This window comes from Calypte anna, chromosome 5A, assembly GCF_003957555.1.
Source record: "Calypte anna isolate BGI_N300 chromosome 5A, bCalAnn1_v1.p, whole genome shotgun sequence".
In the NCBI taxonomy this organism is placed as follows: domain Eukaryota; kingdom Metazoa; phylum Chordata; class Aves; order Apodiformes; family Trochilidae; genus Calypte; species Calypte anna.
The window spans coordinates 581,302-703,197 of record NC_044251.1 but is presented as its reverse complement, the minus strand read 5'-3'; the positions used below and the strand labels follow the sequence as shown (position 1 = coordinate 703,197).

Sequence of the window (121,896 nt, the reverse complement as noted above, 5' to 3'; positions counted from 1 at the left end):
TGATCTCTGAGGTCCCTTCCAGCCCAGCCCATTCTATGATTCTATGATTCTATGATTCAAATTAAGCGTCGGAAGGTTCCTGTCGGTGTCGTGTTGTGGCTTGTGCCACGGGAGAAGAGAGGGGCTGACACTGCAGCTCCTCGGCGTGGTGACACTCCCACACCCATCATGAGACCTGCCTCGACAGCGATCCTCCTCCCCAGACAGCTCTGGAGTTCGTTACCCTCTCCTTTTCTTATCCGTGTAAAGAAATTCTGCCACAATATGGACAATTTAAGGACGAATGCCATCTACTAGGGTCAAGGAGGCAAAGCTGTTCATAGGCTCACGTTCGATAGGAAGGAAGCACGTTTCTTTGCTGATAGTGGAGTTATGCCATACCAGGAAGCATAACCGTGTGAAAATGGGGAAATGAACATTTTGTAGCCATTTCAATGGTCTCACTGCAACGCACTTCATGTTGGCATTTAAAAATACCACAGGCAAATAGCATGATAGGCTTTCCTGAAATGGTGGGTTCTGTTCAGTGCCTCACAACCCCAGCAGGTACCTGCTTGCAGTCCCAGGGAGATGGCTGCTTTTGTCCCAGGCTTCAGTCCTCTCAGACTCCCTTAGGAGCACCGTGGGGTCAAGTGAGAGGAGATACTGCTATGGAGTAGTGGGAAGGCTCTGCTGGCATGAATTTGAGGTGAACAGCAAATGAGCATTAAAGCTGTGAGTGAATTATATATATAGCTCATTCTGTAGCATTCTGGCTCATTCCCTGCTAGCTTGACACAAGTTACAGAAAAATACATATTAAAAAATCTGAGAGCTGGAAAACTTTTTGTTGTGACTGTTCTAAAAATCCCCTCTTCCAGTAAAGCCAAGTGACTTCTTGTCTTGAAGACAAGGGTCAAAGCCAACCTCAAGAAAGGTCTGGTTATTACTTGTCTGTCCATAAACATTGTATGTAAAGTCATGCCTGTGACCTTTTGGGATGGCAGCTGAGGGCCCCCACTGCCCAGTGATGCAGAAATTTCAGATTCTAACAGCAGTGAAGCAGGAAGATTTATGCTGGATATATGTGCAGGAAGCCCATCATTCATACATTAACAAATCTTACTCACATGTGCCCTTTTGTGGGCACAATTTGGAGAGAAAACACCACCCCACGAAAAAGAAGGAGCCATGTATCCTTTACAAGTTAATTACTCTTAATGTTATCTTCTGAAAGCTACTCAGGAACCAATTAGAGTCAAAGACACTCAGCAGTTTGCAGTCTGGGACTGATCTGCTCAGGCCAACTCCGTGGATTGTGCTTCCCTCCTTCTACAGAAGCTTCAGCTGCACAGTGCATGGTGCTCTGACAGTGTGCAGGGCCAGAGCCCACCAGATAAGACTGCCAGTTAGGGAAAAGAACAACAAAAAAAAGGTCAATAGATAATGCAGGTGAGCTCTGGAATGGAAAGGCAGACTCCTTGAGATGGGTGCAATCCCTGCCCTGGCTCTGATGCTGCCAGTGCTGAGAGGCAGCCTCACAATAAAAACACAAAGTGTCTCTCTGCCCAGACTTAAACTAAAAGATCAAAACAGAGTTAGGACCATTTCCCTGTAAGCACAATGAAATCCCTTCATAAGTTGCCTTATGAAGTATCTAATGAGCACAATATAATATCTGATCTTAGTCACCAGGTACTGAGTAGATGCTACACGGGGAAACCAAGACAGAAAACTTTCCAGTAGAAAGTAATACATTTTTTAAACAGGCTCCTCTAACTAATTCTGCTAAGGATTTAAACTGTGATTTCTAATAAGAGGAGACAGCAGGCAAATGTTGCCTATTCCCTCAAGACAGCATGGAAAAAAACAATTACTACTGCAATGACCTAGTTGGTCTTATTTTAGATTGAGGTTTATCATTCTGAATAGTAAGTTAACTTACTAAATACAACATAGAGAAAAAATACATCAGCCTCAATCAATAATAGGATTATTTTACTCCAAATGAAAAGGCTACCCATTTGGGCACAAAGCTATAATTTGGACATGAATGCTGACAGCCAGTGGATGTGGCAGGAATACATTTTCCATCTGTCTCCTATGGTTTGAGTTCAGATGCAGGATTCTTCATTTCTGTGGTGTATTTCTGAAGTTATTCAAGGGTGGATTCAGTGACCTGAAAACTGGCCCAAAGGCTTTGTTGGACAAACTTAAAACCTAAACAAAATCCCAGGCCAGCTAATACCTTGTTTTCCATTTTGTTTTTTGTTATTTCCAAAGAAAACCTCAGTGCCCTCACAAACAAGGGAGGCTTGGTCATTCCTTGGACAGAAGGCCTTGGGGGTAAGAGGAGATGCCAGGGGCAATGCAGATCATTCTGCAACACATGCTGGCTGCAGCACTCAAGGTGCTGTGCTGCTGCTTCATTTTGCATATAAAAAGGAAGATCAAGGCCACCAGCAGCTATAAAGTTTTCAGAAAGTTTTTGAGAGATTTGCTGAAGTGTTTTTACTGTCTGGTGGGAGCATTTGCATGGCACTAATCTCAGGTGCTTTATTCAGAGTTTAAATTTTGTTCCACCCACATTCAAAGGTGTTGCACAGCGTTGCCAGAGTGGCAGTGAGATTCTGATGTTCCTCTGCTTCAGGAGCAGCAGCCCAGCCAATGATAAATTAAACATGAGCTATGAATGTGGCTTGGGCAGAGATATGCAAATACTTGAACAGAGTGTGCAAATGGTAGTGATTACTAAGCCAAAGTAAAACATAATTTCTCTTAGCTGTATATCTTTTAAGCTTGGCAGAAATCTCATTTGAAAGTCTTCCTCTGTTTTACTTTTTCCTGTAGGGATGCTCATAAATGTGTTAATGCTTCATGTTACATGTCAGATTGTACCATGACCTGTAATAATATTAATGCAATCATTGCAATGTTTCATTATCAAAACAAAGCTAAATTTTAAAGCTGGGCTTGCCTGCAAAATAAACTGGAAGCTCTCAGATTTTGGCCCAGAATTTCCACTCTCCTATGTTTTTAGTCTTCTTTTATTTTCCAGGTCATCTGTTCTATGGAGAAAGAAGACATAGCCATCTGGGAGATTAGCATATATATTTTATGAAGCAGAGCAGAGCTCTCTCTTTTACTGACTCAGATGCTAAAGACCCAGATTTGCAGCCTGGCTCCTAGCTAGCACAGCAGAGTTCATGCAGCTTCTGTTGCCAGTGGCTTACCTTCCTTCCCTGCATGAAGAACAAATCCACACTAAAGCTATGTTGACAAAGCAGTGCTGGTCTAAAGTGGGAAAAAGCACCACAGTTCAACTTCACAGCCATGCAAAGAGTCAGTTTTTAATGACAGTAGAATCCATTCATCAGTGAAGCTTGAATTGTTTGAGATTATCAGAATTTGATCAAAGAGATCTGTCTAGTGGCATGAGAAACATCACCAGAGTGGTGGATATAGTTCTCTCTGCAGATATAACCATGGAACATAGCTGAGATATATCCTCTGAAATGTGGAAGAGCCAAATTACAGCATTAGTGCTGGGTTAATTTCAGATGCAATATAAATTACCACTGTAATTTTTCTTCTTTCTGGACATTCCACTATTTTATTTTAGTTCAGTTTTATTAGCATTCTGGTTTTTTTCTCTTCACAGAGTACAGAAATGAGGAGCCTGGAGTGCCACCATTTTGATAGCCAGTGTAGATCTATAGCTCTGGACTGTCACAGTGGTAACATGATTATAGAGCTGCTGAGTTCAGTCAAGAGAGAGCAAAAGCATCCATTGAGAGAGCAATAGCTTGGTATGGTCTGCACAAGTGTCCAGCAAAGACAGGGCAAAAGCTGAGATGATCATCATAAATGTATATGAATGATGGAACTGAGTAAGCAGAGTGCTTTCTATAGCTTCTTAAAACAAGGGGTGGGGATAGACTGGGTAGATTGGCCTTTTTGTCCTCCAGTAATTTGGGGTTTGTTGTTGTTTTTCTTGGTGTTACTTTTTGGGTTTGTTTTGTTTTGTTGGCTGTGGTTGGTTTGGTTGTTTTTTGTTTTGGTTTGTTTTTTATGTAGATGCAAAACCCCAAGCATTTATTAGAATTCTGGGTCTAGAATTCCCAGCTTGAACTCCATTCAGAGTATTGTCTGCATTTTGCAGGACAGACACACCTTTATAAACAGACAACAAAACCTGCATTCAAACTTTGGGAAGTGCAGAGTGTCTCTGTAGGTACAGACCTTGAGAACTGGGTCTGTTACATCCAGAATCTAATTCCCATTATTCAGATCTGCTGAATAGCAATGGGAATACATACAGCCTTATTAGAAAAGCCATAAGAAAGTGTAATATTTGGGCTATATGTTTACCAGAAAGGCATACAGGTTAAAAATATTTCTGTGCCTTGCAAACCCTAAAATGCCATCTCACACAGACTCATGCAGAGTCTGTAATGTTCTCCTCTCTTATGCCACCTATGGAAATGTATATTTATGTTCACTGACTCTTCTATTTACCTTGATCCTAAGAACAGCCTCAGCAGTCTGGCCAAATCTCCTCATTCAGAAAGCAGTTTCTTTTGGTGAAAGATGCCAAGAGAAGTAAATGAGAATGGGAAATTGCTGTCATGGCTTCTCAGAACTTCTCACTGGACACTCTCCCAGCTCCAGGTTGTGGCTGCTCTGGGCTTCCTGAGCTGGGCACACCATCTCTGTAGAAACAAACACAGCATCAGTGGGGAAAAAAACCACACCACAATAATAATAATAATAACAATAATAATAACAACAGCAATAATAACAATAATAACAACAGCAATAATAACAACAATATAATAACAATAATAATAAAAGAAAAGAAAAAAAGAAAAAAAAGAAAAAAAAAGAAAAAAGAAAAAGAAAAAAAAGAAAAAAAGGAAAAAAGAAAAAAGAAAAAGAAAAAGAAAAAAAAAGAAAAAAATAAGAAAAAAATAAAAAAGAAAAAAGAAAGAAGAAAAGAAGAAGAAAAGAAGAAGAAAAAAAGAAGAAAAGAGAAAGAAAAAAAGAAAAGAGGAAAAAAGAAAAGGAAAAAGAAGAAAAGGAAAAAAAAGAAAAAAGGAAAAAGAAAAGGAAAAGAAAAAAGGAAGAAAAGAGAAAGAAAAAAAAAGAGAAAAAGAAGAAAAGGAAAAAAGAAGAAAGGAAAAAAGAAAAAAGGAAAAAGAAAAAAGAAAAAAAGGGGAAAAACAAGAAAAAAAGAAAAAGGAAAAAAAAGGAAAAAAAAGAAAGGGTAAGATGCCTCTGAGGACGTTTGTGGACTTCAGTCTCAAGGCATCCACTAGATGGCGAGGTTCTTTCTGGGCAGGGAAGCCCAACCTCACACAAACCCTTTCCTCCTGTTACAGATCTCACCGTAGGTAACAGAACTCATACTTTACATCTGTCAGTGCTTTACAGCGGTGTTAAGCAGCTGAACGAGAGGAGCCCTCTGCCTCCTTGTGTCTTACTCAGTTTTTCATGTTACAATTCCTAAAGCACGATGATCACAATAAGCATAATAATTCCCTACGGTGTGAATTTAAAGAAATGTTTCTTGTTTTTTTCTCTAAACAAAATTGGACACAAAAGTCTTGCATGGAGCTGAGGTTGTTTCCATTAGGGACATTAAACACCAGCCCTTCAGATTCCATCTCTATCATCTATTATTTGAACTCCAAAAACTACAATTATTTTCCTCCTTGGCTCCATGAAGCCAAAGTGACCTTAACTTCGGGCTGTGGCTGAAAGGGCTTGAGTCTGCTGTCCCTTCCACCTCTCCTGTCCTGCTTTCCTACCTTGTGCTGGCTTTAACAGCTGTGTGTACAGCCCTAACCTAAGTCAAACCCACCTAAACAGTCAGTGGGTAATGAACTTTTAGTTGGTGGCTGGGCTTTCAGTGAGAAAAACAGGCTGGAGTGACTCTAAAGCCACACAGCCACTGGTGCTGCAAGGAGAGAAGCGGGTCAGGCTGTGACAAGGGGCAGGAAAGTCCCTTCCAGCAACAGGGTAATTGGGTAAGCTTGCTGGGATTGTAAAAACACACCCTCGAGTAACAAAGGAATAACTGAGAGGATGCATCCTCAGCTCTGCCCTCTGCTGTGAACTTTGTGGAGGGAAAAAAAACCCCAAAAAGGAACCCGAAAAAAAAAGTCAGTTTCCTGCAGGATCCTCTGCAATACTTGTTACTGAACTGCATTTGGGGGAAGGTTTTTTTCTCTGAAAACAGGCAAAGAAATTAAAATATTAGATCTTCAGAATTCTTTTTAAAGCTAAAACACTGGTGCTTCCTAAGTGTAGTTAAGTGCTTCCTAAGATAGTAGAGGGATAGACAGACAAAGCCCCATTGCATACAATTCAGGAAGTATTAGCAGTTATTCTGTACAAAAGCCTCATTAGGAAATTGACTTGTTTTTTAAATCTTGCAGAATAAGAATTGTGTAACTCCATTTACAAAACACTAAGGAAAAAACTAAGCTAAATATTTGATGCAAGTGGGAAGACATCCAATGTGACCAGGCTGCCTGGGAATCTCTCTCAGCCTCAGTGGGCTTCGTTACAATGATCACAAACAGAGACTTTTCATTTCCAGTTTTACCCCTGGAAACGGCGAGAGGATTTTAAAGGGAACTGAAGTGAAAAGGAAACTGGCTCTCCCTTTTATATCACTATATATGAACAGGTTCTGCTCACAAGATCTTCCCAAGCTGTAAAAATGTTGGCAGCAGCAGAAGGCGTTTGTATTTTCAGGATGATGTTTGTATATGTATATATATGTATATATATATATATGCACACACACCAATTTTGAGTGAGAAATAAATTCTGTGGTTTAGTTTTCAGTACAGGCACTCAGCAGGGATGTACCCGGGTTAACTTGTCACCATGTCACACCTGTGCAAGGTGTACAGAGACAGAGGGAGCAGCCTGCAGATAGTGGCAGGGCCTTTCCTGGCCCCTGCCTGGCTCTCTGGCCCAAGCCCTCAGCTCCATCCAGGCGGGCACTGCCACAGCTCTGTGGAGCTCTGGGGTGCAGGAGGCCACCAGGAGGGGCAGGGAGACTGTCATGGAATCAGAGAGTCTTCCAGGTTGGAAAAGACACCTGGGGATCATTGAGTCCAACCATCACCCCTCCTGTAAAACGTGCTCCCCTCAGCCTATCCCCCAGCAGGGATCCCTCAGATCCAGGGACAGTGACTCCACCACCTCCCTGGGCAGCGTATGTACCAGTGTATGACCACACTTGCTGTGAAAAGTATTTTCCAGATCTCCAGTCTAAACCTGCCCCCTTGCAGCTTGAATCCATTGGTTCTGTAGCTCATTACCTGTGAGACCAGACCAGCACCAACCTCTCCACATCCTTCCAGGTTGTTACAAAGAGCCATGAGGTCTCCCCTCCTCTTCTTCAACCCGAACAACCCCAGCTCCTTCCTCACTGGATTTATCCCCCAGGCCCTTCCCCAGCACTCCTCTGCACTCCCTCCATCACCTCAGTCTCTCTGTTACAATCCCAGTGCCCCAAACCGGACACAGCACTCCCGGTGTGGCCTCACCAGCGCTGAGTACCGGGGCACAGCCACCCCCTGCTTCTGCTGGCCACACCGTTCCTCACACAAGCCAGGACGCCAGTGGCTTTCTTAGCCCCCCAGGCACACTGGTGGCCACACGCCACCCGCAGGTCACCTCCAGCCACACTTCCCCAGAACAACCCGACCCAACCTGCGGCACCACTTGGCCTCGCTGAGCCTCATGCTGCTGCCCCGCAGAACAACACTGTCAATCGGGACGAACCGCCCCGCCGACACACGGACACCACCCACCCGAGAAGCCCGGGCCTGGGGCGATGAGGAGGTGCCGTGTACGGGGAGCTCATCCCCCCGGGACTGCCGGTTCCCGCCCGCTGCTCCTGACGGTGCTGCCGCCGCTCCCCGCCCTGCCCGCCCGCTCCGTGTCGTCATCCTGGGGCAGCCAATGAGGAGCGGAGTTTGGGGCGCGTGGTGACGAGCGCCGCAAGGCTGAGGCGGGGAGGGGGGGAGGGGGGGAACGAGACACCGGGCAGCGCGAGAGGCCGAGGCCCGGGGCGGGGCGGGAAAGGGGCGGGAGCGCGGTCACCCAATCAGGTGAGGGCGATGTTGACGGACGGCGCCGGCGGCCAATGAGGATGAAGAGGCGGAGCTTCCCCTCCCCTCCCGCCGCCGAAGCTGCCAGAGAGTCAGGTGGCTCCGGGATGCGCGGCCGCGGCGGCAGGCGGAGGCGGGCGAGGAGGAGGGGGGGGATGCGGCGGCGGCTCGGCGGCACTCGCTGCCTGCCCTCGCCCCTTCCCGCGCTGGGCTGAGGCGGCAGCGCGCCGGGCCCTCCCCCTCCTCCCTCCCCCTCCTCCCGTTCCCCGGCGGCGGCAGCGGCGGCAGCAGCAGCAGCAGCAGCAGCGGCGGCAGCGGCGGCACCTGCTGCCGGCAGGCGCCGGGCCGCATGAACAATAGGCGGCGGTACCGGCCCCGCCGCCCCCCGCAGCGCCCGGCTGCCGCGGGTGCCTCCCCCTATGGAGCAACCTCGCCATGGAGCCCCTCACAGAGCTCAGCCAGGAAGGCGCGGGTGGCGGGGAGCCGCCGGGCGGCGGGCCGCTCTGGACCGCAGTCTTCGAGTACGAGGCGTGCGGCGAGGACGAGCTGAGCCTGCGGCCGGGGGACGTGGTGCAGGTGCTGTCCCGGGACTCGCACGTGTCCGGCGACGAGGGTTGGTGGACGGGCAAGATCGACCAGCGGGTCGGCATCTTCCCAGCAACTACGTGAGCAGCGGCGTGCAGGGGGCGGCACGGAGCTGCGGGCCCGTTACCCGCCACCCCCCGCTATACAATGTAAGGGGGACCGGGGCCGGGGGGGTGGGGGCTCGGCGCGGCATCTCTCCGCCACCTGGGGTGGGGAGGGAGCCGAGGGCTCGGTCCGGTACCGGCCCTTCTGTGGGACCGGGGACGGGGGCACTGAAGGTGTCGTGAGGCGCCTGAGGGACGCCCGGCAGGAGCTGAGAGTGCCGGAATGAGGCGGGGGAGGGGGGGGGCCGTTCCGGCCCGGTCCTCCTGAGGTTCCGGAGGGGCGGTGGGACCGCCGCAGGCGCGGAGGGAGGCCCGGTCCGGCCCTTCCGTTGATCCAGGGGAGGCCCCGGCCGGTGGGGGAGGGCCGTGGGAAGCCGCGGGGCCTGGCCGGCGACAGGGAGAGGGGACAGGGGCGAGCGGGGTCTGCGACCGCCCGGCCCCTCACCCCTGGGGCTGCGCCAGGCCGCTCGGCTGGGCCCGAGCCGCCCCGGTTCCGTCCGGTTCCGTTTCCCATCCCGCAGCTGCGTTCCTGCTGCTCCAGTGCCCTCCTGTCTTCCAGGCAAGCGCTGCTCTCCGGGGAGGCCGAGCCCAGCGCGATGTGTTGGCGTTTCATTGGCGGCAGGAGCAGTTTCCCGGTGGGAAGTCCTGAGTTTCCAGTGGCTGGGAAATTCTCACCGGGCTGCTGGAGCCTGGTAACTCGGCAGTGTCACCGAGGGCTCTGGTGGCTCTACCTTTAAGGGTACCTTTCAGGGAAGGTTGCTTGATAAGGAGCCTTGCTTCCTACGGTGTCCATTCAGAGCTCCCAATTGTTCAGGATTCTTGTTTTCTCCTAACCGGAAAAAAAAGAAAAAAACCGCCTATTATTTCTGATTTAAAAATGTATAACTTGCCTTGTGTTACCGTATTCCTCCTTAGTCCTTTTTCTTCTTAAAAATTCTCTTCTAAAATAGCTGTGAATGAGTCTTATCTGTGTTTGGGATATCTGGGTCTAACCGAGGGCTGCTTAACTAAGTTGTGATGCTGGAGGCGTGAAGAGATGGGTTTGTTTATGTCGGCTTCAGTGTAGTTTGGAAGCCTTTTGTTGGCATCAGAGAATAGGGCCATTTTCATCTGTACGTTTTTGTTGTTTTTTTTTTAGCCACTATGTGCAATTGTGGATAGAGAAACAGTGTGGAGTGACTGTTTCTAGAGCCTGTTTATCTATCACTATTGTCAATTCATGCAAGAATGAGGCTTTTTTATTTTGGAGGGGCAGAGAAAAATCTTCAGACTAAGTAGGCTTTTCTAGAAAGTAAAAGGATGCTTTGTCCTATTTAGGGACACATCTCCAAGGAATACAACTAATAGCTTTTTTCTTATTCTACATTCTACTTGAGAGCGTTTAGGTAGGAACTCAGCAATTTTCAGTATTGCCTTTGAGACTGTGAAGGGACCAGGTTGTGCAGTGCTGTTGCTTTCTTTCATGCTTAAGCAGCATTAAAAATTACATTTTTCCCCCACGTGCAGAAGACACTGGGAATGTTTATTAGATTTTGCCTTGGGCATAGTCAGGAGAACCATTTCTGCAGAACTTCTTTTGAAGCCTTAGGTCCTCTCCTGTTCTGGCTGTTAAAGTGCAGGCTTTGTAGGTGTGGATTTCCCTTCCTGTCACACTTCCTGGGGTTTGGTAGTTGAGGAATAGTTGTGGAGTTGCCACTTTCCTCCTTTATCCTTCTCTTCTCCTCCTAGTCCTCTCACCACTGCAGTTCTCTCAAGTCATCAACCATGTCTTCATGACAGAGTATAATTTATTGCTCTCCAGTAAGTTTTTAATATGCTAAGGAAACGTGTTCCTTTTTTTATATATAAAAAATACTGACCAATTCAAACGGGGTAAAGTTGGTGGCTGTTTTGGGCTTTTCAAGCTTTATATATATAATCTCTTTGCTGAGATATCAACTATCAGGCCTGATACCTTCTTATAGTTGGACAGCTGCCTGGAAGAACAGTCTACCATTAGCTTGTTGGACTATGAAGTATTAATGTTTTGCAGGAGTAATGCAGGGTGTAGACTTGAACCTGGGCACAGAACCTATTTTTAGTTGCTTTCCTAAAATTTACCTTCATGTTTGATGGAGGTTTTGGAGCCTGAGTTCCAGGGGGTTTGCAGCTACTGTGAGCTGTGGAGGTACAGTTAGTACTGGCATTCTGTCTCTTGGCCATCCACATAGTGCCCTCGATTTTAACCTCAGTGGGGGTGACATGAATGATAGAAGTCACCTCCGGAGGCTGTCAGCAGGGGAACAACTCAGGGGACCTCATCTGTGCTTTAGGGTCTTGCACACTCTGGCCTGAATTAAATAGCTCAACCATATCATAGTCATAGAATGGGCTGGGTTGGAAGGGACCTCAGAGCTCATCAAGTCCAACCCTTGATCCACTCCCCCCGTGGTTCCCAGCCCATGGCACTCAGTGCCACATCCAGGCTCTTTGGAAATCTCCAGACACGGAGAATCCACTACTTCCCTGGGCAGCCCATTCCAATGTCTGATCACCCTCTCCAGAAAGAAATTCTTTCTCATCTCCAACCTAAACCTCCCCTGGCACAACTTGAGACCCCCTCTTGTCTTGCTGAGAGTTGCCTGGGAAAAGAGCCCAACCCCCCCCTGGCTCCAACCTCCTTTCAGGGAGTTGTAGAGAGTGATGAGGTCTCCCCTGAGCCTCCTCTTCTCCAGCCTCAACACCCCCAGCTCCCTCAGCCTCTCCTCATAGGGTCTGTGCTCGAGTCCCTTCACCAGCCTGGTTGCCTCCTTTGGACCTGCTCCAGCACCTCAATCTCCTTCCTGAGCTGAGGGGCCCAGAACTGGACACAGGACTCAAGCTGTGGCCTCACCAGAGCTGAGCACAGGGGCAGTGGTGTCATAAATAGTGATTAAACAGTGCTTTGCTGTTGTCAACGTGGCCATTGTGTTGGTCAGCACTGTGGCTCATGCTGTACTGTCTCTGTCATTCCTTGTTGGTCCCCAGAGGAATTGTAGCATTTGTATTCCTAAATTTCAAGGCAAAAAATACATGTTAGGTATTCCTACTGCCCTATGTCCTGTACGGCCTGTCTGCTAAAGGGACTGGAGTTTAGAAAAGGGGTTAATGTGGAAATACAGAAAAGTGCAGAAAATATGTAAAGAAAAGTGAAGAAATAGGGAAAGGTGAAGAAACCCAACTATTTTTGCACTAATGTAGCTGTATTATACTAAGTCTATGAAAATGGAGAAACTATTGCAGTGCAAAATACCTTAAAAAAAAACTAAAAACCAAGCAACCCCCCCAAAAAACAACAGAATTTTTCTAAAGGTGAAGTTTTTCTCTCATTAAGCTGCCTACGAGATGAGCTGCTCTGTCAGCTTTAGAAGATTCTCAAAATGAAGCCAAGGTTGTGCTTGTGAGTTAAAAAAAAAATTAATTGCAAAATAATTAGGCTTAAATTGACCTGGAAGTGTAACTCATCATTTCCTGTCCAGGCTTGTTCATGGGTGCATCCAGCAGGGGATAGTTTGTTTTGGTTTGGGTTGTTGTTGTGTTTGATGGGTTTTTGTTGTGCTTTTTTCCTTTCCTGCTCTTTCTTTGGTTTTGTGTTCATTTTTTGTTCTTTCGTTCTTTTTTTTGTTTTTGCTTGGTTTTTCTTTCGTTTTTTTTTTTTGTGGGTTTTGTTTTTTGTTTTTTTTTTAGTTTTTTTTGGTTTTGTTTTTTTGTTGTTTTGTTTTTTGTTTTTGTGAGTTTTGTCATTTTTTTGTTTGCGTTTTGTTTTTAGTTTTTGTTTTGCTTTTTTGTTTTTAGGTTTTTTGTTTGCTTTTTTGTTTTTAGGTTTTTTGTTTTTGAGTTTTCAGTTTTTTTCTTTGCGTTTTTGTTTTTTAGTTTTTTGTTTGCTTTTTGTGTTTTTAGTTTTTTTGTTTGCTTTTTGTGTTTTTAGTTTTTTGTTTGCTTTTTGTGCTTTTAATTTTTTTTTGCTTTTTGTTTTTGTTTTGTTTTTTGGGGGGTTGGAGTTTTTTGTTTGTTTTTCCGGGGGGGGCTGGGGTTTTTTGTTTGTTTGCTTCTGTTCCCCCGGCCTCTCCCTGCCCCCGGTGTGCCCCCGGTGTGCCCCCGGTGTGCCCCCGGGTCCGGGCGGTGTCTCGGTGGGTCCGGTCCGGAGCTGTCCCTTCAGCACCGCGGGGCGGGTGGACGCGGTGTCTGGAGGTGTCCCCGAAATGCCCGAGGGCAGACGCGGTGGTGACTCCCACCGGCATCTGGTGTGCCGGGACCTCTCGGGACTGCCGGTGTTCTTTGTGTGTTTGCTCTGGTTTGGTTTCAGTCTTCTGGCTGTGCCCAGGAGGAGGAGATTGCAGTGAGTGCTCTGCCAGTGCTGAAATTCTTACAGCTGCAGGTGATGGCACTCAGCATCTGGTTTCTGTTGGTGTTTACCAGTGAGATTTACTTGTGACACAGTGTCAGGGTAGTCTCAAATCTCTAGCTCATCGTTCTGGTCTGAATTTACTGTCTTTTGTAGTAATCAAATGCTCCTGAGCATGTGAGCACCAAAGCTGCAGTTGTTGGAGTGTAATCCTTCAGTGTGTTACCCAAAAGATGTACTCACAGTGACAGACAGATGAATTCTTATTGTGTCCTGGCCTTTCCTTCTCTTGGGATATTTTTTCTGCTGAGTTTCTGTCTTGTTTTCCATTATATACTGTTCATGGAACACCAGGAAAAGGAACACAGTCATCCTTACTGCACTAGTTAGGCATTCAGATGTATTATTCTGTACTGCATAAGAAGCTGAAGGATATAATGTAGGCAGCTCCTAGGTTTGGCTGCTGTACAAAAGTCAGCCAGGCTTTTAAGAGTAGATGGAAGACAGCTCAATCAAAAAATAAAAGACAAAAATCCCACAAAAAACCCTACCCAAACCAAACAAAAAAACACCATCACAAAACAACCCCCCCCCAAAACCCCCACGCAGTTGTGGGCAGCAGAATTCATATTAACTACATCCAGTTTGTGACTACATCTTGCACTGCAGACTTGTACTTAGGAAAGATGCTTGATTGGAATCACTAAGGTGTTTACTTCAGTGGAATCTGACATCCTCTGACTTCTATGACAATGTAATTTCTTCTGAAAGCAATGGAGAGGTTTGTGTGTACAATCAGTAACTACAAAATCCAGTAATTTATCCAATCCAATCCATTCCAACTACAGTCAATTAACTGTACTCTCAGTTAATTCCTACATCAAGTAAGTCCACTAGAGACTGAGCTTCCTTTCTGCTGTACAAAGCAGGGGAACCATGTCAGATTTGCTATTTGAAATGCAGGAAAGTATTAATAGACTTAGTGACTTTCTACTTAAATCCTGGCATTATTGTATTTTTCCTTTAAAACTTTAAAAGATTTCTTGGTTGTAACAAGTAACCACCAGAATAACCAGACAGAGCAGCATCAGTGGTATCTCTGCCACTATGGTGAATTCTGCAGATTCAGCATGTTTTGGTCAGTATGTGGGATTTCCATTCTACATCAGTCAGTATTGGATGGGTTCTTTTGGCCATCTGTGAGCATAATCTATATTTAGTATGCAGTTGTACAGGACACGTTTTCTCAGATCTTTTGCTCCAGCAGCAATTTATGTGCTGAATCAAGACTTGCATCTGTGGAGTTTTATTCCTTAACACCAAATAGGCACCAGTTACTGTGGCAGGCTGTAGAGTAGAGTTGTGAGTGCAGGAGAATTGAAAACAATCAATCTGTTAATACAGTTTCTGTAATAAAAATGCATATGAGTTATTAAAAAATACTTTTTTTTTTAATTGCTAGCTCTGCATGCTCACTATGTGGTCTGACCCATCTGTTTGTCACACTGTTGTTGGTAGTGTTAGAATTGATTGGCACATATCCTGTGGGGAACAGATCTGCAAAGCTTGTAGAGACATGGAGGAATAAGCATGATTTGGGAAGGACTAAAAGACTGTTAGTGGCAGTTGAACATCTCTTATTGCAGGAACAAATATAATTTGTGCTGCATTAAGTATGTCACATTAAGCACTGCAGTGAAGGCAGTGAAGATTAGCCCATGGGTGTGGGTTTTTTTTTTTTTCTTTTGGAATCTTGTGCTGTCATTGAGGACAGAAAATGAGGTTTTAGCCTTATGGGGTGTCAGTGTTTCAAGAGTTAAAGTGTATTGAGAGGAGGCTATCTTACTAAACATATCATTCACCACTGTTACCTTAAATCCATCACCCTTCGCAGTGAGTCCCTTATACAGGTTTTGGGATACTGCAAGATCTGTTTGACCACCATATTTTGCCATCAGCAGTTGTCAGAAGAGACTGCTGCTTTCATTTGTTTTGTGGAGTGAAAACGGGTCCTTGCTGCAAGGTTGGGCAGCTCGGGCCTTCAGCTAATGTACAGGTTGTGTGGTTGCTGCATATTCACAGCTTTTTCTCTCCTCTTTCCCTAGTGTTGGAGATCGACTTCTCAGAGCTTGTTCTGGAAGAAATCATTGGCATAGGGGGTTTTGGAAAAGTGTACCGAGCTGTCTGGGTAGGAGATGAGGTTGCTGTCAAGGCAGCTCGCTACGACCCCGACGAGGACATCAGCCAGACCATTGAGAATGTCCGCCAAGAGGCCAAGCTCTTTGCCATGTTAAAGCATCCCAACATCATTGCCCTCAGGGGTGTGTGTTTGAAGGAACCTAATCTTTGCCTGATCATGGAATTTGCCCGTGGAGGATCTCTAAATAGGGTGCTGTCTGGTAAAAGGATACCTCCTGACATCCTGGTGAACTGGGCAGTCCAGATTGCCAGGGGAATGAACTACCTGCACGAGGAAGCAATTGTTCCCATAATTCACCGTGACCTGAAGTCCAGCAACAGTAAGTGCTGCACAGTGAACAGCCAGGGTACTGGGGTTAGGCTTTTGCAAAGAAATGATGCAAAGAGAAGTGGGGAATGGTGTTAACTATCCTGTCTTGTGAACCACTGTATCCTCTAATCCAATCCTAGAGGGGTTTATTTATCTACAACGTGGTGTTACAGGCCACAGGAGACATGTACATGTTTTTACTTTGTAGAAACAAATAAAATGAAATGCAAAATGCAACTGTAAATACAGCATGCTTCTCCAGTAATTCATATATATATATATATATATATATATATGAATATATACAGTGTCTTAGTTACTGGCATTTTGGCAGACTTCTGTATGTTGGGAAGTCTTGTTGAACTTGGAAATGGAATGGAATGGAATACACATGGAAATGTGTGTTCTCCTTCTGCTTTTTGGAAGGACCAGTGTTCATTTGAAAACATCAATGCCCTCACATTTTCATTTTATTTGCTATATTTTGCTATTTGGATGATATGCAAGGCTGTTTTCCTTGAGGGGAAGTTTAACCCCTGGAGGAGATTTAACCCATCCTTGTTGGAGGGGATCTTCTCTCATCACAGAGATGGTACTGAGAGAAACCTTCACTCAGGTAAAAGGAAGTATCCTGCTGGGTTCTGTTGTACACCCAGAATGTTTATGGTGCTTTACACAGGATGCAGGTGACCCATTAGAGCATGGCAGCTGTACTTTGGTACACTGTAATACTGACAGCACTATTGTATGCCACCTGGATATTCTGGAGTGTTACTAATTTTCCCAGACTTAAAATTGACTTGAAGTCAAATGCCTTCATAGAACATTGTGAGTGTGGAGGCAAACTTCTGCAGATTTAAAGATCATCTTGTCCTTTCCTGATGCCTGCATGCAGCTGTTCAGCCTTTCTCTCTGCTTGTCTGTGTCTGCATGGCAGGAGCAAATGCTTTACCTGCATGTTGGCTGCAGTGGTTTGCATAAGTGTGGCATTATGAACACTTATGGTTTGAGTGAATACAAAGCACTAGGAACTGGGTGGCTGGGATCAAGCACATGTTCTCTTCTGCTTTAAGGGCAGTAATGTCTAGAAAAGAGGTCTGACAGATGGGAATTTTAATATCTTAAATAGATTCACCAGAGCTAGCATTAACTATTATAATCCTGTACATTTCTAGGCCTTACAGAACCTTCCTGTGGTTTTTTGGTCTCAAATATTGCAGCAGTGAATTGATGTTGTTTGTCCTGAAGGAAAGAATTAACTGTTAGTGAGTTTGAAATAGAAACTAGGAGAGATTTCCAGTTGGGTTCTATGATATTATTCTCACACTGTTAAAGTTTTCCTGTTGATAATATAAGGCAATATTTAGTGTCTATAAAAATACCCTGATATCTAGATTTTCCCTTTCCTTTACATATGACAATATATATATATATGGGCATATTGATAAATGCTGTAAAATGAAGGATTGATTGGCTTGGGTAGTGGATGAGTGGCTTCATCTGTGAATAAATAATAGTTGCCTTCAAATGTTGGGCCTTTCCTCCTTACCTACGAAAATACTTTCGTGTTTTGCTAATAGGCTGTTAGGACTAATTGCTTAATGCTATCTGAAAACTTTTGAGGTTTAGAATGAAAGTTGTTTCTAAGATAAAAAGGTGTTAACTCTGGTATTTGCCTGTTTCATTCAGAGTAGAGACCATTACTTGTAGAAGAGAAACAGTTCAACCAGGGAGCCAGCACATCTTAGAGGTACCAGTGCACAAAGTCACCAGAAAAACACAGATATGGATGCTAGCACCAAGAGTATTCTCTTGCCATGGGGAATCAGCAGTATAGAATTGTACCACCCTGCAGATTGCCAGGGAGAAGTTGAGGGGTCTGGTATATTCCTATAATTTTCCTGATTTGGGAGGAAGCAATAATAAAGGAAGAATGAATGGGAATGACTGTGGAAAGATTCAAATGCATCATATGTTTGGGTGAGAGAGGCAGAGAAATTTACAGGGCAGTCCTGACCAAAGATACCATCAGACCTGGAATGGAAATGTCAGGGTTGGACTTGATGATCTCTTGAGGTCCCTTCCAACCCCTAACGTTCTGTGATCCTCTGTAGGAAAATTCTAGCCCAGTTAAATATGCAGAAAGCAGTGCATTTAGGAAACTGAATAAATGTAGGAGCTGGTACTGGAAGGAAGGACTTCAGATATTTAAAGCAATCAAAAACATTGTTTTGTAACTGTTGAAATAAGACCTATTAGAAACCCCAGGTATGGGCATATTAAAACAACTGTTTACTCTAATTTGGCTATACAGAGTTCTTAATTCTGTGCTGTGTGGTTTAAGAGAAATTTGTAATAAGTTGGTACTATTTTAAACATTTGAAAATATGTTCTCTTCTGGGTGTATCTATAAAGCAAGTATCCTAAATAATAGATTATGACAATGGTGGATGGTGGGTTTTTTTTTGGGGGGGGAGGAGGACACTTGTTCTTTTCTGCTTGTCATTTTTAATTCAGTTTGGTTTGGGTTTTTTTTCTTCAGTGTATATTACCTATACCTGCATGCAGACTTCACTCATGTTTTTTTGTAGGTTAAACAGCTTTGCTCAATTCATGTCTTTCCTGAGTAATCTGTCAGTGCATTGCTGAAATTCCTTTTCCATTACATGCAACAAGCATTGTGGAAAGCTCTGTTTTATATGGATAGCTTATTACAAATTTATAGAGATTAGTAGACCAGGTGTGTTATTGCAGCCTGGTTTATATATGGCTTGCATTTTCTGTGTTTTTCTGATGTTTTCTCAGTTCCTGTGGATAATCTAGAACAGGGTGAGTTGTTAGCTTTGTGCAGGTAGAATTACAAGCTTGTAGCCAATAAGCAGTAATGTGTCTCTGGAGAAGGAACAGCTTTTCCTTGCAAGAACTTGAAAGTTCTTGCAGACACATTTCTTTCCCAGCACTGTAGAGCTCCCATGGGACCATCAGCTGCATTGATCTACTGCTTGGTGCTGCCTATGTTCAGTAATAGTGATTCTCATACACCTTATCTTGCCTTCAAGCATCAGCTGGAAGCTGCACCATCCATCTGAAGCTGCAGGATGAAGTTAGTTTGGGTGTTGGGGAAAAAGATGGGAGAGTGGGAGAGAGTAGAGTTCCCTTATTTAAAACAATTTTCTACTACAATAGAAGAAAATCAGAATATGCCTTCCTCTCAGATGTCTGCAGCACTTCATGGTGTAGGTTTTGTGAAAGTCATGTTACGTTTTGAACAGTAAAATTAAGTCAAGTGGAATCCTTAATACAAGTATTAAAAATGACTCAATTATATAGGTACAGGGATTTGGGAAAAAAAATCCTTCTAAATCAGTTGTTGCAGCTTTGTGGAAGCTGCCAGAGGTACCAGAACAATTTACAGAAGAGTTCTCAACATTTTTTGTGGCTTAGTAAAGATCATAAGATTTTGATTGCTTTGTGAAGTAACCTTGTCTTGTACAGAAACTGAATTTCAGGGGATTATTTGAAGAGTGCAGTAGGTGTCTGTTTCTTGAGAATCTCCTTGCCAAAAAGCACTCTCCAAACCAATTGTCTGTTTTCCTTCTTTTGACCAAAAAGGTGGTTTTCAGTTCCATTAGTTTTTCCAGTTTTTCTCTCCTTTTCATGGTCATAGCTTTATGCTTAATGTTGATAGGTTTAGAGTGTAGGAAAAGTGCCCTGTATATTTTAAATACTGTGTTTGTTTGAGGCAGATTTTTACTGTAAATCTTGGTGATTCTGAGGGCTGCCTGGTTTATTGCTTTGGAATGCTATCAGGAAACAAGCACACAGAACAACTGGCACACATGGGTTTTTTTGTTTGTTTTTTTAAAATTTATTTACTTTTTAATTGATTTTATTTCTTTTTTAGAGAACATGGAACTCTTGCTGAGTGCCAGATCAGTTGGCAGTAAGTTGTAGCAAGGATTCTGGTGGCACTACCAACTTGCAGGTCATTTGTACAACTACACAAGAATATAAAACAGGGAAACTCTTTTGTTCCACTGTCTGAGGAGATAGGTATTTATTTCTTTTTGGCATTTGATAATGAGACAGACTTCTTTCTGGCTTGTTTTTCTTTTCCTCACTTGTCTAACCTTTCCCTCTTCATCTACATGTTGGTATTCCACTGAGTGGATGTTCCAGAATTTGTAGTAGGCCTCTCCCAATATGAAGGCTTCTAAATAATCTAAATAAATGATGATATAATCTAAATGATGATATAATCTAAATGATGATATAATCTAAATAAATGCTGATCTAGAGAAGAACAAGAACTAGGAATGACTACTGAGGTCAACATCACTGTGTTTAGCACAGCTCTTTGAGTTCTCCTTTCTTTTACCACCTCTTTGTGATTTGACTCTCATTTCTGGCCAAAGGAAGGTGCTTGACATCTAGTGCTTAGGATCAGAAAAAGCAGTTCTATTGGTTTTAGTGAAGTAGTAATGTAAGTAAGTGATGAAGCTGGTCCTGTTTGTTTCTCTTGGTCTGCAATGTCAGATATGCCAGCGTTGCTGTAGGAATAATGCCAGTTAAGTAATGCCACAGAGAACTAGCAAAAGCACATTTACTCCTCTTTTAACTGGCTCAGCAAAGCAAGCTTCTTATTTGTGCTGTGTTGAAAGATTTTTCTGAGGGTGTTCATGCCAGTTAGAAAAGTGCTTTCTAGAAGTCACCATGTTTGTGTTCTACAAAGTGGCACAGAAGATTAACAGCAAAGTGACATGGCCCAGGTCAAAGAGAGAGTAAAGGGCAGAACTAAAACTAACCCCCAACAATTCTGGTTCAGTCCAGTCAGTAGTTCTTCCCTTCTAGTTTGTTGAAGGTGTTCACCTCTCCTACTTTTTGGGCCACCAAGGTAAGCTTGTGGCATCCTGTGATCCAAATCTCTAGCTTTCTAAAGAATTGCAAACACATATTTATTTTATGCAGTTACTAAGCCTTTTTCTTTTCATGAAGCTGCTACCAGAGCTAACTTTCACGTGGTGTCTGGACACTTGTTCCTAGGACTTAACATACTCCTTGTTCTTTGGCTTTTTTAGAAGTGTGGGCAGAATTGAGAAGCAGGGCTTCATTGCAGGTACTCCAAATTCAACCCAAGGACAGCTGAACCTGAATGTCCCACATCAGCCTTGGTACCATGTGAATGAGCAGGTCTCATGTCTTGCTGCAGTATTCACATCCTAGTCTGTTTATAAGAGTCTTTCTGGAAAAGGACTTTATTCCTCTCTCTGGCAGTGTTGTAGAGGAGGGTTCCTCCAGGGTCTCCCTAAGGTATGTTGGCAGAGCAGTTAGGAAGCCTGCACTGTTGTTGCTTCTGGTACTTCAGTGTGATTTGCTGACTAACTCCAGTGCTGTACCTTCTATCCAAATGTATTCCCTTTGTCAGTGCAATTAAATGACTGTGAGTAATGCTTCACAGAAGAAGTATAGTGAAGCTATTTCAGTGGCATCTGAGTGCTTTACATTAGGTGAATAATTGATCAGGACTTAGTTGAGTGGTCCCTTGTCCTGTAAGAGGAAAGTGATTAAAATGTGAGATTTATTTTTTGAGGGGCAGGGGTCACACACAACGACAGCAGCTGGGAGATTAATTCTAATGCAGATGTTCTCTGGTTCAGGGAGCAAAAACCAGTAAACCTATTTTTGAATATATAGAGCAAAGTGTGTGCAGTAGAAATCAAGCCTTTCAAACAGCCTTATTGTCCACCTAAGTGTGACTAAAGATGACTTTTCAGGTTTTGCCCTTAAGCCTTTATCTGATTCTGTGGATATGTTATATGATGTTGCTAATGGTACGTAACTTCTGGCTCTGGTTATTCTGCTTAATTTTCTGTCTCCCCAGGGTATCAGCCTTTGTGCTGATATCCTGGTCACTTGTAATGTGACTAAAGAAATTCCAAATAACAATAATTCTAATATGACAATGAAATCCATGCCAGTAATGTTACAACATTTTGTTGATCAGAATGATAAAAATAATTTTAATTTCATATGTTTTTAGTTTAGAAGTTGTAAATTATACCTGAAAGTGATACTGGCTTTTAAGCTCTTGAGACACTAGGAATTTACATAAGTAGGGTGACAGTTTACTTGGGGTTTTTATTTTTTTCTTACCTTGTCTAAATTAAGGCAACTATTTTCCTTTCTGAGATCTTTGACTGATGCCCTCACGATGCAGTCTTATTTTCAGAATGTTTTAGTAGATTTCTGAGGGTTCCAAAATGAAAACACATCTCCTGCTACTGATTTGTTTTAATTGAATGTGAATTAATGTCTTTACTGTTAATTGCAAGTGAAAAGTAGAAAGATTTTATGGAAATTTGGTGTCTTTGGTATTTTCCCATCTGCACTAAGTAGCAAAAATGCATTTTCAGAAATGGAATCCCTTATTGTTCTAGGCAAGAATGCCAAGAGTTTCTCTCATTTTTTAAGAAGTGAGATGGTGTCTATGACTTTTAAAAAACTGGGTATTACCATTTTTGTGTCTTTGTGCCATTGCATGTTTTTCTGCAGGGTTCTTTCTGCTCCTAAAAAACCAACCAAACAAAAAGATGACACTGAGCACTTTATCCAAATTGTGCAAATGAAACCATAGAAGAGGTATGAGCAGAGCTGAGATGTACCTGGGCTTCTGTGTGGCTGTCCCATGAGTTCACTCTGATGATCTGTGGCAGAGCTGGGATAAATGTGAAATCTCTTCTCTGAAATTTCTAAGTAGGAAGTCAAGAGTGAAAGCAGCCTTGTGCCTTTTCTGGAAACCTGGAATGGCTTCTTTCAGGTGCAGTTTTGTGTGTGTGTGTGTCCCACACCAATAAACTTAAGTTGAATTTGAGGTATTTCTGTCAGCAGCTTCATTTCTGCTTTTCTCACCAAGCAGTTTCTTCTGAATTTCAATATACCCAAAACAAATTCACTCTGAAGGCATCTGAATTTAAGTACATTTTGAGGTGTTGATTCGTCACCCAAGGTTATTCCTTAATTATAAGTAAATATCCCATTTTGAAAGTGGTTTGTATTCCCTTGAGAGAAGTAAAATCTTTAAGCTATTGAAAAAATACAGCATATAGGATGTAGTGTTTAAGTAGCTGCTTTTTAGTCCATTTTTACTTTCTGATTCTAGGATTGTTTCAGTTAGATTGGTGAGACTTTGGTTTCTGAAAGGTTGCCAGAATTGACTGGCATGTAACTGCTTTTTAATTGTCTGACTTCTAGTGGGAAGATAAATTCAGCCTTCCTCAGACCTGAACTTTTTTCCAGATGTGAAAAAGAGATGGTAAAAGAACTTCATACTCTTAAGAACAGAAATTATTGCAATGTATAAGGATTTATAATTACGTTGTTTGGTTTCCTCAGTGTTTCCTCCAGATCAGGCAGAAGAGGACTTGCTCAGCTAACTGAGTATTGGGGTCCCTGCCTGCAGAAGGGTTGTTTGGTGGTGATGGCAGGCTGGTGCAGCAGTGTTTTGGGCTCTCTTCAGGAGGCAGAAGCTGGAGGATAGCCAGCCCTGCTCTGAGCTGTTTGTGTTGACACTGCACACAGCCCTTCCACTTAGTGCATTATCCAAGCAGTCAGAATGCCATTTCTCACTGAAAAAAAAAAAATGCCCTCCCAGAACACCAAACTATCTAATGCACATACAGATTCCATCAAAGAGGTTTCTGGAATTTGCTTTGGCTGTTGAAATGTGAAGATTTGCTCTTTGTGTTGCAACTGGAAGTCTTCATTTAAACTGTGAGCATGGCTTCAATCTTGCTTATTTATAGGCTTGCTGTTGAGATGTGTTGCACAGGATAGGGTGCCAGTGGCTCCATTTACTAGGAACAGGTTAAGACTTGTGCCACTAAGATTTTGGTTTTTGCCACCACTGTTGTGCTTAAATTGGGGTTTTCTGGGAGCAAAGAAGTGCTATTACAGGTAATTGCTGTAAAGATGGTATGTGTAAAGGCACTATACGATGGTGCCCACCTCCCATAAAAGTATTACAGATTTCCTGTTGTTTCTCCTCCTAGGGAAAGATGTTAGAACTTAGGTTGCTTTTGACTTTACATTCTTCAAGGATCCTGAAAATAAGAGAAATCCTGTAATTTTGCCTAACAGAACTTGATATGCCTAATTCTGCTTGTTGTAGTGTTGTCAGTCTTGCTTTTGGATTTATTGATTTGCTCGTTTGATGCAATTAGTTGTGTGGCTTTGACGTGGTTATGGTCATCTGGTTACTAGGTAGTGTAGTAGTCACTAAGCTCACTGATCACAGAGTAAGTTGGGTCAGAAAACTAACAGAAATCAAACACATCAAGAAATAAACAGCTTTCTGATTTCAAAAAACACACCACAAACCATAACACACACCACACCCTCCCTGCTTCTATTGTGGTTGGTGCTGCTGCTGCCTGTGAAGTCTTTTTTAAGTCTTCCTTACCTTATAGGTTGTGGAATAACCAGCCCCAATTCCAGGAGTGAATGGTATTTGATATTATTGACTCTCTCTAAATTGAAGCCAAAGCAAAACAGTTCTGTACTCCTTTTTTCCTCATGAATATTAGTTTGTTTGCCTGCAAATGGCTCCCACTGAACGAGCATTATTATTAAATCTCTTTTCAGACAAGCCCTTGAGAGACAATGAATGTCACTCATGTGATTCTCCTTTTCTTCTTTTTCTTGTTGTTGCCTAACACAGTTCTTGATTTGTTGCAAGCTTTCAAATCAAGATGATTTATTTGTGAAAGCACTGTGGAGGGTACAGATATAATTATAGTTTTTTCCTTGGAGCATTTATTGGATTTAATGGATTATGAGGAATAAAATAATCCATGCCTGAGATAGAAAGTTGCTTGAGTGTAAGTAGTATGGTAGGATTTAGTCTGAAACCAGAGCTCTACCAGCTCAGTTTTTCCAGGAAATTCACCTGCGTGTTCTCCAGAAGCATTCAAAGTGTTTTGTACCAGATCACTAAAGAGATAAGACTCTTTTTTTTCAGCTTGGCTGGGTGAAAGGATCGATTCTAAATATATCTTGGCTCTGGAAGCCTTTCCTATCCCCCTCCCCCATCATGCATTAGCTCTTTAGAGATACTGCACTGCATGGCTTAAAATCCAAGAACTGCTGTGCTGTCACATCCATCACCTCCTCTGGGTTGATAGAAGAGGACAGTCGGCCAGCTTTATGGATTTGCTGAACCCTCACATGTACCGAGTAATTAAAAAGCTTTTGCTTCCTAGGTATATATATATATTTGTTGCTGGATGGCTAGTAATAAGAGAGAAAATATTTGCTCGTTGCTAGAGACAGTGTTTATATTCTTTGTTTTCCCTTTAAGATGTGAAATTCTGAGGGAGTCTTAAATGCATCTAAAGATGCAGTCCCCCTGAAGTGAATGGCAGTGTGTACCCAACAGAAGGTAGGTAAAGGCTGCATGCAGAAAGCCCAGACTCTGCCCATGTGCAGATCTGTTAATCACTTTAAGGACTTTGAATGCAGGATCAAGAGCAGATTGCTCATTATCTGGATACTTGTGAAGCAAAGCTGTGCAGGCTGACTGTGGACAGTACAGCTAACATTTCCAATTAGATTTTGGCAGTGAGGTCTCATTTTGGAGTGAGTTGTTCAAATCCTTTCCCAAAAGCTTAGTTCTGTCCCCAAGGCAATATGCCAGTGTGCTGCCAATAGGACTTAATAATTAAAAAAAGGAACACCTGGCAAGCTCCATCCCTTGTCCCCTTTGCAATGACACTGCTGTTATGACTTGTTAGGCAAAGGGCTGACTTACTATCTGGCTCCTGACTCTTTGAGACCTTGGCTCTCAGACAATGCAGCAGCATGAGGCAATATATTAAGGCTATATTTAAATTTAACATCCAGTATTTCCTGCCATCACCAGCTGAAATGGATCTTGGGAAGTTTTGATTATTTGTTAGAGGGGAAAAATGGCATTGGAACAATCATAGGAAGTCCAGTGAAGCCATCATCTTTTATGCAAGAGGATTTTTGTTTTATCTATGGATATTTTTCTCCTTAAATAGTGACTGGTAAAAAATGTAGGACTACATTAAATTTGCAATTACTATGATACCTCCTACATAAGAACCCAAAGATTTCAGAATGCATTGTTTCTTCAGAGTAGAGTGGAAACTTTTATTCATTTTTCAGGTAGTAGTAAATCTAAAACAGTAACTGGCCAACACGAGGCAAAAGATGCTTATTTCATATTTCTCATTTAGTTTCCATTTAAAAAAAAAATAATCCACATTTGCATAGATTTCACAGCCTCCCAGTGGTTGAAAATGTTTGTACTGGAAATAGATCTATCTAGAAGGCAGCAAAGGGATTTGGAGAAAGTGAAGTTTACAGCTAGATAGTGGGGAGATGAGTAGAAGAAATGTAAACTGAAATTGGCTGTCACAGTAGGGAAATTCCAGGGGGGGTATGTCAGGGGAGAAAATAAAATTTAAGTGTAGTGATAATATTTTACTGTTTATGGACCCTCTGGCTAGGAGTAGAAATTCTCAGAAAGGGCCTTTGGAGTTGTCCTAGCTTGGGTAACTTTATTCTGTGCCTGAAAAACAAACCCCTAGAAAATATACAGGGTTGAGTGAGGAGATTCTTTGTTTAAGACATGGTTTCCTGTAACAGATTGGCTGGGTTTTGGACATGTTCTGCCATGAGTGGGAGGGAGAATCTGCATCCTGAGATATTAATCAGACATTTTTTCCTCTCTGGAACACCTTCAGCTTTAGTAAGTCTTGAGCTGACTTTTAAAACTTGTGCAAAGTAGTTTTTCAATAAATTTGGAAATGGAAATATTCTCTGTTTCCTGCAGCTCTTGCAGTTGAGCAAACTTTTACACTTCTGTCTTGACCTTGTCATGGTGTATTTGTGTATCTGATCTCTTGTCTTTCTGGTAGGGGCATGAGTAATGAAAATACAGCTGTTTGATACCTGGAAAGAAGGTCTTCCTTGCAGTAAGGCTTTGTGTGATGTCCACCATTGACTTTTCAATTGATTGAGTGATTAGGGCAAGTGGTACAAGGTGCAGTGAATTCTGACCTCCAGCCACCTTTGTGGGCCAAAGAACAGTTTTATTTAAGACTGAGTTTATGTTAGTACCAGTTTGACTTAGATCAGCTGTCCTACTAATAGAACATTATTTGGAGAACTTCAGTTAAGAAAAAGTTCAGAGCTCAGAGGCAATCTTGCAAGTGTAAGTAGTTGTTTTTTCACCAGATGGCTCTCTAACATCTGGTGTGTTGAGGAATTTCTCTAATTGAAATTGCTTTCTTATACCAGACCCCAGAGATGTGTGTGGTTGGAGTTTGGGCACTTAGCACAGATAAGCCTCTAGTCAAGAGAGGCTCCTGTAGAGAGTAATTCAGAGCACGAATCTTAGGTTTGTGTTTGGAATCCCCTTCTGGAGAGTTTTTGGCTGTTGTGACTGTGCTGGGAGCCTAGGAAGCCTGACTTTGGAGATGCTGTGAGTTTCTTTCATCCAAGCCAGCTTTCACTGTAATGACCCATGAGGGTGGTGGGAAGGAAGAAAAAATTTGCCTTTTTAACATGTGAGCTTATGGTAGGTGTGCCTCTATTTCATGCAGGAAAGACAGAATTTCATCTCTGTAGAAATGTTTATCACTTGCCTCCAGGGCAGCTCTTCTGTAGTCTTACCTTAGAGGTTTATGACAGAGGTGAAACTTGGCCAGCATTTAATCTGTTAATTGTTTTTTTAATCTCAGGTCTTCTATTCCTTGGGAATTAATCCAATCCTCTGTGTCTCCTACTTGGAACTACTCAGTGGTTTGGGGTACTCATACAGTATGAATGCAGTAACAGAATTTTAAAGCTGCAGGTGTCAGTGTTTTTTCACCACAGTGATTTCTCCTTCTGAAAGGACTAAGTAGTCCTGGATAGTTGCTAGTTCCAATCCTAAATATGTTGGTGAAAATTCATGTCAGTGAAAGTTCAGTGAAGCTGCTCCACCTTTGAAACTGTCCTTAAAGATCTCTTTAGAGCAACAGCAACCTTACCTCTGTCCTGTTCAGTAATCCTCTGCTGTCTAGTGCCCCACAGAGCAGACATCTCCATAATGACTTGTAATGACAAGACAGATCTCAGGATACAGTAGCAGCAACTACATGAAGGCTGAGGGATATAATGGTATTTTAGAAATCTTAATCACCTTACTTTTTGTATTGCTTTGAATGCTAAGGCAGGATGTTTTTGTCTTTCTAGTAAAGCCTAATAATGTGGAATGTGGTGAAGCAGGAGGAAGAGCTGACTCAGTGTCAGATACCATTGTGTCAGTCATACTTCAGTGGGTCTGCTTCTGTGGAGTCTATTTTCAGTACAAATCTTTGTTTAAAGGACAAAAGTTGGAGTTGGCCTCTGGGTCTTGAAAAAAGCCCTCGTTCTTCTTGATGTCACAGGTACACTGCTGTGTCTGAGAATCATTCCCTTTGGGATCTGTTATCACTGGGATCCGTGTACTTGTGAAGACCTGATTACTTTCTGTAAGACTGATGCTGGATTCTGTCAAAAGCCTGCTAGCTATTAGTACACATACAGGCTGAGACTGAAATTTCAGAAGGTAAATTGGCTTCACCTGACTGCAAGAAGTTGATTTCCATCGCCTCCAGCTCTGCTAGAAAGCTGCTGGCTTTTCTAAAACAAGGAGAAGAGGATCTTGGATACATCACAATTGTTTTCTCTTCAGCTCTTAACTGTTGCTTCAATAGTCAAAACAACTAAATCAAACTATATCTTAAGCAACTGGCCTGGTACTTGTGGAAATTATAGTCCTCACATCATTGTGATTCTGAGGTGGGAATTGCCAGGAGTTGCTGAAGGATGAGTCTCTGGTTGTATGGACCTTGATTGCAACGTTGACTCATGGGAACAAAAATAAATTAAAGGACACAGTTAAGAAAGGCTCGCTGGTATCTGTGATAGTCTTACAGGCCAGGGTGCTGCAGTCCTGGGAGCATGATGGTAATCATCCATGAAGTATCCAAGTCCCAAGCATGGGGTGTCAAATGGTCAGAGAGTAGGCTTCCCACTGCCACCTGTAGCTCTGAGTGACTCTACAGTGATGGGACTGAGAATGAAAAGGTAGTGATAAAGGCAAGCCATGCACTGCTGCTTTTCCTTTTTTTTTTTTTTTTTTTTTTTACTGCAAATTGTTTTGTCCTGAGCAGAAGTTAAAGCATCACATAGGTGGCAACTGGTGTTAAAAAGTACTGAAAATATAATCATGACAGTTTCTCTCATCTCTGGCAATCCAGTTATTCTTTTACTTGTGATAATGTCAGACAGTTTGACTAAGGACTGCACCAGACTGAGTCGTGTCAAATCATCTTTGAATTCTGCCTTATAATATCCTACTTGTCTGTCTCATCATCAAACCAGAAGGTGTTGGCTGATTGCCTTTGGTTAACTAACTCCCCACCTCTTTATTTATGTGGTGCCTACTTTTTCTGTACTTCAGGAAACCTTCTTACAGGAGTCTGATATGAAAATACCCTTGATGCTTCTTGCATGGCACCAAAGATGTTCTCAAATATTATGGAGGAGCCTTGATACACATTTTAATTTTGAAGAAAAAGATCAGTCTTCATCATAACCTAGATAAGAGGAGGTCCAGTGTGACTTCTACCTTTGTATCTAAGCTCAAGCCTAATCTGTCTCAGTTAACTGTTTTTCAGCACTTGCTGTCTGCCTGGCTCTCAGAAATTCACCACTGGGTTCAAGTCATTACCAGTAATGATTCTTGAGAGGTAATAAAGTTCTTAATAAATTCTTAGTAGTTGAAATCACACATCCAAATCCTGTGTACTGGGTGACTGCCTGGTCCACGGGAGGTCTTGCTCTGAGATACCAAGGCCTATTTGTATCATATTCCTTTCTTATCTCATCTTGGGACATACTGAGATGTGGAAGAGCTGTCTTGCTTGACAGAGTTCATCTGAGCCGAATTAATTTTTCATTGTCAACTATTTATTTTCTGGAAGACAAGTTCCCAGTCTTTCTGGAATCTATGAAAATGTATGTGAGGGATTATTACTTCTGTAGCCACACACCCATGTAACACCCTTCATCTGAAGTGGCTAGGAATTTTTAATTCTAGTTGAAGCCATCATGCTTTGCTTCACACTTGCATTATGAAAAGAACCTGGTATTGGTGATGTGTTATATTTTTGCAGTATTTGCTATGTTATTTGGCTGTACCAGTGGGCTCCTCACAGCTGTCTGAATTTGCTTCACCAGTCCCTTTTGCACACTGCCACTTGGCTCCTACCTGTGATGCTGAAGATCAGCTTTTAGCCAGTGCTGCAGAGTGGAGGAGATGGTTTTGTTAGGAGCTGCTGTACATAAATACCTTCATCTGCAACCTGGCTGCCCTGTGCCGGGGAGAGGTTTCTTGCCTGGACCCATCTGGAAGAGGCAAACAGTGATCCACCAGCAGTGAGCTCACATTCTGCATGTTCCTGCTGATCCAGCTCTCTTTCTTCCCCAGTTGCCTGAAAACTGAGCCCAGTGTCCTGGCTGCTGAACAGTTTTTAAGTCTGGGAATGTAGAAGATTTTAAAACTCCACTTGCTATGGTATTAAAAAAAAATAAATAAATCTTTATTTCATGCAGGTCTTTGAAATCAACAGACCAGACTGAGAAGAGATGCAGTGTTGGCAGTGTGGATGCTCTATATTTGTGTCTGGATTTTTTTGTTAGGCTGGTTTATTAAAAGGAACTGTTTACAATCTGGCCACTATTAGGTCTATTCTGAGTGGTCAAGTCTGTTCAAAGATGGGACAGGTGTGTTAAACCTGTAGGGAATACAGGTTCCTTATTGATGGGAATAAGGGAATACAGGGAATACATTCCTTATTAATGTTTCGTATTGTGGGAGACTGATACGAGTGTCCAAGAAATAGCAGTTGCAGAAGAGAACTGGAACTCAGATTAGTAAACAGGAGACAATACCTGGTTGTAGATAAAGCTCCCAAGCAAAGGGGACTGTGTTGATGAACACGATTAAAATGCGTTTGCAGTGTCCTAGCAACCTGCCTTGTGTTCTCCATAAATGAGATTTTTAAGGAGGAAACTGAAACGAGTTAATATTTTGCCTCTTTACAAGGTTCTTCATTGAAATCCAAGCAAATGCAGGAGGGAGAGTCAAGGTTTTCAGTCTGAAAACCTGATAGGTGAGACTCTTAGCAGTTCCAAGTGAGTCTGTTGATACTGACCCAGGAGAAATGAAACTGAAGCTCTAGAGAGAGATGTCTCTTAAAATTAATTTTGACAATTTTGAGTTGCAGGGTTACTACAAGGAAGGGGAGGCAAGAATGTAACTAAGGAATCCAGGACTTGCAATAAACCCAGATTTTTCATTGCCCTTCTTTGTGGTCTTTTGTCATGGTAATTCAGCACACTTAGCCTACATCTGACAAAAGAACAAGTTCAAGGATACAGAAGGTCTGTAAGTGTGTAAGTACTAATTATTTTCTTAGAACTTAATACAAACCAAGGTAATTAAATTTAAATAATCTCTTGCTGGGAAGATATGTGCAACCCAACTGTGATACCTGACTTTGTCCTGTTGCTGAGCTCATTCAGGCAGAATCTGGTTACCTTGTGACCTGCAAATTTGCTTGTTGCTTCTTGTGCTTATGGCAGAAAGAAAAAAAAAAATAAAATAGACAACCCAAATGTGTGTTTTCTTGTTTCTGAGTTTTACTTTACCATTACAGTTCCACTGCATATCTCTCTATTACTGCATTTAAATTGAAAATGAGATTATATCATTTTGCCAGCTCTTTAGGCAAAGTGGGTACATGCTAGGAGGGGAAACGTAGAATGTGTATGTTCTAGGAAGTTTTTCACTCTTGCAGTCAGTGAGTAACTTGTTCAGCCTTTTCTCTTAGCTGTTAGCTGCTATAAAGAAGGGAAAAAGTTGAGTTTGGTGGAAGCAGCAGCACAAAAGAAAGCCTTCTTCTGTACCTTTGTTTCGTGTGGTGGTTGTGTTCCACCATCAAGTGTGGCTCTACGTGTGGTTTTGCCCAGTTTAAGAGAACAGTAACATGAGGCTTCCCACTCCTTCCTCTGCAGATAGGAAAATGGCCTGTTGAATGTGCTAGGAATTTTGTGAAAGAAGCAAGAAGTTCATACACAGCTTTACTTAGTGCACAAAAATCTTTATTAAAGCAGTATTTTGTGAATTCTGAGGCCTTGTGGAAAAGGGTAGCTGACTTTTTTATTACGTTTTCAGAGAATAGGTTTTCAATAAAGCAAATCCATCATTTGAACATTTAGATGTGTATTACCTATGCAGAGGGCTCAAATAACACTTCTGATTTTTATTTAACGGAAAATACAATTTTGATTATTGGAGGGAAGTATAGGAATGACCATAAACGACTTTTTTTCCAAAAAAATGTTAGCTTCAGAGTGATACTTCACCCAATGAACGACTGAATTTAATGATTGACACTGACAGATACTAATTCACACACACCTACATAGAAAGGGGCAAAAAAAATCCTCTTGTTTTCTCAGAACTTGTATCTGTAATGGCATTAGAAATAAAGTAGATACATAGTGATGGTGTACTAGTGTATTATGGTGTATTTACTGCCTTTTACAGTAAAGCTGTTGGACTAAGTAATACAAGCATTTTTTTTCTTTGCAGCTCTTTACAAAGTGGCTGAAAATAATTTCATGGGCTTCTGGCTACATTAGTTATGGGAGCTTAATGCCTGTTATATTCTGTTGCTTGGTATTGCATTGCTGGTGCAGCTTGTGTGGTCACTTTAGATAAAGAGGGTGAGGAGGTGGTGCTGCTAAAGCAGGGGGGTGCTCACAGCCTCTGCTTTACACACTCACATCACACTGGTGTGACAATACAGCTTTTGGGGTAAAGAGGAATATCTGTCTTAGGACAAAACGTTCTTGAATTCTGACTCAAGGGTTTTTTTCCAGTTCTTGGGTATAAACTCCATTGCCACTGAAACATGGTAGAAACTTCAGCAGCTTCGTTAAAAATATTAGTTTCATAATGATGCATGAGGGAATCTGTTACATGGTGGTGTGTATGAAGTCTGGAACTGAGCATATTATGACCCTGATCTGGCAGATGATCTCTTGAGGTCCTTTCCAACCCCTATCCTTCTGTGATTCCATGATCATCAATCTTATTTTTTTTTTTCAATTGTGACATAAGAATGTCTTGAGTGCACAGATCTTCCACTCCTAGAAGTTTACATGAAAGGTGTATCCAGCTTGTGTGTGTATCTGGATTTAAAAAAAATTAAATCCTCTCAGCAGTTCAAGAAGATGCTATTATTGGCTTGCTGAGAGAGGATTAATTTGGAAAAGTCTTCCCTTATCTGGATTTCTAGAAGCTACAGTGGTTCACTTCTTAGCAGAGAATTGTTATACAGAAAACCTAGAGGTGCTACATGAAATAACTGTTATCTGTTTCTTCTCTGGGGCTTGGTGTGGTCTGTTTGAATGACTAAAAGTAGGGACAAGCATGAAGTTTGGGGGGTCTTGTGCACAAATACTGCCTTCACTCTGCGTACCCTTTTATTTCTCCTCCCTTTCCCTTTTCTCCAGTACTGATACTCGAAAAGGTGGAAAATGGAGATCTGAGCAACAAGATATTGAAGATCACGGATTTCGGCTTGGCCAGGGAATGGCATAAAACCACCAAAATGAGTGCAGCTGGGACATATGCCTGGATGGCTCCCGAGGTCATCCGCTCCTCCATGTTCTCCAAAGGCAGCGATGTCTGGAGGTACTGGTTTGGCATTAAATGACTGGATGCTAAAGAATAAGTACACCTGCTAGGAAAACGCTTTTATGCTTTAAGAGTGAGTTATGGTGAGCCAAATGATCAAATTCAGGTCTTAGAAAAGCTTTATCCACCAGTTTGGCATCTGTCAGACTGCTTTGTGTTAACTGCAAACACGGGTTCTGACTGTAGAAGGTGGTGGGCCAGCTCCTGCATGCCTCTAGATTTCTGGTGTTCTCTGAATTTACATTCAGGTTATCCTGGCATTCCTAATTCCATTTACTTCTGCTTTATCTAAATCATACTTTTTTTGCTTATTTGGCTATTTGCTGATGTAATCAAAGGCCATGAAACAGTGGCTCAAGTACTTGAAATTGCTATTTTTTTTACTACTTTGCTAACAGTAAGATAATGTCATGTTTTGGTCATTCTTTGTCACGGATGTATGTGTTCATAACACAACCATCAACTCCGTGCAGTTTCAGTCTGAATACTGTTTTTTCACTTTCATAATAATCTTATTATTACCATTCCTTTAGTCTTTCACATAAAATAATAAATCTCTAGGTCTGAGTACTTCGTGCATAAGTACTGACTTGCATGTTTTTTCTTCTCTATTCATGCACTGGGAATTTTGTTTATAAGAGCTACTTTGGTGGGGAGAGTAAAAGAGTTGGCTCATTGACCTCCAGCAGCTGAGTTTGAGCATGATCATTAAGTGAACTGGTGAATCTAGGATTCAGTAAATAGCTCTAGGACACAAAGTGACACAGGAGAAGTACTGAACTCTTGAAACAGATGAATTAGATGGAATTAGTTGAGGAAGAACTGAGCTTCTGTTCTGAGTGAAGCCTGAGATGAAAACCTCAAGGCTGTTCACCTTTTAAGAGCTCATGGTGACAATCCTGATTTGTGCATGGCTTGTAAAGCTCAAATCTCAATTTGCTTTTCTTTGAAGCAGTGCTAGGAGTGGCCTTGAAAGGTAACCTGGGGAAGAAGGAGTAGGGGAGGTAGAAACTAGGGGAGGAAGAAACAATTTCTCTATAATTGTAATTTTAGTAATTCAGGCATGCTGAGAACACATCAGTAGATGTTCTGTGCTAGTTTGACCTCATTTTAAAAAAGGTAAGAGTTTATAGGTCATCTTTTGATTTTTGTGAGGGTAGCTCAAGTGTCTCTAAACCTGTGCAAAAATATCAGTTTGGTTGTTGGCTTAAGAACTGGAAATCAATTCAGCACTTAAGGACTGTAAATCACTTACATTATCTGCCAGTTCTTCACAAGATTGTGTTTTAATTTTAAAATTCCTTCATCACTTTCCATGAAAACAATTTGAGTTCCCCTCAGTGCACTTCCTGAAACAGAGGGTTATCACAATTCAGAGAGTTGTTGTACTGTCTCTGAATATGCTTTCCCTCTCTGATGACCAAAACCTTGAGTCATAGTAAATAAGCTGAAAAGAAAGTGTTTGAAGCATGCATACAGAGGGCAAATACTTGCCAGTGCAGTCACTACTCCTGTGTCAATGATTCTCAGCACTCCATCTTACAAGTGCAGTCATGGACTTGTGTAATAAAACCTGTCCCCACCCAAGGATGCAACTTGAAATTCTCACCCAAATGAACTTTTTCATCCTGTCAGACTTGCCCCTCTTCTTGTCCACTTCAGCCTCTTGTGTAATCACTGGAGTTGAGGGAGTTTCTTGCCTGGTAACCTTCCTGTTATCCTGTGCAGCAGCAACAAAATTGGCTTTGTTCCTAACATTCAGAAACCCTTTTATTTCAACACCTTTTCTGCAGAGCCTGCTACTGAATTGTTGCCCAGCCTTTCAGCAGAATCTTGTTCTGCTTCTGTTCTCACTGCACAAACAGGTAAAGATGATGTTTGCCAGGACTGAAATTTACTGAATCAATATTATCTCACCATAAAATACTTTATGCAGTTCCTTCCAAAACAAATACCAAGAGTCATTTAACAAACTCAATCTGTATTTTTTGTCCCACTTTAAAGAAGGGTTGACGAAGAAATAAGAAGGCTGAGGGCTGCTCCCACACACTGCTGTCTTACCACCAGCATCTGAGCCACTGTATAGCTTCTTGGTAGTAACAATACTGGACAAATCTTGCTAGTGAAAATCTGCTGCTAAGAACTTTGCTCTGCTGTACACACAAGCTTTAGATAGGCAGCAGGAAGCTTGTGCTTAAATTTCACAGAGGACAAAGAAGCTGCATTTTTATTTAAATAAAAATTCCTGTAAAAGTTCCTGTAATTCCATTTTTGTGTTTGAGAAGTGCAGATTTGCTTTGCATTTGCAAGGGTTAGATCAAAGCGCAGTTCTTTTGCAGTACTGTACAACAAGCTGATTTAGTAAACATATAATTCAAGCTTTCCTGTAATTTTAATTCCTTAAATGTATTCCTTGTTTGCTGGACACTTCATTTTTGGCTGGGGCTGCTTAAAGGACAATTGTGCTGCCAGTATAATTGGTATGCAGAAGATAAAGACACCATACAACCTTCATCTGAGTCCCATGTGTTAATTTAATGCTGTTAAGATGTATCTACTCTGAGACCAGTGAAATCATTAGGATTTTAATTTTAGTTTAGGAATGGAATACCAGAACTACCTAAGACAATCTGATGAGCAGATCAAGACGTTTGTTATTCAGTGGTGGGCAAAGGAACTTCAGTCATTAGAATATTTCATTTGAATCAGGTATTGGCAAGCACTTCCATCCACAGTCTGACTGCTTGCAGGCTTCTGTATGAAATGAAGTCCTGGCAAACCTTCAGTACCTGGCAGATACATCTTGACTGGTAATACTGGGAGAAGCTCATGTGGGAAAAGTGTACACAACTGTTGGGAAATAAGCAGCAAATGTTATCTCTGAATCTGCCAGTCCAGTAGCATGCAGGATATTAGTAGCTATTAAAATGAAGTTTGTTTGCTTTTCTTAACAAAAGTAGCATTTTCATTTTTGATATTGCTGGGACCTCCTTTCTCAAGGAAAGTGCAGAGATGAGCAATTTAGGGAGGTGGAGAAGAGGAACCTGTGGTACAAATGACACTGAACAGTGAGAAGTGTTTACTGTTTCTTTTCTAAGTTCACAGGCTTGCAACACATGCAGTAAAATGACGGGTGAAATCCTGCAGACCTCCAGCTTCCCTCCCTTTGAAAATCCAGTGTTAAAGGGCTTAAGTGATTACTGGCTCTCTGGAAGATGGTTAATTATTCATACAAGTGTCAGTTGACTTGTATGCATGGTCTGCATCACATGAGTCATTTTGTAATTCAAGTCCACAAATTACTGCTGGAAGAGGAAAAAAAAAAATAAATGTTTGACCACTTTTTCTTCTTCCCTGTTGAGAACAAGCAGAGGCCCTGTGCCTTTTTTATATAAATCTCTTGTCTCTGGCTTTTTCTCTTTTTAATTCTCAATACCCTGCTTGAGAGTTAATGGCTAACAGAGCCTCCTCAGTACCCCTTTTGCTGTTAATCACTTGGCTTGATTGCTGTTCAGATGTCACACAGCAGTGTATCCACAGCCCTGTGAAACAGTATTCTCAGCAGTGAACTGTAAGTACATGAGGAGGTGACATTGCTTTGTTAGAAACACAGGGACATTTCCTGCTATATATACTTTTAGTGCCTGTTAGAACTGTTCCTTTTTCTTTTAAAAAATACCCTGTGGAAGATATGCTTTGAGCATATTAGTGGTGCTTTCCTTACCCTTTCCTTACCATCAAGACAATTGTTTTACCTAGCAGCTGTGGTAAGTAATAACACAACTCTTTGGTAGTTTTTCCTACTTTTGATATCAACACTTGCATCCAAACTAAACATGAGTGATCAATCAGATTTAGTCAGACCAAATAGACACTCAATCTATTATTTATTCTCCTTTAGTGTCTTATGAATCCTATGAAGCCCAAAGGAAAAAGGCAAATCCTTAAACTCCTGTTTATTTTTTGTCAAAAGAGGCTCTTGATACAGTAAGAGAGAGAGACAACCTTGATGGAAAGAAATAATCAGCTATAATTTTTATATGCTGAACAGAGAGCATTAAAGTCAAATAACCTATTCTCTTCCCTGTTTTTTTTCCTGGTAGTTATGGTGTGCTGCTCTGGGAGCTGCTGACAGGAGAAGTACCATTCCGAGGAATTGATGGTCTTGCAGTAGCATACGGTGTTGCCATGAATAAACTTGCCCTTCCAATCCCTTCCACTTGTCCAGAGCCTTTTGCCAAACTCATGGAAGGTAAGCCAGCTGGGATGTCAGTATTGTTTGTCCTCTTTATAAAATGCTCCTGATCATTGTCTCTCCTTGTGTTGGTTTTGATACTTGAGCACAGATTTCTCACGTGGCTTTATTCAGTGGTGCAAATTATTATGTGTGTTAGGCTTGGCTCTTGGTGTGCTGCAACTCTTATTCTATTGCAGGAGTACTGAGTGAAAGAAATTTCTCTGCCAGTTTTTGTCAGCTGGGGTTATAGGAATTATTATTATATTGGGGTTATTGCTGTCATCATCTAGCTTGTTTTCTAGTAGTAAAAACTCACCACACCAAAATTTCACATGTTTTGGTCTGCTTTAAACTTCTGAAATCTTCAACTTGTTTTGAAATTCATAGTTGAACATCTTGCAGTTGATCAGGGATGCAAGTTGATCCTTCTGATGTTTCAGGAAGAGAGCATACATGTGGCTTTGAAACTGAAAAACAAAGAATTTTCAGTCAGAACGATGCAATTTTCTGCTTTGTGTGTGGAGATAGTTCATGCCCAAGGTGGGCTACATATGGACGAAATAAATATAAAACTTTTGTTACCAGATTGTGATATTATTGTCATGATTAGAAAGGATTCAGTCAGGTAGCACCTATGTGACCTACTCTGCTGTATATTGCAACTACTGGCACACCTGAGCTTCACTTATTCCTCCTTCCTTCTCTTCTGATTTCACAGTAATACCTTGAATGTTTTTTTCTAAATTCCCTGTTCCCAAAGATTTCCAGGTGCTTATATGTAATAAGTTTTTTTGCAGCTATCTGGCACAATGAAAAACTGAGGTAAAGAGAAATAAAACTTGTGTTAAAGTCTTAGTGATGGAAAACCAAATCTGAACATAGAACTGATAGACTGTAGCCTCTGGTGGTGTTTTTAGCCTTAAGAAAGGAATTAGGTTCATGCAAGAAAATGTTAGGGGTTTTTCTGCTTTTAGAATACTTCTTTTTTTTTTCTGTAGATAACAGACTAAGTCACACGTAAGACTTAAGTCAAGGATAGTAGCTGGGAAACAACATAAACCAAGAAACTGCATTTGAAACAGTTTAGAGACTTGTCAGAGCAGTTTATTTTGTCATGGCTCCCTAAAACAAGGACCTTGGATTTCTGAAATACAAGTGACCCCTGTTTGCTGCTGGGGTTTTAAAAATAATGCCCTCTGTTGGGAAAGTCTGGTGGAGACACATGGCCTGAGGTTGAACCCATCAGCCCAGGGTGGGCATCCCACGTGGCGTTGGAACGCTTGGCTTCTCCTTGTGCAGGGGGAGAAGAGAACAAGAAAACAAATTACTTTCTGCCCCTTCACCAAAACTGTTTTGCAAGCAGGCTGCTTCCCCTCTTGTTCCCCTAATGCTGCCTTTGCTTTTGAATTACTGCCTTGGTGGTCTTCAGTGAGACAACAAAGCTGAACTTTCCCTCTTTACAGAAGAGTCTTGTGTGCTACAACTGTCCTCATTAGTGCCAACAATGGCAGATCCAGGCCTGGGAAAATTAAAGCCACGGGCCACCTGCATGCTTATCCTGGTCACCCATTCATGGATTTGGCTGGCCACAGCATTTTGTTTTACTTTGGGTCATGTTTGCTTTTGCTGTGCTTCAAACCTGGGGTAAAGAGGCAGGGATTATGGCACTGGCAGCCCAGCTGCATTGCCCATTGCTGCTAATTGGTCATCAGCAGGGGACTGTCAGAGCACTTGAACATTCTCAGGTCTCTGCTTTGATTAGAGAAGCAATTTGAAATCTATAAACACAAATGTGTTCCAGCTTATGCCTCCTGGAACTTGGTTGTCTGCTTATATACCAGCATCTTGATACCAACAGTTTTGAGACCAAAGCTCCCAAATGTAATGCTAAAGTCAAGGACCTGCACGTCCAACCCTCAACAGTCAAGTGGGATTTATTTTTAATTACGTCTGCTCCCTTGTGTATTTCAATCCACAGAACTGATGAATGAGTGTCTTTTAGGATACCACCAATTTTTTTTTAAGAATGTTCCTTTTTTTTCCAGCTGGAAGGACTAGGAAACTTTAGATTATTTTTATAACTCCTGTCTCTTGCTGCAGCAATGTGTGTCTCTAATGCAGTGACCATTTGGAACAGTGATAGTGTGAGCATCCTGAGAGAGGCTCACGTGTAAGTTTCTTCCATTCATGCACAAGTGCTGTGTACCTTAGAAATGCACTTGAATGCTGAGTTTTGCTGTTTGGTTCTTCTCAAATGTTGTCGTGCAGTATTAGAGCAGGACTAAAGAGTACAAGGATACTTGTTTGAACAAGAACCTGTGTAAGTGCCAGTATGGGATAACACAGAATGAGAAAATTGTTTTCTGAAGGAGTAAGGGGGGACAAAAAAAAAAAAAGTTGAATTAAGAGGCAGACTGAATAAGAATTTCCTATTCAGAAATGTTAAGTCAAACATTTTGACTTAGTGGCTTTTTTAAAAACATGTTCTTAATGATTTCATAGCTTGAGATATTACTTTATACCATTTTCTGTTTCCATTCCTGTTTTCAATGGTTGATTCCTGTCACAGTAAATGGACATTGTACTTTTGCTAGTTGAGTTGCCTTCAGTGGTGAGATACCTTAAATTCTGCAGTTTGAGAGTTCAGTAATTGGGTAGGTCATTGCATTAAATAGTAAATCTGCTGTTTTCTCTGCAGTTTCTCTTAAAAAGAAAAATGCCATATAAAAAACCCCACAACACTTAAGTATTAAAAAAGAACACTTAAAAATAAGAAAAGTCTGTATTTCCTATTTGGTGTCATTTACTTGAATATTGAATCCCAAACAAGTTATGCCCAGTCTGATTTGAAGGGGAGATTTTCAGCTCTGTGGAAGAGATTCATAATGACTCAGCTTAGTTTGACATTAGAAGGAACTCTGATAGATAACCACCTGGAGTATGGCTGTTAACTCTGTAGTGTGTGATAAAAGAGCTGTTCACAAGAGTCTCACACAGTATCTCCACTCTGTAAGCACACACAGCTTAAAATATTTTTAAAAAAAATTCAATTTATGCCTTAAATATTTGCTTGAAAATGCAACTTTCTATAAAATCAGTGAACCTCTGTTTTACTTGGCACAATATTGCAATAAACCTAGAGACCAGGTAGTCCAAGATGTTAGGTGATGTTGGATGTTCTGTAAACACGAAAGCCTGAATTCCATACTTGACCCATTATCTGACAATGGTCAATGCAAGTGGGAAAAGAGAAAATGGGATAGCACAGATAGTGTACATGCCACTCTTAGCCACTGGGGATCAGTAAAGTACTGCTCATCCTCTCAAACCTCCATCCTAAGAGATGCTTAATTAACAGTTTCTTGTCTTTGTCCTGTTGTAGATTGTTGGAATCCTGACCCACACTCACGACCTTCCTTTGCCAGTATCCTAGACCATCTTACTGCCATAGAAGAGTCTGGTTTCTTTGAAATGCCCAAAGATTCCTTCCACTCCCTGCAGGAAGACTGGAAACAAGAGATCCAAGAGATGTTTGATCAGCTCAGAGCCAAAGAAAAGGTAAATAGAGGAAAACACTCCATGCTTGCGCTCACTGGATTATAGTTTTCCCATTTAATAATTCAAAGAGGGCATCATTTAGTGCATCCCAGAGTTAATTTGGTATGTGATTGACTGTTGGGTTCATTGTTGGTTTGAAATACTACAGTGCAATCACTAAAGTAATACTTTTCTAAGTTGACAGTCTCTTCCCACTCACAAGTCTATGGGGCTGGATGGGATCCACTCAAGAGTACTGAGGGAGGTTGCAGAGGAGCTTGTCAAACCACTCTCTTATCATTTATCAACAGTCTTGGTTAACAGGGAAGGTCTCATATGGCAGGAGGTTCCTGAGTGTGACTCCTGTCTACAAGAAGGACCAGAAGGGTGATACAGGGAACTGCAGCCTGTCAGTCTGACTACAGGGCCTGCAAAAATTACTGAGAGGTTCTTTTTGAGTGTGCTCACATAGCAAGTGCAGGGCAGGCAGGGGATCAGCCAGTGTGGGTTCAGGAAAGGCAGGTCCTGCTTGACCAGCTCGATCTTGTTCTACAGCCAGGTGGATTTCCCTCCACCTGGATGAGGGAAAGGTTCTGGACATTGTCTACCTGGACTTCAGTAAAGCCTTTGACACAGTCTCCCACAGCTCTTTCCTACAAAAGCTGGTGGCTCATGGCATAGACATGTAAACTCATCACTGGGTTACAAACTGGATGTCTGAGCCCAGAGAGTTATAGTCAACAGAGATAAATCCAGTTGGCAGCTGGTCACCAGTGGTGTTCCCCAGGGCTCAGGTTTGGGTCCATCCATGTTCAGTATGTTTATCAACAATCTAGATGTAGAGTTTAAGTGCTTTCTTAGGAATTTTGCAGACAACATCAAGTTGGGTGGTAGTGTTGATCTGCTTGAGAGCAGGAAGGCTCTGCAGAGTGATCTGGACAGGTTCAATGGATGGGCTGAGGCCAATTGTGTGAGGTTTAATGAGACAAAGTGCTGAGTCCTGCCTTTTGGTCACAACAACCCCAACACTACAAGACTGGAGAGAAGTGGCTGGAAAGCTGCCTGATGGAAAAGGGCCTGGGGGTGCTGGTCCACACTTGGCTGAATACGAGCCAGCAGTGTGCCCAGGTGGCTAAGAAGGCCAGTAGCATCCTGGCCTGGATCAGGAACAGTGTGGCCAGCAGGAGAAGTGATGGTGCCCCTGTACTCAGCACTGGTGAGGCCACATGTCAAATGCTGTGTTCAGTTTTGGACCCTCAGTACAATAAAGGCACTGAGGTGCTGGAGCAGGTTCAGAGAAGGGTAACCAAGCTGGTGAAGGGTCTAGAGAACAAGTCCTGTGAGGAGAGCCTGGGGGAATTGGCAGATGGGTGTTGGCCTCTTCTCTCAAGTGAACCATGGTAGGACTAGAGGAAATGAAATTGCACCAGGGGAGGTTTAGAGTAAGAGATAAGGAGGAATTTCTTTACTGAGTGGTTAGGTGTTGGAAGGGGCTGCCCAGGGAGGTGGTGGAATCACCATCCCTGGAGGTATATAAAAACTGTGTAGATGAGGCACTTCAGAATACGTTCTAGTGGGATGGTGGTTTGTTTTGGGTTTTTTTAATTATTTTTCTTGGAGGTGTTGATGGTTGGACACAGTGATCTTAGAGGTCTTCTCCAACCATGACAATTCTGTGAAATGAGACCTTTGACCAGGGTAGAGAAGTCCTACAAAAGTACGGAAAACATTTTTATTCATATATTATAGTAGTTTTGGAGAAAAACCACTAATAGGCATTTCTCCACTGCTGTTGTCCCATCACATAACTATTGGAACAGTTTTTGAAAACCTGGAGCTTCAACAAGCAGAAGACCAAAGAGTAGTAGCTAGACTGCCCTCAGCTTTTGAGAACTGTATTCCTCTTTAGCTTGGGGAAAGAGAATATTGTATCCTATTCACCTTTTGGGTAAAATGTACCAAAGGGGTCTTGAATGACTAGCACAGAAGTTCTTGAGGACTTGTGCTGTGAGCACAATCCATTGCTGCTCTACTTTTAGAATGAGTCTTAACCCAAAGATCACCAAGCAGCTTTTAGTTTCTCCTTTCTAATCTGCCTTCAGGAGCTGCGCACATGGGAAGAGGAGCTGACTCGTGCTGCTGTGGAGCAGAAGAACCATGAGGAGTTGCTCCGAAGGAGGGAACAGGAGCTGGCAGAACGTGAGATAGACATCCTGGAAAGGGAGCTCAACATCATCATCCACCAGCTGTGTCAGGAGAAGCCTCGGGTGAAGAAACGCATGGGGAAGTTCAAGAGAAACCGGCTCAAGTTAAAAGATGGCAACCATATCAGCCTCCCTTCAGGTTGGTGATGTGTTAGGCTGTGTCAGTGTAATGGGAGAAGCTGGTCAAGCTGTAGCTTTGGTAGCTCCTTTCTACTGATAACTTTAGGCATTAGAATGTTATATGTATTTTGTGAAAAACAGGCCTCTTCGGAACCAAGAAAGTAAATCTGGTGCTCCTGGGGTTAGCAGTCCCCAAGGTCCAAGTATGAAGGCCAGAAGTAAACTGGAGATGTTACATGTTTGTTAGTCAATGGCTATATGTGATTTGTGGTAAAAATGTTAGTGTTGCATTTTAATAGTCAAAATTACCAGTTTAATAAAATGATGGAGGTTCTTGCTCTGGGAATATTTAACATAATGCTGCAGGAGAAGCCATCATCTACTGGATTTCTTCATACAGGAATCTGAAGGTCATCAAAAATATGTTTATAGCTGTGATATTACAGTTTTACCTTGCTAGTTCAAATGTGAACCATATTAACCTCTAATACCACCCTTCTGGAAGAAATGACAAATATTGGTGTTCTCTAAAGAATGAAGATGGTGATTTTCAGAAATACTGAATCCTCTGCATTTCTGCTGTGACTTCTGTATGGAGATTCAAATCTATCAAGGAACAGAAGTGTGGGTTTTGTAGGTCACCTAAGTCTCATCACTGCCTCAAGGATGATATCTTACACTAGATTTTCTCTTCTGGAAGAGACTGTTCAGAAGAGCAGTGATGCTGAAATGTGCACATTAAATATGCTTTTCTTTAGGTCTACAAACAGCTGTTTCTTGGGGTTTGCTAGATGTTTGCTTAGCTTAAGAAAATGTGAGATAAGGTGAAAGGAATTTATACAGGGATATGGTTTGGCATGACTGTCAGTTGACACGTGGGCATCTGTATGTGGATGTATGGCACACATGAACAAGATACTTCATGAGCATGAGTGCACATCTTTGTTCTGAAGTAGCTGCTTGTATGACAGCTGATAGCAATTAGATGTAAAACTTCATTACTATGTAGATTCTGTAAATTGAATTGTGACTTGTAAATTGTAACTGTAAATTGTAACTTTCTCTGAAAGTTACCATATTGTTATTTGAAAGTTACCATTATTTCATTTTTCTTATTAAAAAATAAGCTGTGTCTCTCTGCTTTGGTTTTGATTTTTCTTCTTTTTTTTTTGATAAACAGATTTCCAGCATAAATTCACTGTGCAGGCTTCTCCAACGATGGATAAAAGGAAAAGCTTAATCAGTAGCTGCTCCAGCCCTCCTGCAAGTCCTACCATTATTCCCAGACTCAGGGCCATACAGTGTAAGGAGCTCACTATAGTATTGAATTTGGGAATATTGCAGTCTGTCAGCGTGGTAAGATGCCAAGATTCCATATCTGGGACAGGACTGTAAATAAATGTTCCTAAAGGTGTTTGATTTGCACTTGGAGAGAAAAGAGGAGTGCACTAGTCATAGGGGGGTAGTGTCATCTTCTTTGGAGTCTGAACCTTACTTGCCAGTGTTCTTGAAATAATGCTGTTTGCTTGTATAGAAAAGGCATTTGTGAGATGAATAAGTTAAATTTTTTTACTAATTGCAGAACAGATCTGTGAAACATCATTGGAGTGGATTAAGTTTCTGTTGGAAGGAGAGAAAAATAAGAGCACTTGTCATGAAAATAGTGTTCCCATAATAAAACAGGAGACAAGCATGTCAAGAAGTATGAAAGGGATGTTAATGTGTTGTGTGTGTATTGGATAATAGGATATTTGTGCATCTGTTATCAAACTGGTTGTTCTAAAAGAGAAACCAATGTTGAAATAAAGCTGTGAAGTCAGTCTAGAGTAAATTTGAAGGGCTCTGATTGTTTAGTCTGTATTGATAAGTGGCCAGAATTATGGGAAAGAAGCTGGAATGGGTGTTTTATTGCTATTCATGTTCCAGCTTATGTTTGAGATGTTTCTCTGGAACCAGTTCTTTAATTTGTGTATCTGTTTTTCTTTCCTATTTTCTACTGTGAAGTGACTCCTGCTGAAAGCAGTAAAACATGGGGACGAAGCTCAGTCCTTCCAAAGGAGGAAGGAGAGGAAGAAGAGAAGAGAGGCCAGAAGAAAAAGGGGCGCACCTGGGGACCAAGCTCACTTTGTCACAAGGAACTAGGAGCAGGAGAAGATGGGTAAGAGAGAGCCAGGAACCAGGCTGGTTTCCAGGTTCTAAAGCTGGTTATGAGCTGGCCCACAGAAGATTTGCCTGTTCTCTTGCAAACACTTTTCTGCTTCCAAATTATCTGAGGTACCAGAGAGTTTCAGAGCAGAGTACAAAACTGCATTGCATTCTGTGCCTTGTTAGACACCTGGTGCTGCCCTGATGCTTTTATAGTCTGCTGTTTGGTGTGTATTTGTAAGCAGCAGAACTTCTTAGCTGTGCAGGACTGTTTTTGACTTTTTCTTGTACTATAGGTGCTATAAAGATGTTGCAAAATGTCTTTCTATTTGAGGACTTTAAATCTGTATAACTAGGGGTGGATGTATGCATACCCTAAGGAGAGCAAGAGAGAACTAAGGAGGGGAGAGTGAAACCTGATTGTGAGCATGGTACATTTTCTCCCATTTTTCATCTATTTCAGTTTGAAAGCTCTGGTAGAAGGATACAAACAATGGTCATCCAGTGCACCAAACCTTGGGAAGATCCAGAGAACTGCACCTGCTTTTCCAGGATTCACCAGCTTAGCAGAGATGGGTAAAGGAATTCCCTCGACTCTGTATCCCTACTGCAGTTCACATTTGAATGAACCTCACCTTTCCTAACCTAGTACCTTATAGCACTGTTATAATTTCAGTGGTACTTTTTTTCTTTGCAAAGTTACTACTTCTGGATTTTCTTTTTTGTTTACACATCTGCTTGTGCTTCTGATCTGCCACGCTGACAAGCTTCTCTTCATTCCCCTCTAGCTCTGTGCTACCTCTGAACTCCTTTCCTGTTAATGATATTTGTATGTGCATGTTTACTTGTGGGGGGAGACCCTTGTTTTCCTACCTATTGCTCCTCACTCCCAAACATATAAATTTACTCTAGAACAGAGGTAGACATTGCTACTGAAAAGCTGTTCTTCAGTTGGTTTCAAACAGTTGAACGTGGTATCTTCCATTTTGACAGTGTTTCCAGCCTATCTGCTTAGAGGCAATAGCCTCTAAGTATTTGTTAATTGATGGATCATGCTTGCCATGAGAAGGACAGTTTCATCTTCTAAGGGGACATTTAATTTTCTTGTATATTTGTAAGACAGTGAGATTTGCCAGGTGTTACATCCACGCAAAGTTTTTAATTTGCTTTCCAGATGATGAAGACAGCGAATGTCTGAATGGAGAGGGAAAAGTGCACCCTTCACCCGGGCACAACCAGTCATACCTCTGCATCCCATTTCAGAAGAATGAAGACTGGGAGGGTCCTTCTAGTGATGCCAACGAGGAGGCCACCCCTGTCAACTCTGCTACCAGCACCCCGCAGCTGACACCCACCAACAGCCTCAAGCGTAGTGGCTCCCACCACAAGCGCTGCGAGGTGGCGTTGCTTGGCTGTGGAGCTGTGCTGGCTGCTGCAGGCCTGGGGTTTGACCTCTTAGAAGCAGGGAAGTGTCAGCTGCTGATTGAGGAGGAGCCAGAGGCACCCAAGGAAGAGAAGAAGAAGCGTGACAGCATTTTCCAGAGAACGGGACGCCCACGCAGGAGCACCAGTCCACCTTCCCGGAAAATCTTCAAGAAAGAGGATCCCATGTTGTTGCTAGGAGAGCCATCCACATCCCTCACCCTTCTGTCCCTGTCTTCCATTTCCGAATGTAATTCCACCCGCTCCCTGCTGCGCTCAGACAGTGATGAGATTGTGGTGTATGAAATGCCTGTCAGCCCAGTGACAGTCAAGGCTCCCTTGCCAGCCATTACCAACCCACTTGTCAACGTCCAGATCGAGAGGTTCAAACAAGACCCCAACCAGTCCCTGACTCCCACACACGTGACAGTCTCATCCCACACCCAGCAGAGCGGGCACAGGCGCACGCCTTCCGATGGGGCCATCAAAGGCAGTGGACTGGTTGTCAATGGGTGCCCAACCAGTGGATGCCCTTCCAGTAGTTGTTTAACTGGAGCACTGGGAGCAGGTAGGTTTTCAGCCATCTTTCTTTTCCTCTTTATTCTACAGACCCAAAAAAGCATCATTATTTTTTAGGAAGCAAACATGTTGCTTGTATAGGATCCATTGTGGTGGCCAACCTGCAAGGAGAGCCTGTGGATGCTGTCTTTACACAAGTAAGGAAGAGAATAATGCCTTAATGGTTTCTCTTTCAACATCCTTGTGCTAAGGAACTTTCTCTACTCCTCTGTGCTGTGAAGCAGAGTTATAGTATTTTTCCTTAGACAAAGGTGGTACCAAAGTACCAATATTGCACATTTTCAGCAGCTTCTTGGATTCCATCTCTGTTGCCTTTATACACTTGTGTTTGTTGCTGTTACAATTTCAAAGTAAATTCTGCTCTTGAAGGCAATGAAAGCTGGATCTCTAAAGCAGTTTGGGGTTGTGCCACTCTTGCTCTTACCTCTTTGCAAGCAAGAAAGGTATTCCTGGGTACGTAGTATTCCCACTATTGCAGGCTTTAGGGAGTGGCTGTCACTTGATAACCTAAAAGATGTTTTCCTGTTTTCTTGTTCCAGTAATTCAGGGGAAAAAAGAACTAAAATAATAAATTCAAATCTGATTTAATTAGACTTTTCCCAATGGTAAAACAAAATGTGAGGCTGTCTGTTTAATGGCAGTCTGCAGTAAAAATGTAGGTTAATACAGCTGAGAGCATGAAAATTTAAAAAGTATGTTGTGATGTGGGATTTTTTTTTTGTTTATTTTTTAAAAAAAAGTAACATCCAGATCGAAACAAAATCCAAACATCATCTCTCCACCCCCAAAGGAAAACAAACCCAGGAAGATTCCACAGTAGGGAGTGTTAAATACCTCTTCCAGGAAGCTGGTTCTGTTTACTGCAAGCAGGTGTCACATCCTGCTGTGCAAGTGTCTCCCTGTTCCACTCAGGCTGTTAATGTGTAGTGTGCCCTCTGAAGCATTCAGAGAGTCCTCACCTCTGGTAGGAGGTCAAATCTATGCTTCCCAGTCTGAAAATTAAAGAAAGCAAATGAGAGATTGAAGAAAGCTTGCTGCTTGTGCTTGGTCAGTGCAACAGGTGTTTTGGAGGTGTTGAGAACATTGTAGGGGTTCAGGAGCTAGTTATTCATTTCAGATTGATGCAGTCTTGAAGATAAATGTGGAGTTTGTTCCTTCTGAACGGAAGCTTTCTGCTCTGGAAATGCTTTCACAGTGCACATAGCTAAGACCTGCTGGAACCATTTAACAGTGCCATCTAACATCTTTCCCTCCTCCCCTGCCTTCTCTCTTTTGGATTAGGTGTATTAAAAACACCGAGTCCAAGTAGAGATCCCAGCGAGGTCCCTCGCCTGCCAGACCCCAACCTTGTTTTTCCTCCGACCCCAAGACGATGGAATGCCCAGCAGGACCCCACCCTGGAAAGACCCAAGACATTGGAATTCCTTCCCCGGCCACGTCCTGCAGCCAGCAGGCAGCGACTTGATCCCTGGTGGTTTGTGTCACCCAGCAACACCAAGGGTGAATCTTCTGCAAACAGTTCGAGTACTGATACTCCAAGCAATCTGGACTCCTGTTTTGCCAGTAGCAGCAGCACTGTAGAAGAGAGACCTGCACTGCCTGCACTGCTTCCTTTCCAGGTGGGTCTTCCTGTAGAGGAGAGGACACTGTTGGACATAGATGCTGAGGGGCAGAGCCAGGACAGCACCATTCCGCTATGCAGAAGTGAACTTGACACACAAAAAGCTGCAGCATATGAACTCAAGCAAGAATTCTGGTCTTAGTATGAAACCCACTGGGGACGCTGAGCCCCTCTAAATTCAATTCTCCTTTTTGCACTGAGAATGCACTTTGAAGACAGATGAGATGGAGGGATGCTACAGAGATCATATGGTGCTGCCTCTGCTGAAGATACGTTGTTCAACTGCCTGATTTTTGTCAGCAGTTGGATGTAGTTTGGTAACTCAGAGCTGCTGACTTTTGCTGTGGGGTTTTTCTGTAGTCTCCCCTGCCCTGTTATTGCAGTTTGAATCTGCAATCAGATAAAATTATCATATCAAAGTCTTTGTTACTGACCTTGTAGGATTTGGCACTTGCAGTAAGTATATTGGTATCTATCCTGGTATTAATCAGTATTTTCAAAATTCAAATATTACACTGCAGGAAACACCAGTGTTTGGTGCTTTCCCAAGACATCTAGGACAGAAACAAGTAAATAACTAGAGGCTATGTCCTCTGAAATGTGTTCAGATCATTAAGTAGGCCTGGGAATCATGGTACTCCCACTGAAGAAGCAGAAGTAGCTGTCTTAGACTTGCTCATCCTCCTTTGCTCAAGTGAATAGTTCAAGGTGGAACAGATTGCAGAGGAAGGGCTTGGTATCTCCACTGATAAAGGTCTTTGAGAACAGGCTGTTGGGAACAAGTAGATGTAGTTGATCCTGGCTTCAGGGCAGGTTGGATGGGCTTCAGTGATCTTTTGAGGTCCCTCTCAATCCTGTCTTTCTTGGACCCTCTGCTTTCAAAAACCTGAAGGCTTATGGTATGGCTGTTTACTCTAGTTTGCTTTTTTTGTTCCAAATTTTGAGTCCATCTCCTTCCTTTTCCCACCCCCTGTGTACCAGGCTCATGGTCAAGCTGCCACAGCTTTGGGAAGGGGCTCTGCAGGAACTCTTTACTTAAAGTTGTGTTGGCTTGCAGAAGTTACGTATACCCTCACTCTCTTTTTTCTTCCTGTTTTTCTTCCTTTCTTAAGCTTTTTAGGAGTGGCTGTTGAAACCCAGGACTGTTCTTACACACACTGTTTAAGGCTCTTTTGAAATGGAGGCTTACGTTGTTAGTAGTTGGATTGTGTAAACAGGAATCAGAACATCTGGATTCTTTTTTTATGTTGTCACTGACTCACTGTGTGACCTTGGGCAAATAATGTAACCTCTGTGCCTGAATTTCCCCATCTGTAAATAATAGGGATAATACCTACCTCACAGGGGGAGGGGGTTGGGACAGGTGTAATAGGTAGAAAGTCCTTTTGAGTGTAAGGCACTCTAGACATGTAAAACATGATTCTTGTTCAAGTGTGTAAAAAATCCTAACTCTGGAGCAAGAACAGACCCCTGGTTTGAAGGAGAAGTCACACACAAATGAAGTGTGCCTATGCTTACAGTTTTCTGTATGGTCTGCAAGTGTGCCTGTGCCTCTGCAGATGTCTCTTACTGGCTTTAAGGAGAGCTTCACCCTTCCCCAGTTTTGGCATTATAAATAAGGGATGTGGCCTTGGTATGAGTGTAATAGCATAGTCTGCTTTAAAGCAGGGTATGCAGTATATTTAACTCTTTTTGTAGAGAACTGTGCTCATTTTGGTAATCTACTGACCATTTGGGTGCAAATAACTGGTTTGGGAGTGCTGCCAATGCAGTGTACAACCTGTTAGGGCAGCCCAATCCTGTTGTGAAGGCCCTGTAGCTGAATACTTTGCAGCTGTCAGCACAGAGAACCTGTGTGTCCAGGTGTTTGTAACCTAATGATAAAACCCAGCATGTGTCAGGAAGTACTGTGCTTAGGGTTTTTTACTTCTGTTTGAGGGCTAATGGTTTTGTGCTGACAGTAGTCAAGGTCACTGTTTTTTTTTTCCAAGCAATTACAGTGTGGTTTCATGTAGAAGGGTCACACATTTCTTGTTTATCACATTCCATGGAACACGTTTAATGGCAGGATTACTTTTTGCTGCCCTCCCCACTGAATGCTGCAGAGCTAGCCTTAATGATGCTACACTGGCTGCTGAAGCTGAACAGACTGTTGACTGTGTAGGGAAGGTATTCTAGTGTCAGGCTTTTTTTTAATTTTTATTTTAAAAAGAAAAATTGCATTTCTGACCTTTTGTTAAATGTAGACCTTTAATGATTTCTTAAGCATTCATTCTTTTGCTTTACATGTCTGAAAACTCAGTTTGTGATCCCAAGACTGAAAACCAGACAAAACCCACCCAAATGGATGGTTAATTTTGATTGTGCTGTAGAAAAAAAACCTCAAGGAAAGACCAATCAGAGGCTCTATTGAGGGACTTAAAAGCAGGAAATTAAAAGCATCTCTTTTTCATAGTCTCCCTTACCAGTTCAAAAACTCCGAAACAAAACTGGATCAGCTGTTCCAAAATGCAATGGTTTCTATCCCAAAAGTGTCATTACAAATGTCATAGGAAGCATCTGCTCTGCAAAGACATCCTGTGGAATTTGAAAAGAAAAATATTAATTTACTTACATGGAATGGAAGGTTACCTCTCTAGGTCAAATTGTTTAAACTTAGCCCACTAAACTTTCTGATGATTGGCTTATTGCTTTCAGCAGGTGAACCGCAAGGTTTCTGTCAAGTTGTCAGCTGTAAAACCAGGTTGCTCTGTCATCTTTTTTCCTTATTAAAGTTGAGGATGAACTATCAAACCCCCCTGCCCCTTCTCTTCCTTTTAGATAACCACTTGGCAGAGGTGCTGTGAAATATTAGGAATATTTTTCTCCAAAAACCATGTTCCCTAACACCAAATGGACATTGGTACATCAAAGGAGCTGGGTAGGACAGGTGACAAGGAGTCAGGATGCAAACCAGGGTTTCCAACTTAGATATTGTCTATTGCAAAGAGACAGAAACACTAGGTAGAAGTATAATGTTTGGCTTTTTTTTTTTTTTAATACTTAGATGCAATCATTTTCATTGAATTCAGCATGTGAAATAAAAGCAGGCACTCATTAAGCATCAACCCATAGCTGTCCTCCACTTGGGAGCCCTGTGGCTAACCTGAGGTGTCAGGCAAGAGGAATCTGTTGTAGAACCCAGGCTATTGGCTTTAGCAGGTGCTGGGGTATTCCCTGGCAGGCAGAGGGGGCTCTCAAGGCAAACAGTTGTCAGGTGTTTTACCTTATGCTTATGTTCCAGAACTTCTGGAACTGGTGTCCTGAGGCCCAGAGGCAATACACATTTAACCTCTTAACCTCTCCCTATATCTCTCTCTCCCACCCTGGCTTGGTTTTCTGCCTTTCTTAATCTGTTGGTTTCTTTTCTTCCCAGTTGAGGGAGGTGCTCCAGATTTCGATAGCAGTGCTTCAGAGTATTCCCCTGGATACTGAGAATATGAGCCCATCAGCAGATCTTCTACTTGTTACCAGTATTCCCATTTATCAGGGAGTCAAAACTTCCAGATATTACTGGTTGACATACCTTTCTAACAGTCTTCTTGAGGAAGATGGTGAAAAACTTGCTATAAAAATGTAAAATTCTTGTTTCCTAAAGATCTGAAAAAGTTACTTTTTTTTTTTTTCCCTGAGAAAATGAGAAAAAGATAACATGAGAGCACAAAATAACTGAGCAGTCTGAAACACAAAGACAAAAGAATGGGGTAAAATGTGTTACAGTAATTACAGGGCCCCCAGAAGAGGAAATGACAATTTGTTTAACTGATAGCAATAGCAGTAAGATTGTTGCTGAGAGAACTATTTCTGGTCTGGACATATTTTTTTTTTCTTTTAAATAGTTGTTATATCACTAATTTATGTAACTGATGTGCTGATTTAGGAAATAGAAAAAAAAAAGCTTGCCAGCTCTTCAGAAAATGCTTTCTAGTAGCCTAATTCATTTTTCCTGTAAAACTGGGAGAAAACCACAGACATAGCAAACAGTGCAAAAATGACATTTTTTGATAAATTTCTACTGGTTTCACAAAAACTGAACGTGGGACAGGTAGAGAGAGGAAAATCTTCATGTCAAAACTAACGTGAGAATAGGTTTTTCTTTTACTAATGCTGCTGCTTCCTATGGACTGCACCATGGTCTGTCTTGCCAGCAAGCAGGTCTTACCCTTCCCATCCTCTTCAGAGGTGCAAGTGTAAGTTTTTGTAGGTTTTTTCCTTCAGGTTGCTATTAGGGTGGGCTGATACTCAACGTAGGGCAGTGAACCTTGGAGGAAATACTTTATTAGAAAACAATTACAAAAAGAATGAGTATTTTCAAAGTGTATGTTTCATTATTGATGTGGAAAGACCTGTTCTGGTTTGGCATGCTTTTATGATCAAGTATTTTTCTGTACCTCTAGGAATGGGAGCATTTGCCTTCCTCTTCATAGCATGCTGTTATCTTAAGACTTTATGGACAATACTGCCTAGAGATGTTACTGCGATTTGTCAGGAAACCGGATACCTCTCACTCTGTTGAAGGTGAGGCAGTAATGGTCAAGTAAAGAAAGATGTTTGCCATTTGGAGAATTCTGTTTAATAGAAAAATGACAAAAAACCTCTCTCATTTTGAGCCACCTTTCTATCTTGAGCTTAACTTTTATTTGAAACTTAATTCATCTCTGTAGGATGACTATGAGAGCTGGAGTCCCATTAGATGTATGGAGCTCAGATACTGTATCCCAAAATTCACTGGTAGCCTGTTGCTTTGTAAGTAATTTTAAGTTAATATTAACAGCTTTGTTTCTTTTGTGTTGGTTTGGTTTTAATTTTCTTATTGGAAGAAGTGCTTACTGTTATCTAACCTTTTCCATGCATTTTTTGAAGTATTCCTGAGATCTACTTACCAGCTCTGTGACCAATAAGGAGACTTTTATCTTGCACAATGGTACAGGTTCTCCTTTGGCTTCACTTTTTTCAATGTGAAACCAAAGATGCCTGTGTTTGGAAATGAAGATTTCTGTTCCTTATCCTCTTGCTGCAGAACAGTTTCTCAGCTTCATTATTTATAACTCACTTAAGGCTGTATTTTGGGTAAAAATGGACATTAAGAGTGAAGGGATAGGCATGTGTTAAAATGTATTTGCCAGCAGGCAATAAATACAGCATAAATGTGCAAAGAAAACCAAAGCATACTCATGGTGTCACAGAGGATAACTTTCAGACTTTGTAAACCTTTGGTTGATCTTATAATTAAGATAGCTTTAGGAAGGAATGCCTTCCTATGTTTTTGTGTTAAGTTTCATGTTGTAAGATTAAAATATGGTTGTTTGCACAGCCAGGGGTTATCGTAAAGGACCTTTAGTCAAGCTTACATTTTTTTCTTTTTTTTTGTCTCCAATCCAGTTTGTGGTTTAGATTTTCCTTGTGGTTAACAAGAAAGTCTTAAGGAGTTAGGGTTGTTGTTTTCTCAGCCCTACCTTCACAGTTTTGCAGAGCAATATAGAAATGCGTTTGTCTTATTCTGCTGCTCCCTCTATTGAATGTGCTAGTAGAAAATCACACACTGCAGTTAAAATTTGCATTTCCTTTTGTTTTTTCTCATGCTCAGCTTTTTTAAGCAGCCTTGTCATTGGTCAGAGATGAAGATAGCTTCAGAAATGGCCTACATCAGCTTTATTTCTGTGTGTTAAAAATAGTCACTCCCAGGCTTGTTGTGTGTGTTTTGATTCAAATTTCCCCACTGGTGACCAGGAAGTGGGTCTGATAGAGCTACCAGCGTTATTCTTGCTCCTCTCTGACAAGGATCTTCCTTCTTCTTGCAACTGGAAGGTCTTCAGCATTTCATCAGTGTGTATACAAGAAACACATTTCATCTCCTTCTGTACAAGAGTGCAAAATCCTTTTGTTTTTGATTCAAAATGACCAGGACCATGATTTTCATTCTGAGGATGGCTTCTTGGGCTGTTTGGATTTTGAGGTTTGTTTCTTCATTCTTTAAGCATGTGAAATAGGTTTTTAGGTGCATCCTGTGTTCCTAGGTGCCTTCCATCTCCTATGCCTCCTTGCTAAGGCCTGAGATTGTTTCCTGGAGGGAACTCCTGGCTGTAGCTGTCAGTACTGTAGTGTACTTCATCACACATCAAGTTAAATACCAGCACAGCAAACATTTCATCTCCTTCCCTTTATGGATGTGCATACACTTCTGTGGAAGGAAGTGTGCTGTCACCAGCTCTCCTTATCTCTTGATGGGATTTCTGCCCCTAATCCATTTAATTGGTTATTAATTCTTGTTACTGTAGTACTTGGGGGCCTAAGACAAAAACCAATATGTTTTAAGTGTGATTTAACTAAAGAATTTCCATGCTAGAAACATAAAAACAACTGGAAGAAGTGAAATCAGAGGTTGGCAGGAAATAGTGAATATAAAAGGGTGAAGTTTTACTTGTAATGTAACAAAACAGAAGGGATGCTAACTGCTTGGTAATCTCTTGCCATCATAGGTAAATGGGGTCCTAAATAAGACTGAGGAATGTGTAATTACTTCATTTCTGGTTGGTTTGATTTATTTTATTCTGAGCTACCTCATTTGTAGAGATGGACTGGAAAGAAAGCATAGGTTTTGGTAAGAATTGCTCTAGGTAGGCAGTTGAGGCTGAAATGGTGGAAGGACAGAGGCAGACACTTGTATTTGGCTCTTGGATACAGAAATTCCTGATGGAACAGTAAAACCAGCAATTCATTTTTATAGGTTAAGGTTATACTCACCTTTACTATGTATGTCTCCAGAATAGACTAAAATGACAAGGCAGGGCATTTTTCCTAATAGCTTCCAACCTGTGGAAGAACTGATTGTCCACAGACCAAAAGGTGGTCATTTCATATTGATCACTGCTTTGAAAGCTGTGAAGGTCTGGCTTTTTGTGAAAACAGAGGGTTTTTTTTTTTTAAAATCATCTTGTGTACTTTTAAAGTGGACCTCACACCATTCTGATTTTTTCCCTGTATTTGCAGTATTGTTCTCTTAATTTACCAGATCCTAATACAGTCCTTCTTGTATCTGAATACCAATCATGTGCAGGCAGCCCAGTATAGCTAATGTTAAGGAATCATGACACATTTTTTTAGTGTGTGGTGTAGTCAATTTATAAGCTCAGCTTGAAATGGGCTACACTGAGACCTGTAGCTGATGGGTTAGATGGATGCAGATAGAAAAAGGGGGCTTAGAACAAACCTGCAGGAAGAGTGCCAGCATTCTATTTGCTTAAAAGAATTTATTTGAAAAATAATCATGAAGGGTGAGGGGGGGGGAAAGTCCATTATTCAGAAATACTTTTCTAGGATCTTGTCCATGCTTAAATTTTAGCTTCCATTCTAGCTAGTGAGATCCTTCATTGTGTTCAAAGGTTACTGGCTGAAACTCCCAACATAAAAGGAGAATAATCAATTTTGTATATGCTGTTTTAGAGTGACTGGCACTTTCTCTGTGTTGTACCTTGATTTTAGTATTTTCTCAAGAACAGATGTTAAGTTTGGGTAGTGCTGAGCTCCTGGTGTAGGAGAGAGAAATACAGGTCTGAGAAAAGAATAAACATTGTTCTGGCCATGTCCTGATATTCTGTCTCTTGCTGTCTTAGCAGTAGAGGCTCTAATGGAGCAGGAAGATCATGCTGGTGTTTTCCCAAGCTTCACTAATAAGAATGCTCTTAACAGCAGATTTCAGCATTTTCTGTTCTGTGGGGATGCTTGTACTTGGTTTCTCCTCATCGAGTCTCAGAGCAGACCTATCCTCTGGCATCACCTGCTCACTGAGCTGCTGGGGTTTATCTACACCTGATGCAGAACTGAGCTGCTGCTTTGGGTTCTGCTGGAATCTGTGGCTGCTTCTCAACTTGAGTAAAATGTTTTCTTCTGGGCCCAGTCTATGTCACCTTTAACTGATTGCCAGGTGTTCATAGTTGGCATGTTCTATCTTGCATTCTTCAGTGATAAGCTTTTAATGTCAGCAGGGTTAGCATTTGTAGCTGAATAGGGCTCCTGATACCTCTGAGCTGACTTATCACACTGCATCTCAAGCAGATCCTACTGCATCAGTTCTGACTCTTCTCTGTTTTCAATCTAACATTCAGAAATCCTAGTCTATAAAGAATAAAGCCACAAAAAAAAAAAAAAAAAGCAAAGAGAAGAAAGAATACAAGTGTTTGCCATTTGAATAGCTGAACTTGGCCAGTGGTCTTTGCAGAGAGTAAAATCCATTCTTGTGCAACAATAGGTCTTTGGGGGACAGCTAAATTCAAACATACCTAGGCCCACTTAAAGTCAGTATTTGGCAGTTTCTTATTAAGAAACCATGTTAAAGCTAAGAAAAATCTCATAATAAAAGTTCATATTTATGGTAATTGATTTTCAAGTTGAAAAGAGAGGGCTCTTCATCACATCCTTAAACATCACTGAAGTCAGCGGAATGCATCTGTGGGTCAAACTGCACAAGAGCTCAGTTCAGCAAAGCTCTTTTAGTCTTAACTCAAGGGGGCTGTGCTGTAGAGACAACTGGTGAAGGACCAGGCTCTGTACTTTGATTGTCAGAGGAAGGAGTCACTTTGCCTGAGGAAAGAATTCTTTCTCTAGGTAAATACTGATTTGCTTGCTGACTCTTGTGGCCTTTCCATGACTGCACATGCCATGCCTATTTGACTTCTAGTTCTTACCATAAGCAAGGTAAGCTTTAAGAATGTGTTCTGACACAGGAGGGAAGAGCAGGGATTTCTGCATTAAAGGGGGCAGTAAGTGGTGTGTGGGGGTTGTATGTGTCAGTTTAACCTGAGGCCATTTCTCAGGTCTTTCTTCTTATTTAAAAAACGCATCCCTCCAGGCTGGTGGGCAGGCTCGACAAGCTCAGCAGTGATCAGTTTCAGCCACTGTTAGTAGAGATCTTTGGTTCTTGTCTGTCAGCTGTTGGCACAGCACTTTGTGCTGGTGTACATGATTTCTCTGTCATATATTGAGGACAGGCTGGAAAGACCTATGATGTTTTGACTGACTGAAGTTGAGAGGCTTATACAGAGTTGGCAAGGCAACAGTGGTGGAAAAATCAGGGAAAATACCTGTGCTTTTAACAATGTTTCCTCTGTGGCTTTGAGAGTCCCAAGAATTTCTCAGCCAGAGAATGTATTTCCTCTCTCTTTTTATAAGCTACTTCTTTCTTTTGCCTTATTAATTGTGGATCTGCTCCTGCTTCTATTTAAAGCCAGATGCAAAAACCAGTGACCTGACTTTCCTAGGTACAATGTTGTAAATCTGAAGAAGGAGGTGATAGATCACTCCAGTCTAAGATCATGCCCCCATGTGTTCTTTTGAGATAAGGGGGTAGTTCCTGCTTGTGTTGAAACCACTGTGTGGAGGGTGTTGGATACTTCATAAGGAGCTCCAGAGTCTGCAGGACTGGGATTCATCTTACAACTTGGGTGTTTCAGTCTGGTTTTGGAGACCTCTGTATGTCTTCTGTTCGTGGTGTTAAAAAGTCTGTTGCTATGGAAGTAGCACCTGAAGGTGTGTAGAGCCTGAAGAACCTGCAATGAAGCAATTACTTTATCAAATGGCAATGTACCCCAGAGTTGAGTAAAATAATGGAGGCCACAAAGTTTTTCTTGTTTGTGTGATGAAATGTTGTCAAATTCAGTGATTTGTTGGAGCCTTCCTTTAACTTCTGTACAGCAGTAAGCTTAGAGGAAAAGAAGATTGCATTATTTTTTAAAAAAGCTTTATTTGTGACCTGGACTTGTTGCCTCTGACCTTCTTGGGCTTAAATAGTTAAATTATATTAATGTCCAGTTTGTTTCACTGTAGGTAACACATCAACTGAATACTCTTGTGCATAATCTACTGTATCTTTCCTCTGTTCTGTGTCAATGTATTCTGTGTATTTGGATTACAGTTCTTTTTTTGTATTAAATTATTTTATGTTATAGAACAATATTTAAGCAAAGCAAAGAGCTGATGAAAGTTGTTGGCGTTTGGGGATTTCTTTTCTCTTTGCTCTTTTTTTGGATGTACTGTAAATTGTAAACCAAGGATGCCAAGCAGGCTTGGTTCAATGGCTAAAATTATTGTATTACAGTGTAATGCTGATCTAGGCCTTGTCTCAACACTAGAGCACACAGACTTGAATAAAACTGTTATAAAAGTGATTGTCTTTAGGCCTTGAGTTCTTGGTTTTGTGCTTCAAGTAACTGTGAGCTGGGATTTAGAATAGCAGTGGCATTACCTTGCTCTGAGGAATTCAGAATTTTTCCCAGTGTTACAAGAAGTTTATTCTTCTTTGTTAGGCATCTTAGTCCTCATCAGTTACCCCAGCTCTGGTTACTCCACAGGATTCTGGAAATCTGTTTTTGCAAAACCCCAGACAGCTTGTTATCAGTCTTGGCATGCAGCACCTGCCTGCTAACCCCCTTCTGGCTTTTCTCTGAATCAGAGTAATTAATTTGCATACCATTTCTACTAAAGTTAGTATTTCTGTTGTGTTAGCTTAAGATTTTTCTACTCATTATTTAGTATCCCAGTCAGAATGGGAATCAGAATGCCTGCATCTGGAGATAATGCAGTAACAGGTTGTGTGCACGGTGATATTTAACAGATGGTTGAGATACACTTTTGATGCTGTGTCTTTGTCCCTGCCACATCACTCAGTGAGACACAGGATCTTTCCAAGCTGTCTTTCATCTGTTGTCAGTGTGAAAGCCAGAACAATGTGGTTTTGGTTCTGAGGTTTTTTTGGGCCTTTGCTTTTCTCTGCCACCAAACCATCATTTCACATTTCTCTGTTTTAGGAAATGTAGCTGCACTGATGACAGACTATGCACTACAGGAGCTCGGGGTTTTGTAATTTGCCTTGGTAAGAGATTTTTCTCTAATGTGGGTTAATGGCAGAAATTGCCTTTTCACTTGTTTTAACAAAAGGTGTCTTGCAGTGTTTTTATTTCTGCTGCTTCTGCCCAGATCCTGACTGCATCACACGAAACAAATGTTTCTGCCTTCTATAGTGTTTTGCAGAGTAAGATTCTGCCCTAAAAAAATTCAGATTTCCTAGCTGAATTTACCTCTGACAGCCACAAGGTTACCATAATGTTCAAGCTGGCCTCATCAGGAAGGAAGATCTACATGCATCATGACAGATAAAATTCAGCCTCTGCAGAAAGTGGCAGGAACACAAAGCACTGGGGCAGAACATAAAAGTAAACGTAGAAGTTTTCTGACCAGGGGAATCTAACCACTGCTAGCAGAGAGGAAGGATCCTAAAGGATCAGGGTCAGCAGGGATGCAGAATTAAAACACCAGCAGATGCTTTAGGCTGAGTGACTTGAGTTTTTATTGATGTGTAGGCAAGGACTGGGCATAAAAATTACACAGTGCAAATCTTTTGGAAAAAAAAAAAGCTGGAAATATGGTCAAAGTGAGGAAGTCATCATGTGTTACTTTATATTCCTCAGGTGAAATGTGCTGAAATAGTACATGTAAGTAGAGCTCTGAAAACCCATTGCAATACTTAGGTGAAACTTCTAGTAGCCTTCAAAGGCTAAGCAGATTAAGGAGAAAGAAGCAGGCTTTCCCATGTAGCTGCAGCTCATATGATAAATTAATCTGCTGTTTCTAGGGAAATTTTTATATGCTTGGCCCTTCTTCCATGGAAGTAAAGGGAGAGGCTGTCCTGCTAAAGCTGGACCTAATTAACTGTAGCATGGAAAGTTTGCAGATATATTGGTATCAGGCTCAAGCAGACTAGGCTTTGGAAAAAATGGTAGAATGAACGTGGCAACAACAATCAGAGTGTCTTAACAAGCTTTGTCTTCGTGCCTGGACACAACTCCTACTGATTTGCTTTGGCAGGGAAAGAGGAAACAATTGTGATTTAAGGATAAGCAAAGCTCTGGGGCTTTCAAGTAGTCTTCAACATGTTTTGTGGCTCTTTACTACTTAATCTGAAATCTTATTAAATGGCATGTGATTTACTTTCTGTTAAGTCCTTATTAATTTAACAAAGAACAAATCCAAGTGGAATGAAAACAGGCAGGATCAACTGATAGCACTCCAGCACAAAGTAGAACAAAACCATAATTGTATTGCTAAATATAACAAGAGCCAGTACACTGCCTGCAAAATTTGCTTTGAAATGTATTCTCCCAAAATCATGCTTTAGCCTCTTAACTTTAATGATAAAACACAGGTTTGAATATTTTAAAAAATGGTGTTACCTGTCACAGATGGCAGCCAGTATTAAAGAGCCAGCTCTGATGGATGTGAATGTCTTACTCCATTGTGTTCTCCAGTGGGACCCAGAGCCATCAGGGAACTTATGGTTTTGACTAATGGCATTTTTCATTTCAATGATCTTCTTGCAGTTGTAAAAGTTGCTCTTTAGTTTCTTCTACTAATACCTCCAGATACTGAAGGATCCAGTCAGAGGTAAGGTCTCCTAAGGTGATGTTTTAAAGGGAGAATTGTTCTTGAAATGCTTTATTATGATCACGTGTGACTGGAGAAGCTGGAGAAAAAAGTACTTGCCTCTCTTGCCATGCCATCCTCTCCTCATGGTGATGTAACTGCTCTCCTCTTAACTTGTTGCAGCACTGGTGGAGGAGAGTCCTCTACTCTGCTGGAGTAGAAAAGCAAGCCAGCCCTGAAAACTCATCTGCTTAGTGTGATTCTGAAGCCAGAGAAAGGAGGTTTCCAAGTAAGACCAAACCTAGTGTTTGCAACACTTTACCTGGTGTCAAAGAGAGAGGTAGGATTTGCATCCCCGTTTTTATGGGTGGACAGGGCAGTGACTGCAGTGACCAGAAGCAAGTACAGCAGCAAAGGCAGGTGCCCCATCATCAGCTTCAGCTCTTGGCCCCAAGCAGACTGAGAATTTTGTCTACAGGCCCAGTTCTCTCACTGCATCTTCTTCCAAACAAGCAAATGTCAGTGGTGTCTGGGCAGGAATAGCCTTTCTGGCAGGCTAGGTAGCACAGCTGTAATTTCTGCTACTTCTGCACTTGTTATTTCTGGAGTGGTTTCAGGACTATAGTCAACACTGAAAGGATTTTCAATTCAGACCTGTCCAAGGCAAAACCAAATTCCCTTCTTGGGTTGCACCAGTAATGTTAAATCATGAGCAAAACTTCAGATGTACATATATAGCCTTATTAATTAAAAAAAAAAAATTCTAGTCACTTAATACAACTGTACAACTATAGTCACACAAGTGCAGGATTTCTGAAGAGCCTGTCTGTGCCATTGCTGCTGGTGGCAATTATTCTTGGTGGTATCAAGGTTATATCTTTAACATTTTTGTTTATGTAATTAATATATATTTGTATATAATATTATTAACATACAAGTTAATATAAATTGTATATATAATTATTATATAATAATTGTGTCTCTCTGAGCTGTACATAAGCCCAAGTAGCCAAACCTGCAGAAGGGCAAAAAGAAGTTACAGAAGCTGTTTGCTATCAGGAGGGCAGACACCTATTCAATGGCAAATCCATTAGAGTTCATAATTATTTGGGTTTGTGTTTATCTAGTTCTGTAGTTCACCACTGCAATCAAGTGCAGTTACAGGAAGAGAGGAGGTCCAGGATCTAGGAGCTGTCACTGCTGACAGGGTTTTTAGAACCTCAGCTTTTGCCAAGTGTTGTGGAAGCAGCAGCTCCTGCAGCCGTGGTGCTTGGTATCTCCAGTACAAACAGCTGAGATTCAAAACTGTTCTCTGCTGGCTTTCTCCTCCTCTGTGCAATTTTCCATCTTTATAATCCAGGCTTTCTGTAATCAGAAAGCTTTCTCTGGAGCAGTCTGTCATAACTGTGGTTGCCAACTGATTTCTCACCAGCATGCAGTTTTGATATTAGGGCCATGCTGTTCCTGCAGCTCTTCTAGGTTAGCCTGAAGTATTTTTTGCTTCACAAGGGTTGTGAGGTAGGGCAACCACTTTTTTCCTCCCTGATTATATGCATACCTTTGAACACTGCTATTTCAAGCAGTGTCCATCATTCTTAGTCTGCCTAGAGGCACAAATGAGGAAGAATCAGCACTGTTCATTCTTAATCCTGAAATGGCATCACAGCAATTTAGTCTTAAGGGTTCCTCAACTGAAACTGCCATCACAAAAATCTTTCCAATCTAACTAGTCATGGAATAGATTTCTAAAAAAAATGTTGTGTTGTTGGGTAGTGCAAAACAAAGTGTCTGGAGAGCCTGGGAATTTGCTGTAATAACCTGCTTCTTACACAAGTCCCTTCTGGACTTACATCTACACAGTCCTCAGGATGTCAGTGCTATCTAATATCTTCATAGAGCAACAGGGCTCTCAGCACTAGTGAGGGCCAAGCAGTAGCTGCCATTGGGAGCCCTTTAACACCAACAGTGTTAAGTACTGCAGGAACAGCTGGTAAGTATGCTGGAAAAGGTTTTCTTTTCCTCAGGTAAGCCATGCAGTGGTTGGATAACAGTTGGCAAGCTTGCATAGAAGCTTCCTAGAATAAGAGTAGAGCTTTGGGACCATATGTCTAAGGAAACTGGAGATTCTGACCAACTCTGTGTAACTCCTGTTTTGTCTCATCCAACAGAAGAGTCCCGTCAGGGCTCTATGGTGTGTCTGAACTGCCTCTTTTTGATGCCACTTGGGCTCCATCTCAGACTAGCAGCATTAACCTTGTGTCAGAACCTTTGTCAACTTACTCTTCTCCAAAGGTGTGTTGTGGTGGTGCCTGTATACTAAATAAACCCAGATGAGAGCAAAGCATGCTGGTCAGCAGCATCCCCATCAGCCTCTCTTTTGTGGCTGAAGCACTATGCAAGACATCACTTTTCAGGTGCCATACACCTGGTCCTAGAACTCATACCAAAGTATTCTTTGTCAAAGAGTCTGCTTCAGTTTGTGAGTATTGACTGCTGAGGTCCACCACAGGAAAGCAGACTGAAGCTGGGAGATCTTAGAGCTGGCTGAGAGCTTGGATTCATCTCCCTGATGTTTCCTCCATGGTTCATTTCACCCCTCCTTTAACTGCTTTTAGAATGGGAATGTTTATTACACAAATACTTCTCAGCATGTGAGCACATTACCAAGTTTGCAAGCAGTGCAGAGCCCTCACTGAATGCACACCTTTATGTTCCCTCTGTGTGCTCTTGCTTGTGTCTGAGATAGCATGTGTGTGGGTATGGTGTTTTTGCTGCATGGGTTGGGCTCCCCTGATGCCAGTGTTAGCCAGAGTTTGACCCTATAGCATCAACCTCCCCTCTGTGTGTCTGGAGCTCTCTACCCTGACCTCAGCTCTAATCAGGAAAACAATAAACCAGGAAATAACCCTGAAGCCCACACCTGGGTCCATTTGGGTGTGCAGGGGGCACCTAGGCACAGGCCCATCAGAAATGTATGGATTATTCTTGGCATTCTGTGTTAGTCTGACAAGGACTAACAAACCAAAGACCTATCCCTCAAAGACCTCATTCACCCTCACTTACAGGTGAGTCCCTGCCTTTGGCTTTTAATACACCTGGGTGACTGTACCACATATTTGTTCTGTTATAGAAAGGACCAAGTATTCATCTAGGGCTTGGCATCAGGCTGGAGCTTGAGGCAAATGTTTTCAATTTAAAGGGACAGGCAAAATACATGGATTTGAACATGCAAGGTGTACAGGATCCTTCACCAGCTGTGCTGAAGCATGGATTAATTATCCTCACGACATGCTGGGAAAGTGTCAACACTTGATCTCCCTAAAAGTAGCCATACAGCCTGGTGAATTCTCTTCCATTCTAGAAGGAAGGGCTTTGGCAAACACAGTGCTGCTGCAGCTGGGAACAGTGCTTAAAATAACACCCAGGCTGGGGCTCAGATTGGTAGCCTCTGGCAGCTGCACTGTGGATTGCCAGGAAGAAACTGTTTGCATCCTCAGACTGCAGGAGATGTCCCTTCTGGTGCAGAAATGTTATTAATTGCTAAATGCTTTGTGCCATGCCAGCCTGGTAAGGAGGTGGATTTACTGTAAAAAAAAAAAAACAAACAGCAAGTTTGTGCTGTTATGAGGCTGGATGACTCAAGCTGTGATGCTCTGTGTCCTGTTTAAGAACCTGAAGGACAAAATTTGCTGCAATGACTGTTTCTTTTCAACACTTTAATGCCCAAGATAAATTACCACAGCTGTGTCTCAGTGCTAAGCTGTGTCAGTGGAAGGCCAAAAATAAAGCAGTTGCTTGTATTGCATGAGCACTAGAAAATGTGGCAAAGAAGCCTTGTTTAGACAGGTTTAATTTGCTTCAGGTCATGTGGCACCCAGCAGCCACTCTTAGCCACTCATGCCACTTGCTGTGTACCTGAAGGATGTTAGGTCCAGGTGTTACTAATGGGGCATTATGCAAACCTGCTCCCAGCCCAGCCATCTGATTGCTTGGTAACCTCTTGGTAACCCACAGGACTTCCAGTTTTCCACCCTTCAAGCAAAGAGCTCCTGCTCCCTCCCAGGAGGCTTATGAGGATAGAGACTTCTCTGTGGGAGCAGGGGACATCTCGTCTCTGAAGCCTTTCCCTTTGCTGGTAGGCATGATGGGGGGGTTTAATTACAGTTGATTATATGCTCACTTTACTGCTTGTTGCCTTGCTTCTGGGTAGAACCGAAGGCCACTGCCCAGACAGGATGAAAGCATCTGTCCCAGGGCTGAAAGCTCCTGATCTCCTGGAGTGTGCCACAGCTCTAAAGAGCATCAGGAAGTGGATGTGAACACTGTAGTGCCCATCTTGCATAATTTTTCTGGAGCTTGTATTGGAACATCCTGGGACCATGTGTGTATTGTCTTTCCCCCTATTTCTATTTTTAGTTATATTTCTTGCCCTAGTCCCCCATCATTCAGAGTACTCAGCCTTTGTTTAAAAATAGATGAAGGGTTTCTTACATGATTATCAGCCAGGAAGCAGTCTCTGATGTGGCTCACTTGGTGCCAGCTCAGTGCAGATAAAAGGGAAGTGGGAAGAACCACACTAACAGGTGACAAGTCCCAAGGGGCCCCAGGGGTGTCACAACTCCCTTTCCATCCAGCAACACCCCTTGTCACTTGTCCCAGGAGGTTGGAGGCAGGGTGGGGCTGTTCCCAGGGTGTTGGGCAGGACATGAGTCTCACAGCAGATCTGGGCAGTCCACTGAACCTAACCCTGGACACAGCATGGGGTGAGGGAGCAGCCTGGGCTCTTCCAAGGGTCACACAGCTGCACACAGAAAGATAAGGGCTGGGGCCAGGAGTGAGACCTCAGCATGCCTGTGTCCCTGATGTCTGTGACTGATAGAGACTTGCTGATGGTTTTCCTGTCTGGATCCACATGACTTTTTTTCAGCTGAAAGATAAAATTGCTTCCCAGGATAGAAAAGGAACCATCCAGTGCTTCCATCTGTGTTCTGCAGTGGGCTTCACAGACAAGAGACAATCATAGAATCATAAAAAATTAGGGCTTGGAAGGAACCTCAAAAGATCATTATGAATGAAAGATCATCAGGCCCTTCTGCAGGTTTGGCTACTTGGGCTTATGTACAGCTCATCATGAAAGATCATTCTGAATGTCTCCAGGGAAGGAGACTCCACAACCTCCCTGGGCAGCCTATGCCAGGGCTCTGTCACCCTCACACTGAAAAAATTCTTCCAAATATTTATATGAAAGTGCCTGTGCCCCAGTTTATAACCAGTGCCCCTTGTCCTGTTGTTGGTCACCCCTGAGAAAAGCTTTACTCTGTCCTCCTGGCACTCACTCCTTACATATTTATAAACACTGATGAGCTCACCCCTCATTCTTCTCCAAGCTAAAGAGACTCTGCTCTCTCAGTCTTTCCTCAGAAGGGAAAAGTTCCACTCCCTTCATCATCTTGTTAAATGCCATCAAAGGTTTGTGGGAGGCATCAGAGGGGCTCTGGTCTCTGTCACCTGGGCAGACTGGGGAGCTGTGGGTGGGCAGGGAGCGTGTGTGTGCTCAGTCTCTGTACCTTGCTGCCTTCTTACCAGCTGGCCTGCAGCTTGTACTGAAACTGCATTTTCACCAAGGGTTTGAATTTTGCAATAGGCATTTGGTGACTTGTCAGCATGTACTCTTCTGCCTCTGCAGAGCTGAAAACTGCTGGCTTTCTGTGTTCTCTGTACTTACATCCAAAGCAGTCTTACACAGAAATCAAGAGTCAGACAAAAGGATGCCTGAGCATCCCAATCTGGTGATTGGGCACCATGAAACCCTATGTCCCATTGGTAATTCTGGGAGTGATGAGCTCCTCACAGCACGTGAGGAATATAAGGAATATAAGGAGCACCCTTATATTCCCTTCCTGTCCTCTTGCTGCCATGCACAGCCATTCCTTTTCCTGATGACTACTAAGCCTTCTCAGGCACGTTTCCAGAGCCTCATCTGTTAGCTCTCAGTTGTGCAGTTTATGGGGCTCTGCCTTTTTCTGTATTCTTGAGTGGATCAGACACTGTTCGGGGTAGATCACATTTATTTCCCACTGAGATAATTTTTTATATTTATAGACACTAATCACAGACTGTTAACTAGGTATAAAATAATCAAGGTGAGCATTTGACCAGGACAGAACTGAGCTTTACTCTTGCAGCTTCTTACAATTGACTAGGTAATGGCTTTTCAGATTTGTTTCTTCTGTTTATCAAGGCTCAGCCTTTTGTCAGTTTTGTCCCAGGCACAGGCTAAGGCTTGTGCTGATTTAGTCTGGCAGTGAGCATCATGATTCAAAAGCAAAATTGTGTGCTTCCAGCTCCCCACAGTGTATTCCTGGTCCCTCTGGTTTCTGTAGGTTGTTCAGTGGTGAAATGACCTTGGAGAGCTGTGAATTGTGTTTTGGCTCCCCTCACACATCAATGTAACCTCAGAAGGTGGTTAAAGCCATAACACATCTCAAAACCAAGAACTTTTGTGTTCTCTAGATTCAAGGAGGGACCCAGATAAGTGCAGACCACTGAAGTAAGTTGTGTTCCTGCAAGGAAGGGAGCTGCACGCACACATCTCCAAGAGGATGGCAGCTCTGGCTCAACTTGTGGTCTGGAGTGCAGGAGCTGGTGGAGACAAAGCAAAGCCCTGTGCTGAAGGACAAGAGAGAACTGGCATGTGCTGCAGGCTGAGAGATGGAAGCAAAGCAACCTGACAGTAAGGATGGGAAACCATGGCAGTGCCCTGCTGGGACCTCCTGTCCAGGAGGATCAGGAACACTTGGCAACGACACAGAGTAATTGTGGGGCAAACACTTCTCCAGGCTTATTTCCTGAGGAAAACGATCATCATCTTGCTGTCTTTCCTGTTAGAATTGCTTTCCTAACACCCACTACAGATGTCTCTGGCTGCAATCAAGATGAGTGCACCTAATAACCAAAAAGGAGGAAAAACTCGTAACAAGAAAAATATGGGGAGGCTGGGAGAAGGAAATGGGTAGAATTGCCATTTGGGAGAAGGAAATGGGTAGAATTGCCATTTTGGGTTGAAAATGTGGTTGATGGACATAGGAAGTGAAGATTGACTTGTGTGTGTGTGTGTGTGTGTGCACTTAAAATACGACCTTAAATTTAGGATCTTTGCAAACACTGTTTAATATTAAAAAAAAAGCCTTTTCCATGGGTCATTCTACAGTTCAGACACAGGCAAAAAAAAAAAAAAAAAAAAAAAAAAAAAAAAAAAAAAAATCTCTCCCGAGGTGCAAGCTCTAAGCAGGCCTGAAAGTAGAGCCTGGGAGTCCTGCCTTTTAATTCTATTTTCTGGCCACAGATCTGTTCTTCAATTTTTTACAAGTGTTTTTCACTTCAGGTATACATTAGCTTGCTCTCTAGGACAATTATATTCAGTTGTTAGCAAGGATAGTGATATTAAAACAGAATGGCTGGATATCCCTAGAGGCCCAGGGGGAAGCACAGGATGCTCCAGTAAGAGCAGCACTACCAGGAAAGTGGTAAATGCTGTAGCTAGGTTCTGAGTAATGTAGCACAGAACCAGCCTTTTAATGGCCTATTAAGAAGAAAAATGACATGCAGAAGTTGAGGCTATCTTGGGGTTTTAATAATTGTTTCCTAAGAAAATGTTGCATTCTACCCAGAGGACGGGTCAAACCTTTTGTTGTGAGTTTTGTGAGCTTTAATAAAAGGGAAGTTACTGAGAGGTGTGTGAGTGCAGAGTGATAAAGCATCTCTCTTGGTCAAGCCTGAAAATATCCAGCAAGTGTCAACATCCCTCAGTGGTGCTGTGTGTTACGTGGAGCATCTCCGAGCTGCAGCGCTGAGCCCACATAATCTGAGCAGTGGGTTCCCTTGTTATTGCCACCAGAGATTATCTCTGTGCAGTGTTTATTGTCCTCACGACCCATGTTCTTTGTTTTGTTCTTTGGAGAAATGCATTTGTCCTCCTGAGTCCACCAGACCTAGGGATTCAGGTGGGTGCTGGCAGTTTGTGGCAGATGGTGGTTATCTGCCCCACAGCCTGGTGGGCAGGGGGAGCCATCTCTAACATTGGTCAGTCTTGAGGGGACCCAAATAATTATTCTGTGATCAGAGCTGTGGGGGCTGCTGCTTCTAGTTTTCACTGTGGGTGCTAATGTGTTTTAACCCTTGTTCTCACACATTTGAGTCCTGTGAATCTTGATGTCAGATGCTCTTTTTCCCATTTTGCCCTGTATTTTGCTCACATTTCAGGGGGACAATCCTCAGCATACAGGAGATGCCTCTTGGCACCTCTTCATCAGTGTGCCTGTGGAGACAGGGAGCAGGGGCTGGGAAGTTTCCATGAGCTGTGTATTGAGGGGATATAGACAGATCTGAAGCTTTGCTGGGGAGGAACCATCATTTTTCCTGCCAGTGCCCTCCAGAAAGCCAGCTATATGCCTTTCATCCTCTTCTTCATACAGTTTGGTTAACTAGAACTCCATCTGGCTAATACTGTAAGAGACATTAAAAAAATGTTTCTATAAATATATCAGGAAGAAAATGAGAGCTAAGAATGTCCATCCTGTATTGGATGCATAGTGACAAAGAATGAGGAAAAGGCCCAGGTGGCCAAGAAGGCAAATGGCATCCTGGCTTGTATCAGGAATAGTGTCTCCAGCAGGACCAAAGAAGTTAATGTCCCTCTGTACTCAGCACTGGTGAGGCCAAGTGTGTTCAGTTTTGGGCCCCTCACTACAAGAAGGACATTGTGGCACTGGAACAAGTCCACAGAAGATCAACGAAGCTGGGTAAGAGTCTAGAGCACAAGCCTCAAAAGCAGCATCAGAGGGAACGAGGGCTGTTTAGCTTGGAGAAAAGGAGGCTGAGGGGTATCACTCTACAACTACCTGAAGGGAGGTTGTAGTGAGATAGGTGTTGGTCTGTTCTCCCAAGTAAAAAGGGATAGAAGAAGAGGAAGTGGCCTCGAGTTGCACCAGGAGAGTTTTACATTTAAAATTAGGAAAAATATCTTCCCTAGAAGGGTTGTCAAACATTGCAACAGGTTGCCCAGGGAAGCGGTGAACTCCGTAATAAAATCATAGAGTCATGGAATGGTTTGGGTTGGAAGAGGCCTTAAAGATCATCCAGTTCCACCCCCCCTGCATGGGCAGGGACATCTCCCATTAGATCAAGTTGCTCAAAGCCCCATCCAACCTGACCTTCAACACTTCCAAGCAGAGGGTAGCCACAACTTCTCTGGGCAACCTATTCCAGTGTCCCACCACCCTCACAGTGAAGCATTTCTTCACCATCCCTGGAGGTATTTTGAAGACAGAGATGTGGTGCTCTAGGGACATGGTTTACTGGTGGACTGGGCAGTGCCAGGTTAATAGTTAATGTTAAAGGTCCTTTCCAACAAGAATGATTTCATGATTTTATGGTATTGACCTGGAAAGACTAAGCAAGCCTGGGCTTTTGGTGTCCTTTTAGAGGCAGGTACTAGTTTTTCATTGTGTGATTCTGGTAATTCTTCTATTAGCACATTACTGCAGTGCTGATATGCTGGGCTTGATGCTCAGAACCTCTAATGAATAAGCAATTCTTTAGATAAATTATGTGGAACTAATGAGATTGGATATAGTGGGGGTTAGAGAGCTATCTCACTGGGCATCTCAAATACCCATGGAAAATACAGGCTGGGCACATATTTTCACTAAAAGCATCTTCCTTCCTCAGGATTTCATGTGGCTGTAAGCAGACCAACAAAAAGGACAAAGCTGGGTAACACCAGCATTTGAAGGGACTGGGAAAGTATGCAGATATGAAAACTATGAGCTGCAAAAAAGGTAAGAAATCAATAATGTGAGGTCTGGAAAAACAAAACAAAACAACCACAGCTTGATTGAATGTTTAGAGTCCATACAATATTTACTGTGTGCAGTAATTTGTCACAGTTATAGGCCATGATCATGAGCTATTCACAGACATTTGAGGATGTAGTAGCTATGAAAGAAGCCATCCTAAATAAGGCTGTATCGATTCGAAGAAAATGAACAAGCTTACAAACATAAAAGAAGCAGGGAAATGCTGGTTGAGAAGCAGAACCTCAGGAAAGGATCTGAGGGTGGAAATAGAATTGCCTCTGGCTTAACACTGAATGCTAGCATAAAAGGGAAAATGGCAAGATATCATTTGGTGGAGAAAGGGACAGAGTTCTCATAATCTGGGGAAAAAAAGTCCTGCTCAGCTTTACAGCTCAGCACTGCTTTGGGCCCTGCTAGAGGAGGTGAACGATACAGGACTTCAGTTGCAAGCTGTAATTTTAAGTTCATGTGTCCTCCTGTAAACAGCCTTGGGCTTGTTCCAAAGAGCAACAAAATGTAAAATGTTTGGTACTCCATTCTTGTTGTGTAGGGGTAAGACTGAGGGCAGAGGGGGAATAACTGAGCAGGTGAAAAAGGACTGAGGTGAAACGTAAGTTCTTGAGATCAGGGATCTGCTGGTGCCACTGGGTCCCTCAGGTCAAAGCTTCATCTGCATTAAGGGAAGTCTGATACAAAACTAAAATTAGTTTGGGTGAGGGATGAAATAGCCCAGGAAGGTCTGAAACAGCTGTGCACTGAACTTCAGAAGCCAGGATTCAAATGTCTCCTTTACAAATAGGATAAGGTTGAGGGAGATATAAAATAGTTCTAAAGCATATATGTGCCTGTGCATTCAGATCCTTTCCCTGGGAGAGGCATCTGCACCCAGCACAGAATAGAACATCTTTTCTTTGTAGTTTCCAGGAGGGAGTTACAGCTGATGTCACAGCAGCCACTAAAGAACAGCCCAGAACAACTGTGGTACTCAGCATTGTGAAACTGTGAGTTGAAACCAAACCAAAATTCTGTCCTCACTTCTAAGGATATTAGCACTCCTAGTAACACTTGCTTGTTATAGATTACAATTCCGAAAAAGGAAGTTTACTGTTGCTGATTTTTCTAGGGGGATATCTGTTTTCAGGCAGTAAGACTTGATTTAGATTAAATGTGACAGCAAATGAAAAGACAGAATTAAAGCATTTAGCTCCTTTCTGGATCATGCTGCAGTAGTTTGCTTTCATAAGATGGCAGGTGCTCTTACAGACAAAGAGGTGCAGTGCAGAGATGATACAAGCTGAGATGAATTCACCGTATCTCCCCTACTCCTGCTAAATCAGTAGGGTTCACACACAACTCTGGAAGTAGTAATCTATTTTTGTCATTTATTCTGGATCTAATGCAGAGCATGACATACGGGGAGAAGGTTACAAACCTGGCAGAAGGCTTGAGGAATTCTGTTAAGAAATACTCTTGACAGTGGAAGCAGAGCTTGGAAAGACTCTTTACCCTTAGGAATGGAAGGGCTCTGACACTGTAGGCAGAAGGTGGAAGAAGAGCAAAACCTTCCTCTATGAAGAAGGGGTGCTCTGAGAAGGAAGCTGTCAGCCTTTCTGCCCTCAAGGCCCTGGGCTGCAGCCTTTCAGTAAGCACAGCCAAGCTATCATCAAACATTTCTTTTATTGCAACAGATGACAAGACAGTTTTTCAGTAGACATTCAATTACTGTACAAAATAGATGGTTGAGGATAAGGGGCAAGTTCTCTTTTTAGAGAGAGCTGCTCTTCACTTCAGACTCATGTAATCAGAAAATGGATTTGTAGCTGCCTGTGCCAGCTTCTTGGACTTACATTGGAATCTCAGAGGCACAGGCTTCTTAAAATATCTCTGAGCTACTGGACTCTAATGTCAGACTGAAGTATTGAACATACAGCAGTGTAGGTAAACAATAAATAGGGCTTTTCCAATGCTGTCACCTTCCCAATAGGAACAGTAAAAAAAAAAAAAAAATTATCCTTTCCTGCTTAATTTACCATCCATCAGTGGCTGCCAGGTGAAATGCACTGGTTATACAAGGAGTGAGAATTCACACTCCCACTGTCCCTTCCTTCCTCCTCCCCCTCCACCTCCTGTCAGTCTCTGCCAGGTTGCTGTTCACCCTGGGGACATGCCACCATATACCCACTGCAGCCCTCTGCCCCTTTGGCATGGGCTCCAGGCTTGACAGCTGCTTTCAGGCTTCTCCTTAAAATGTGGCAGTGGCTTTTCCTGCCACACTGAAGTTGTCTCTGATTTGGAGAGTGATGTTCCCATGCTTTGAAGACCATGTTGGGATGGTCTGTGCTGTTTCAGGCAGATTCCCTGCTCACTAGCTAACCCAGCTCTGCCCCAGAAGAAGTTTCCTTGCTGTTAGGAGATGAAAGAATTAACCCCTTCTTGGTCATTTGGTTTTGTGCACCTTCCTGTCCTCATATATATGTTTGGGAGACAGGGGACCTCCAGGTCCCAAGTAGTGTTCAGTTATCCTCTCTGCAGATGTGCAAGGACAATGGCAAACCCCAGACAGGCGTGAATCAGGATGAACAAGTACAGTGGTGATGCTGATCAAGGTAGATAAAGCCAGCTGCAAGCTTTCTCTATGAAATAGTGAGGTGTTTTATGTAAAAGTCTCCAAAAAGATTTACAGGGAAGAAAACTAATGAGTAATCTTTCCTGTGGTGGAAAACAGGTTCTTGAATTCCCTCTATTGTTTGTGGAATTCAGCAATAGAAACCGGTAGAGAATTTGCATGGAATTGGATCAAGGTATCTCCTGCAAGCCAAATCAAACCAGATTATTCATTATAGTTATCCTACAATGATAGGAGTGTGTGGCTATCCTGGGATGCATTCAGAATTTCTGACAAGTTAAGAAAAATGTTCTCAAGGCAATGTCATTGCTTAGGTTCACTTGAAACATTTTGCTCACTTCTGGTAAAGTCAGCTCATGCTGAGCAGCCATTTCTCCATGTCAACATGGCTTTAGTAGGACCACAACACAGATACAAAAACCAGTTGTCATCTGCAGCCATCCTGAAAGATGGATCAGGATTGTGGAGTAATGGCTTCAAGTGCCAAAGAAATCTCAGTGCTTCCTGAGGGGGGATTACAGGCAACAATGTGATCAGCCTGACTTTCTGTTGTCTCAAAGGTGATTGTAAAATGGCATCAGAGGGTTTCTGGTTTATTCTTTCTCAGTGTTGCTTCCCAGTCAAATGTCTTCATCTTGCAAGTAAACATTGCTTTGGAGCTCAGTAGCAGGAAGGCAACTTAGAAGGTGAAAACTTGTTCAGTCTGTCTCTGACTGTTACCAGCAATACAATTTCTGGTGTTAATGCTTAACTGACCAGATTAGAGACCAAATAAGAGCTGCTTTGCTGGGTCTGCCTCTGCTTATTGCTGCTGAATTATTTCTTGGAGGTGGAATCTCACTGCAAGTTGTTTGGGTTCTTTCCTATTTATATACAGATATGGTAAGAGGAAATGGCAGGATTTTCATCCTGCAGACCAATCCCATGCCTGCTGAAGGGCCTTTTCTTTCTCTGATATCTAATCCTGTCTTTTGGCAACGCAAATTATGAGACTCTGATTAAGCTCTGAGTCCCTTTTAAAGTAACAGAAGATCAATACTATTACTAAATCCATTAAGCAGTTCTTCACACATCAGTTGTGCTCTCTCTATGATATATGAGAAAGAAAAGAAGGGTATTTTGGCTGTTACAGAGAAAATGCATGATAAAGCCTCTTCTCACATTCCACTTTCTTTGCCTGGCTCCAAGCTGCCAATTTGTTCCAGGCTCCCCATCCCTTGAATCTGGCTTACAGGCCAGAATTAGAGACCTATGAGGTAGGAAGGCCTTTTGTCTTTCTATGTCTTGAATCCATCACTAGTGTCTGGAACTTCTTTGTTTTGTTTACTTGGATGACAAGTGAGTTGAAATAGGCCTTGTGGGGGACAGGTTTCTGGTTTGCTTTTTGATTTAGTGCCTGTTTTTTCACAGACCCTGGACAGGAATTAGTGCACCACAACTCTGTGTATGTAAATGATAATACAGTTTTGAAGCAGTTTTTGAAGTTTCATATCCATTTTCAAGCCAATGATTGACCATGTGTGAGGAAAGGATATAACCTTGGGAACAGGAATGGGTTTTCTTCCTGAGCCAGAGCAGAAGGAGGTTTTCTTTGTGATTTGATGAAGAGCAGAGACTTGCATCTTGACCTCCTGCACTGCAGCCTGGGCTCTCCTGGTATCTTTTACCAAACAGCCCTCTCAGGCTGAGAATCTCCTTGGCATTAAAAAAACAAATTGCCAGGAAAGCCTTTGTGTCCACAACATGGCATGTAGCAAATAAGCAGCTCTCCCCATTCCTCCTGTCAAGACAACCACAGCTGCTGTGCCAGGTCAGTTCCTTCTGGTCAGCACTAGTTACTGCTTCTACACTCTTAGCAGAAAGGTCAAGCACCAAAGCAGCTGGGGACAATGAGTCCCCTTTCTCCACCAGAGGTCGTCCCTCAGAATCAGTCCCCTGATAAAGGCACTGTGTTCCAAGAATTCAGAAAGTGAAGTATGGAACCCAACACACATCTGTGCTTGTTTGTGTGTCCTGATGTCACCAGCAGCCAACCCGAGAGCTCCATCTGTACCCTGCTCCCCGTGGTTATGGCTCTGTAATTATGTCTCATTGTACAGCATTTTTGTTCAGTAACTCACGGGCTGTTTTTCACATGAGATGAATTATTCAGCAGCAGATTGTGTTCTTGTTTCTAACAGCAGCAGCAACAATACTTCATGCTTATAGAGTGCCTTCAAAAGTGTGCTGGAAATATTTGCTGAATTCTTCCATAGCCAGCAACAGAAGATGGAATTAGTTCAATGCAGTGAGAAGTGAGGCTCAGTGCATCTCTCTGACATGGGCCAAGTAAAACAGGGAGATGCAGAACTAGAAGTCTAATCTCTGCTGCTCTAATCAGTTTTGCATTTCTGAGCTACTTTTCAGGCGTGCAGTTGTGTGCCCTATCTCCACGTATTTTAATCAGCATTATTTTCTTCAGTGCCTTGGGGAGATGCCAGCATTTGCCTGGATCCAGCCTGCATCTTCAGCCTAATTTCCCATTAATTTCTCATGGACACAACATACTTATAGAGGTCTTTTAAGATCACTGCTGCCATCAAGAATAGTGAGCATTTGGTTTATTTCCTCTTTAGATAGAAGCTGAACCCCATCAAGTTTGGTTACGAGGACAGGATGAATTTATATGTGCAAAACACTACTGATTGAAGTTGGATGCTGCAGGTTTGTGCCTGGCCACTTCACCTGCACTTCACAGGTAAACTTGGAACCTGTGCTTACCTGAAGCTCTCTCCCAGCAGTGTACATCACAGACTTTATGCTGTCATTGATAGTCTTGGAGAGTGAGTGAGCTGCCTGCTCTGCAAGCAGTGATCTGGTCTCAGCAGTTAACATCTTTTAACATAAACCTGGGCATGGAGCCTGCAATGGGTAGGGAGTTCTGGCAGCATCCTAGAGCCTGGTTTAATGTAACCAAGCAGCTACAGATTTGACTCTGCTTTTGCCACAGGCCTCCTGTAGAGTATCAGATCAAATTCAGAGCTGGCTTTGCCCTGGAATTAAATGTTCAGGGATGTTAGGAGATCACTAACATAATTTCAGTGCCTTCATGAACTGTGTACTTCTTGTAACTTGTGTGGGACACATTTCTTCAGTGTTTGTTAAAGAGGGAACCACTGGAGAACCACATTCAAATATGGGGGAATGTGGGGAACCACATTCAAATCCCATGGCCTGCCAAACCAAGTCCTCTGTTGCACATACTCTCTGCTCTTGGGAAAGAGAAAGCAGCAATCAAATGTCTTTCCAGATGACACTGAGCGACTCATTACCTGCAAGTACAGGATAAAAATCCATGAAGAAGAGTATCCAAAGCATAATGTTCACTGGAAACTGGGCATGGATTAACAATTGCCTTTTTTCTCATTTCTGTTGAGCATCTCCTTGTTTCCTTTTCATGGTCAGGTGCATGAGCTGGTAAAAAACCACAAGACACCCAGGAGAGCCAGGGATTTAGATCTATGGATTACATTGCCTGTGACCGCTGTTTAGAAGGTTTTGAAAGAAACATCCATCTTCAGCCCAACTAGGGGGTTCTGGGGAAAAAAGCTGCAGGTTGTGATAAACAACATACCACCATTGTTCTTGGATGCTCCCAGCTTGCTCAGCCCTTATTAATTCTACTTTTTTCGGATGACCTGAGTGTTCCTGATTCTGCAAGGTGGTCTAGAAGAGCAGGGGGAGTTGTTTTGCTTGGTGAAAGAGATGTGTGTGTGATGTGATGCTCCCAATTACCTGTGATTCTCAACTGCTAAATGGTGTTTTTCTTAGCCACTGCAGAGCTTGGGCAGCTGTAGAACTTGTTAGCAATCCTACAAAAGTAGTAATACTACAAAAAAATCAGCTGTACTGATTTCCCCTCACCCAAAAGCTGGTACTTTGTGCCAAGCCTTCATTTTGCTTTGCCTTAAAATTTGGCTGTATGTATCCTTTAAAAAGCAGAGGTGCAGAGCTGCTCTTTCTGTGATAAAGAACTGTGATTTCTGCTTTCCTGAAGTCTGTTTGTCAGTCAAATACAATGCAGCTCAGTAAGGAGTGCTGGGTGCATTGATACAAAAGGATCTGATGGAGATGCAGCAGAAGAAAAACTGAGATGAGTCAAAGCAGTCTGAACAAATTATGTTCAGATTTGAACACGAGTCAACAATGTCTTGCTAATGCAAAGAATATATAAGTAGACCTATTGGGTAGAAGACTTCTGAATTAATGCTTCTGCTCTGTCTTGCACACACCTGGAGAACTGTCCTTCTTTCAGCACTGCACTCCAGTAAAGATGTAAACCACCTGGAAGAAATCCAGAGGAGAGTGAGAGGAACAGCAAAGCAGCCAGAAAACTTGCTGAGTTGCACAAGTGTTGACAGAAGGTAGAAGATTATAGTCCTAGAGAAGACTAAAGGAAGTCCAAGATTTGCTGCAAAGCAAGAAAGGAATTTTTTGGTTGTATCTGCTTTTGTTGAAAGAAGAAGTAAATGGTTTAAATCACTGCAAAGGTGATTTAGTTTAAATTTTAGTAAAAAGTCTCTTAACCTTCCATCTACGAAGGCTATGGAATTCTGTCTTAGGAGGCTTTTAAAAACAGATTAGATAAACATCTTTCAGAAGCAGTTTAACTTAGTCTGACCTGGTTGCCTTAAGGCAATGGGTTGATGCAGATCCTCTCTTAATGATCTTTTCCAGTCCTATTTTCAGAGTTGTTACTTTACCTAGATTTCTGGGATGAGATGATTTAGCTTGCCTTGCTCATCACGAACTGAGCTGTGGAGTTCCTGCAGGGAATCTGAATTTATACTGGTGACAAGTGAAAAGGAGAGATCCAGGCTTTTATTACACAGCCCTTTTCATTAGTTAACTGAGTCCACCTGACATATGGTCACAGACATTTGGGATCCCTAGAACTCCACATCAGTCTCTAGACTAATAATAGGTGGAGTGGGAAAAGGCTGTCCCAGAACAGTGGAAATGAAAGGACTTTCAACAAGAGCATGTGTCTTAGAAGAAGATGCATTGCTTGAAAGAAAGCTGAGCTCATTTTATAATGGAAACCCATACTAATGGCACTGTGGGGTTCCTCTTTTTTATATTTATTTAATTTCTGACTGTGTATACTATAAATTATAGGGTTTTCTAACTGAGAGTGCTGTATTCCCAATGACTGATCTGAGATTCAGACCCTGTTCCTGTGTACAGCTCTTCATCATCTTCTCTTATATAGTTTTCCAGAAACCAGTCAAGACAGTAAATCCCGAGCCCCCTTGCTGTGGTGGCCCAACACAGCCTCCTGGTGTCTGGAGCCCTTACTACTCAGGTTTTTAAGGGTTTTTATGAACAAGGACTTACCTGTACTTCAGGATAAGAGTGCAGTCCCAGCACCAAAGACTGGGAGAGTCAAAAACCATGAGAGTTGTTAGCAACTGGGATGTGCCCAGTCCCAGGTCAGCCCTGGCTTCATGAGCCACCCCTGTAGATTGAGAAGCTTATGTCAGATCCCGTCTCATATCTGTTCTTCAGAGACCTGATTTTTTGTGAGCATCCTGGCTCATCCCCTCTATCTCTCCTGGCCAGAAGCCATTTAAAGAACCCTGTGAAAGGGCTTCCATCTTGGCTTGCTGAGCTTATTTCAGGGAATGGACTTATGTGCTCTCTCTGAGCTTGCCAACAGGCAGCCGAGCCTCAGAGATATCCCACTGAATTCAGCAAGCTGTCACTTGGATCTGATTCAGCCCCAGCAAGAGGCAGGAGACCAGCTCTGACTGAAGGAATATGCCATTTGCATGTAGCCATTTTTCTAAAGAGAAATTTGTAGGAGGTAAAATGAAACAGCTGGGTTTTATCTGATGCCAAAAGATTTGCTGTAACCCAGTAGTACTGCTGCTGTGGGAAGTGGAGGAAGTCTGCAGAGTCTGCAGGAAGTCTGGAGAGCAGCTCCCATCACCATCAGCTTTTCTGGGAGCTGATAGCACAGTCCATCCATTTCCCCTGAGGCTTTTCCAGGCCATACTGAGCTATTTTCTTTGGGCTCCCGTCATGAAATGAGAATAACACTGCCAGTCAGACTGGCAGCAAACCATCCATTGTTGGTTAAGAAAGTAAAAATCTTTGTGTTCCCAGCTGTAAATCCCTCAGCTGTCTATCCGAAGCAAAATAAGAGAAATGCTTAGTTCATCTTTTTTATTCTGGGTAATTTGAATATGTATTTTTCTTAGCAGCCATTAAAATGCATTTTAATTGTAGTATCACATGCTTAGCAACAGTTTCTGTCTAGAACAAGAGAAACACAATGTGAGTGCATCTGAGTTTGAATGGCTGCTGAAGGAGAGGTATTGACAGCAAAAACCCCCTCCCACCATACTGCACACCAGCCTACTTGATGGAACACTTTGACCAAAGGGATGGAATCTGAAGTCAATAAGAAAATCAAACTCTTTTATCAGCCTTGGGGAAAAAACTCCCTCATCTGTTTCGTTTCAGGTCTCAAAATATCTCTGTCCCCAACAGACATAATGAAGGTGGATGGCCACTTCCAGCTAATACAGGTCTTAAAGTGTCCCCATCTCCCCACCCTCCTGGATGTTGAAAAATACCTTAAGGGAAAGCAGTTGGACTGTCTCTTGGTTCACCATATGGAAAGCAATACGAAAGCAAAAGAAAGGGATCAGCATTTAAAGGTCCATCAGACAGCCACTGCCTGAGGTAAACTTACGTCCTCAGGAAAATACTCTCATTCTTCCTCCTCCTGTCTCCAGGGTCAGAGGACCTTTCCACCCAGTGTTCAAGTCCTGCTTAGCACAAGTCCTACTTCTGGCACAGATGAAAGTACTTGCTACCAGCTCTATTGTTTCATTTTTTCTATCTTGTTCCATTTCTCTATTTCCTCTTGTGCTTCAGAGTTTGTTGTATCTCCCATTCCAAAAAGCCCTCCTCCACACTGGATTCAGAACTCCTGCCAGACTGTATGGGCATCTGTGTCTCTTCCTCCTCTGTTCCTCATTTCAAGAGAGTGAAGCAGTCAGTAAAAAGGTGTCAGGACTGGTGGAGTTAGAGCAGGTCCTGCTGTGGGATGGACAGCAGGCCAAGGACAGAGCAACTCTGTCTCAGACATTTCTGCCCCAAAGGCTGAACCACACACACACTCAGACTGAGGAATACCTCTGTAAATGCTGCAAAGTCACTGGTTGAGATTATTTAATATAAAATCTAGCTTTTGTTAGCAGTAACCAGTTCTTTTCCCTTTCCTTTCAGAGTGACTGTTTTAGGGGGAAGGGCAGATTTCTTTGTATAAATCTTTTCTGTCATTTTCAGTGCTCATATTTTGCATTTTGGATGTCAGTATTTCACAGTAGTTGAAAACCATCAAACCTTTACAGCACTGAGGTAATCTGGGGTCTAGTACAGAAAATGTACAGTTTCATATGAATGACAGTTTTAATTTGTAACTCTGACAACAGACAAGAGAACATATGCTGCTGTGCTTCTGTTAGCTCAGCTCCCAGGAGAAAACATTATCAGAGAGTACACTGGTGATTCACTCTTCCTCTGAGCTCATCTCCCATCACCTCTGTAGGCTGCAGTGAGCAACAGGGAGCTCCTGTGAGTGTGTAACAGGTGCCTGGGCACGTGTAATCACTGCAGATCTGGTGGCACTGCTTGGTTGAGTACCCGTGTTGGCCCCAAAGCCTCAGCCAAATTCCTCTTCTTATTCCCAAATTCCCGTGCCAGTTCACCCTGGCTAAGTTATAGGTTGTTTCCTCCACAGTGATGGGGAGCTGCCAGAGGCAGCTCTGAGCTGGCACAGGATCACACTCCCTGGCAAGGGAGTGAAGGGGAACCCTCTGGAAGGAAACAAAAGTTGTGGAAGTTAGTTTGTGCAGAGCTGCTGCTATTTATAAAACCTGGTTGGCAATAAGGGAAAGAGAAAAACCATGGGTAGGGCCTGTGAAGTCAGCCTCTCTTGTGGAGCAGCTCTGCCATGGTTGAACCTGTCCTATAACACAACAGATGCTTTCCATAGGATAAAGAGTGCCCGTGAAACCAGCATACCATGGTAATATCCTGGGCCCTTCACATCTATTTCTTGATTCACCATTGCAGGCACTACTGGAAACAGCTGCTGTAGGCAGAGATCTGGCTGAACAGAGTTTGAGCTGGCCCTTTGCTGGGACAGAGGGAGCATCTGTCTCTGGGAAGCAAAAGAGAGGAGGTTTTTTCCCTCTCTGCATCTGTGGTACCACTTAAACCCCCTCCCACCTCGCAGGCTGCTGAAGTCACGTATTGCCACAAGTTTCCTGACATACTCTTATCAAATCTCTATGAGTTTATGTTCCTTAAACTGTAGTTGTGAGAGGAGCCAGGAAGGTGTTGTGGCTTTTTCACAACCCTCACTGAGGCAGCATTGAGGCTGTTGGTGGTGGTGTTGGCACCATTTAGTAACTGAGGAAGTCATAAGAAGATCAGCTCAGAACAATCTCTGGAAACCATTTCATATCATCTGCAGTGACACAAAGTCCTACTGATTGGCTGTGCAAACTTTAAAGTAGTATTAAGGGACCTGATAATTTACTGCACCCTCCCAAGCATGCCATCTGTGGGGCACATTGGCTCACCAGTGTTCCTCCTCATTTTGGGAACCCCTGCCCAAGCCTTGACCCAATGACTGTGCAGGGCAAGGAGTTTCAGAGGAGAAACTTGGGAGGAGTATCAGTGTGCTGAGGAGGAAAGGTCAATAAACAAACAGAGAAGGGGGATACTGGTCAGATCCCAAGTGAATTTGGTTTGGTTTCCCCAGTGCATGTCCTCCCCCCTTCCCTTATCCCACCCCTTGGAAGAAGAAAAGAGAAAAGGTACCATGAAGGGATTGAGCACAAAGAAAACAAGGTAGACAAACCCTCTGGAAGTCTCACATGAACTGGAACTGGAAAAAGAAGTCTTAAGGAGAGGCTGGCTCCTCTTGAAACCCCATGCAGGAAGGAAGGAACAGGAAAAATGAGCTTCTAGGTGAGGAAAAGGGATGTGGCTCACATGGTGTTCACCCCACGAGTGGAAACCTCTTCCATAACTCACAGTTAAACAGAACAAAGTGTTCTTTGCATTAATATTTATGCAATACAGTTAGTAATAGAATATCTGATAGGGAGGGGCTGAATGAGTAGCAACATCTTGTTCCATAACATAAACCAACTGGTAGAAAAGTGAGATTTTTTAATCTCACTTATCCCACCCCTTGGAAGAAGAAAAGAGAAAAGGTACCATGAAGGGATTGAGCACAAAGAAAACGAGGTAGACAAACCCTCTGGAAGTCTCACATGAACCACTGTAAGAAGACAGGCACTCCTGGGCCCACTGGGTATAGTTTGTGGAGAACATCTACACAGATGAAACTTACAGAGAAATTCTGGGGAAGCTAAATGGAGATGCACAGCTAAAGGGGTTGCTCTGCACCCATTTTATGGGCTCCTGGGTTCACTAACAAGCAAGAATAGCCAGACCTTTGCCTTCCTTCCTGTCATACCCTCTATCTTAATTTAAACAAAACCTTCTTCACAACTGCAATGGTTAACACATATTTGGAAAAGTCCTGCAGCCAGCATGGGTTTGTCTTCTCACACTTTAAATGATTGTGCTGGAGGAAGGAAGCCTCCCCCTCTTTTGCCCCCTCCAGCTGGAAAATCACCTCTACTCTTCCTGTCCTTTTTCCTGCTGCATATCCTGCCAATTGTGAACTGCAAATAATGTAGCTAAGCCTTTGGTCAGTTTGGAGAAAAGGAGGCTGAGGGGGAGACCTCATTGCAGTCTATGGCTTCCTCACCAGGGGAGGAGATGGGACAGGTTCTGATTTCTTCCCTCCTGTGACCAAAGACCAGACTCAGGGAAATGGCAGGAAGCTGAATCAGGGGAGGTTTAGGTTAGATACCGGGAAAAGGTTTTTCACTCAGCGGGTGGCTGAGCACTGGAACAGGCTTCCCAAGGAAGTGGTCACAGTCCCAAACCTGCCTGAGTTCAAGAAGTGTTTGGATGATGCTCTCTGCCACATGGTGTGATCCTGGGGGTGCCTTACACAGGGACAGGAGTTGGACTCGATCCTGATGGGTCCCTTCCACCTCAGCATATTCTATGAGTCTATAATTCTAAAAGCCTTGTTTGTTTGTTTTGGCTTCCAGGGTGTGTATTTTCACATTATCACTTAACTGCTCCACAGGAAACAGCTTCATCTGGTAGTGAACATGACCACATCCAACTGTGCTCCTCTGTCTTTCCAACTCCCTATAGCAATAGCTGGGTAACTTCAGTGGGATTGGGTGGCCTCTGCCAACACCTCCACATCTGGCTGCTGAGGACCACTCAGTGGAAAAGGTGTGTAATTCTGTTTAACTATGGCCCTCTGGAGGGCCTTGTTGCATACATGGGGGCTCGATACGAGATTCTTGCATTTATGACCAACCCTTATTTCATTCTTGTGTTTCTTGTTTCCCTGTTTGCCAATGGTCATTTAGGAGCTTGCTCCTCTGGAGCTGAAAAGCCCCTTGCAGGATGTGCTGGATGTTTAATATGCCTTTTCTTTCTCTCTGAAGAAGACAAAGCCTTTTAGGAAGTATCAAAAGGCTCTTCCCTACTCACACGTGCAGTAGAAGTGGTGGAATGTCTGCACATCTTTCCAATTAGACTGCAAATTCTTCTGGGATGTTTGACACTGCAAGGGAGAGCTGCCTTCTGTGGGGAGAGTGTAGCCCAGGCTCTGGCAGCATTGATGCTGTCTCTCTCTTTGCTGTGTGGAAGGCTCCCACTTGGAGTTTTGTCTATGTTTTGCTCAAGCTCTGTGTCTCTGTGGAAACATACAGATGCTACATTGCTGGCAAAACAGTCCCTGACTGTTTTCTCTTTGGTGACTTTCTTCTTCCAAGTCCTGGTGTGACTGGGCACTGCTTGCAGGTACCATGGCTGTCAACCTGTATGAGGACAATCATTTTCTGCAAAAAGCAGGTTGTTGTGTAGCAACTGAGGTCTTTTCCATATGCACATTCATAAACTTAACACTTTCCCCTCCCCACTTTGCAGTGCTCCTGGAGGGAAAGAGGTTGAAGAGATTGTGTTGTGTATTTTGGAGTTTGCTGCTCCCTTTTTATACTGCTATATCCATGGGGCTGATGCAGTGACTGTGTCATGAAGCCATTGTGAGGGCTAAAGTTGTTTCCAGACAAAGTGACAGTCCATGGACCTACATATCCAGTGACTGGAAAATACCCTTTCACTTACATTAAGGTCATGCATAACAAGCCTGGCTCTGCTTGCCTGAGCTTTCCTGAGGCAGAGACTGTTTATGCGGGTGGGATCATCTCCTCCTGCATGTCCTACAAGATGAATTCTAATTTCACTCCTAGTGAAGAGACACAATCAGATGTGGGATGAACTGTCATGAGCAATATGAAGTATGGGGGAGCTGCCTCTATTTGAATTTGCTGCATGCTGTGATGCAGTTAGGAAATGAAGGATTGCATGTGCCTGACAATTGGAATCTATGTAGCTCACGTAGTTAATCCAGTGCCACGTACACCTTACATGCACTCTGCACAGCTCTGCCTAACTTTTTTTCTGATCTAGTTAACAATCATCTACAGATTTTCCTCTCTTTCATTTGTCCTCTTTGTCTTTAACTTGATTGCTGTCCTAGCAGCTTAGACATGTGTAGTGGTGGGCAGAGGTCCTTGCTATTTCTAGCACAGATATATGAACCATAGGCCATCTGAAGAAGGTGACTGTGCTGCCTCCAGAATGCAGCCCTTACCTTCACAGTGACTTCACACAGTTTCCAACTTTGGGAAGCAGCTGCTTTCCACCAAACACCTGAGGAATATGAGCTCCTGGTGCCATCCCAGGTAATAGAAGTTTCACACAACTGATGCAGGTCCCTATTTCAGAGACTTAAATACCACTTTAAGATGGTTTCTTAGCCACCCCCAGTGTGGGCTGGTATGTGTCACAGAACTAGTGAATGCTAATTCATTTTTTTTGAGAGGCAAGGACAGAGATTTGCCTTTTCATGTTTCTCTATCAACTCCTTCAGATTTTGGCTAGAGAGCATTGTGGGGAGATACCACAGCTGGATTGTGGGATGCTATAGACAACTGTCTGCAGACACTGCATCCTCTGAGACCAAAGCATGCAACACTTGGCTGAACTTTGTCTATCCAGCTCTCTGTGTTTCAGTTTCTGTGTTTCAGCTGAGGGCTGAGTGAAGCAGGTCTGGGTATGCTCATTTCATGTTCACTAACATGGGATAAGACCACTCGTGTACATCCTGGGACTGGAAACGGGTCCCGATGGGCCACTGATGGGGAAGTCCCACTGGAAATGTGTTTGTGGCCCCTACTGATCCCATCACTGGCAGTTTCAGTAAAGGACCCTTAAGCCAAGGGGCCTGAGCTCTTAGAAGTGATCAGACTGCTGGAGAGGGTCTAAACAGGTCCTACAAGCTGCTGAAATAGGCTCCAAAGCTGTTAGTCCTGCCCTGCTTGTCAGCACCATGTTCTTCTACAAAAGAAAAAAAACCAGGACACAGGAAGCACCAGCACAAGGTGGGAGAATCCAGACCTCATTCCAATATACTGATAATACTTAGCACTGTACATCACTGTACTGTTACTTACAAACATTAACTAACACATCCTCACAACACCCCTGCGAGGTAGGGAAGTATAATTATCCCCTGTGCACAGATGGGGAAACTGAGGCACAGAGTCTACGTGACCTGCCCAAGAACAGACAGCAAGGCATTGGCAGAGCCAAGATAAGAAAGGAGAGGTTCTGTGTTCCCCCCCATGCTTCCCCCCCCCTCACCAGACAATGTTACCTGTCTGGATGTGGGAAACCCAAGAGCTCACTTTGAAAAGCAATGCCTGGACTTGTTGCCTATTTATAATTTTTATTTGCCTTTAATGAATTATTTCACAGTTTTTCCCTCTGTACACCATGCTTTTTACAGTCCATCCAGCATACTGTGGTAGCCCACAGCCTTCTCTTCCAGCACTGGGATAGCTCTGCAGGGAGTTGGTAGGGTAGCTCTGTGCTTTCATTAAGAGGATGCTTAGAAACAGTTTTCACTGGCATTGGCCTGGGAGCATGAGAGCTCTCACTGGAGACCAACAACACACACTGGAGAAGCAGGCAGAGGGAACTGATGGTAAAAAGGCATTTGCTGTCCCCTGTGAAGAGACCAGTAGCTCTCTTGCTTTCTCAGCTCTTCAAAGCTTCAGAGATCTCTCTCCAAGCTGTTCATCTCCAACTTGCCTGGTCAGGAGTTGTTCCGGGGAGTTTGCTTCCCTAAGGGTAATGAGGCAGTCAGCTCAGGACCAAAAAGGTCCCCCAGCATTGCCTACTCCAGGTGTGTGACACTGTCTTGGAACAAGGTTGGCTGTAGCCATTGTGCTCTCCTGCCACAGGGAATGGGTATTACTGCAGTTGGCAAGAAGCCATACCCAGTGTCTAAGTCTCTTTTTTTCAAAACTGGGATTCCATGAAGAGCAAGGGAAAGTGGATGAATGAGGAGATGAGGATGAGGCAGAGCAAACAGGAAAATCCACCAAATGGGCTTCTGGGAAGGAAATGTTCCTCCTTGGGCTTCACTTTCACAAGGCTTCTTTCTCTCTCTGGGAACATCTGCTGAGCTTCATCTCCGTCAGCTGAATGTATCGTATGACATTGGTATCTGCAGAAAAGAGCACACACAGACACATCTGGTGGTTACAACTTGTAAAAGACAGCCACACTTCACCTTCATCCTTGGTGCATCACCTGGAGAGCAACACGGTGCCAGTGCTGCCTGCAGGAACAGCATTGGTTGGAAGGGGCTCTGAACCAAACTCTGCTGCTTTGCTCTTGGAGAACCTGATCTGATTTGCTCTCACTACCCCTGTTTCTCACGGGCTTGCCTCAGCTGTTTTTTCCCCTTCTCTCTGATTGCTCCTGGTCACCACAGTTGAATTCACAGTTGAGAAATTCTAGGTCATCCCTGCCTATTCTTGTGGAATGGCACCTCCATCGCCTTCCCTTCCTGCTGTGCCTGCATGCAAGTCCCTAAGGACATCTTGCGTACAGTTATGCTCTGCTTTTTCATCCTCCCATTCCTTTTACAGCCTATTTCACTCTTCTCACATTTTTCCATGAGTTGAATTTGGAAGAGTTTCCTTCACATTATCTTTGTACCCTTGCTTTCCTTACACTTCAGATTTGGAAACATTTTACCACAACGTTCTCTCTGCATTTTTGTCATATGTGGTGTGCTGCATGCTGCCTCGTCTATCCTATCTAATGAAGTTCTTGGGGCCAAAGAACCAGTGCTTCAACCCTGTGGATAGCTGTGACATCCCAAATTTGTGCAGGTGGTAATCTGAACCCTGTTCTTCCTTCCAGTATTCCAGTGCATAAACATAGCACACAGACCATGAGGGAACCTGTTCACCCTGAAGCGTAGGTATGTATCCCCAGACAGATCTTGTTTGGGGCACTCATGGTCAGTCCTTTCTTAAATCATGTTGATATACTGCCAAAAGGGTGACTTCCCACACTGATGGCACCCACCTGGTGGCAAAAGCCATGTGGTATCAGAAGCAAGCAAGCAAAATTTTTAAAAATAGCCCTTTTTACTAATGTACTGATTGGAAAATGATCCTTTACTGACAGTTGTACTCAGCCAGCTAACCAGGGCCAGCTCAGTCCATTTAAGTTACTAAATTCTCAGAAACCATCTTGTAGTGCCCTGTAGTCCACAGCTGGAGAGCAGTCTTGTCTCCTCCTTATCCAAACAGCAGTGTGCCCCACACCAGCCAGGGAAATGAGAAGTTCCTGAGCTTTCAGAGATGAGCAAATTGCTGCTAACACATCCAGCACTAACCAGTGTGGGTATTGCATCCAACGAAGCAGCTGTGGGTACAAAGGTCCCTTTAAACATGAGAAGTCTCCCTTCACACAGAGCTCTCCACAAGGATGCCAGGGGGAAGCAGGGGGCTGTGGCAGTGGTGTTGTGACTTTCCATGCTGTCTCTGATGAGGTGGTTCAACTGCATCATCCTACAGGATTCAGTGGTTGTTACTTGTCCTCTTTGGGGCAAGATACACAAGCCAAGAAGTTCTGCTGTTTCTTGTGACAGAGAAGGTACACCAGCAACCTGGGCTGTTCATGTGTGAGCATTTCATCTCAGCTCAGCAAATTTTAAAGCACCTTTTTTAAAAACAGAAGTGGTTTTAGTTGTGCAGTCTTTTTACTTGAGCATGTCCAGAGAAGGGCAATGAAGCTCATTAAGGGCCTGGAGCACAAGTCCTATGAGGAACAGCTGAGGGAGCTGGGGTTATTTAGAAAAAGAGGCTGAGAGGAGACCTTATAGCTCTCTTCAACTACCTCAAGGGGGGTTGGATCAAGGAGGAAAACAGCCTCTTCTTAGTGAACTGAGGATAAGAGATAGGACCAGAGGGAATGGATGGAAGCTGTGCCAGGAGAGGTTCAGGCTGGATGCTAGGAAATATTTTTTCACTAAGAGGGTTGTCAGGCATTGGAATGTCCTGCCCAGGACAGTGGTTGAGTCACCATCCCTGAAGGTATTTAAAAGGCATTTAGACATTTGGTCCTTAGGGACATGGTTTAGTAGTTAGATTATGGTGTTGGTCAAAGGTTGGACTGGATGATCTTGAAGGTCTCTTCCAACCTGAAACATTCTGTGAATCTATAATTCTGCCTCTAGGAGCAAAGGAACTCGCTTGAAAGGGCTGCATTGAGTTTTAGGCTTAAAATAAAAGGAGTGCACATGGCAGACATGTGGCTAATGCCCAGCCAGAGTCCTGCTGGGCTGCCTGCCCCCACTGCAATCCCTGCTCTGTGCCCTGCAAGGCTTTGATGGTCTGCAGCTTGGGCAAGCATTCCTGCTGCTGAGGTCTGGCTGTCTGCCTGGGGCAGGTGATGGCTGTGCAGGTGTGTTAGGAAATCACCCCTGCCTGGGCTTGCAGGGGCTCAGCACCTGGCTGAGGGGGTGGGGGTGGGTTTGGTGCATAATTGGGCCCCTTGGCTGGTGGGCAAGGTAGCCACCTGCTCATGGCACAACTTCCTTCACCTGGGAGATTTCTCCATGCTTGGGAAGCCAGGGGCAAAAGAAGGTGCAGCCTGACAGAGGACAGGAGGTGCTCCCATTGTGAGCTAGTCAGTTATCTCCTGGGCAGGTTTGGGCATGTTTTGCTTCCTTTTTGAGGGACCACAGAGAAATAATGAGAGCAGTGCTCTGCTTACAGAACTCTGTCTTTGTTGAGCCTTTTCCATCAAGGAATATTGCACCACATCAGCTCTGCCTGCAGAGAAGTATTTTAAAGATAATGCTAATGAAGACTCCCACCTCTCAGTGAGGAAGAAGTGATGCCCTTCTGCTGACGTGGGAATAACAGGTAAGGACAACTCAGATGTGGGGTCAGAACCATACAAAGAGATGCTGGCAGAGCTGCAATAGCAGCAGCTCTTCAGGCTTTTAGGAATATGCCTGTGTCCTTGTGCATAGTGACTTTCTGATATTTTAAAGCATTTTCCTGTAGTTTCAGAGTCCAGTTGCTTAACTGCAGTGCAGGTATCACGGTTTGGGTTTTGCTCCCAGCACCTGTGAGTTGCAGGGCTTCAGGAAGGCAGCCCATGAGCTCTGCCATGAGCCCTGCTCTGTGGACACACAGAGCACAACTTCAGAGTGGCTTCCCTGTCCTTTAGTAAGGAGGGTTATACAATTATTGGCTGTTATCTCCATCTGCTTTTGTGATTTTTTTTGTTTGGAGGTCACATAAGAAATGAGGCCAAACCCATGCTTCACCCTTGACAGACAGCAAATAGCCATAAGGGTTTTGCTCTGCTGACAGCCCTTTAGAATAGTAAACCCCTTAGCTAGCTAATTCCTCTTTACCATTTAAAATCTCCCCTATCAAAGGGAAAAACTGCCAGTGATTTGTGCCCAAAGCATTTCTTACTGGGGAGAAAAAAGAAAAAAAAAGAGAACACACAGAACATGACTGTAATAATAACCAAGTGCTTTTACCAGTGAGCCTAGTGAAACCTCAGATAAAGGAAAATAATCTCATTTTGCAGATGGAGACACTGACTTTTTCCAGTTCACATAATAATTCTTGATAATGTTACCTGATTCCTACTGCTGTGTTTTAACAGCCTCATCCTTTCTCCCTGTATGCACTCACTTCTTTCCTCCTGAATACCCCCCTCAAGTTTTCCATAATCATAAATAAAACAGTAGAACAATAGCACTGAATTGTCTAACACTAACAGGGAAGAGTCTCTGATGCAGAGCTGAAGGCCAGAACTGTTTTTTGTATACATTAAGGGTCTTTGGGGACACTTTCTGGTGTGTTTTTGCAGCAAGCTGTGGTATTTGAAGCTGTTGCTGTTGAATAAATTAGTATTTATTTCAAGGAGCAATAAGGGATACCAGATAAAGAGTATCACAGGGGGAGGGGGAGGGAAGTACAGAAATACATAGCTAAAAAAGGAATCAAAGTTGCTCAGCTAAAAGAACTTCTCCACATCTGAGCCCAGTCAGAACTTCAAGGTTACGATAACTTATTTTCCACTATTTTTGCTCTCACGTAGGCTTCTCAATTTCCTAGTTCTGGCAAGGGCTGAAAGCAGAAGGGCGCACTGTAAACTAAAATAGGCTAAAGTGAGCACATTTGCTCAGGGAGTGTGGGGTGGTCAGACTGCCCAGAGCCCATGGCCAAGCAAGGCAGATGGGACCAAGCACCCTCCTGGGGACTGGAAGAGGGAGGAGATCCCAGAGCACCCCTCTATACAACCACCCTGGTATTCGTCCAGAGCACAGCCACCACAGGAGCCCCACAGGGTCAGTGCCTGCCAAAAACCAAGCAGAGGCAGCTCAGCCTCCTTTGCCTCCTGGGTTCAGTAAGCATCAGTTCCATCGTGCTCTGCCTGGGCCCAGGCTCCCCCCATTTCATGCCCAGTTCTTACTTTTCCCCTCTCAGGTCCAGGTGGAAGAGCTTCTGTGTGGGGTTTTCTTTGCACATGGCTTCTGTCTTGTTTTCTCATGATCCTCTCCTTGAGTTATTACAAAATTCCTTTAACTGAAAGGGTCTAAACAATAGTGTTGCTCTCCCTCTCTATTAGGCAGGTTTCTTTAAAATAAAAGCACCCTCTCTGCATCATGGCCTTCTATCCACCTTCTGAGGCTGGGTAGGCTAGCAGAAAGGTGGCTACTCAGGCAAGGCTAAGTTGTTTCAATATATAATTTATTTCCTAACCTAAAACAAATTGTTGGGTTTTACAGGTGGATGACAGGTACTTGGCTGATTTCAGGGTGAAAGTTGAAGTATCCCAATGAGTGCTTTGTGAGCAAATGTCTGTGTCTGATCAAATTACAATACTAACCCTTGTGACAGGCTGCTGGGGATTACAAATAGCCTCCTGACTTTGCTATGGGGAAAAAGCTTGTTTTCAAAGAGTCAGAAAATTCAGCAGTCAGGATCCACTCCTGCCCATCCGGCTTGCTTTTCCATAAAGACTCTGGGGAGGGAAAGGCAGGCAGGATCCCCTCCACACAGACAGCATCCCCTCCACACAGACAGCATCCCCTCCACACAGACAGCATCCCCTCCACACAGACAGCATCCCCTCCACACAGACAGCATCCCCTCCACACAGACAGCATCCCCTCCACACAGACAGCATCCCCTCCACACAGACAGCATCCCCTCCACACAGACAGCATCCCCTCCACACAGACAGCATCCCCTCCACACAGACAGCATCCCCTCCATACAGACAGCATCCCCTCCATACAGACAGCATCCCCTCCACACAGACAGCATCCCAGCAATCCTGCCATCAGTAGTGGTTAATCTTTGGGCACTGCAACCTTGCAGCACTAAAGAGAGTGCTTGCAGGGGAGGATAGCTGAGAATAAGAGTAAGTCGTGCTATCCCCTGTGGACATCAAAGCAAGCAATTCCGGGGCAGACTAGGGCTGGTGAAAAGAAACGCAAAAAAACCCCAACCAAAACCCCACACCACGCAAAGCCACATCCCTGACCCACCCCGTACCTGCTGGCTGGCGGGATCGTGCCTCTTTCAGGTAGTAGAGAGCCTTGTTGTAGTCACCCAGGTGGTAAAAGGCCACTCCCGAGCGGTACAGCGCCTTGAAGTTCTCCCCTTCTTTCTGAAGCACTTTCAGGCAGTACTCCTTGACTCGTTCGTAATTCACCAGCTCGGCCTGGAGGAGGCAGGCTGCAGGGAACGAGCAGACAGACAGACAGACACAGACAGACAGAGAGAGGAGCGTTACTGCCGTGTTTCTGCCCGGCTCCGTCCGGGAGAAGGGAGGAGCTCAGGGGAGGGAGATGCTCCGGAGCTGTGGTCCCGGGGGAGCTCAGGGGAGGGAGATGCTCCGGAGCTGTGGTCCCGGGGGAGCTCAGGGGAGGGAGATGCTCCGGAGCTGTGGTCCCGGGGGAGCTCAGGGGAGGGAGATGCTCCGGAGCTGTGGTCCCGGGGGAGCTCAGGGGAGGGAGATGCTCCGGAGCTGTGGTCCCGGGGGGTGCAGCCCTACGGATCGTTTGCCAAACCCGCTGGAACGCCGACGGCTCCGATTTCTGGTGCTGGAAAGCGAAGGTTTTAGGTTTTGCTCTCAGGGGGAGGGGAGGGAAAGTGCCAGAAAGTGAACATCCCCCTGCAGAACCGGAACACCCTGCGGGCTCATAGGAGCCACAGGCTCAGCCTGTAGTTAGATCGCTTCTCAGACTGAGGGCTGGAGCTCAGGGAAGTACAAAAAGGCAGTCAAACAGCCATCTGACAAGGAAAAAAAGACTAAATTGGATCGATTTTTGCATTTGTCTTAAGCCATTTACAAATAATATGGAGCTGCCTTCAATCCGGGAGGTCCTGTGTGGAGTTTTGCTGTAGGAAAGGAGGGGGTTCTGTTCTGTCGGAGTGTGCTGCTAGCGAAGCAGAGGCAGCTGGAGTTGTAGAACCGGGAACAAAGGTGCCAGGCTGTGTGCTGCCTGCAAGGTGCTGTAACACACCCTCAGCCTGAGACATCAGTTCTGCTGACTCCCGAGGGGAAAAGGCAAACAGGGAAGAAACAGCAGGCTGAGGACTCTGGGATGAAGGAGAACTGTAGCGTTAATAACACAGAGCTGAAGAAAATGCCCACAAGTAGGAGTGAAATAAAGAGGAAAGGACAAGAGCCTCAAGACATGCTTTAAAGCCCTGTTTGTGGCTTATTGTAGTGCTTCCTCAGGTGAGATGAACTTCATTAGGTGCATTGGACATTAAGAATGGTTTGAGGAAAGGTGACAAAATGGTGCAGTCAGAGTCTCCAGTAAAATAAGGAAAGTTGTGGTGTCCACAAGCTCCCCTGGTGCTGCAATCCAGAGCAACAGTGGGAATGACATGGATTCTCTGCATCTGGAGTACTGGGTCCAGTTCTGGGCTCCCCAGTTCAAGGATAGAGAACTGCTGTCCTTGACTTCAAAGATGGTTAGGAGACTAGGACATCTCTCTTATGAGGAAAGGCTGGGGGACTTGGGTCTTCTTAGTCTGCAGAAACGAAGACAGACTTCTCAATGCTTAGAAATACTTAAAGGGTGGGTGTCAGGAGGCTGGGGACAGTCTTTTTTCAGTGGTGCCCAGTCACAGAACAAGAAGTGATGAGCACAGACTTGAACATATGAAGTTCCATCTAAACACGAGGAAGAACTTTTTTTACTCCAGCACTGGAACAGGCTGCCCAGAGAGGTGGTGGAGTCTCTGTCTCTTTGGAGATTTTTCAAAACCTGCCTGGACACTGTGCTGTGCAACCTGCTCTGGCAGGGGGGTTGGATTAGATGGTGACCAAAGGTCCCTTTCAGCCCTTAACATTCTGTGATTACGTGACTTGGGGGAGGGGGAAGGAAGGCAGAATGCTGCAAGGATCAGTTCAGAGGCTGGTGATGTCAGGTGCCAGGGCATGGAGAGAAATTTCCCATGGCAGGTGGTGTTGCTCAGTGTGTCTCTGGCAAGGAAGAGACTCACTGCTCCTGGAAACCCTACTCATCACAGTTCAGGTGTCACCAACGAAGAGCCAGATTTCATTTTTTGCATGGTAACTGCAGCCTGTGGCTGAGAGGATATGATGCTGGGCCAGGAATATGAACAGCTCTTGATGCCCTTCCCCTGCACCCCTAAAGTGAGCCCTGCACCCTTTCTGTATCCCACTTTACATTTCCTCATCAGGAGATAAGCTAGATGACATCCAGAGATTCCTTTTAACCTAAGTTAGTCTGAGCCAGGGCTGAGTTAACATGGACAGAATCCATTCCTACCTCAAATACACATTCAAAACTTAAATAGCTAACTGGGAGCAGCCATGATCAGGCTTTTACCAGTAGAGAACTGATGGTACAGATGTGTTGAGCAAGGACTGCAGAACTAGCCCCACTGCTGGTATGTTTGTTTGAGTAACACACTAATTACTAACTAGAGCTTTGTCCCATTTGCTTTAATGATGGACTCCCAATATGTTTTAACAGCTCCTGCCATTCAAGTACACAGGTATTCCAAAGGCATCAGGTTGCTCACTCTTTGATTGCCAGTTAAAAACCACAAATGTTTCTAAAAGCTTAGCAGTATTTCCTTACCCAGAGTTTGTCCCTTCCTATTTGTCAAACATTGATTTTTCTCACTCTGTTTCAAATGGAGCTTGAAATGACTGTGCTTTGTTTTTCTTTATTTTTCAAAGCTATTGTAAATGGCTGTGTAAATTTACTGCCAGCTTCACAGCTCTGGAAATGGGATTGCTTTGTGTATCTGCTGACCAGTAGCATGTACAGCAGTGGCAGCAGCTTTGTGCATGCTGCCAGTCTGATCCTGTCACAGAAACGGCCTTTCAGAGAAACAGGAGGTGTGGGGGGGTTGGATTTCAGTTTCTCTGTTCTTTTACTACTTGGTATTTCCAGTTAAGAGTCACAGAAATGACTCTGGGAAATGACAGGCAGTCTGTTCATGTGTATTGTCAGTAATTCCATACTGGATTCGCTTCATGGGTTGATTCGAAAGAAAAGGTGTCCCACACCTTGCTAAATCATAAACCCAAATGGGCTTCCAGATACCCAGCTGGGCTCTTTTTCTGACTCACTTTCACAAGGAAAGATCCCCAGGAACCCTGCAGGCTGCAGGGAGCAGTCAGTACCACAGGGTGAGCAGGAGAGATGCAGATTTCTCTGAACAAAGCGAGGAGAGGATTGTGCAGGAAAGGGTTCTGCTGGGAGGATTGGTTGGGCATTGGGAGAGCCAGTGCTGGGAGTGGTTCTTGCAGATGAACTCAGAGGGGTATTTCCCTTGTAAATATATGGAGGTGTGTGCTTTCAGTTCTTGGGGGTCTGAAGTGATCCTAATGGGGTGTGATTCAGTGCAGACACTGAGGCTGAGAGTAATTCAGCTTTCAGAGAAAGGAAGCCACATGGAATCCTTGTATTTCCTACCTAATTCAGTCAGGAGATAGTTCTTTCACAAACATGATGCTTTCCTAAACAGACGTGTGCATCTCTGGCTGAGAGTGTTTGTTTACCACATCAAACATCTCATCACCCTCCTCCTTGATCCGGAACAGGCCCCCAGTGAATCATGATGAGGAACAGAGCTTGCTCAGACTGAATCAAGAAGTTTATCCAGCTTCTCCTCCTGCTTTCTTGAAACTGAAGGGGACTGGTCCTGCACAGCACCCTCTCCAGTAGCTCACTGGCCATTAGAAGGGTGCCCTTTCCATGCAGATGCAAACTTGGTCACCTATTCCCTGCAGGTCTTACTGTAATAAAGTATCTGGTGGCTACATCCCCCAGCTCAGAATATAGGGTAGGGTGTCCTGCTTCCTGCAGTGTGTGGTGATTATCATTCTCAATTTGGCAGCAGATTCATTGTGCCAGCTTCATAAATCAGTAACAGCTAATTTTTTAAAACCACGTATGTCACCTGATGATGATCTGCTGTAAAATCAGCCTTTTTGAAACCACTGGGTGAAATGTGCTCTGGGGACAGGGAGGAGGTTAATGCTCTTGGCTCCACTGGAGGGACCCTCTCTATCTCACTTCTCAACTGACTGTTGATGTTTAAGCACAGAAACAGGAAGTTTGGCTGCTTTTATTTATAACAGGAGTGCTAAGCCTAGATTTCTAAATTTTAATTCCTGGCCTCAATCTCTGCCAGCCAGTTCCGTGAGATATAACAGCTTGAAAGGTGCAGTACAGATCTGGTACCAGTAGATAACTGGGCTGTTAGAATTCATTTATGTGGCCCTGCCCACAAGGTTAGATAAAATAAATATTAAAGCATCTGCAGAACAAAAACACAACTACATCTTCTATCGTTTAGTAGTAGCTGTAGTAAGTGGTAGGAAGTTTTAACTAAAATTGCAGTAGTTGTGGGTTTTGGATTATATTTTATTGCACCCTGAATTAATTGGAATTCCAAAATACCTTTCAGGAAAGTATCAAGGCTTGACAGATGCCAGTGAGAAAGGACCCATGACAGCCCTTTTCTCCCAAAGGTTAATTACTTTCATTGTTTAAGAAACTTCACCATGTTCCTATACTGGTTGTTGTTTGGGGTTTTTTTTTTGTTTGTTTGTTGCATTGATACCGAGCCTGATCAAGACACTCCTTCATCTCCTCTTTAATAGCCTCCATAAATAAGTTCCTGGAGTCTCCTACTACAAACCTGTGTGTTTCAGCTTTCCTCACTTGTGTATCTGTTCTCTGACCCCTTCAAATAAAATTCAGCTATAAGAGCTGTCAGTTAGCATCTTACCACAGGAACCTCTTCTGTGGGAATTTATGGAAACAGCTCTGTTTAGCCTGAACTTTTGGCTTCTAGTTTTGGATAAGAACTAAGTCTGGAAGTAGAACGTGATTTTGAACAGTATCAAGAACCTTGCCTACCTGGCAGTTCTCACTGTAGGATAAATCTCCATGCCAGAACAATCCTCCAGATCCAGTTGATACCAGTGGCTAAATTCCAGCTGCAGGCAAGGCTCAAGACTATGCATCTAGCAGAACACTTAAAGAGAGTGAGCCAAATTACTGTGCAAACGTATCCTTGCATATTCCTTGGGCTCATGAATACCATTTGCTGTTGTTCTGGGAGATGAAAATGCCCTTGCCCCACAGCAATATCTTGGGTTGCAAGCTGGCTTTTCACATACTTCTGGTGTGTTTGCAGTTCACTGACACACAGGTAAGCTGGTAGTAGGTGAGATGCCTGATTTTAAGATTGCCTTGTGCCTTCTACTGTAGGAAAGATTCAGCTGCTTAAAACTTTGTTGGTGTTTTAATTTTCTGGACTTTGCCTGCCTTTGATGTCTGGTTTTGGAAAATGTCAGCTAAGACTGTTCAGGTATTTTTGCAAAACAAGCTAGGGACACATATCTTATTTTTCCCTTGCCTGAGGTCTCTGGTGACTGTCTCTTTGGGTTTGTCTGATGCCCTCTCATCATTTGGTTTTGCAAACTGAAATCTGGCAGGCATAATTTGTGTCAAGCAGGTGCCTTCTGCTATCCACAGAGTAATCTATAGCTTGCCAGCTGATAACCTTCAGATACACATGCAAAAGGGTCTGAATCCAATTGACCTGTGCTTTCCACCTCTCAGCCTGGAAACCTAGGCAATCCTAGACTTGCTTCCCAAAAATGTATTGGTGCATTTGGCCCACTTTCACTGAGGAGGAGTTTATGGCTAGGTGGGCAAGGCTAATGAGACTGTTCAGCCAGCCAGTGGGTTAAAAACACCCCAACTTATAGTGATTTGTTGAGTTGCAAAGTGCAGAGAGGTAGCTAGACCCATTACTGTTTAAACCTGACATGGACATTCCCTCTGTACTGTCCTTATTCTTGACTCTACCACTGGAATTTAACAGCCTGTGTGGATTATTATGCCTTAGTAAGTGCTAGGTAGCCCAGCCACTACAAACTCCAAGTCTGTTTCACAAACTGATAGTTCCATTCCCAGAAATAACCACAATTAAACCCTGCAAAATACTTTGCTTTCTGATACAATCTCACCCTAAGTATTTTAGCCAGCAGCTCACTTAAAAACTGTGCAAGTTGCAGGAAGATGGTGCCTGTTCTTGCTCTGGTTCTATTTTGGAAAATACATGATTGATGCTTTAATAGAACTGCCTCGAGTTTTTACTCAGACATTTGATTAAGATCTTTTTATATCATTGCACAGGCTTTGTCTCATATCTCTTTCAGGCTCAAAATAATAGGGCAGAGTAGGAGAGTTTCATACTTCTGTTACTTTAGAAGGCTTGGGATCCTTCATGGTGATGATGGCCTTCCTCAGAAAAGAGAAAACATGATAGTGTTTAAGTTCTGGTGTGATTTAGGTGTTTGGGAAGAAAAACTATTGGAATATAAAACCAAATAAAAAACCCCAAAACAACAGGAGAAAAGAAAAAAGGGAAAATGTTTGTCTTGGAATAGTCAGTGATCTTCTAACCATGCCACCAGTGGATGTATCCCTAACCTCTGTGTGCTGCAGTCTGTGTAAATGGTATTTAGAACAAGTACATGGAGCTTCTGTTATCCAGTGGAGGAATTAAATGGTTAATTTGGATTCAGTGATAAATCCAATCATTTGCATTCAGACACTTTAGGATGGGTATAAGACAGTAGTTCAGCCACATGACCTACTGTTGCTTTTCCAAAGGACACCTGCTCCAGTCTCCAGGGGGTATTTGCAGGGGCTAGCTTAAAGCACTGCAGGTTGGTATCCCTTGGTGAGCATCCTCAGCAGAGAAAAAGAGAATTTCATGGCTGCAAATGCTTCTCTTGGTCCTCAGGCCAGCTGCACTGTATCCCTGTCCTTTTAACTCCTTCTCTTACTACCTGACATAGAAAAAACTAACCACATGTTAGCAATTTAAATTGTAACTGATTTTTAAAATTAATCAGGTAAAACATTTCATGAGATGATGCTGAAAATCATAAAATCACAAAATGGTTTGGGTTGGAAGGGACCTTACTAGTCCAACTTTACTGCATGAGCAGGGACACCTCCCACTAGACCAGGTTGCTCAAGGCCCCATCCAGCCTGACCCTGAACACCTGCCAAAACTTCCCTGGGCAACCTGTTTCAACATCTCACCACCCTCAAAGTGAAGAATTTCCTCCTAATTTCTAACCTAAATCTAACTTCTCGTAGTTTGAAACCACTGTCCCTTGCCCTATCACTACATTCCCTTGTAAAGAATGCCTCCCCAGCTTTCTTGTAGGTCCCCTTCAAGTACTAGAAGGCTTAAAAGGGTTAAAGTAAAATGCAAAAAAAAAAAAAGTAAAAAAAGCAATGTGAAATATAAAGTGTATATATATATAAGTATAAAAATCTTAGAGTAAGATGCAAAGTAGTGTAATTTTAACCTGAAGCATAAAAGGATCTGAACTACTCAGACACTGATCCAGATTTCTCTGAAGTTGAAGTTACTGATGCTGAGCATGGAGGCTGCACAGGTTACACATGGATGGCACAGCCCAAATTCTAAGCTATGCTTTAACCTGTGTTAAATTTTCAGTCTGGATTGGCACTAAAAGGAGCCATATAGCATCTGGGAATATAAGAAGCCTACACCATGGGCAAAGAGCAGAGGTGGTAAAGCATCCATATCTGCACTCAGCTCCATATGTGCTGTGCCTTTCAAGAGTGCAACCCTCATTCCTCAAGCATTCCTCAAAAGAGGTTTTTTTATTCATTTTTTTCCCAGAGAAATGCTGCATGTAGTTTCACCACAAGGCTGAGACACTAATTAGGATCTGCAGTTTCCAAACAAGCTCTTCCATGATATATTTCTCTTCTTTCTCTATAGTCCAAGCTTGCAAACAGAGAGCATTTTCTGGCTTCTCACCAATAAAAAGCTAATTATAGACAGCTTGATAATGTCTGGCAAAAATCTCATCAGCTGATTTCTAGTTCCTGGACAATCTTAATGGGATGAAAAGGGAATATCAGAATGACAATACAACTTTCCAGCCACTGGCTCTCATTTATTCCTCTCCAGGGACCAAAACGGCCTAAATATGCTTGTGGGGAAAGGTGTGGAAAATTAAAACCCAAACTCTACACCAGGTTGTGTCTCTCTATAGGGAGGGATTAATGCTAAATGAAGCATGGATCCACAAATGTTTGGAGAGCTCAAAGACAGCCACCTCTTCCAAGCTGCCTTCCCCTCCTTCCCATCCTGTCTTCTCGGTCATGCCTTCCTCCCAGTACTATGGTCTCCTTCAGTTCTCTGCTGCTCTTGCATCCTTCATACATCTTCCAGAAGAATAACCCTGACTACACAGTTCCAACTAGCTTTTCTAAGAGATGGAGGTGTTGGCCGAAGCATGCTGATGCTTCCACCACCATGGAAGAGGCACTTAGCAGTTCTCAAAGGAGCTGCTGAGCCCCAGGCTTGCTGTGGCTGGCAGCCTTCCCTAGGAACCTGCCTATTGCCATCCCTTGGAGTGCACAGGGCTGCTAACAAGGGGATAAGCAAGTGAGTTGTCAGAACAAATCAGTGAAACTGATAAGGTGATCAGTCTTGAAGGTAAAGGAAAAACAGTAGATGTCAAGTATCTTGGCTTTTACACTGGTCAAATGACAAATTCTAGTGACATTTTCTTAAGCAAATTGAAGGAGAAGAGTCTAAATGAATAGATGTAACTCTGTTAACAAAGTAAAAGACAAGATTAAGTAGGGTTCTGCACTGATCTGTCCCAGGCCCCATGGTGTTCAGGATTGTCAATAAAGACAATCAATAAAGACAGCTGTCAAGTGACAGACTGCAGACTGCCTTGTCAGTTTGCAGATAACACCAAGATGTGAGGAGCTGGTGTATGTTGGAAGACAGGGGTAGAATTCCAAAGGATTCCCATAAAGTGGTGGTGTTCTGATAAAAATAGGATGCAATTCATCAGGGGCAAGGGAAAGGTCCTGCAACTAGGCAGGGAAAAAACCCCACTGTGTAAGTACAGTAGGGGAACAGCTGGCTGGAGAGCAATTCTGCTGAGAAGGATCTGGAAAGTGAAGTGGATCACCACCTAAAGTCATCAAGGCTATACTGTAATGAAGGAAAATGCACACCAGCATTTTTGTGAGAGAACTGTGTTTCATTTTGGGTGCCAATCTTGATAGAAAAGGGGGATATAATCCACAGGAGGACCCTGACAATAACAAATGGTCCAGCAAAGACAGAATGCCTATTCATTCTTCAAGATGACCACAAGGGAAGATAAGCTAACAGTGTTCATGTGTTTGAAAAGAAAAAAACCAAAACCAACCTGTAATGCAAAGAAGGGTATGAACAGGATACAATCTGTTATGCTTGCATTCTGAAATTAAGAAAAGGACTTGCATTTCAGCTAGGAAAGGTGGGAACAAAGTCCTAGCAATGCACTTGTAGAGCAAGAGTTTCAGACAGCTTCTAACTACTAGATTGTTTTGATATTATTATATCCATAAATACCATCTCTTCCTGCAGCCACGTTAGAAGAGATAGGAGTCACTTCTGTTTGTTTTGGCCAAGGCTGTTATAACTGCTGACCTCTCAGATTAAAGGTTTCCTCTTCTCTGACTTTACATTTATCTAGTAATCTTTGACCTGTCTTTATCTTTTAAAATCAGTACTCATCCAGTCTAGTCCAGTCAGTATGACCTGAGGTATGTCTGACCTTCAGATCTCTGCTTCCAGATGCTACTTCTTCCACCACCCTTTACTTGCTGTTTGCTTTGTTCACCTTTTTGTTGCTTTACTCTCTCACAGTGGCACCTTCTCTATGTTTCTTCCTTTGGCTTCCTGTTATTGACACCCACCGGAGAAATATGGTTTCCTGAGTCATTTTCACAAGGGAAAAATACATAGAACTTTATCAGGGACCAGCAACATCGTGTGGCAACAACCATCTGGAAGTGCCTGGAGTACAACAGCCATGAAGCTCTAACAAGTACTATCAAATATTTAATGATTCTTAGCAGAGTTTACACAGTGAAATTAAAGTCTATGGTTTGGGTTTTTTAAACCTATCTGGGACAAGGAGGGGATTTCTGTAATTAGGGAGATGCTTTGGAGGATTTCAAGCTGCCATCTCTACCAAAGGGTAAAGCATCCTTTTTTCCACAGTGGTCCAAACAGCTGCCAGCAATAGTGTGAAATACAGCTGGAACAGCTTGCAGGCTCTCAAATTAAGCCACTGACAGTCAAGTACACCGTGATTGCCTGGCTTGCTGTAGCATGTTCAGTTTGGGATGAAAGCTATCACGTTATCCTGTGTGGCAAACAGGGCAGAGGCATGTGGCTCTGCACTCTGGTGGCTCACAGCTCACCTGGCAGGACATGAGAAAGAGTTCCCTAAGGGATGGAGAGCAGGCTGTCTATGGGGCCACCCCCTTGTGTGTTCACACCCTGAATACCTGATAGGGACCAAAATGCTTTTGGTTTTCCCTTCAGCTCTCCCTAGGCTCACCTGGTGAGACAGGAGAGGTCAAATAGGGAGGAAATAGCCCATTCATGTGTTTGATCCAGGTCCAGTGTGGACCAAAGCCCTTCCCTTTTAACAGTGTTTTGGAACAGAAACCTTTATGGCCTCTATGGGAGGGCTGAAGAGGAGAACTGACAGAATCAGAGGTGAAGAAAGGATGCCCGAATCAACTATTTCCTAATTGCCTAGAGAGAGGTATAAAACAAAGCTTTTGAAATATTATTTTCCTTAAAAATGCACTAAAACTTACACAGGATGGTTTGTCAGCAGCAGAGTCAATGAACCCTGGCTGTGTCAGGCTGTGTCATCTGGCTGAGCTTTGATAGAAGATGTCACATTAGATTAGGTGTCACCCCTTTGTGTAGCTGGAACCCCACTGTCCTCACCTGTTCCCTGCTCTCCATTTATACCAGAAAAACTCAGTACCATTGGGACATCTGGCCCTCCATCAAATCTAGCTGGCCAGCAGCTTTGAAAGTTACTGAGAGGGGATTTGACCAGCAGATCCCAGAAAACATACCTGCTTATAACTCATTTATTTTGGAAATCAGGCTGAAAGCAAATAAACTGCAGACCAGAGGGATGGTTCAGTATATTATTTGCTTGAGAAAGTCAAGGTTTGTACTGTGCAGGAGCATACAGACCAGCCCTCTGGTAAGATGTCTTCTCTTTAATAGAAATTGTGGCAAAGCACTTCAGGTAAATGTCTCAGATCATACCCAAACCCTTCATAAACCTTGTCTGTGCAAGTCATGACTGGCAGTGGAGCAACGAGGTAGATTTCTGTGTCTGATTTGGAGCATGTGAAGGGTAACTCCCACCCTGAGTAGGGAGCTTGTTATCAGGCACCATAAACCCCCAAATCATTATACTGGATCAGGCCAGTAATGCAATTCTCTGCCTTGAAGGTGCCTGTTTGGTTATGCTAGGGAAGATAAAGATAAAATCTAAGGAGCATGTGGTGGTAAAGAAGGCGAAATGATGAGCTTATCAGTCTGTAAATAGAGATCACCAGTAGAGTATCTCAGCAATTGGTTTCAGAATTGACTTGGTTAGTGGTTTTGTTGGTGGCCCTGTTGCCAGCGCCCTACTTGAAGCTGGAAGACACTTGTTAAAAGGGATGAGGACAATGTCATATAAAAAGAGCTACAAGACCTAGTGGACAGCAGTAGGTTTGTTGGAGATGGAAGTGGATAATACAAAACTGAAGCCTGTGCTCTTTGGGACTAATGGGAATTTCTGGTAGAATTTTTGAGCTCAATAGCTGGAAACAACCAAAGAGGAAAAGGATGTGAATATGCCAGCTGATCACAGGATGACTGAGTCATTTGTGTGACATGGCCATGGACAGGGAATTGAAAATCTCAGAGAAGTTTATCCATAAATCCAGACCAGTTAGCAGTGCTTCTCAAGCGTGAAAATGTAATATTTGCTTAGTCTGTATTTGCTTGCTGTATCCTGTCTAATACAGCACTGAATGTTCTGATTAGCTCTGTGTCTAAAGCCTTCTTTCCTAACCTTTATTAGGTTCTTTAAGTCCATGATACCTTCAGGCATTGTACTCCAAGCTAATCAGCCCTGGGTTTAAAAAAAAAAAAAGTATTAATTTAATTTTTCCCCACCCCATGAGCAAAGCTCCCGAGCTGCCTCAGTTTGAGCTCCATCACAGCAGTTACAGAAGGCAAAAAAGGAAAATGAATAATTTTTGTTTGTACTTCCAATATAGGTGAGGCTCTAATGCTGCTCTGGTTTCCCTACAACTTAAGTGAACTGCTGTGTCTTAAACAATGGGTCACTGCAAAGCATTGGAGAGGACAGCAACCTAGGATTTGAATTACACTAGTGTTAAAAAAAATATGGTGACTAAAGGAGCTGAGGCTTAACTTTGCACCACACTGATGAACCATTGCTACGTACATGAGGCAGGGATTCTGGTTGGATTCTTTCTGAACTATCAGACAAGAAAAAGGTGCCTTCCCAGAGCAATGGCTGGAGCTGACTTGTGATGGTTTTCCAGAGATATCATAACAGATTCCTTCTCTCATCATTCTGCTCCTACAAGACCAACTGGGTGGGGTGATGACCTCCTTGGGCAGCTCCTCTTTGGGAGAGGCTATGGCCATTCCATGTGGCCCATTTATTCTCTGAAAGAGTGGATGAAGCATAAATCTTTTTGTCTTCCTCCATTCTGGTAGCTGGAATAAAGCAGATGAATGTAAATTCTCATAGCTTCGTCCCTGCAGTTGGTTGAAAGATTGTTCTTTAGATCATAAAGATGCTTTTCATATCAAGGGGAGTTTGTGGATTAGATGGTGACTGTAGGAATAGCACACCAGAGGCAGACATTTGTTAGTCACTTCAGCCCAGGAATAACCAAAGGAAGCACTAAAACTCTGACACAGGTTTTAAAGTTCCAGACACTTCCTCTGTTTTTAATTTGTTCCCAGGACTAAATTTCCTCTCCCACACACTACACCAGGGAATGTGCAGAGCAAAGATACACCACTGCTTGTTTTGTATTCTTCCTTCCATCTGCTTCAGATTGCAGTAAACAACTCTACTGCCTGCAGCCAAGAGCTAAGTCAGTAGGGAAGAGACCTCAGATAAGCAGCATCCAATTGGGCTGATCCAAGATCAGCCTGTGCATGTTAGGCTAAGCCTTACAGATGCATCAGGCAGGCAGCAAATTTCCACCACACTCTCCTTAGCTTCTGCAAAGAAAATGATAGAGTCATAGACTGTCATGTTGGAAGGGACTTCAAACACCATCTGGTCCAACCACTCTAATATTATTGTTTATATGAGATGTCTCAGCACCCTGTCAAGCTGAGACTAAGCTTTACAAAGTGGGGGAATTCACCACTTCACCTCTGAGACCATTCCAATGTCTGACTGTCCTCACGGTGAAAAATTTTCCTCTTGTATTCAAATGGAACCTCCCTAGGAGCAACAGGGCCCTGAACTTTCTTGCTTTACAGAATAAGGTGACTTACAGGAGGGCAGACACCTAATTTGAGTATCCTCAAGTGGAAAACTAGCTGTATTGCTGTCCCTGAGGTAGCCAGGCCAGAGTAACAGCACAGATGTGAAAACTGAGTTGTAATTAGGCTACCACAGGAGTTTTGAATCCAGATTTGAGGAACAGTAGTTTGATGGCTCTTTGCTGGCTGACCCAGCTGCTTTTTTCCAGTAGCTCCCAGGTAAATAGATGGACAGGTAGATTAGCAGAGTTTTGCTGCCTGCCACTGATAGAAAAGGAGTTGTAGAACAACCAGCATGACAGCCTCCTAAGCTGGGAGCAAGTAACTGCAGCGGGCAGTGCTCCTGTTAAAGAAGGAAAAGGAATACTTAGCAGTGGCTAGAAAAGTATTCACTTTAGCAGGGCAGGGATTGGACTTGTCAAACATGGATGTATTGCAGAAGGAAAAAATGCTGTAGCTCTGCAACCAAGCACTGGTGCTCTGCAACCTGAAAGACTTCTGCAGCAACCTAAGGACAGTCATTCTCTCCACCTAGGGACACGTACAGAGCTGCAGCTCCTGCCTTGTTGATGGTACCCATGAATGAACAGGACTGAGATGTCACGATAAAGTCAGGAGCTTGGGACACAGGTCTTGTCAGGCAGTTCTTTCAGACAATTTTTTTCTTCTCTGGTGGTTCAAAAGAATCAAACCAGAATCTCTGCCCTGTGTCCATAACATCTTTGCTGGGGACGTGGGCAGTGGAATTGAATGCACCCTCAGCAGGTTTGCTGACCACACCAAACTGTGTGTGAAGTCCACATGCTGGAGGAAAGAGATGTCATCCAGAGGGACCTTTACAGGATTGCAAAGTGGGCTCCCACAAACTGCATGAACTTCAACAAGGCCAAGTGCAAGGTTCTGCACCGGGGTCGAGGCAATCCCATGCACGAACACAGTTTGGGTGGAGAAAGGATTAAGAACAGCTCTGAGGACTTGGGGATGATGGTGGACCAGAAGCTCAACATGAGCCATCAGTATGTGCTTGCAGCCCAGAAAGCCAACCATGTCCTGGGCTGCATCAAAAGAAGCACAGACCCCTGGTCAAGGGAGGTGATCTCCCTCTCTTACTCAGCTCTTGTGAGACCCCACCTGGAGTGCTGTGTCCAGTTCTGGAGTCCCCAGCACAAGAAGGACATTGAGCTCCTGGAATATGTGCAGACGAGAGACACTAAAATGATCAGAGAGCTGGAGCAACTCCCCTGTGAAGCCAGGCTGAGGAAGTTGGGGTTGTTCAGCCTGGAGAAGAGGAGGTTCTGAGGTGACCTTAGAGTGGCTCTCCAACATCTTTAGGGGGACTACAAGAAAGCTGGGATAGGGATTTTTACACAGGTGTAAAGGCTAGGAAAAAATTAGGAAAAGGCTTAGGAAAATTCAGTTTAGGCTTAGGAAAAAATGATTTCCTGTGAGGGTGTTGAGACACTGGAGCAGATTTCCCAGGGAAGATGTAGCTTCCCACTCCCTGGAAGTACTCAGGGCCAGGTTGGATGGGGCCTTGACCAACCTGGTCTAGTGGGAGGTTTCCCTACCCATGCAGGGGGGTTGGAACTGGATGATCTTTAAGGTCCCTCCCAATTTTAGTCATCCTATGATTCTGTGATTCTATGAATTTGGGGTTCTTTGGAGAAGAGATCCACAACTTCCAGAGCTGCAAACAGCACGAGATAGCTTTTTCTCTTCAGTCCTGTTGGAAGGCAGTTGTAGAATCACTTGGGGCAGTGATTTACACAGCCTAGGGCTTTAAAAATGAGGATGTGCTTCTGTGACAGTCAAAGGTGTGATCGTGGCTACACAGGACAAACATGTCTTAAAATTCATAGCCCTGATCAGAGTAGTTGGTAATCTATAATGGTGAATAAAGAAGGGTGTGAAAATATGAAATACAGTCACATGCTTGCACATGTTACAAACTGTTGTAGAGAGCTACTCCTCCTTTTTAGAGATAAATAGGTATCCAGCACCGAGTGGCTGGCTTCCTGTGGGTGTCACAGCAGGGACAGGCCTTGAGAAGAGCCAGGAAGGGAGAAAAGGTCCAATCTTTAACTAGCATACCACAGGCAAAAACAGCTCAAAGGAATCAGGTGTGCCAAGGTGCTGTGGGGCAGAGTATGGAACAAAGGGGATGAGAGGCCCTCACTGGCAGAACAGAGGTGGAGGAAGTCTGCAAAGGGACAAAACTTTGCCTGGGAGGTCAAAAAGTCTGAATTGCAACTCGGAGAGTGAGTAGAGGGACTCAGAGGGGGAAAGGCTGCATAAGCAGCTTCAAGTGCTGAGCTGAGGGTTGTGATGGGAGAACTTGGCACACAGGACAAAGCCAAGGAGGAGCAGATGGTGCTCTCCAGCTTATGAGCCTCAGGGTGATGGCGTGTCAAGAATTCTGGAGAGTGGCAAGAATGGAGTGGAGTTTGCTGCAAAGATGATGACATTAGCTGTTGCCTATGGACAGTAACAGATTAGCTGTGGCACATCATGCTATGACTGCTAAAGATCATTGCTCCCAGCTGTCGCTACTGCCATGGGTTATCACAGAGAGAAAATGTGACTATGCCTAAATGATTTCCAGGAGTTGTCTTTCTAGCAGAATTGTGTTTCTAGCAGTGTCCTAAACTCTGAATGACTGTACCTCCTACTCCAACCCCACCTTCAATGCTGCCAATGCTGAAGCAAGTGTGTAAGAACAGGGCAAGCTACAGTGTCCTACCACCCACTTCCCAGGACCACTCAAGTGAGTGTGCACCAGCTTCAGTAGTTCCAGCAGAGCCTCCAGAAACTGCACTGACTACAACCTCTGGTAAGGACAACAGAATACTAACACTCCATGACACCACAAGAAGATGTACCTGCATTCAGTGCATGTCTTAACCTTACTGTTTCCCATCCAAGATGCAGTTCAGGAATGCATAAAATGAGATGGATTCCTGAGCAGCCATTAGTAATCATTTTCAACTTAATGATAATTGACCCTTCTTCATTGCATTTTTAACCCTCAGTAATCATCACTGGTATGGTCACATGAATAAGCTGAAAATAAGATTAATAAACAGTCATTTTCATTCTAGATCAGTTTCTCATGCATGAAGTGAGAGAACAAAGAAAAGAGCCATGAAATTTTCTCATTTTCATTACATATGTTCTCCCTTTCTTCATTTTGTTTCCTTGGTTTCATAGTCCTTTATATGGTGTTTTCTGTGAGATGGCACCATGTCAAGAAGAAACTGGAACCTGGCATTATTTAGACCTCCCCTGGTATATATACTCTTCACTTTTACTGCACCTTCCCTCACAGCAACCTCCTTTATCATGTGTGCATTAGACCTCATCCTAAAATCTGAGTGTGAAAATTTCTGATGACCCTCCAGTCTTGGAGCATCAATTGCACTGCTCAGAGGATGCTGATGAGAAACTGGGAACATGCTGCTGAACTGATATCTAGAAGGAAGGTTGGAGAAACAGGTCTGGCTAGAGATTTCTGGTTCTGAGCCTAAGTGAACAGTAGGAAGAGAAGGATGCTTCACCTGCTGAACCATGTAGAGGTGGCCCAGCTCCCAGAAAAGGGAGGTAACCATGGAGCTCATGGACGTATTTAGCAAGAATGGGAACCAGCTTTGATTTTGACAGTGGGTTTTACTGAACCAGCTGAACCATCTTCAGCACAGCACTGTTGGAAACCTGTGGAGGTGTAAGAGGCTTTATCTTCTTGTGGTACTTTTACTGGAGGATACTTGAGGACAGCGTTTCAGAAGGGGATGGAGTAAAGCTGGCATGACGTACTACAACAGAACTCTCAGAAAAGACAAGTTCTGAAGGTGGAGAACAATCAGTACTCTTTGGATCAACAAATCAACCACCACCCTGTTCTTGCAGATTTTTGATTCTGACATCTCCTGATTCATTTCATGGTGAGCTGTAGCTAGACCTGGATGGATCACAGCTCACCAAGACTGCAGCTCCTTGGGGCAGTCTGTGAAGGGGCTCTATACCTTCCCAACAGTTCAAAGTATGTGGTGACAATGTCAGCTGGGACATGCAAAGGCAATTAAACATGTAGTAGAATGGCTGGAGAAAAAACCCCAACCAACTTCAGCAAAGCCTCAAGTTTTGAAAAGGCTTGGGAACAACAGTGACATTTCTAGAGGAAAATACATCTCCTGCAACAGCAAGAGAGATGCTGTCACACGAGTACCACTTAAAGCAAGTATGAAGGCAGCTTGCCATACTTTGTCTTCCTCCTTCCCACCCCCAGCATCTGGATGTGTTTCTATCTCAGCCTTTCAATGCCCAGCAAACTCCTCCCTGAACAGGGAGAATTTTGTCCTGCAAAATGAAAGGGAATAGGTAAAGACAGTATTTCTTAGAGTAATTCATGACAATGGCTTCAAATCCCACGTCTTTCTTGAGTGCATTTCGAGGTCTGGGCCAATCACTAAAACACCACACAGAGTCATCTCTGTTTATTCTCTCCTGCAATGGCACCTACCTGGAGCAGTAATTGCATCAGGCCTGTAAAACAAGATATTCCCATGCACTCTGGCTGGGCAGGCATATCTAAACCAAGAGTGCCAGCAATCTCCCACCTCCATCAGTGAAAGTGCAGACCACATCCTGCTCTGCTTGCTGCTGCCTCTCTTTCCCATTACATGGCATGCTTACAGAGGGTGTTTTCTGTTGATGCAGCACATAAAGAAAAGCTTCACATCAAGCAACAACCCAAGGCTGCTTTAACACCCACAGCACCATGTGTCCTGGTAGAGTCTGTGCTTGTCGACAGCTATATACTGGAATGGGATTTTAGCAGAGTCCTGGTAAGGAGTCCTAGTGGGTGGTCAAGAGGAGATAGGTTTTACCAGCTTTTCTCATGTTTAGTTATATTTTTACTTTGGATTTCTCAGTGGGACTACTCACTAATATCTCTGCAACTGGTGATGGTTGGGAGTAGTACCCACACTCTGGGAGCCTGGAGCCCAAGGTGCTGGTAGGTTCCTACGCTCCTGGAAGTGCCATGTTCTGGGGGGCTGTCACTGTGACCTCTGCATGGTCATCAATGGTACCAGTACATGCTTCTGCCAGTGCAGGAGGCCAAACCCCATTATCCAGGCTGAGATGTATCTTGGTTGGCTATATTTTCTGATACTCTGTGCAGGTATGTGTGCTCTCCTGCTGAGACTCCAACACTAAAATCAACATAAATGAACAGGTACATAAATGCATTATACATGACACTTAATTCACATCCCTGTAATTAGCTAAACCTTCCTGTACTCCCCAAAAGTCCAACACTGATGGATACACTGAGGTGTGAAGGATGAAAAGATCTGGTGAAGACAATACCACTAGTTAGTGCAGAGAGGGAGGATGACACACCCAGCTCCCTCAGTGCCACTCCTGGTCCCCAGTTCCCTCTCTGGCTCCATTTCTCCTGCCAGGATTAGTTCCAGCATTTCTGCGTGCTTAGGAACAACCAACAAAGGTTTGCTTATCACACTGCAATATTCCCTCACCAGAACAGCCTAAAACTAAGCTTACCCTTAGCATTTTGCTGCTTTGGAACAACCAGGACTTTTTTCTCTCTGCAGAGCAGACACAGTCCTTTCAATCATGTAAACTTTAGGCAGTAACGCAGGACTAAAATGATTGTTGCATTTAATGAGAATAATGGTTGCATTTGCAGTAGGTAAATGATCCCTGTCTACATGCAGTCCATAAAGCATTTCAGCTTTTTCTAGACCGAAGATGCTACAGAAGTAGAAAGGAGACTGAGACCTGGGGGATACTTGCTCTGTTTGCTTTTCCACAGTTATTTTTCATACAATGCTCTATTTTTTTTTAAAAAAAAAAGAACACAAACCACTGACTTGGGGGAAACCCAACTGAATGAATCATCAGGATGAGACTGTGGTCTCTGTTCTTTATTTTTCAATAGGGCTGAGAGAGGCAAAAAGAGGTCAAGTGACTTCCTCAAGGTCAGAGACCATCAGTGAGTCACAAAGAGAGGACTGTTTGCCTTACAGCCCTGCATTCATCCCACGGGACTCTATGCTGTTGGGAGCATTTTCCTCTCCTACTTTGCACCTTTTGAGAGCCCTGATCATGCTGCTGCTCTTGCATCTGGTGACATTTATTAGAGAGACTTCTGGTGATATTTATTAGAGAGATTTAAGGCAAAATGAAGGGGCATCAGCAGGCATGTGGCAGCACTGGGTTTTGCAGATGTTGAGAGTGAGTCCCTTCGAGGCAAAACTCTTGTACCTTAAACTGAAGCCCACTTAGTAGCTTAGTGAAACAAATGTGAGCAGCACTGCCAAAGGCAAGTAGTGAAAATCCTAGCCCAACTTGAAAGAAAATAAAAAACAAATAAACAAAACATAATTTAAAAGCCAGCAGACTTGGGATCTTTTGAAACAGGCTAAATAGTTTAGGTTGTGGGTGCCACACAGCTCTACAACAGGGAACTTTGGAAAACACACCAAATATTGTGAGGCTTTGTTTAAATACAAGAGTTGGCCACCCCACCATGCAGTATGAGAATTGCCTGTTGAAGGTGCTCTATGAAAGAAGTGGAGCTAAACAAGAATCTGTGTGTACATTCCTGCTTAAGTTGACGTTCTGCAAGGTAAAACAGACACTGACACTTTAGTGTTTGCCCACATGTTCTTACTCATGTAATCAGCTGGATTAAAAAAAAAAACAAACCAATACAACCAAGGTTGTTTCACCCATTAAATTGCTCCAAGTCCCCTTTGGCTGTGTATTTCTCACCTGCTTATTTGCTTAAGTGGATATATAAATATCAGCTGTAGTTGATGCTCTCCTCTGACTGGTGTGCTGCATCTAAACAAGTGATTGTGGGTGCCTGCACCTCTATCTGTGATGCAAAATAGCTCTGACAGGTGGATGTGCAGTGGCCAGATGAAAAAATGACAGTGCAAAAGCAAGGTGGGCTTCTTAAATGTTAAGCTTAGAGAGTAAAAGTGGAGGTGCTAAAATCACTTGATAACGAGGACACACAGATGATAGCTGTTGATACTACTATACTAATGGGTATAAAATCACAGCTAAGTAAAAAACTGCCTACTCTAGGGTTAAGATGTACTGCTGTTATGCTTTGCACAGATTTATTCATCTTAAAAACAGCTCCAGGCACCCATTTGGTGCTCAGAAGCAAAACTCCCTGTGTCAAACACCACTGACTTCAAGTTCAGCTGTATGCCCCTGGTGCCTCTGCTAGAGCCCACTGTGTGAAGAAACTGGTGGTTTCTGCTGCACCACACTTAGAAAATAAAGTCTCACTGCTGCACCTCCTGAAGGTGCTATTAGAAAGGTATTCTAATTTTTATGACAGCTCTGGGGTAAGTCCCTCACCCATCTTCCCTTCAGACACAAATTCACAGATCCTCCTGCTGGAATGGGAGCTCTGAAACTGTGCAAGGAGCAGCAACATTGAAATTCCAGTTTAGCTGCACACACCCCTCTCCAGCAGGCAGGACAATTCTCTAGAATTTCTTGCAGTCAGCCCTGCAGACATGCATGAAGTTAGGCTTTTCCAAGACAAATGCTGTTTTCTGCCCTGTGCATGCCATCCACTGAAAACCGTGACAGATGCCTGTGCAGAGTGACACCTTGACCTGCTGTGAGGTTATCTCAGGAAATGCACAGCTTCCAGCTCCAGGTTTATACATTACACTCATCTCCTCCCATGTTCACACTTGTTATATTTAGAGAAAAATCTGTTCAAACCTAGGTGAAAAATGGAGCATGTTTCTCACACTGTCTGATTGCTACTGCTGCCAAGACCAAATACAACCAACAATGAAAAAAAGAAAATTCCCCACAAAACCCCCAAACAGTAAATAAATGAGCTGGGCAATGACTATTATGCAGGACAACTCTGTCAGCAGAAGACACATTTCTAGCAAGTGGAACTTGTGCACTCAGCAGAAAGCACCACAGGAGCAAATCACATCCCTCTTCACTTACCACTTCATTTACCTTCTACCTACCACACAGGTAGCAGAGACAGCAGTACCTAGCAGAGATTGTGGCTGTGAGTGCTTCTGTGAGCCCAGGAACCTGCCATGCTGTATGGTTCAGAGTATTCTGGGCTCTTTGTGTAACCCTGCCAGTCTAAGGGATCTTTGCCAAATACAGTGGATTTTAATAAACCTGTAAACAGCAATTTAGAAAGAGACAAAATAACAGCTGTACAATTATAGTATCATTCTGGAATCTCACCTGACTTTCCCTCTATACGATTTCAACAGGCTTTTGAGGGAAAAGCATTTTAAAGCATGATGGAAGGAGGCTAAATTGTGCCCCCCATTACATCCCAAAAAGCATACTGAGTATTGGCAAGGATTCAGTAAGATTCTGGCTTGGTGTTTCAAATAATTTGCTTTATTCTGCATCTTTTTTAGCACTAGAAAACAGGAAATTAAATTAACCAACTCTGCCTAGAAAGCCGAAAGCCAAATAGTGGTGACAGCTGACACACTGAGGTCCTGTTTTAATTCATTTTTCTCCCCAAGAATGTAAAGGGTGACAAGTGACCCAGCATCCCTCTGAAAAACAGCACAGTGTAATTAATTCTGTCATTTTGTGCACCTTGTTCAGGTTATGAACAATCACCTCCCCATATGTACCCAGGCACAAGTTTTTGTTTTCGAGATGCTTTCAGGCACAGAAAGCAAAAATCCATGCGCTGCTAGGGACCAAAAATAACCTCTGGTCCTGCAGTTCTTGCTTGGGTAAAGCACCTTGAAGTCAACAGGAGTTCTGTCGCTGTAAGGACTTCAAAATCAGCCTACGAAGTGGTTAACCCCCCCACCTCTCCCCTCCATCTTCCTGCAGCCCTCCCAAACAGATGGCAGGGAGTAAAGGGAGTGATGGTCAAATGTCTACTGACCACAATGCCAGCTACAAAAAGCCAGTCCTATATCTGCTGTCAACTTCCATTGCTAAGAGACCAAAAAAAAAAAAAAAAAAAAATCTTTTTATATCTAGTACTATTTGGAGCGACTGCAGCAGCCCCCAAACCCTTCCCCTCCCTTCCAACAATTGTGGTAGAAGGAGCCGCTCTCTGTAACAGGGCTAATTACAGACACCAGGACTGGGGCTGCGGTGAAGGGACTGAAGGACATCTCAGGGCTCAGGGAAAAACGCAGCCGGCAATCTCGGCCAGTTCAGGAGCCTCAGCGTCTGGAAGTCTGAGCATCCCACGTACGCGCCGCTGCCTCATCACCTGTCTCCCGGGGGAAGAGGACACGGGGTTCGATGGGGGACAGCTGGGGAAGGGATGGGGGGCTGCGGACCGGACGCCCTCTCCCCAGGGGCTTCCCGCGGGCGCCGAGCCCCGCACCGGCAGCACCTTCGTGACTAAACGGGAGAAGAGAAATAAAAATGGAAGGCGAAGGGAAGGGAAGGGAAGGAGATGAAGCGGTCGGAGAACGAAGCGAGGCAGCGGTGCTTCGCGGAAGGGAAGGGAGGTGTGTGTGTAGGGGGGGGGTCCTGACCTGCCAGGCTGTTGTAGCAGTCAACCTCGATGGCTTCCACCGCCCGCCGCTGCTCCTCGCTCAGCCCCGCGGCGGCGGCGGCGGCTGCAGGGTGCTGCCCGGCCGGCTCCTGGCTCAGCAGCAGCAGCAGCGCCTTGAGCTCCAGCAGGGCGCGGTGATACTTGCCGATGGCCTCCCGGAATTTCTTGTCCTTGTAGCACTGCGCCCCTTCGCTCTTGAAATCCAGCGCCCTCCCGATCAGCTCCCCCGGCTCGGCGATGCCCGCCGCCGCCGCCCGCGGCTGGGCTCCCCCCGCGGGGCCGTGCCCATCGCCCGCCCCGCGCCCACCGGCGTTCAGCTTCCCCGCCGCCGGGTTCGCCCTCTCCATGGCCGCGGCACCGCCCGCCTCCCGCGCCGCCCTACGCGGGCGATGCCGCGGCTCCCGCCGCCGCCGCCGCGCTCCCGGCCTTGCCCCCGCGCCGCGCCCCGGCTCCGCCGATCGCTCCCATCCTCCGGCGGCCGCCGCGCCTCCGCCCCCTCCCCGCAACCCGCGGGGCGCCCGCCCCCGCCGCACCTCCCCACCGCACACCCCCCCCCAACCCAACTCTCCGCGCTTGCCCGGGCGAGGGGCGATTGCGTGAGCGGGGCCTCCACACTCCAAAACGGCCGTCCCCGTGGACCCCCTTCCACCCCTCCCGCTCTCCCTCCGGTAGCGGGGTCACGTCCCCTCCCTGTGCCTTGTTCTCCTGCTCCTTAGGGGCTCACACTCCTGTCCGCAGGCTGGGATGCCATCTCCCTCTTCTCCTATCCCCTCCTCACACCAGTTTCTCTGCTCGCTTGCCTCTTGCAGGCTGCACCGGTGGCCATTCACCACTTCCACCTGCTCCTGGTCCCTCAGGTGTTTTAGTGTGTGTGTGCTGGATCCCTGTTGCTGGGCATATAAGTGCCAGGCAAACAAGCCTGCTGTGTCCTCTGCGAGCAAAGCCCCAGCAACTACCGTGACACCAGCCACTTGGGGACTTCTGATTTTCCTGCATCAGGTCTCGCTGCTGCTGAAAAACGGGGCGATCCTCACTGATGCCTGAAACATTGCCTGGTTTTTGGGGGGGACCAGTGAGGAGTGTCTCTTCTTTTGCAGACCAGCAGCAGCAGAACTGCTGTCAGCTCCAGCTTCTGCTCTATAAGGCCAAACACCATGTCTGCATTGTGTATTAGAGCACTCGGATGTATATTGAGTACCTTGTTTTTCCAAGACGTTTTGGAGGTCATACATCATACCTAAAAATAAGAAGATGGATGAAAATACTGTAAGTTGTGGTTTTGGTTTTTTTGGTTTTTTTTCTCAAGAATATCTTGGGAGGTGCCTTTTCATTACCCATGTCACTTCTACGTGGTAAAGCTGCAGCTGTAGTGGTGTGTTCATGATTCACTCTGCAATCAGGAGGACATTTTAAAATGGAGACTTGAGTTTCTCTTTGAGACACATCCAGCCTAGTGTGGTGTAAGAGGTGGTGCAGTGCTGAGCAAATTGGGATAGCTGTGCAGCACTGATCTATTTAAAGGTATTAATGCTGGGCTGTAATGGTGACTGGCTAATTCCTTGTTATCAGGGCTAAGTAAACTGGGCTTTGCATGTTGATAATGTGAGCTGGTCACTACCAGGCTTCTGGACCTTGCTGAGGTTGTGGTCACAGTGTGGTGAGCACGCTGTCTATTCACTTTAATCCAAGAGCCAGAACCTCAGAAGCAAAGAGCACCTATCATACTTGTGACAAAAGTTGAAATTTTGAAAATACTTATGTGAGAGAAATTAGATATAAGGTATTCAGCAATCACTACATGATTTCAAGTGCTTTGATTTCCTTCAAACGTCTTAAGGAAACATTACTTTATGAAAATGGATAATGGATGCTCAGCCTTTTCAGGTACCTCAAGCCAAGAATAAATACAAATCTTGCTCAAAGTGTGCATGACCAGGAAATCCTGGCTGGTGGATATTAGTCACAGAAGCTAGTGCAGAACTGATGTGTGGAACCTAAAAATTAAGGAAGAAAAATTCCTGCTGGGTCATTTTTTAATCTGTCTGCTGGTAATATCAGATGAAGTAAGTTTAAGCAACTTGAGAGGATTCATTGTACAGTTATTTATTAATTGCTGTTCAGAAGAATTCACAAGGACAATGTACGTCTCTTGTGCTGGAACACTGCCAGAGGAAAGGAGATTGCCACAGAGGATTAATTCCTCAGATCTCAACAGCTGCAGAAGCAACCAAATAAGGGACTTGTCTCTTGGAGTGTGATGTGGCAAAGTGAGATTGGGACGTGATGTGGTTTCCCTGAGAGTTTGCCTGAGCCCGTGGGTGTGTATGGTATAGAGGGCGCTGAGACATGGGTCAGCTTTCCTTCTCTCTTCCCCTGTGCCTAAGCCCTAAGGAGCTCTTTGAGATTTCTCTCTTTGGTTACTGGTCATCACCAGATGGACTGAAACAAGCTATGCAAAGCTTAAGTGTTCTTACAGAAGAGTCTGGAAGTGGTCTCTGCCAATATGGGTGGAGATCTGGTCAGAAAAGGTCACAAAGTATTGACAAAACTGAGTGCTCCTTGCTTTATGAGCTATACTGAATATACTGATCTGGGGCTCAGTCCTGAATATTGCCTTAATATCCAAATGAGTTTTACATCTTGCAGTGCTTCCAGAAATGTCCAAGCTCTCTTCCTGACAGATTGCTGGTAAACGTGAAGAGGAAAGTCACAACTGTGTAAATCCCAAAATAGATGATAACAGAACTGTCTGGATGATCGCTGTTTGTTGGCCAACTTAGACTCTGTGTTGATACCAAACAATATCCCTCAGTTGAGAGCTGGATCTCTCAGCCATAAGAGAGATTTAAAGCTGCCCTGAGATTTGTGCAGGATGACTGGAAAGGCCAGTTCAGCCCATTTGTTCTGTCCTCCTAGAGAGGAGCTAAGTGATACATTGGCTGTGCTAGAGTATTTGAGAAGCATCCCAATGTCAGTCAGGTCACCATATGGACTCTTCCTGTGAGGAACTGCTTTTGTTTGTCTGTTTTTAAAGAGGAAAATGCTCACTGAGGGAAAATCTGAGGAGATAGTGCCTTTCCAAGTCAGCCAAGATTTGTACTTGAGAAATACCTCACATTTAATTTAACGTATCATGTGAAGCCCTGATCTAGATTTTAGCTGTCTGGGACCCACTTAGATGCCCTGCACACCCTTTCAGATGATGAACACCTCTAATGATATCCAACTTACACACCTGGCAGGAATCCAGAAAGTATCAGAAAAAGGAGGTTTATTATCCCACTTAGATACACCAGGATGTGAAATAAGGCATTATACATTCAGATAAAATGAAGCCAGCTTGCAACCATTATCTCCATGCCATGAGATGAGGTATTGGTCAGTGTTAGCTGTCATGCCAGTCTTTTGTCCAACAGTGAGGTGTTGTTTTTTTTTCCCCTAGAAGCAGGACCTGCTCATCTGTCTCCTTCTGTAACAACTGGAGTGTGCCTGCCTGTCTGGATGCCTCTAGGTTCCCTGAGTATCTGAGCTGCCTGGGTGTGCCTGTCTCTCCTCCTCCACACTGAGGTTTCCTTCACACATTCCAAAAGCATACACTTGCATTGCTCAATTATTATTACTACTGTTATACAGTGGTCATGTGCTTCAGATTTTAGGATCCATGAGTCACTGAACACTGTCTCCTACCCACGGCTTACCTGAAGGAAATCATCTCTGGTGGGGTCCTCTTCGTGGTGGGGACATGTGCTCGTGGATGAAGCTGTAAATAGTGAGAAATATAATATCTGCCATGCATCTGTGAGATCTGCAGGCCTTCCTCTAGCTGCAGTCATTTGTTTCTGTCCAGCAGGATGATTGATTTACAGACAGATGTGGGATAGGTTCCTGGCATTTCAGGACAGTGCTGTAAGGAACCTGGAAAGGTTTCTGAGGAGGGCAAAGGAGGATGGACACTTGGGCTCTGGTGATGCATTTTTCTAGTTAGATGAGAATTTGCAGTAGCATTTATGCTGCTAGGTGAGATTTTTACAAACTGAAACTTTAAGGGCCCCAGTGAGGTCTCAATTCTGTATACATACAGAAACAGACATTTGGAAAGTGGTGTAGGCTATAAGGCCTCAAGTCCAGCTCTTCATGGATTCATCAGTGTCGATGGGACTGTTGGGCCATGTGAGAACTGCTTCATCAAGTCCTTTATGAATACTTCTATAGGCAAATCAGAAGCCTCACCCCTTTCTAAGTGGGCTAAAACCAGACTGTGATTGAAAATGGTCTCAAGTCCTTGTGGACAGGAAGATAAGAGGTTCCCTCATTGCTTCCATTCAGCTGGGATAGAATTCCCAAGCTGCAGTGAGCTTCCAGCATACACAGCTGCTGCTGCTGCTACAGTCTGTCACCAGCTTAGTCAATCATCCATTATTTTCAAATCATATTTGCACTGTAGCCTGTAGCCCACATAGAGGGAAGAGAAGAGACAGAGCTTCTGAAAGACTTGGGGATGGGGGGGAAAAAAAAAAAGCATAGAAGCCTCTGAAATCCTTTGCTTGGGAGATTGTCTTATGTAGTTATATCCAAGAGGAAAGGGAAATAAAATGATAGGTAAGAAGAGGCTGCTACCTTTGTACAGATTCCTTTGACCTTTCCGTATCATTTGTTGCAGCTGCGATTTCTTTTAGCCCAGGAGATCCTTTGTTTAAAAGTCTTAGTAAAATACAAGACATTTCACTTAGAGAGCATTGTGCGTGTGTTTTTGTCCACAGAATGGGTTGTCTGATCAGTCAGTCCATCCTGCTAGGCTGTCTTATGCCTGCTAATTGCCTGGATGAGAATGGTTAATCAGGACCACAATGAGTTTCCCAGGAATAGTATATAATCAAGGAAGAACAGTCAACAGAAATGTTTGCAAGATAAGGGAAATAAGAGTGTCTTTGTGACTAAACCATTCCCTGAGAGTGTGTATGGACAGCATCTTTGTCACAGAAATGTTAGCTGATAAAGGATATTAGGAAGTAAATGGTTAAACAGGATAATTGTTCAGAATTAAAATGACTGATCCAAGTTCTGTTTTTAACATACTGTATTCTTTCTTTTTCATAAAGACAATAGAAAATTGCTACCTAAGAGGATTAGCAGTGGAGGCTAACGGAGCCAAGATAGGCCAAATCAAAACCACTTATCATCATTCTCAGTGTTTCTTTTTACACTTTAACTAAAAATGGGAATGCTTATTTCCAGAAGGGTCACACTGGAAGAGAAAGCCACTGACAAAGTTTGAGAAACACTTCTAATCTCTTAATATTTGTTGCTGACTGCTCATCTGCAGGCTGCATCTCTCAAGTGAACCCTGATGTTTATGTTTCAGAGAAGCTCTTGAACTTTACTGGAACTGGACTGAAGAGTGGCTTGGGTGATTTTTCTGGTGTTTGTGAAAACAACATATTTGGAAAAGAAACCACCCACAAGTCTCTTATCAGGCAGATAGTGTGAACTGCAAAGTAGGCAC

At 43.5% G+C, this 121,896-nt stretch overlaps 2 protein-coding genes and 1 long non-coding RNA gene across 3 annotated transcripts; 1 reads left to right on the top strand and 2 right to left on the bottom strand.

Moving 5' to 3' along the window:
* Positions 1-2,010: 2,010 nt before the first annotated feature.
* On the bottom strand, positions 2,011-7,876 carry LOC115598463. Its single transcript, XR_003987676.1, has 3 exons — positions 7,812-7,876; positions 4,498-4,691; positions 2,011-2,165 (listed from the first exon to the last, which is right to left on the bottom strand). It is a non-coding gene; the product is annotated as an uncharacterized LOC115598463 (long non-coding RNA).
* Positions 7,877-8,498: 622 nt separating this feature from the next.
* On the top strand, positions 8,499-53,020 carry MAP3K9 (mitogen-activated protein kinase kinase kinase 9). Its single transcript, XM_030451909.1, is given in 13 exon segments — positions 8,499-8,766; positions 8,769-8,789; positions 8,792-8,845; positions 15,269-15,682; positions 33,310-33,490; positions 37,597-37,745; positions 41,113-41,288; positions 43,370-43,610; positions 44,772-44,894; positions 45,596-45,749; positions 46,200-46,312; positions 46,911-47,726; positions 49,019-53,020. Coding segments are annotated over 13 exon segments (3,144 nt in total). The 5' UTR covers positions 8,499-8,546; the 3' UTR covers positions 49,501-53,020.
* A 34,209-nt stretch (positions 53,021-87,229) lies between these two features.
* TTC9 (tetratricopeptide repeat domain 9) lies at positions 87,230-116,740 on the bottom strand. Its single transcript, XM_030452114.1, has 3 exons — positions 116,374-116,740; positions 93,410-93,592; positions 87,230-88,029 (listed from the first exon to the last, which is right to left on the bottom strand). The coding sequence occupies exons 1-3, from the start codon at positions 116,738-116,740 to the stop codon at positions 87,950-87,952; spliced, it is 630 nt and encodes a 209-aa protein (XP_030307974.1). The 3' UTR covers positions 87,230-87,949.
* Between the last annotated feature and the right edge of the window lie 5,156 nt (positions 116,741-121,896).

Coding starts and splice junctions, on each gene's coding strand:
- TTC9 (XM_030452114.1), bottom strand. CDS start 116,740: ATGGAGAGGGCGAACCCGGCGGCGGGGAAGCTGAACGCCGGTGGGCGC. Junction 93,593..116,373: donor CTGCTACAACAGCCTGGCAG/GTCAGGACCCCC, acceptor CGTTCCCTGCAG/CCTGCCTCCTCCAGGCCGAG. Junction 88,030..93,409: donor ACGATCCCGCCAGCCAGCAG/GTACGGGGTGGG, acceptor TCTTTTCTGCAG/ATACCAATGTCATACGATAC.